Here is a 144,179-nt window from a genome sequence, read left to right on the forward strand (position 1 = left end):
GCATGTAAATGACTTCATTGAAAGCACGCTATCAACACCTTTGAATACCACCTTGTACAGTCAAACCCCTCTATAAGAGACACCAGTTTGCCTATATTAAATTGTGTTTGATAAGAAAATGCATACTGCGTCTCTACTTATAAGCGCAACCATCTTTATTTTTTTAACTAGTGTTGCCCGCACACGGAGCATTTTCTCCAGATGCAAATAAAAGAGTTTAACTGTATATGTACAGCTTCTGTCCACAAAACTCTAACACTTTCTTTTTTTCCTGTAGAATTGATTCCCGAAATATTTGCTTGCCAGTGTCTTTTTTAACTAAACTACACATTTTGTGTTTATTACTGGGGCCGCAACTAGATAAACTTTATATTTTTGAAAACATTTACAAATAAGTTAGTTGGCATGTGTTAGTGTGAGAGCTTGTGAAAAGACCGACACCCCACTAGAATATACACACAAAGTTTTTAGTAAAATTTGATGATATAAAGAGACTGTTTGAGCTTCTTTGTGACACTTCGAGAAAGACATATTGTTATGAAGTGTGTTCCAGCGACAAAACCATTAGTCTTGAGAGACGTGTACGCAGAAGTTAACACAAGGCTGGGACGTCCTTCCTCGTTACCGAATGAGCCCACGACTTAGATCAAGAAACTCGTAAAACAAGGCCTTATTACTACAAGCACGTTATCAATGGCCTTCAGGTCAGCAAGACATGTCTAAACTTTGTGCGAGTACTTGAGGAAATAAAATCCGAATCTTAGAACATTGCCGCACTTCCTCACTAAGATTACAGAAACACACAAGCGAGAGTTTGTCTTGAACTGCTAGTGGAAACATGCGTAAACACTGCATCTTTTACCAGCACCAAGACTGTGGACAAAACACACTGTTTTTATCACAACCCTCGAACGAATAGGCAGAGTCATATGATGGTTTACGAGCTAGCCAGCGTCAGTGAAGCTGTGGTGGCAGTAGCCGAAAGCAAGGACAAGGTCCACAGTTTTTGACCTGTAAGAGTTATCATATGCCACAGGTCATTCAACAAAACCTGACAGTGAGTAGTTTAGTACAGCTGGTGCAAATGATTGTGTGATGCATTGGGATGTCATCACCCTGAACTATGGACTTCTAAACAATAAGGTTTTGGCATAAGGACATAAATTGCATGTTCCTGTGAGCATCAAAATTTATTGTGGCACTCAGCATAGCTGTAATTTCATGTCCCCTATAATACTCATCTTCCGTGTGGACTTCCTTGCTGCTAGATTAAAAGAGAGCCCTAAAATGATGCTGAACAGAATCGGCTGAAACTATTATGATTCAAAGAAGCTTTAAGGGCAGCAACAGAGTCAATAAACCTGCCAATGAAAACCTCTTCTATTTCCAAGACCCCAAGTGCTCAAGAAATGCTGAATGCCTTAATGCTAGACCCTCAATTTTTACTTGGGAACATTTAGCATTTTTATTTTCAGTCAGAGGAGCTAATTTTGTACAATGAATCATTCATGGTCTTTAGAAAAATGCTTCCCTGCAATCTTGCGCTCATCAGAGCTTCAGGGGCAAGAAGTCATGAATCAAAGGCCTACATATTCAACCAACTTTTACACATGCCTGTATACACTTACTGAGGTTCAAGTTTTCATGCTCATATTTCGACATACAGGCACTCTCTCTCGTGAAGGATATTTTTGGTGAGGTGCTCATGCATGTGACACACAACTAAGGAGCATTTTTCTACCAGCAAAACTTTTTCACACAAAAAAGCAGATCCCACATCTACTAAAGTAAAAAGCGTATTTTTGTAAAGGGTGCATTCACACAAAGCCTACATAACTCGTAGATGTGCCGTTCAATGAAGGCTGCCTGGACGCTACCATAATGTCTGCAAATATTTCTATACATTTCCCTTAATTTCTTTTTCACAAAGCACTGCTGTGCATAAAATTGACATTACAGAGGTTCTCAAGCACTGGCCTTTCATTTTCAGTTCGACACAAAGTCTGATTTGTCTGTAGTTTTCCTTTAAAACAAACCCAAGAGAGCATAACACTCCAACGTCAAGTTTAATATATCAAGTATTTATACAGTGACAATCATCAGAAAAAGAATATTGATGCTTACCAAGTCACTTGTCTTCGCACCAACTTTGTCGGCCAGGTGCGGGTATTTCTGAACAAGCCTTTCGGCTGCCGTCCTGTACAGTTCCCATGATAGGTACCTGTAAGTAAATAGTTGATATTTTGATGCCGAGCTAATGCTGCCTGGCAATAAAACTTTTGAAAATAATCCCAAAGTAAAGAATACTAAAGAAAATTCCTGCCACGAAGATGTTGTGCCTAATTGAAAGATAGGATGCTGTAATGAACAGACACCACCCTGCTTTCACAAAGAAACTAGAGGGCAATAATGATAATGTAGAGTCTAGTGGCCGAACCAAGAAATAAAGGAGGTGCCATCTGGCAACGTTTTATGCACCGAAAACAAGCCAGCCAACAATGCCAGCCGTCACCCGCAATTGTCGATTCACTCAGCTCCCATTACGTTTCTCAGCCACTACAAACAACATGAAGAGAGAACAATGCTCATGGCTGGGGTTGAGCCCCTAAATAATGGAACATGTCGCATTGTCTTTGCGGACAGGGAAAAGTGAAATGTGAAGGAGAGGTCAAGACTTAAAGTAGGACAGAAGCATGCACACACTGCATGCACTGTGGTCAATCTCATGTCACAACTCGCTCTGGCATTCAGCCCCCGCGTGCTGACAATCCACCAAAAATACAGCCACCAGTTTGAAAATAGATAAAATAAACTATGCTTTTGGGAACAGTTGAGTCTTCCGAGTAAACTTTCGAATTCAAAGTTTTTTTCCTAACATTTTACAATTTTTGTTCAGCATTCTATCATTTTTATCACCCGATATCAATCACAGTAGGGAGGAAACACATTGTCAGGCCTGCATATAAAACACATACCAAGCTAGCCTAAAGCACTCCTGAAAAAGTTTGTCGATGATGGCGCGTCGCACTGGCCCGCTGATGAGTGTGCCCCTTGATAATACTTCTTCATAACATCCAAAGAATGGTAGGAAAAAGTCGAGATAATCCCGCCGGTCTTTCACATGGACAGGTGTCTCTATCACCACAATGTTTGAAGTACCAGCAATGAAACCAAGACACATAAATGAAAACCATGGCATTATAAGTTTCTTGAGGTTTCAATATGCGACATTAGAATACTATTGTAAAGACGTGTTACTTTTTACGTGGGTTGAACAGCATCGATGCTCAATGCAGCTGCTTGGCTGGAATACACAGTCTGATTGATCATCTCCTCTTGGGGGGTTGGTGCACTGCAAAACAAAAAAGGTGGGTGTGCAAAAGGGTCTAGTTTCTGCCTCAGTGAACACCTGTTGAAGTAAATACTATTGCCCAAATGCCTTTTTAATGGCCTAATGCATTTCATCTCATACAACAGCACTAAGACTTTGCAAGCAAGCATGATAACTTATAGAGCACTGAAATAATTATTGAAGTGCAGATAACTGCTTGAACACGTGGCAGGTTGGATGTTCATTTCTCTTGTTTGTCAAAACACATTTTAAGCATCGTGGCTCTGAACTGCTTGGACTGTTGAAGAACAAACATGTCGCAAGGGTTACCAGCATGCTGCTGAAAGCATCGCTACACTTGGAACGCCAGCAACATTATTAAAACGTTTTCATCTGATCTGATACTGTAGAAGCACAATCGCAACATTACCACTTGTTTGCACATGCTCTTAGGCTTGTATGCACCAGAGCGTGTATGCATGAAGCAATGCTTATCTTTTCTTCACAACTAAATATTATGATTTCAACAAACACCATATTTTATATAGAGACTTGACTTCATGAAACCATAGCTGTCACAATCACAAGGTTCAAACATGATTTCTTGTGTGATTTACGAAAGATCACACCACCTAATTTAAAGAGACAGGCAACCTGCCAGAATGTGCAATCAACTAGTAAAAGTAGAAAGACAAAGTTAAGCATTCTTTCTACAACTTGAATACGAGATTAATTTATTAACTGCATTTGAAACACAAAACTGTTGTGCTGCTTTGTTGATACAAAAGCTTTCGAATTGCACAAAAGAGTCGTTTGAATTGCTGGACAGAGTGTGCTATTGTTTAGGCTTACCATAATTTGTACTTTAAATTACCATCTGTATATTATTCAGCATCCCTGTTTTATTTCGAGCTTACTACGAGCTAAAGGAGTCAATGCAGAGTAAGGGTGGTGATTTCACGGCAGTTAATAGAACCAGAAAGAAGATACAGAGCCACGGCACATGCACACACTATGCCGCAGCACATGAAAACGAAGTGCCGTACACAAGCTTCACGGGCAAGGCCTCAGTTATTCATTAGTGTATGAACACTAATACATTCCCCTACCACTGTTTCAAGCACAAGTTGAGAGTTACTGATCAAAAAACATTTACAGAAAATGTTTCACACTGTTTCTCTCATTGTGGTGGCAGGATTAGGCACTATGGAAAGTAAACTTTCGTCTGGCCCAAAAAGGACCGATGCCATGAAATCACTTGTTGGTGCCTTTACCTGCCTTCTTTGGTACTCAACAGGTGATGTGTTGCATTACCATATCACTAAAAAATAGGCCATTTTCAAGGCATACAACCGAATATCATGAGTTCGATGTGTGGTATGAGAAAAGAATGTACAGCAGTTAAGCAGGCCGGCCTTAGCGCCCAGCTGTTTACAGATGTGGCACACTGGAACAAAAACCAACAAAAAAGTCACAGCTTCTTTCTTGACACTAGTTGTGAAAGTGCGCACCCCTAGAAACAGCTACATTTGTACCTCCATGCAAGTTCTGCAGGCGAAACATTCCAGTTGGCACAGGTACCACCAAATGGTTGCCCTTAGATAGAGAGCTAAGCTCGAACGCACACATATACCCTCCATCATTTTAAACTTTGCTTGGAGAACTTAGTGGTATTGTACAGGATATAAACACTATAATGAAATGTGGCTCCCTATGAAAAAAGGTGTATCCCTTTTTCCACTGCTGAGCGGTGTGGTAAGTGTATCAATGGTCTCCATTTTTTAAAGCAGCCAGGAGACTCAACAGCTTGTTCGTAACATTATTAGCACTACACAATTTCTTTTTCTCTTAAACGTCTGTCCCTTTTATGAGAAATCTGAAATGCACAAGAACTAAACTTTTGGGCTTGGTTACGAGCTTGCTATTGTCACTATGGCATTCATGTGAAGTAATTGCCAAAATATTATTTTTATTTAAGCACATTAGTTATAAGTGAAGTTAGTTGCTGCTTATTAGTGAAACTCTTCCTGCAAGTAACTCTAGTCAGTTGCGGATAAAAATAAATAACACTTTTTTTTAAGTTTTTGAGCACATGCTAAATGGTAGCATGGTTCGCACTTGAAAACACCACTCACACCTAAGGAATGGGCTAGTATGCTTGATTAGCGCATTTGCATAACTTTGCATATGCACACAAAAAAATCACATTTTCACTGCTGGGCGTGCCACTAGCCATAATTGTAAAATGTGATGCTTTACATAACCACAACACTAAAACGGAGCAAAATGCACCACTTCTATTAAGATTTAGAATAGCAAATGTCCCAGGAATTAGAAGAAAACTGTTTGGCCTTTCCTCGCATTGAAAAAAAAGTAATGTTCGCTTGTAAAAACATAGAAAAACATATAGTCAAGAAAGGACAGACCATAAAATAAATGTGCTAAATAAGGCAAAATACAATGGACAGTTATTGTAAAAATAAAAACATCTGTCACTGAAAAGATGTGAGGAAATAGAAAGGTACAATATATTTCAACATTCTCTTTAAAAAATTGTTCTAAAATTAAATTATTCACTTGCTTAGAGCAATGAAACCTGTTCACAATATTAACTATATATTTTCAATGGCTGACCCCCATTCTTCTAACACGAAAGCGCCTTTTGATATTTTTCAAGTCCCTCAAATTCACCCACATAAGATAGCAACAAAGAAATGAGTCAGCATCAGGAATTCATACACAGTTGACTCTCGTTGGTTCAAACTGAAAGAGACCTCTGAATTTTATTTGATTAATCAAAGTGTTTGAATTAGCAGAAGTTTTCAGATATAAGACTCTGGGCGAGGTGACACTACACATTATGATTAGGCATTAAGTTTATTGAATTTACAAAATTTGTAAAGCATTTTTTAACTAACTGCACACAATGAGCAAAAAGCAAAGGTGTACGGTCCACAAGTTTATTGGCCATTTACTGCTAATCAGACCTTTTAAAGGAATCATGAATTGCCAACAGCTACCTCGCTACATGTGTCTTCAGCACAAAGCACTCCATACTATTTGAGAAGCATCAGAGTTTACCGTGCACGTGCTTCGTTTGAAATATTTTTTTGCTAGCAAAGCCTTCCTCTTTGCAGGCCTGAGGTGCTTATTTTTTATTTTTAGACTGTCAGGAATATAAGCACGCCAAGTTTTAAATAGGAGTGGGAAAGCAGCAGATATTTTCTGGTACAGAAGTGTAAAAAATATGAATTAACTGAAGGACAGAGTCTAAATTAAGAGGTTTTTAAATACATTGAAAGAGTAGAGGGCCAACCGAAAAATTGGATTCTGTTTCAATTAACGGAAATTATGAATTATCAGAGTTTGAATTATCGCGAATCTACTGTACAAGAGTTGCCTAATGCAACACACCAACAGGAATGGAAGTGGTACTTTTAAAGGCAACGTGATTTTTCAATGCAATTAACATTGAAGTACAGCAATGCAGGGTTTTGCGACAAAATATGAGCGCTGCCAGAGTTAGTCATGCCTATTTTTTTACAGGTATGAGTCCATGAAACATCAACACAAATGAATGGTAAAAGAAAGGGTTATCAAAAACTGTACTTCAAAAGCATGTACAGCCACAACCATGTCTGTGTAGAGCGCTTGAGCAGCCGGTTTTTGCTCTGCGGGCCGGAACCTCGAGGCAGTTTCGGCCTCTGAAGTAGTGTATCAAGAGCATGCACGGCCTAGATGTCAGGCTGACCACGTCAGAGCCTGATAATGCCCCAAGGTATCGCCCCGCAGAACAACAACCAGTTGTTCACGTGTTCTACATAGACGTGGCCGCATCTATACTATAAACACCACATGACACCTTGCATTTCAGTTGTGATGCTAAAAACAGGGCCATCATATTTAATGGCTCAGAAAAATTTATAAGCATGCAGCATTTTCTTCTTTATGACTGATGAAAACAAGCCTAAACCAATGCAAGCATACAAGCCTGTGACTCTGACCTTGTAGAACATTGTCGAGTACATGAGCGGGACTATTTGTACAGTCACAAGGTGTTCAGCTGCCACACTTGTCGCCTGGGAAGGGCATCTCTAGAGTATGAGAATATGGGTGTTGTAGAATGATGACAAGCTTCTTGAGCTCTCACGAGCTTTCCCCACTAGCATTGCAGATAAGCTCAGCCTTTTGAGTTTGCAAGGTGGCACTGATTCTAAGAGGCACTTTGGGCATCAGCTTTTATAGTTTAGGCTTTGTTATCAAATGTAACATCTTAATAAATTTTTCATTTAGGAACAAGAGGCAGAACATAACTGAGTAAATATGAGATTTTTAACAGAACCTTAATGCAAAAATTATGTACTTCACACATCATTCCAGCAGGCTAAAACATGCCAATGTTTATTACAAATACTCACATCTGCTTGTGGCTTCAACTTCCTGCTCAGCTTGATTTCTGCCTTGTTATGAACAGGTGCGTCAGGCTCTAAATCAATGAAGTCGTCTACCTCCTCATCATACATCTGGATCTATACGTTATATTTCAGTTGTAGGTCAGTAAGAAGCTTCTGATAACACTCAATGTAATCAATTTTTCACTTCAGAAGGCTACAGCTTGATGCCAGAAGCTCCAGAGAGATTAATTAAATTAATATGCTGGAAAGAATATAAGCTAGTGACCCAAATCAACTCCTTGCTATGCATATTGGTTTATATGCAGTAAAGTCTGCTAGATAATGCTTCTCATCTTAGCTGCACCAAAGTGGTGCACATGCATTTTGGACTACACATGAGAGATATATTAGCATAAAATTAAATAACGCCTGCATACGAGTAACAAGAAGCATTAGAAAAACAACAAAGAAACACGCGCTTCTTATTTCTAGTCGTTTTTGAGCTGCTTCTTGTTACTCGCATCATGAACCAATTCACCCTAACCTACGAGTGTGTGTAGCCTGTGTAGATAGGTGTTTTTGTTTAAGGTCAACTAGCTAAAAAAATCTAGCGGCATAATTCTGCCACATCAGCAGGATTGTTTGAAAATCACGAAACTATCCTGAGGAGAAATCGCAGTGCGGTATTAATGTAGGAAGCTTCACTATCTAGAGACTATTCATAAGGAAAAAGGGGCATGTTCTGACAGCTTAGACGAGCCTAATCAATAACGCATCATAGCCATGCAAGAATTGTGTGTATACCAGCACTTTCTAGACAAGTACTCAAAATTTCTGGTGGGATCAACGCATGAACGCGTTGATTTAAATGCATTCATGACCTAGATTATTTTTTATCTGTTTCTCGAAGCGCCACTTTCTTGTATGGCTTTTTCGAGTTGTAATTCACTGTGTTCCAAGGCATTGCATGGGCGCGATAAATTCATAGAGACCACAGCAATGAAAAATAATTTCACCACTGGGGTGCCTTCATTTTCAGGCAGGAACTCATAATACCGGGTTGAGTAGTAGGAATAACAGCAGGGGCCTCCACTGGGCGAAGCAATAGGTTGCAACAAAGGGCGACCGCTTTGGTTACGTGAGGCCTTTTTGGCCGTGGTCGAGTCGGCAGCTAAATTTCTCAAAAGTGAGCAGGGATTGATCGCTATCCATTGTGTGGGCGTGGCACCGTGATATTAAGCTGTGAAACCAACGTGTCGTCAGAGACAGAAGTCAGTGACGACAGTGCCAAGAGCAGCTCGTCCTGTAGCCCAGTCTGCAGCTTAGATGATTAGATTTGTGGGGTTTAACGTCCCAAAACCACCATATGATTATGAGAGACGCCGTAGTGGAGGGCTCCGGAAATTTTGACCACCTGGGGTTCTTTAACGTGCACCCAAATCTGAGTACACGGGCCTACAACATTTCCGCCTCCATCGGAAATGCAGCCGCCGCAGCCGGGATTCGAACCCGCGACCTGCGGGTCAGCAGCCGAGTACCTTAGCCACTAGACCACCGCGGCGGGGCCAGTCTGCAGCTTCACTTTCTTCTTTTGGCCATTCTCGGGAATGACGACGCAAGCAAAGCTGGTTTTCATAGCTCGCCGCGGTTATTAAAAAAAAATCGCTTTTGACGATATATACTGCGAAATTCGTATGTCGCGCATGCGCCATACGCCGATCATGCGCCGATCACATGCGCCGATCAACAACAACACAACTCTATAATTGGCGCCAACTGGCGCTGAGGATTGCTGCGAGAACCAGGCTGCACACGCATAATACACACTGTAAAATAGAGTGGCGCAAGTGGCTGCTGGCATTGCCTAGTGAAAATTATCGGCAGAAGTAACAATTCATGAACGTCGCTCTGTAACTCATTTTTAGGCTGTGTTCGATATAAAAAATTCTTTATTGTACAAACACAGATCAATCTGATGCAACATAAACAATATATGCCTAATAAGAACGTACAGATAGTATTGACAAGTTGAATTTGGGGGCATTACTTGTAGTGATAATTAAAAAAAGGTAAAGAATAGTATAACTACTGTGCTTGTCTGCTGACCCGAAGGTAGCAGGACTGAATTCCGGCTGCGGCGGCCGCATTTCGATCAATATACAGGCAAAATGGAAGAGGCCCTAGGTGACATAAATTCAAGAAGACCTCATTAAAAAGCAAAATGAGCCCTTGAGGTTAGCTTTTTTTCTCTGTGTGAAGAAACGAACTCGGTCGACGAACTTGTCAGGCTTCATCAAAGCAAGCATGTACTTGAAAAAGCTAGAAGATTCGTTATGTGAAGGCTGAAAACAATGGCAATGAGAGAGTCTTCGCCTCCCTGTTGACTAAAGTTTTTGCACTAAATCAACATTGAACTTATTCATTCAAAGACGTCTCAGGCGATGCGGAACAGCACGGAACTTCCATTGTGGCTGCCGATGTACTGCAGGTGCTGGCCTGCTTTCAGTGTATAACGCAGTGTTTCGACAGGCACTTTCCGGTAACACCGCATCCTTTATTGCACTGACGAGTTCCTCTCTGCCATGCAGGAGCTTTCTTAACAACACTGTATTTCTAGCTATGACATGTGCTGTTATAACGTGAAACTTCGTACGGAGACATCGTGCGAACCAAATGGCTGTTTCGTGAATGTGTACAATCTGTTCCACAGATGGTAGCATGTATATGAACTCTATGGCTTCCACAACTGGCCCAAACTTCCCCAGAAAAGAAATCGCGCTGCTCCAAACTGTGGTATTTGTTAACAACTACTCCGAAACAGTTCAAAAATGGCAATGAGTTAAGACAAGTAACCTTTGCTGAATGCCCAACCCTCATGTCCTAAAGAAACCCAAAACGATATGGTCTTATCAGTAACTATCAAAATAAATATGCCGCAAAAAACGTTTCTGGCATATCAATATTTTGATGAATTCGTCGTTGATGCTTTCAACTTAACTGACACGAATGCTGATTGACTATATTGGTATACGGTCTGAAGATTCTCCGTCGCGGCCGAAACGAATGGGCACAAAGTTTCTTTTGGCATACAACCTGCACCATGGGGGCCGTGGTTTCCCTCTCAAAAAAAAGTGCTGGCCGACTTAATCTCTCAATTCTCGCCAAAGTGCTACCCATGGAGCTACACGCCACAGTGGTTTAGCAGATTTCACCCGAAGGTTAGCGAAACCGAAGCAGAGAACACCCCAGCTCGGCCGCGGTGACATTTCAGTACAGGCCGTGCTGGAGACGAAATAGTAGAAATTCGCGGAGTACTGTACTACGCTGTTTCTCTAATCATATTGTAGCTTTGGGACGTAAAACCCAAGCAATGAAAGCTATTCGAGGTGTCATTTGTGCCAAGACAACATACGACATTATGTTTCACTGGGTTCGCTCTACTTTCGATTTGTATTTTTCGGTTCCGTGGGATAAAATGCAGTACAACGCTAATGGTGGAATTGATATAAAACCACACTAGACACATTTTAAGTACTTCTACAAACTTACGCCACACTTTTTTTTTCTTTCAACTATGGTGACATCTCTAGAAACCACGTGGGACGAAAGCCCTTTGGGAGCTTGAAAAATTGATTTGCTGCACAAACTTGAAGTAAAACAAGGGAGACAGTAAAGAGCGCCGACTACCAACTGTTTATTGTCGTTTCTTGAAGCCAATACATACGCATGCTACGCAGCGCTTCCACGATGGGCACAAAATCAAAGATTCCGCAAACAAAGCCGTCCCAAAACAAATCAATTCAAATGTGACTGCCACCACAATGACAAAAGCAAAAAATGGCAAAATTACAAAAGTGATGCCCACCACAACCTAAACTGCGTATTCCGAAGGTGCACGCTCTTATTTAATCTAAGCTTATCTTTTATTATTTTTTGTAATTTTGCAGCAAATCAATTTTTCAAGTATGAACCAACTAGTCTGCAAAAAAGTATTGCTTTTCTTTGGGAGCGCATTCGGGGCTGGTGCTGTGCGTTCTGCCATCTTCGTTTATTATTCTGTTGATTACAAAAAAACTGACGAGCGCACGTGCTTTTCAACAAGCTCCAAGAGTTCCTGTGCGTTTTACTGCGCAAAAGTTTGCGTACTCTGAGCCAGGTTTAATAACTGTGCTCGGAGCCGCATTACGCCTGGCGGAAAATGAGTCGTATTTTGGCTGCTTTTCTTGTTCTGGTAAGGGATCCGGTGATGCTGTAATCAATAAAGAAATGCGTATTCCAACACAATAATATAACACCGTCCGCTTCCGCTTTGCTATTCACCAAAATGCAACGATCAATGAGCGGCTGAAAAAAAAAACGATAGCGCTGGCCACAAAAGTATCACAAAAATGCAATAAGACGTTTCACCGTTCTGGTTGCGGAAACGTCTTACTTCAGTTTTTTTTTATTATCATTGTTGTGGTGGTGGTCTGCCTCATTTCATTCAATGATTCTTTCCGACAAGACGGGTATACATCGAAGCCTTAATTTCAATAATCGGCTGTATTCTAATGAGGATAAATAATAAAAAATAGGCTTGTGTCTTGGGGATATGCCCGTTTAGATTATTATCAATCAGGAAACCCTCTCTTAACGGCGTTGACGGCGTGCCTGATAGTTAGTCTTCTACTCGATCTTATAATTTCATCATAGTTTTCACTTTTCAAACTGCAGAATTCAATAAACTCATTGAGCTTAAGTATGCCGATCTGACGTGCACGGGTTTCTTTGCGGTAATAGTGGGAGGTGGCTAAAATTACATGAAATATGATACTTACAGGTTTATGCCGAGTCTAATTGTGCACTTACAACTGATTAGTTCCACAAGTATTGAGCTGCAGGGAGACGTGAGTGTTATAAACTTTAAAAAACAATGAAAAAATGTCAATTTTCTTACTTCTTTATCTTGACCATCAGCTTCACTTTAATATTCAGTAGCGTAAATATTGCTTAATGTGGTGGAAGCAGAAGCTGTTATGTCAAAAGTAGCCCTTTTTCTTCTAGTCCTTTTAGATGCTGCTTGCCATTTGTAAAACAGTTTACTATATAGAACCACACCCGAGCGGGCCTTCACGAAGCTCTATGGTCCCTTGATAAGTATAGTACACAGCTTTTTTGTACAAAAGCATCATGGTGGTTACTTAAAGCAACAGGGTGCATCAAGCGGGAAAACTGTACAAGCACAGACTTTTTGTCTAAGAAGGCCAGCACATCCTCAACAGAGTTCGTTATTCCTCTTACATACAGTTGGTGGCTTGGCTCTGGCTCTGCTTAAATGGTAGTAATTGAAACCTTCTAACAGTGCTCTCCTTTTGAAAACCATTTTCTGACAAATGCTGTCATAAAAGGAAATGAAAATCATTCAATTGATGAAGCGACTGCCCCAAAGGCGTTTGTGCTGTGTTCGATCCTTGAAGCCGGGCGAATTTTTCTCCACTGAGAATCTTGTTGTAGAGAGGGTGGTTTTCTTATTGTCTCCTTTGCTTGTTCCTTGGAAAACGCAATTGCATTTGCATGTTTTTGTTTTAACACTAGACATTTACCGCCTCAAAACAATACTTGGAAATTTAGCTCAGGCATGTTCCCTGCAATGGTCCCCACAAATTGTGTGTTGTTTGCATGATGTCCATATTTAAGAGCCTTTCAGCTTGCTGAACTAGTGTGTTGTTGGTGTTAGAGATAATAGGGAACTGAGAAAGCAGCTGTTCTCATTGAAAGTTTGGACACGATTGTGAGTGTATCTCACAATTTTTCAAAGTTATAAAGTGACCTGCCTGCTTATACATCTGGCACATTCTCTTCTGCATACTCTTGTTAGTTGAATTGACAAAATCTACTTCACCAACAATGTCCTTGTAATTAGAGTGAACAGCTGATAATCGTCAGGATCTTTTTTATCTACAGCAGCTTGTCTCAGATTCCTCTCATAACATGAGGGAGAAAGCAGCGCAATCAACACAGAAGGGATAGGCTCAGTGAATTCTGGTCTGTGAGTTTTCTTTTATGTGGTGATGTTTTTTGCGCTATTCAACTCAAGTCTGAAGTGATACATAGGGTAGCCGGATAGAGCCCAATTTCAATACGTTTGTATGATGCACTGCTGCATTTGGTGTTCACAGCACTTCCACCATGATGCTTTGTTCACGTTTATCAATGTATATACACCGTAGCTGATGTTGCACTTAGTGCACGTGGCTATTATTTGTTCTCAGATCATTCATAGCCATGCTGCATTTGGTGTTCACAGCACTTCTACCATGATGCTTTGTTCACGTTTATGAATGTATATACACCGTAACTGATGTTGCACCCAGTGCACGTGGCTATTACTTGTTCTCAGATCATTCATAGTCATGCTGCATTTGGTGTTCACAGCACTTCAACCATGATGCTTTTGTTCACGTTTATGAATGTATATACACCATAACTGATGTTGCACCCAGTGCACATGGCTACAATTTGTTCTCAGATCATTCATAGTCATTACATCAATGGTTATTCTTCTGTTCAAGTTGTCGATGAAGCTGAAAATGCAGGGAAAAGAAGGATAATATGGCACGGCCCAATGGAACTGCCATGTTCAATATATTACACATTAGTTTTATGGAGCTTCCCTATCACATGCATTTCACTCCACGACTTCAAGAAGTGGAGAAACCATGTGAAACCTCGAAACCGGAAGCATCTGTGACATGCTCGAAGGAACCAGTACTACTTTGCAGTGTACACAATCGGGCAGATAGAATCCAAAAAAGTGCCAGTACCATGCACATTCTTTGATTTCTATATTTCGCATGGGGCTTGTAAAATTAGTTTGCATTTCCGTAACTCCAAATTTTAAAGCCCACGGGCATCTGCCTCTTTTGCCAGTATAGTTTAGGTGTTTTAAAAAGTAAAACGGAGCACATGAGCTGCCACCAGTGTGTTCAGTCAGAAAAATGGTTCTCAAATAGAAATGATAGCACTACCCTTTGGTACATTGTTCTATAAAAATAAAGAACCACTTGTCTGATGGAGTGTGCTAGCATTCAGTTTTCTGTAGCTTGGCCACAGCTTGTGTGCTCTGTTTTACTTTTGAAATACCTGTACATAATATTGTAACGTATTGATACTTCAACCTCCTTTCATTCCAGAGAGATGCAAAGAATACATATACATGTATCCGCTGCCAGCATCCGACACATTCTTTGGCTGCCCTTTTTCGGCATTTTTGTGCCTCACATGGCCCAGACGACAGCAGGATTTGCAACTTGGAGGGGTGCATGAGAAAGTACAAACTTTATCATTCATTTCGCAAACATGTCACCCACCATCACCAACATTTGTTCTCCTCAAGCATCAATGAAAAATCGGTGGAGCTGCTGCTGCATGACACACAGGATGGAGTGGATGAGCCCATCGAGGAATCCATTGAGTAAACCATCGGGGGAGGCAGGGCTGAGCCTGCTAATAATATTGTTAGGGCCAATGATCAGAGCGTCATGCATTTGTCTTCTATACTTTTAAAATGACAGGAGGGCAGGCAAGCTGGAAAGCATGATAAATGAAATAGCTTATGATGTCACCAATTTCACCACCCTTTGTAACGAATCACTAAATTCAGATGCACTGATGCAGCTCGGCAGCAAATTGGGCAGGGAGAACCATGGGAAAAGTGTTTTGACTTTCTGCCCTCTAAGACTATAAATCTGTCTAGGAAATGTAGCAGTGACAACTTTGAATATATTTGAATATTTGAAACAATGAGAGCTGTTGCAAGAGCTCGTAATTTATTTAAAAAAACGAAGAAGGCCACTCAACCCTCTTACGCGATATGTGGGATGGCACAAATTATCAAGGACACAGCGTCTTCAAAAATGCCAGCAGAAATAAGCAAATTGCTTTGCAACTATATTTTGACGACCCCCTGGCCAGTAAACAAGGAAAGCACAAGCTCTTGGCTGGATATTTGACCATCCTGAACTTTCCTGCCAAGTTTCGGTCTAGGACAACTGACAAATACCTAGTCCTTCTTGTAAAAAGCTCCCTTGTAGCCAAGTACTCTTTGCATAAAGTTGTCCGGTCAGTCGTTCAACATCTCCAGACACTAGAAGAAGTTGGCATTGAACCGAATGGCGAATTAGTGAAGGGGTCGCTTTTGTTCGTGTGCGGATACAATCTGGCTAGCCATTAAATTGGTGGCTTTCGGAAATGTTTTTTATCTGGGTCTATCTGCCATTAATGTCTGGCAGCGAAAGCAGAAATAATGAAAAGTGGCACGAAGAGGACTTCAGCATTCGAAATAAGCAGATACATGATCGTCACATCCAGCTGATTCCGCAGGACTCAAGCCTTTGCAGTATTTACGGCATAACGGGCAAAAGCGGCCTGAGTTCTTTGGAATCGTTTGTTGTTACTCAAATATCACAACCCGACGTCATGCATGATCTTTTTGAAGGAGTAATACCATTCGTAATGAAGCATGTCATTCGGCAGATTATAAGAGATGATATTCTGACTCTTGAAGAGATAAATGAGAGACTTGCTGCATTCCCCTTTCGAGGACCAGACAAGAAGTCCAGGTTGCCTCCTCTTACACGACAGGCAATTTTTTGAACAACCACCTTCGGGGGTCAGCCGCTGAAAAGCTCTCTTTTTTATTTTTGTTTTCTTTTCTTGTTGGTAACATCATCCCAAAAGAAAATGCAGCGTATGAAGTCTACCTTGCATTGCGTATTGTAGTAGATGTAGTTAGTGTGCCACAGCACGTGTGCTTATTTAAAGTGCTCATTGAAGACTTCTATTATGCCTTTAAAGAGACTTTTAATATAATAAAAGTATTACTAAAGATGCACTATTTAGTTCATTACCCTAGATTGATGCTTTTGTATGGCCCTCTGTCAAAGCTCTCTTGCATACGCTTTGAGGCCAAAGACCGATTTTTCAAATCACTTTCTAGGAAAACCCACAACTTTAAGAACATTTGCTCAACACTTTGTCGCCGACACCAAATGAAGTCCATGTATGCATTGTCTCAACCCTTAGAATTGCTGACTTTTGTAGGAAGCAAGAAAGTGGATGTTAACACATTGCCTGACCTCTTGCGTGATAGGCTCCAGGAAGAGCATGCATTGTGTGACCTCAATTACTGTTGCCGAAAGAACACTCTGTGTAGGTTTTCTGATATCCATCCATGTAGCAAGTGATGACTTGCCACATTTCGCTAAAGTGACATTGATAGTTTGGTGTGACCTGAAGCTGTTTGTGGTTGCCTCACTACTGAACACAAGTTATTTTGATAATCATTACCATGATTTTGCTTTAGAGAACACAGCTCACAATGTTATTATTGAAGATGGTAATCACTGTGGGGAGTTTTTTGAACTGCCGTACGGGTACAAAAAGAAAAATTTTAACTTTGTCAGCCCTCACTCTGCTTTCTTCACTGCTGCAGACTAGTAACACCTGGAATTAGGTTTAGCTAAACAGAAATTCTTCAGCACTTTTCATCACTGAGCTTAGTAAATTTTGTAATATTTTCGTGAGCATTGTATTGGCTATGTTCACTATTCACTTTTCTAGAGGTAGCCATACATTAGAGCTCAGTGCTTGTTGCAAATCAAGCAAGGTTTATACAGTTGACCGCCATTTCGTGTAGCTTAGTCCTGATAATCCAAACTGCACTGTATGATTTACGATTTAATCGAGTGCTGCACCAATATTACAATTTTCTATTGTGTGCTTCGCTATGTCTTTTTCTTCAGAAATTGAGGCCACTGGTGGTTCTCTGGTGGTTACTGAATGAAATTTTTGTTGCCTAGACTTTCAGCATAATTGAAATATTGGGCCCTCAAATCGATAGATACAACCTTCATTCGATGCAGAAACTACAAGAAAATATATAATTTGACGCAATTTTCACCTACTGCGACGTCTAGCAGTCAAGCCACGAATTAGAGCAGGTGGCACTTGGTGACGTGAAAAACGCTTCAAATTGGCAAGCAACAACGCCAGCCCTCGCCTGCGTCTCTCGGCTTGCTCATCTCTCTCTCAGCAGTTCTCAGAACGGGCATGAACAGCACCAGCGGCGTGCATGCTGACGCATTAGTCCTCAGAGCATGTATTCTCCTCTACCTTGATTTCCTGCATCCTTTGATTCAGTTTACGTGCAACGACCACTGTGCCTTCAAAGACAGGACTACACTTTCAACCTCGCACGTGAATGCTAAAGTGCCCAGATGCTATCGCTTGGACGTTGTATTGGTGCTCACAGAGCCTGTCATTCAGGCAGTGTTCTGTCTGGCACACGTACCTCCTGCCACACATCGGAGGGATAGCATACGCAATGCATTTAACCTAAGGCACAAACTTATGCCTATGGTCTGTGTAGTTGCTTCATTTCTTGTACACCCGAGAAGTCTATCTGCACATGCCAAAGAGCTTGTCAGGGACAGAAAAAACCGCCTAAACTCTAGTCCTTTCACCTATCTTCTTTAGCCTGTGTGAGGTGCTATGCACATATAATACCACAACTGTTTTACTCCTATCTTGTTCTTTCGATCTGGCTTGGTGTTCTTAGAGCATGGGATCCCATCTCTCACGTAAACTAAGCATGCCTTGGGCCACAGATGATAACATGTCTTGAGCAAAACCTGTGACCCTTAAATTGGTAAACATGCTCCAAAAGTGCATCTTTACTTTACCTTTATGATGACACAATCCGCACAAAGCATTATGCAAGGCTGAATGTGCAATTGTGCTCTTCACCAGCTCCGAGTTCCCAGATGATAATGGCAACAATGACTTTCAAGCGTGGGGCTGATAGCACCAACTAGAGTGCTATCTGAAAGAAATCGGTATTGGTAGAACACTAGTGACTTGGACAAAAGAATGCTTGGGTAACCTAACACAGACAGTATATTTAAATGACAGCTCGTCACGTCCATTTCAAGTGCTCTCGGGTGTTCCCCAGGGTTTGATATTGGGCCCTTTGTTATTTCTCATATATATATATATATATATATATATATATATATATATATATATATATATATATCAACGATATCTTTTCAGTGGTTGAACACACGGTACAAGTAAAACTTTTTGCAGATAACTCCTTAGTTTATTACAATCTAATGAGCAAGCACCATCAAGTTAGAATTAGTCATTGCTTGGAAAAATTCAGCCAATGGTGTAACTTATGAGATATGAAAGTAAACTACGAAAAATCAACATATACACGTATAATTAAAAAACAGGCGTTATGCCCTTTCAATAGTCTATCGACGACATTTTATTCCTCCATGCTAACCAATTTAAATATTTAGGAGTCACCCTTACTCAAAATTCGGCATGGCATACACACATAGACAATATGTGCTTGTAAGCGAACCAGAGACTAGGTTTCTTAAGATAAAAACTACATCAAGCTACGCGAGATATAAAACTTGTAGCTTACAAAACCTTCGTTAGACCACTACTAGAATATGCTTCAGTGATGTGGAATCCTCATCAAGACAGCCTGAAAACAAAATTGAAAAAAGTTCTACGCTGTTCCGTCCGCTTCATACGAACGAATTACCGCCAGTTAGATTTTGTCACGCAGATGTTGGAGTCCTCTGAACTGGAATCGCTTGAGGCACGAAGACAAAAGAACCGGTTGAAAACTCTTTCCAGGATACTGCAAGGACAACTAAAAATTAACAAAGATTTGTACTTAAAATTGCCAGAGAAACGAAGCACTCAGGTTAATCACAACTGTGTTTTAGTACCATAATCTTGTCGGAGTGATGTGCCTCATTATTTTTTTTTCAGCAGCAATTGAGCTTTTTAATGCATTGCCAGGCGTTGTTGTAAATGCAAGCGATCTTTGCCAATTCAAAAAATTGTTGGACATGTATTTGAGTGATGGAGCTGCCAAATATTTCCTTGGTTTGAGTTTCTTTGTTTTCTTTCTCCAAGCTGTGTTTAAGCCTTGTAATGCGTAGCCAAGCATGGCTTAAATGCAGGCATTGTTTGTCTATTTGATAAAGTGTTACACATGTATTAATTGATTGCACTACCACCTGACATAGATGTATATTGATTGGTCTGTATTTGGTTGTACCCTCTCTGTAAGAGCCCTCAAGATAGGGCTGACAGTATTATGAAATAAATAACTAGAAAAATAACAGTCTAAATTCCAAAAAACTTGCTTAAGCCACATCCTGGAAGCTGGTGCCTAAATCTCGTACTGCATGTGGGTGGCATAACGTCTTTTTTAACCAGGCACTTTATATGTATGTTTATTTATTTACTGCACCCTGATTTCTAATTTCCTTTTTTTGTTTGCTTGGTTCTTATTATATATATATATGGCATCTAACAGACAGTAATGCCAAGGAATGTACAGGGGAAGTTATTAGAACTAATGGAATGTAAATAAGGAGGGAGGAGATGCTTTTGTCGCCAGGTTGACAGTGCTCTGGTAGTCTCCGCAGAAGCGTAGGGTACCGTTCTTCTTTCGGACGACAACGAGTGGTGTAGCCCATTCCGAATGTTGCGTCGGTTCGATGATCCCTTGTTCCAGCAGTCGGTCAAGCTCATTCTCGACTGACGTTCGTAGGGCGAAAGGCACCGACCTAGCTTTCAAAAATTTCGGTGTCGCATCCTCCCGCAGCTCCAGTGGGACTTGAGGTCCGTTGTTCCCTGGTATTTCTTCGGAGAAAACCGCTTTGTACTTATCTTGAAGCTGCTCCACGGACGGATAACTGAGTGTGTGGTGAACTCCGCCAATGACCACTCCAAGGGGGGTGAACCAATTTCGTCCTAAAAGGCATGATGCAGAACCGTGGACGAATAGCAAGGGGAGCTGATGGGTCTGCCCGTTGTAGTACACGTCTACGTTGGCACAGCTTAGCAGTGGAAGGGAATGTCCGGACCACGTTCTCAACTGCGTGTCGTCTTGCTGGAGAGCTGGCGCGTTCTCACGCCAAGTAGCGCGAAAAGTGTCCTCGCTGATGAGCGTACATGCTGCTCCGGAATCCACCTCAAACCTGATAGGGTGCTGGTGTACCATAATTTCAGTTGTAATCTTCGGTCCCGTTCCGAGGTTCAAAACGGCGTTTAAGTCATATAGTGCCGATGACGTTAGTGCTGTTCGGCTTGTATCTTGCGTCTGGCCCTCCTGTGCGTCGACATTGTTGTTCCGTTGCACTGAAGTCTTCGGTCCGAGCTGTTTGCGCTTCGAGATGCATGCACTTTCAATGTGTCCCAGTTTTTGGCAAAAATTGCAGGTTGCTGTCTTGTATCGACATACCTGGGGATCGTGCATGTCGTCGCATCGCCAACAGCGCTGTGTCTTTCTGCTTGATTTCGCCTTAGACGTGGAATGACCTGACTGCTGACTGGTGTGATGCACCGGCTCGACGTTCCGTCGAATATCCCTCTGCTGGTGACCGGCGCTCTCCGCTCGTTGGGCGATGTCGTAGGCTTTGGAGAAGGTGAGACCCGTCTCCGCGAACAGGCGTTTTTGTAGGCCTGCGTAACGCAGTCCACACACTAAATGGTCACGCAACATAACATCCAAGGGGAGCATAGTGGTGTTAGCAGGTGTGGCAGTCGATCCTCCCTCCTGCGCAGTAGCTGCAGCTGTCGTGGTCAACGTCCCGAAATTGCAGTTCGCAGCGAGCTTTTTGAGAGCCGCTACGTATTCGGCCACTTTTTCACCTTGCAGTAGGTCTCGCCGTTGGAAGTGGGCTCGACAGTAGACCTCCGATGGCCTTGGGTCATAGTGCTCTTGTAGCGCTGCTACGATGTCGTCGTAGTCACCGGCTGCTGGAGTGCGTGGCTGAATCAGGGCACAGACTGGGTCGTATGTCTGCTCCCCACACAGCGTTAGCAGGTTGGCCCTCTTCATTGCTGCATCAGTGATGTTGTTAGCCTCGAAGTAAAATTGCAGGCGTCCAAACCACGATGACCATGATGAGCCGTTCAATTCAGGTAGCCGATTTGGGAGCCCGTGCGTAGCCATAGCTTGTAGCTTGTCAATGTCGTTGCGTAGCGTTGGTCCAAATCCCATCCTCGTCGCCACTGTTATGTCTGGTGTTGTCGTTGGCCCATAGACGTACGCGTTGGTCGCGGTAGTCCAAAAAGCTCAGACAGCCTCGAACGGTTAAGACTCATATCTATCTATCTATCTATCTATATATATATATATATATATATATATATATATATATATATATATATATATATATATATATATATATATATATATATATATATGTATGTAAGTATATATATATATATATATATATATATATATATATATATATATATATATATATATATATATATATATATATATATATATATATATATATGAGATCTAACAGACAGTAATGCCAAGGAATGCCAAGGTTCCTGCCCACTGCTGGTTATTTTTTCATCCACTTTTCTTTCTTCTTATTTACATTGCATTGGTTCTAATAGCTTCCCCTGTACATTCCTTGGCATTACTGTCTGTTAGATCTCATTAACATTGTGTTAAAACACGGAAAAACGAGCCCTTAAGTATACACTGCTTTTCATTAATATATATATTAAAATAGAGGTGTTGTACGTCGAGAAAGGTTCAGACGCAGCTTGGCAAAATGAGCTTTAACAGGCAGGTCTGGCTAATGGCGAACGGCGTGCGCGAGCTACCACTGCAGCCACCGATCATCGTCGTCTTCTTCATTGCCAGCAGAGCGTCCGTTATTCAGATTCATTAATTCATTACAATTACTCCCCGCGAAATAAGGAGCCATCCTGGCGACCTATGGACAAGTAAACACGGGAGGGTCGTAGCAGGGCTTAAGTCTCGAGACGTGGACAATTTCCTGGCCACGACGACGTTGGTCAGAAGATGGTTCCAGTGGCTCGATGAGGTAATTCACTGGTGACGTTTTTTGTAGCACACGATATGGGCCGTGATACTTGGGGACCAACTTGGTAGAAAGGCCAGGTGTAGCCGAAGGGACATGCAGCCAGACGAGTGAACCTGGATCGTAGGAAGTAGTGTTATTTGATGCGTCATGGTGGTGTTTTTGGCGTCCTTGGTCTTGAGTTGTGAATGATCTTGCCAGTTGGCGGCATTCTTCAGCGTATGTGGCGGCTTGAGACAAAGTCGTGGACTCTGAGGAGTCGGGTTTGTACGAAAGGATGGTGTCCATAGTGCAAGAAGGTTTGCGTCCGTAAAGGAGGAAAAAGGAGAGAACCCAGTAGTGCTTTTAATGGTGGTATTATAAGCGAACGTGATAAACGGGAGCACTCGGTCCCAATTGGAGTGGTCTGACGAGATATACATAGACAGCATGTCACCAAGGGTGCGGTTGAAGCGCTCTGTCATTCCATTGGTCTGGGGATGATAGGCGCTTGTAGTGCGGTGAACGACGTGGCACTCACGCAGCAATGCTGTGATGACGTCTGACAAGAATACGCGACCACGATCACTCAGTAACTCCCGAGGTGCTCCGTGCCGTAATACGATGTTGTGAAGAACGAAAGTCGCAACGTCCTTTGCTGTAGACGAGGGAAGGGATTAAGTTTCGGCATACCGCGTCAGATGGTCGACGGCAACTATGATCCAGCGGTTACCGTCAGCGGTGTGTGGAAGGGGACCGTAGATATCGATGCCGACGCGGTCGAATGGTCGGGACGGGCATAGTAAGGGTAGCAAGGTACCGCTGGCGTGACAAGGGGGAGTTTTTCGTCTCTGGCACGTCGAGCAGGCCTGAACGTATTGTCGTATAAAACGGTACATGCCACGCCAGTAATATCGGAGACGTATGCGAGAATAAGTCTTCAAGAAACCTGCGTGGCCACATTGGGGGTCGTCATGAAACGTGGAACAAATTTCGGATCGCAGATGACGTGGAATCACGAGTAGCCACTGACGTCCACCGGGTGCGTAGTTGCGTCGGTACAGCACGTCGTCGCGAGTGGCGAAGTGCTCGACTTGCCGACGCAATGTGCGAGAAGGGGGGGAAGCCGTGTGCCCAGCCAGGATGTCTAGAATCGAAGCAACCCAAGGGTCCTTGCGTTGCTCAGATGGCATCTCGGCGATGGTGACGGCAGTGGCATCACAGGTTAGACTTTCGCAGCAGTCCGGGTCAGGGGGTAGCGGCGAACGGGATAGGGCGTCTTCGTCCGAATGTTTCCGGCCGGAGCGATATACCACGCGAATATTATATTCTTGGAGGCGTAATGCCCATCGGGCGAGGCGACTGCTTGGATCCTTCAGTGACGACAACCAGCAGAGGGCGTGGTGGTCCGTCACGACGTCGAAAGGGCGCCCGTACACGTAAGGTCGAAATTTGTCTATCGCCCAAATAATGGCGAGACATTCCTTTTCAGTGACTGAATAGTTGGTTTCGGTTTTGCTAAGAGTTCGGCTTGCGTAGGCAACCACGTACTCGTGGAAGCCGTCTTTCTTCTGTGCAAGAATAGCGCCTAGCCCGACACCACTAGCGTCGGTGTGGATCTCTGTGGGTGCCGATGGGTCGTAGTGTCGCAGAATAGGCGGCGACGTGAGTAGGCGGCGCAGTTCATTGAAAGAATCGTCACAGGTGGCAGACCAGGCGGAAAGGTCTCTAGAGCCGGCGAGGAGCTTGGTCAAAGGAGCAATGATCGTCGCGAAATTGCGGACGAAGCGCCGGAAGTAAGAGCAAAGGCCTATGAAGCTTCGGAGCTCTTTCATGGTGGTCGGTTTGGGAAACGCTGAAACGGCTGTAAGTTTGGCAGGGTCAGGAAGAATGCCGTCTTTTGAAACCACGTGGCCAAGGATCGTAAGCTTTCGAGCAGCGAAATGGCACTTCTTCAGATTCAGTTGCAGCCCCGCGGCAGAAATACACGCGAGGACTTTCTCGAGGCGGGTTAAATGGGTTGCAAAATCGGTTGAAAAGACGACAATGTCATCCAATTAACAAAGGCAAACGTTCCATTTGAGGCCTCGAAGGATAGAGTCCATCATCCGCTCGAAAGTAGCTGGTGCGTTGCAGAGGCCGAAGGGCATGACTGTGAATTCGTAAAGCCCGTCGGGCGTGATGAAAGCAGTTTTTTTCACGATCGGCCTCTGCCATGGGTACCTGCCAGTATCCAGAGCGCAGATCTAAAGAAGAGAAAAATTCGGCTCCCTGTAGGCAGTCCAAGGCATCGTCAATGCGTGGCAGCGGATAGACATCCTTGCGCGTGATTCGGTTGAGACGCCGGTAGTCCACGCAAAACCTGATGGATCCGTCCTTCTTCTTCACCAACACAACTGGAGAGGCCCAGGGACTGCTTGACGGTTCGATTATGCCACGTGTCAGCATGTCGTCAACCTTTTCATTGATGGCACGGCGTTCGGTAGTCGACACACGATATGGACGCTGCCGTATTGGCGTCTCTTGACCGGTATCTATACGGTGAACGACAGATGACGCTCGACCTAAGGAATGCTGATTGTCGTCAAACGAGGCTCGAAAACGCTGTAGGAGCTTGATCAGCTGTTCCTGCTGCCCAGGGGTGAGGTTACAATCAATGGACTTGCGGAATACATCTATAGGTTCATTAGCGTCCGTTGCGGGTGTAATGGCACAAGTCGGTAAAAATGGCTTGTCTGGATAGATCGGGTCTTCGAAAATACAATTTAAGGTCTCGAGGCTTCCCAGACACTCGCCGCGTAGCAGGATGTACGGACATGCAGAAACGTTGCACGCATAAAGTACCGCCGAACCATTGGAAAAGTTGATGACGGCAAACGGGAGGACGATGGTTCGGTGTTGCACACTAGCTATAGTTGGCTGGAACGGGAGCGTCGAGTTAGTGGCAGCAGGGGAAAACACAGGCACTAGGACGGCAGACAACGGCGCGATGCGGACGTCAGTTGCGGCAAACACTTTGAAGGGACTGTGGTGGTCGATATCAAGACACGGATTCGTCAACGTGAGTTCAGCACGAGCGCAGTCGACGAGGGCCTGATGGGTAGAAAGGAAATCCCGTCCTAGTATGACGTCGTAAGATGAACGTGGGAGAACAACAAAGTTGACGGCGTACCAAACATCTTGAATAAAAACGCGTGCTGTGCACTGAGCTGTCGGCGCGATGAAATTGGAGGTGGCTGTACGCAGAGCAAGATTCGTAAGCGGCGTTGTAACTTTTCTCAAATCAAGACACAGCTTTTCACTAATTACAGAAGCGACGGCGCCTGTGTCGACAAGTGCACGTACAGCAACACCTTCTACTAGCACATCAATTTCGTTGGTCGGACAAAGAGGAGGTCTTAGAAAGTTCGACGACGACGCAGTTCTTGCCTCCGGAACTGCGGCTGTCAGTTTTCCTCTCGAGCGGGGCTCGTGCGCCGAAGCATCGGGGAGACAGATCGGCGACGGGGCGGTAATGACCGGCGAGAATCGACAGTGCGTCGTGGGGACAATGAGTCGGTGATAAGAGAAGATGGTCGCCGGGGATTCTGGGCAGCCTGGTAATTTGTAGAATTCCCGTGGTCTGGAGGCTGGAAGTTACGACGGCGACAGTAGCGTGCTATATGTCCCACGAAACCGCATGCGAAACATATGGGCCGATTATCCAAGGTGCGCCATGGGTTAACGACAGAAGGTGCAGGGGGCGAAACGGGATGGGGTGCCGTGTATGTAGGCAGCGTCGTAGGGTAGGAGGACCCGGTGCCCCTGTATGCGCCAGAGACAGGTGGGGCTGGGGGTCTAGCAACGACAGCAGCGTAGGTCAGCGGTGTAGGGACAGATGGCGATGGAGGCAGTGCCTGCGTGACCTGCGTCTCAATGACCTGGCGTAGACGTGGGTCTAACGATGTCACTGGCGCGGATGCTTCGGCCACAAGAGAAAGCTGACGCGCAACTTCTTCACGAATGAACTGTTTGATGTGGGGCAGTAAGATGGTGTGATCAGCAGCGACATCGTGCACGAGGGCGGAAACTTCAGCCGTATCTTCAGCGGCCCTGCGCGTCGAGACACGCTGCTTACGCAACTCGTCGTACTCCTGACAGAGCTGGACAACATCGGTGATGGTCTGTGGATTCCTAGCGACGAGCATCTGGAAGGTATCGTCGTCAACTCCTTTGATGATGTGCTTGATTTTGTCGCGTTCGGTTAGAGATTCATCGACGCGCTTGCAAAGAGACAAGACATCTTCAATGTAACTTGTAAAGGTCTCGTCCCTGCGCTGGATTCGACTACGGAGACGCTGTTCCGTGCGAAGCCGGCGCACGGCGGGACGACCGAAGACCGCGGCGATGGTGGTCTTGAAGGCGGACCAGTTGGTGATTTCGCCTTCGTGGTTTTTGAACCAGAGGCTGGCCACATCATCGAGGTAAAAGCGCACGTTTGTGAGCTGGTCGCAGGCGTTCCACTTGTTGGAAGCGCTTACGTTTTTGTACTCGACGAGCCAGTCCTCGACGTCTTGTTCGTCGTTGCCGCGAAAAATTGGTGGGTCGCGTTGCCGAGGCACGCCAGTACAGTAGACTGTCGTTGGTAAGGCAGCTTGAGAAGGGCCAGGAGCAGTCATGGTGAACGGTGAGGGTAGCGTCCGATTGCGAAGTTCCAGGTTGATGGGAACCCCGGCACCTCCACCACTTAAAATAGAGGTGTTGTACGTCGAGAAAGGTTCAGACGCAGCTTGGCAAAATGAGCTTTAACAGGCAGGTCTGACTAATGGCGAACGGCGTGCGCGAGCTACCACTGCAGCCACCGATCATCGTCGTCTTCTTCATTGCCAGCAGAGCGTCCGTTATTCAGATTCATAATTCATTACAATATATATATATATATATATATATATGTATATATATATATATATATATATATCTTTTCATTTTTCCAATATCTTTTCACATCTTCTTTGTCTTCTCTTTGTGCTCTGTACCAATATAGATTGCTCGTTTCAATTTGCCCAACTAGCAACCCTTTCGCATAGATTTATTTTTGTCAATATTAGTTTATCACATATTTACCAGTGTCATGAAGGGCCCAAGAGATTTGTTTCGTCATCTTAAATACCATTTACTTATAACTACACTTTTGGGCTTGCAATGTTTTTGCATGTTGATCTTTTTGCCCACAGCTTGTCTGGCTGGTGTTCTGTTGCCCTTGATGTTATGGCTTATGTCTTTGTTCCTAAAGATCCTTGGTGCCTGCAGACAGTAGTGTACTGCACCTTTACGTTTCCATCATTGCTTGCTCTTGTGTATGTGGTAATGCCTGTAAAATGCAGTGTGGTGTACAGTAAAATGCCCGTGTAGAAAATCTTGTGAACACTGATGACTCTTCATTTTATTTATTCCTGCATTATCTACATTGAAAACTTCAATGGACCCAATGGACAGAATAGAGCACGTAAGCATTACAAGATGGAGGAAAAAGCTGGTCCACAGCAAATTGAAACAGCATTTTCCAAAAAAGTACACTTTTCTCCTTCACAACAGTATTACTTGTTGAGTGGACAACCACAGCTAACCTGATGCCATCGAGATTCACGGCATGCTGGGCTGTTAGATTACGGAGTTGGGAGATATAGATAGGTTTCTGTCCCTGTATGGTTGCGCTGCTGGTTCATCATGAAGTACAACCAGCTGGCCCAAGTTTGTCTTGTTATAGCTTGGACGTTTGCACTCGCATGTGCTTTTCAGCATGCCCCTGCACTTGGCTACTGACATGGCATGGCCCTGGCACAGGGATGAAACACGCCATCATGATTTGTATTCCCTTAATGTTAGCATTCTCTTGCAGGCCTATTGCTTTGATGCTTTGTCAGGCAACAATTCAGTGATTGAGAATGATTTAATTGCTTTGTTGAACAAGCAAATTAGCTGTAGTAGACTCCACTGTAGTTGCATTCATCACACAGACAAACCAGGCCATATCTTGGGCTTCTTGTACTGGATATTTCAAAGTATAAACATTCATTGCAGTGGTGTTTGACTGTACATACCATGAAGTACCTGACAGTTCTCCCCTCATGTCCACTGAATATTGTGTTAATCTGTGCTCTGTTAAGAGTCGAGAGCAGCCTGGCTCTCCGCTGTCAAAAGACCCCCTTCCAGGTAAGGGCATTGCTGCGTCAATGTGACGATTTAGGTGATCAACTTTGTGCTGCACTCATGCAAGAAATCGCAAAGCATGTCACAAAGTAGCAGCGACATCTAGCGGCTTAGAAACACCATTGGCTGGGGGGAGATCTTTTCGCTGCAAAAAGTTGCATTGCTCTCGACTTGTAACTGAGAATACGTATGAACGCTTGTACGGTCAACGCAGCAAAAAGCAAGATGACTGCCAAGAAAAAGTTTCGAAGCAGTGGTACGGTTCGCGACACGTGGTGTCACTCGGCAACTTCTATCTTCCTGGTCGTGGGGTAGGAATCATTGCTTAGGTATGCTTGGCTGTGGTGCAAAATACTATTCATGGAAAAGGTGGCAATGAGAAATGTATTTTTGTTACAGTCAAGCATGCCTAAGAAATAAAATGTAAGCACGATCTTGTCTAAAAAGAAATCTCTTTTTGAAAGAGTTGCTGTGCCGCTGGCACGTTGTCGTGCCGCTGGGTAGTGGATTACCCTTATCAGTCTTGTAATGGTGGTACTATGGTGAATATTTGGCTAATGCTGGAACCATAAATCGACAAAAATATGAAACTCACTCAGGCTTGCTCGGACCCAAACTCAGACTTGCTCAATCAGACTCAGACTAACGGCTGTATCTGAGTTGGAGTGAGTCGACTCATGAGTGAGTTCGCCGAGGTATTGCTGGAACATTGGTATGTTCCAGCCCTCAACGTATTATTTTCAGGGCTGAAGTTTCAGGAATGCCAATACTCTGTGCTTGGGCAAAACTAAAATCTTCCACAGTAGAATCTTGGTGTAAAACTTTGGGTTACTGTGACTATAATTACCAGAGGCATTGCAGTAAACAACACTAAGTACATTCTTGCAGAATTGTACCCTGTGAGCCTCACATGATCCTTGAGCGCTGTCACAATGGCATTTCTACAATATTTGGAGGCCAGATATTATGTGAAATCATGTCAAATGGAGAAGAATAAAGCCCAGGAAAGTATAATTTGTTCAAGATAACAAACCAATTAGACCGCCTGAAGTAAGGGTACAAGAGGCGAAGCTCGTTCAGATCAACAATAAGAAAACGAGAACACTGGTCCATGAAACCAACGAACGTATTCCCAGAGATTTGTCTTAGTGCCACGTTTGCTTAGTGTCTTAGTGCTTAGTGTCTTAGTGCACAATTTATCATGCAGAAACACATTTATGCCCAAAGAAAAAGACCGGATCTTTCGTTGCCAGCATGCCTTGCTTTTCATGAAAACCTACCTAGCCCTTTTGACAAAATGAATGCTTACTGGGCACCAAGCATGTCCTTCCATGAATGCAGGGAACTTAATAAGCAGTAAATTAAGTGCAAAAAATCTGAATGTAAACATATTTGACAGAGATCTGTTTCACTGAATAAATATTACACTAATAAAACAAACTATGCAGCCATTTTTATTTTAGGTTTTTAAATGCTAAAATTAAAAACTAGCCCTACATTTCGAGACCCATTCGGTCTCTTCATCAGGGGTAACTGTCTAGCTGATTCTAAAGCTAGCGTAGTTTCTTAGTAAGTTTTCTCCCCTCCAAAGTCGTTCTTCCCTCTCTCCTTGTTGCTGCTTTGTTTCCTCTATTGGTTTGAGAGACCGTGAACATACACACTTGGCTAGGCTCCAGTTGAGCGGTTGATATTTCGAGGTGTCATTTGGATGTCCCAAGACTTAAAACTGCCATTTATTGTGGCTACCTTCTGTGTCTATGACCCGAGCATCGTCGAAGTTTTTAATTTTAATATTTAAAACAGACAAAAAAACGGCTGGAGAATGTTTTTTTTTTTTTTTTAAGAATGTGGCGGTTTGTTAAACGGATGTCTGATTGGGTGAATTTTGTGAGGTTGTTGTGTTGTTAGCCAGCACTGAACTTCAAGTAACTTTCTCCTCCGCCAGTTCTGCAAGCAGTTTTTGTGATATATTTTAAATTATTTGCACCTTTTTTTATGAAGAGAAAAATAATTAAGGACTCCACACTTTGGCAGCCTCCACAGATATACAGGATATGCTTTCTGCAAGCACAGCGTATCCACTCTGCAACATGAAAACATGAACCACTATGGCATCTTCATATGATTGGTGCTTTGAAAGTTCAGTTATTCAAGCTATCAGTAAAGCACCAGTTCACTAATTCTGTAGTCCTTGTCCAATCTGTGTTAAATATTAGTGGGTACATGACATCATGTACAACCTACATATTAATACAGCTGCAGTGATTGGTGTGGTCATTAAAATTTCCCTTTTTTGTTTACTTTTCGAATATACCATTTTTAGTATAATTTCGGTATGTTTCACTTTTTTGAGCTGTTTCTCTGACTATGCAGTTTGTCACTGCTGCCCAGTTTGTTCACTAGTGGTTACAAAGTGCTGCTAAGTAGTAAATGAAATAGGCAGTAAATAGGCTCTTATTTCAACACTACGCTAAGCAAGTATGTCCACCATAGTTCTGAATAAAACGATGTTATTTGCTGGAGGAAACCTCCACAAGTTATGTCAAATCAATGTTATCTCCAAAGCACAATGATCTGTTAATATATTAGTTAGTTATATATAAAAAATTCTTTCTTTTGTCCATTCAGTATGTTCTTCTTCGTGCGCCTACTCATCGTTTTTTCGCAGAAAAGTGCATGTTCTACTACAAATTCCTGCATAAAACCCATCAAGCTAAATTACACTACTTCTACAGTAGTAACTGGGCATCGCCAATAAGTACGTTTTTGCATGACATTGATTTGGACCTGCATGCATTCTCGGCAGCACTGAAGATGGAACGAAACGAGGCAAAATAAAGAAAAAGAATGGACATTAATTGCAACAGTACAGCAGTATATATTAAATGTGTATATATACGCGTGAATTACTACATAACATGCTAGGAACACTTACAATATTTTCATGCCGGCATCACATCCTTCCTTTGTAACAGCTTTACCTTTGATATGCATTGTTTGAATGAAACACATTCACAATTGCCCCGTGCTACATAGTCTTTGTTATATTTCTAGATGCTACATAAAAGTGTTGCACCATAGATTCAGTTTGATTATGTCCGGAGATTTCTTTGTTGGAAAATTATTGCCTTTGTCATTTCACCGACGATGTGGCCCATTGTCACTTAGTTGCAGATGTCATCACAATCTGTTTCTCTCTTACGCCTGTTCAATATCTCTGAAGAACCCAGCAAACAGCACCTTTATAACAGTTTGACTGCAATAACATAACCCATGCCATTGACATCATAAGATTGTTGTCAATGTAATAATCATCTCATCAGCTCCTTGCCTTGCACTAACAGTGCTACTCCCAAAAGATGCTACATACGCAGTTAACCGCAAAATACTTTGCATAATCTGTGTTTCAACAGTGAAGAATTTGTGAAAATTATTTTTTACTGTATTAGCATGTTGGATGTGCCAGAAAAGTGGGGCCACTTTACTGTGTGTTCGCATTTTTTATGTTGGCACAGACAGACATGCTAGTAAGTTTCCTGCCATGTACAATTAATACTGTTCCTATATTTCTTGGGTACCCTTCTTTCTAATACATGCAAGGTACAGACTACAGTTTAAGAGAACTGGGGTTTGCCATGACTGAGGTTGGCAAGCCCTTCTAACTACGGCAATACACTTCAAATTCAACCCATACCATCATGTCTAAGAACTTTTCCTTGCTATAACTTTAGTTTCAATCTCTTTGTATGAATTTTAAGGAGAAAAATAAAATGTGTAATACTGAACTCGTGGGTGCTGTCACATCTGTCATAATTTGTACAGGTATAGTCCTTTTCTTTTGTACATCCATGCCACGTCTGCCATGGGAATGAGAGTTATTATATGTTCACTACAACACATCGTATGTACAACACGTGTATGTGCCCCTAATTTCTCTAGAAATTTGCTGTATATATAAAAGTATTAAAAATTTGAAAGAAAGTTAAGTGTTTTTACTAAATTAATAAGATGAAAAACAAGACTCACTGTGAGTAAGTCTTAAATCCTAAGGAGTAGGTGGGGGGAGGCATTCTGACCTCAACAAATTTCTCATTTTAGTATATGTATATATACACCCATGAACATACATAAAGTGTGACTGACCAACACCCTTCTCCAAGATAGAATTTCTGGCTATGCCACTGATCTTGCAGGTATGTTATTTTGAACAGATTTCTAAATTCTTCAATTACTCGAAAAAGGTCCTGCAAAAGCTTTTGTTGGTGGTAGAACCAATACATATATTGAGGCCATTTTAATATGCCATGTCCTAGTGGTGGAAGCATATAGGGATGAATAAATAATGATAGATTTGCAAAATCTCAAACATCCTTGAGTTAGATATTGCAAAGCAGCTGATATTCTCTTTGGCAGTGTTGTGTGCTATTGCAGACACAAACTGCTTTTACTTCAACTCACTTGAAATGTGATATGCAGACGCGTACACGACTTCCTAGGAGACATCTAGTGCTTATTTAACTGCAGTGTGCTGCGCATTGCTGCAAACAAGCACATTGCTGAACACCCACTATACTTGACGAGCTGTTGGATGTGCACCATTTAAGAGGCCATGCCAAAATTACAATTTGTTTACTTAGACTGGGCAAAGCCGACGCAGTCGCCCGTATGCTTTGGAAGCTCTTCGCCCATATACTTTGAGCCCGAGAGTTGATAACCTTTGAGCAAAAACAGACAAAGACTAATTTCAGAGTAGATATTTAATTGCACTCCAACTCAGCTTAGCTGCTGAAATTTCACAGATCAATAGACTGCCACTTTCTCTTTTCTTTAATGGAATGTCAAATGCCTTAGAATCAAAATTCATAAATTTCACACAATTAAAAAATCCATCATAAATTCTCCCTGAAGAGCATATATTGAAACGCGTTTCAGCTTTCGTCAGTGTGTCTATTTCATAAGTCATGGTGGATCATATTGACTCACACTGCGCATGTATGAAGGTGATGTTCTAAAATCTGAGCCTTCATTTATAGTGTTATGCTAAGCCAGTAATGTTAATATTAGTTTATTGAAATTATATATTACAATATTTCTCAGCCCTTTCTGTAGTTACATGACTGGGTGTAAGTACTGCTTAGGTATCTTTGTGCTGGTAATTATATCATGCATAAGCTTGTACTAACAAGACAGCGCCTGTCTGTTTTTTTTTTTCTTTTTCTATTGGTCCTGCACATAAAGCCCACCTTGAACTTGAAATGTAGTGAGTTCCGAGAGTCTGACGTTTCTAAACTGCTTGCCTGTCACTGAGGCAACTTACGTAGACAGAACTAAAAATGCGTGATTCGGCACGTACAGCGCTAAAGTGTGTCACGTTGGAAGCCATGGTTTACACACATGCGGTTGTTTGTCCTTCGCCGCTAACAATAAAAATAAAGCGAATAGCACTTTCATTCACACGGGAAAAAACTGTGGCAACATTAATTCTGTTCATAAATATAGGCGCTTCGTCACGACCCGACAAAAACAGCTATGCGCCTTCGGTCTCCTGGCAACTTTCTAGGCTTAGGGGCTCACAGCGATATCAGCGGCTGCGAGAACCGGCAGTCAAAATTTGGACGGCCCACCAATACATCACTGCGGAAAGCTCACGGCTAGCATTGATATACCAAGTAACACCGTCCCCGCCGCGGTGGTCTAGTGGCTAAGGTACTCGGCTGCTGACCCGCAGGTCGCGGGTTCAAATCCCGGCTGCAGCGGCTGCATTTCTGATGGAGGCAGAAATGTTGTAGGCCCGTGTGCTCAGATTTGGGTGCACGTTAAAGAACCCCAGGTGGTCGAAATTTCCGGAGCCCTCCACCACGGCGTCTCTCATAATCATATAGTGCTTTTGGGACGTTAAACCCCACATATCAATCAATCAAGTAACACCGTTCATTTAAAACGAAGCTGCGATCAACATGGATATTTCCTCCGAAGCTGCTTGTATGCCGATCTTGCATGCAGGGGCTCGTTTTCGTTTACTGGAATCGCCGTGGGTGTGCTGCATATAATGCGCTGCATTACGTATCGCACGACGGAACAGAACACCGCAATGGCCACAACAACGTGATGGTCTAGATGTTAGTCTGTGAGATGCTCGTATGTTCGATGTGCGACATTCGGCTTCTGGCTTGAGGAATGGGGCCGGTGTCCAGTGCGGTTGAGCGGTGTGAAAGATCTTGTCACGTTCACACTAACCACTAATCGGCTGTTGCAATTGATTGATGTGCATTGATAATTTGTTGTCTGTCGGCAAATTATCATACGGTGCCTCACGAAAGCCACTGAAGCTTCACACGATCATTATTAAACGGACACCCGCACTCGCACATAGCCGCCGGTGAGCGAACCCATGTTGACACTTCCGAAGCCCGCGTCGCCGGCGCACACCGGCCACCAGCCAAATGGATGCCGGGGTCTAGCGAAGCCTACTTCGTATCGCTTCAATGTTTTAGACGGTAAAATTCCAGAGACAAGATTTCGCAGTCGCAACAGCTTACTTTTGTTACCACTGATATCATTATTCGCCATTAATGTAACTCGACACTTTGAAGCGAAGTATTCGCGGTGTTTCGGTGAGGAATCGGGCCAATATCCAGCGCGGATCAACGGTGCGAAATACCTTGATGCGTTCACACTAAACACCAGCCGGCCGTTGAAAATACTCGCTCCACTGATAATTTTCTTGTCTGTCGACAAACGCTCCCATGGTGACCCACACCAGGCTCTGGAGCTTCACACCGGCTTGCTAAATAGATGCCCATATACGCTCGCACACACTGACGTACAGACCCGCACGCACGTCGCGACCATGATGTTGTTCTTTTTTAAACTCTTGTAGGGAGTTATAACCACGTGATAAGCCCATTTAGGCCAAAAGTACTTTTAAAACTCCCATGGGGAGTTTCTAGCTTCATGACCTGAAACTCCGTAGGGAGTTTAACAAGGTGATGTCGTACGTAAACTTGGTCATTAAGCAAGGGGCGTTTTATGACGACTTGTGCCGGCATCACTCCACTACTACGGAGTAAATAACTGGGGCATGGAAGTTTTCATACGTCTTATGCTGGTAAAACTCCCATATCGGCTAATTTCTGTTTACAGTGTAGTATATACCATGAACTCGAGGTGGTTACAGTTGGGAAGTAGACAAGAAGGGCAAGCCGAAAGAAATTGTGCGTAGGCCACCTCTCGTTTAGTCCTTGGAATATCCACTGGATGGCGGTGCTTCTATATGCGGAATATATGATGAAAAAATACGAGATGGTGGTACTGGGAGTGTTGAATAGATGGATGAACGGACACACAGACAGATGCATGGATGGCTGGTGGATGAGATGCATGGATACATGAACAGGCAGATGCATGGATGCTGACGGATGGCTGCATGGGCGGATGGACGCATGGACGGACGCAGGGGCGGATGCATGGACGAACGCAGGGGCGGACGCACGGATGGGCGTGTGGACGCACGACAGACACACGCACGGACGGTCACGCAGACGGAGGCATATATGATGGAAAGATACGAGATCGTGGTACTTAGAGTGTCAACTAGATGGACGAATGGACACACAGGCAGATGCATGGACGGACGCACGAATGGCTGCGTGGACGGATGGACGGATGGACGCATGGACGGACGCAGGCGCGGATGCATGAACGAACGCAGGGACGGACGCACGAACAGACGCACGCAGGGACGGGCGGATGGATGCACGGACGGTCACACAGACGCACGCATGAACGGACGGAAGCAAGAATGAATGGACGGACGGATGCTTCGCCCCACTCTCCATCATTGACCCCGTGCAAATGCTGCCATTTTTTTTCTCAGCCAACATACCGCTAACTTCTTGAGGCAATTGCGCTGAGCGGACCACCTACGGGAATAATGAAAGCATATTTTTACCAATGACCTTTCCCAATCAACAGGTGCTCTTTAGACCACAGGGTCCCCCACCTTCGACATCTTGGCATTTCATAGTACGCCAGCTGCTTCTCCTTCCTTTTTGTAACTGCTTTCTTGTTATGCGTCCCATTCATAGGTGTCCGGGAACAGGTGTACGCCACTATCGTCGGCAACCCTTTGCGGTGGCCGGGCGCGGCAACCGTCTGCCCACTTCGAAGTTTCAAGCTCTTTCCTTCTTTCGTGTCTGTAGTGGCCACCGCTTTGTAGCACATGGCTCCTACTTAGCGTGTTCTTTTTTTTGCCACCATCAGAGAACATTTTGAATCACTACCACCTAACTTGAAATAAAGCGAGAACTGCACTCCTCTGCTTTATAGTGTTTATCCTTTTCAGACGGCGATTACCAAAAGGGACCCACGCCACCACCAACCCCTTTGAAACTAACACACCAAGGATGACACGGCGCCTTTGAAAAAGATAGGTTCTCCTATCGAAACGTCGGCCAGCCAGTCTGAGGCACTTCCACTGTTAAAACCCTGATTATCCCACTACGTTGTTTTTATCTGTCTGCTCCCATCTAGATTTTAGATTCCCTTTTAGAAGCAAATATTACTTGATAAACCTTCTTTTCTCATGTACGCGCCGCCTGGTGACTCATTTTTTACTTTTCGGACATCCATGACATGCCTGTGATGAAAAACGGTCGTTTTCGAAGCGGCGTAGGCGCAATTGAGCGCGCATCGCATTGCGGCGTCGGCTCAAGCCGAACTGCATTCCAGCTATCCGGTTTTGGAGAAGGAGACGGTTGCCGAAGACTTCTCACACAGCACTCTCGGCAACTATAGCGACATGAAGCACATCGGTGCCATCTGCTCCTTACTTTTACTACTGGCACACGGTAAGTGAGGAATGCCAATATTTGTAAAGTTCAAAAAAGACTTTCCCTGAGACCAGTTTCTCTGCTATTTACGGTAGCAGCATCAAGTGTAAATTGATGTTTGCGTTGGCTGCGTACAATGCACCAACAGTGAATGTAACATCGTCTTCATATACAGTTTTTTTACTACTTGACGTCGAAAAAATTCAAATACCGTGTTATTTGAATGCCACAGTTACAAAGGTAAAAGCTTAGGTAACTGTGCGTACCTTCATTAAGTTAAACAGAACTTCAAAAGCCACTTTCTCCGAAAGAGGAAAGAAAACTGTGAGATCATGACTCCGTAATAAATACGACAAAAAGACCAACATGGCTGAACAAGTTTTATTTCCCGCAGTGCACGCTAAAGCAAGTGGAGAGCCAAATAAGTACGTGCTGTAAAATTTATGGTATGCCAGTGTCAAGACCTTGAAGTACTATTTGAACTCGTACATCTATGCTTAGTTATCACATGCACTATAACAGCTGGTGGAATTTCAGTTCCATTCATGAATGCGGTAAAGAAAATGCACTTCTATGTCGGGAGAACCGAGTCTTGATTTTTTTTTAATAAATGTCTCATTTACCTCTTGCGAATCTATCTAAAAGTACACGCTCAGTATTACACGTCGCAAGGCGATGTCAAGAGAGGTTGTTTCATTTTACTGTGACTTAACAATGGGACGGATCTCAACATATTTGTAACATGCACATGCAAAACGGTTATGCCATAATGATAAGCTGTCTCTTTGGACAATGTTTTTGTTAAGAAAGCGCAAATGACATGATGACGCTCTGAACTTGTTTGTGGCATTCAGTGAAAATTGTTTAGTTCAAGGTTTACGATTGATTGATTGATTAGTTTGTATGTAGGGTTTAACGTCCCAAAAATGTCATGTGATTATGAGATACGCCGTAGTGGAGGGCTCCGGAAATTTCGACCACCTAGGGTTCTTTAACGTGCACCCAAATCTGAGCACACAGGCCTACAACATTTCCGCCTCCATCGGAAATGCAGCCGCCACAGCCGGGATTCGAACAAGGTTTACGAATGAAGTGGCCTAAAAAAAGTGGAGAGGACGCTACTTTGTCCTTTTTGTGGAAGCGCTGTCCTAATAATTCGCAAACCAAAAATTTGCGTAGTTGAAATTTAAGAATAATGTGGATTATATATTGGTCTCCCAATGCATAAGAACGGTTCCTGAGTATTGTTGCAAGAATATATAATGCATAGGCACAACTTCACGCATATTTAAATATCAGCCACAAGGAAGGGCGATGGAGCTACCCAGGATTCACTGAAAATGTACGGACTCAATACGGCTGCACATACAGCTTTCACGGACAGCAGCGCTTAGTTCTATCACGTGCCACGTGGATTTTTTTTTCTTTTTGAATGTCGCATGAAGTCGAAAGATAAGTGACCGCGAGAATGAAACAGAAACAAAACAAAAGACAAAAGCAAACGAAAAAGAAAGCGTCCACCATTCATCACTAATGGCGATGAAGGTATGACTGGCGAGCCGCGATGTTAGAAATGAAAGTCGTTGCCCAGTTATTTGGCAACTGCTCGTTTCATGCTTAAAACGTAGGTAACCAGTGTCCACATTCACTTGAGGTTTTGGAAGATAAGACATTCATGTCGATGTAGTTCCTCATTCATCAGGGAGTTTCCGAATAGCCTACGCAAAGCATCCCGCTGGATTCTGTCACCTCTTCACATCCATGGCATACGCTAACCTCAAGCGGACCCTCGTTATTTGATGGAAATAGCGGGCCACCGCAACGAACGATAATTTCTGCGTACGCTATTATAAAGCTTTCGATTTGCTCTTCTTCCGTATCGCAATCATCGGCCTCTAAAAGATCTGGACGGACTTGACCTATATTTATTTAATATTCAAACGATACCTTCTATCAATTTTGACAGAGGAAAAGAAGAAACAATTTTGAGGGCTCATTCATTCGTTTGAGACAACCCTAATGAAAATAGGCAGAAAGTGGAGCCAAGAGGTGTATCAGAAACAATAATTGTACTCTTTTAGGTATGTGAAGAAAATAAAGTGGACGAAAAGACATCTTGCTGTCAGCATGAACCACCTCCCGGGCTTGCGTGCGCATAGATTCTCTATGAAATAACTATGCGGATTACCAGCGCAATCGGCTGAGCGTTGGCCGCGTTATTCAGAGGTGGCATAATTGGTGCATGTAGTAAGCAAGTTGTACTTTTGTTCAGTTTTCGTTCTTCACGCGTATATGACAAGTACTTCAATACACTCACAAGCAGTACGATTAACATCCCTTATACAATCATATGTTGTAATATTTTGCTGTTTTTAACTAATACAGTGCTGAGTTCAAAGTTACTCCGCTTATCCCATCAGATTGGTTTTCGTCACTGTTTTTTTCTGTTTTTAACTTCCATTGAGCCTCTCTGAAAAGAAAAACAGTGCTGGCTGTTGGTTCAAGCTCCAGTTGCTTTGGTCTTTTCTTCATGCGATCACTGTGTGTGTCATACACAGCACATCGCACCTCGGATACACTTGACACCGGGGATAGCATGCCAGCCAGTCAGTCAGGCTAAAGTATTCATATTGATTGGTGTTGGAGCGTTTCTCGCACGCCCAAATCATTTTCATGAAGAGTAGAAAAGCTGTGACATTACTAATGGCACGTTGTGGCGTCATGATAATGAAGTAGAGTGCGTTTCTATGTAGAAAAGCCGTCGCCTTGGAGTTGCCACCAATGAGCAAATACACTAACTATTCTGTTGCTTTAACTGCTTACTGGTTGAATGTCCTCATTACGTGGCCGTCCAAAGAGCTACTTGGTGCACTTTATTTTAAAAGAAATGTCCTTGACAGCTGCCCTCGTTTGTTTTATGAATCATTCTGCCGTCTTCCGATCCCTCGATGTCAAGTTTATACCATGCCCCAATAAATTGCAAGATGTGTGGTTTTCTGCTTCATTCAGTTTTCTTTCTTTTCCGTCATGTTTCAGGCACGAATGTTAAAACTGGCATTTTGTGGTGATTCTATACATTTCGATTCAAGAACAGTGGCAGATTGTCAGTCTTCGGAAACAAATCCCGAATGTACTCTCGCCCACTCTTATTCATTAGTTTAATTACTTTTCGTAGGTAGGCTGTCCTAATGACAATTTATGTAGGTGGCTTAACCAAGGTAGATGATAAATAACGCGCACATATGAATTTCTAGGCTTCAGGGGCTCCTTTCCAATTGTAAAATATTTTGCAGTCGCCAGCATATTCATCATTCTCTGACTCCAGAATATAATTTTAGCCTGGAATAATACCTTCCCTGTTTAAGCGCTGAATCCATTAAATTTGACGGGATTATTGCGGAAGAGTATTCTGCTATCTGCAAATTGTTAGTTAAGGGGATATATTGCAGTTAACTCCCGTTTCTGCTCAATACAGTTGTCAGGCTGATTTAAGAAATATCACAAGACGCTTGTATATAAAGGGTGTTGATGCATAATTTAGCTCACAACACTGTCGAATATGTACTTCTTGCATAACTCGGAAGTGAAATTGAGCAAACGTCAATTGAAGCAGTCAAAAAATAGTTTTGTCACACAATATCGTAACAAAAATTAATAAAGGCTATGGTGGCTCATGTGGTAGTGGTTGTGATAGAAAATTAGTTATTATTACGCACAGTATTAGTTGTCTTTCCACAGCGAAAGCTGTTATGAGATCGCTTTTCGGGTCACGCACAGTTGCATGTTGTCCGCTGATGCCACCGCCACCGCCACCGGTGTCTGTAACCACATTGTGCGAAATTAGAAAAAAAAAGACCTTGCCCAATGACACAATGAAGCTTGAACCCCGGTTCGCTAGGTGCCAGCCTAATATTGTTGTCAAACTTGCCTTAGGCAGGCATGACCTAGCACGAATGGCACAATGGAGCTCGATCCCAGGTCCGCTGGGTGCCAGCCCAGTATTCTACCGCTGAGCTATACCAGTTTTTTATTGCCTTTTTGACTACAGGTCAAGCGAATCTGACAATCACCATCACACGCGTTTTATGTTTGATAACGCATCAAACAAAGATATTACATCTTCAACACAGTCCGTAGTCTTATACACATCTCGCACTTTTATAACAGCTTCAACGAAACACTCATTAATGGATAGAACTCTTACATCACAGTGTCTGTACGATAGCAAACTATGCCAAACCGAATGAGTGCTTGTGACTTGTTGTCAAACTTGCCTTAGGCAGGCTTGATGTCGGTAAAGCAATCGCTTTATTACGACTTATAAAGCGTTTTAAAACAGTGAAAGAACAACCAGTCATAGCACAATGCGATTAGCATAACGAGTGGGCCATCCAATGCTCCGACCCATTGCAAAAGCTTGTTCTTGTTTCCCTTTTAACTGTGGTGCACACCCCTTACAGCCTTAATTCCTGATCGTCGTCAGCCACTGCAAGGACATTTGGCACAAAACTCCTTGCAAGTGTTTAGCGGATACCACGCTTCTCAAAGAATGACAAAAAAATAGCATAGAGAATGCCGGCTTACGACCTAACAGTTTATTATTAATGCCCTAGTGGGTACCAAGCAAGTGTGATTTCAGTAGTTACTCTATGAGTGTTTTGAAAAGGCTCTGAAAGGCCGCTTTTCTAGCTTTCGCTGTGGCTGTGCTACGCCTACCGTGCAGGCCTGGCGTTTTTTACAGCGAAAGCTGTTATTGTATCCCAACTCGGGTCACGCGCAGCGCCGTAGTTGTCCGCCACTACCAGTGTCCATAACCACTGTAAAATCCGGTGACTTCTTCAGTGAAAAATCGGGTTTAAAGGACTAATACGTCTGGAGATTAAGAGCAGAGCATCTTGACGTCCGTTTATTGCGACGTAGATCCAAGAACCCCTCACGTGCCACGCGCCATCGCTTGTCTTTCTCTGCCTCTCCTGTACCCTATGTTCACTGTTTTTAACACTTCCAACCCACGAATTGCTCCGGGCGCATTTCTAAGAAACACAAATGTTGAATAGGCCACGTTACAATTTTGCCGCCTGCTAGCTTTAGGTGGCATACACGAGCAACGCCGTCGTGTTCCGTAATGTTCTTCAGAACGCGTGTGAGTTTTTAACACAACTTGGGCAGCACATCGTCGCGCACTATCACTATATTGCCTTCCGCAATACTAATAATGTCCACCACTGGCCTATTATAAGCGCTTCTAAGGAGTAATAAATATTCCTTATACCAGCGATTTCAGAACTCTTCCTGTAGCTTTTGTCGCTGTATCTAAGTTTTAAGAAGCTCCGTATGAGAGCAGAGCACCACGTCTCCAGTTTGAAAGTCGGGGAGCGCCGTCAGTCACTTGCCATGTAATAAATGGGCAGGTGTCCCGACTTCTTGTTCCTGTGGTGTAGAATACAAGTACATCAGTGGTCTGCTTTTTATGATTGCTTCAATCTCTGCTATGACCGTGCTCCTTTGACCATAATCTAGAAGAGACCTTCCTAGAGCTTTTCTCAAGTTGTCTTTCACTGGCCTTACCATTCGCTCCCAAAATCCACTCCACCAAGGAGCGTGGTCAGCTGAGACTTTCCACGTGACGCTACGAGCAGACAGATAATCGCCGACCTCACTTCCCTAATAGTGTCATATACAGCACCAAGTTCACGAGAATCATGCTTAAACGTGCACGTTTAAAGCACAAAGCATTGTCAGAGTAAATCACTGAAGGGAATCCATGACGTGCAGTGAAACGTCGAAAGGCTTCCAAGAAACTGTTTGCTGTTTAGCGTGAAGCAGGCTCTGAATGAACAGCGCGTACTACCACGCAAGTGAATAGCACGATGTATGATTTCACCACCCAGAAGCGCTCTCGAAGTTCTGCGATGGTTGTTTCGACTCTTGCGTGCACAAGCATCTGGTGTAAGGCGGTGACAATGAGTTTAGTGGCGATGTGGTTACCGGGAAGCAGAATCGGGTGTTTGATGCCCTCGTGGTACTCGACATTCCGAAGCCTTGTTTGAGTTCTCAGCAATCTATACTCTGCCGCAAGAAATGGGTGCAAATCCCGAACTGCGATGCCTTGGGTAGATCTCGCCCAACCTGGAGGACTGCCAATTCAAGGCCGAAGCGTTGTTCTCGGGTAGCGGTGCCTACTTCCGCATTTTCTTTTGCATCGTCTTCAACATGACTCGAATTGGGGGTCAAGTGTTTGAACCATTCTTCGTCTTTTGCCAACCAAACTGGTCTTTTCCACCAATTCTCTCTGTCTGCAAGCGACTTCATTAACGTGCCTCGGAAAAATATGCCCGTGGCGTTTTCCCTCCAAGAGTATAGCCGTTTGAACACTTCCGTACAATAATTGCGCAGGTCTGGTGGTAGAACCTTCAAAGGCGTGTACACTTTGCATCTTTGATGGTGCAACTCCATGGTTCAATTGAAAGCATTAAAAACAGTTTCATCGTGAGAGGATGGTACATCTGCATTAGTGGTCTCTAAGCTTTCTATCTGCCAAAACTTTTTCAGATTAGTGCCGCGCAAGTTCCTGCATATGTTTATCGTTCATACAGCAATTCGTCCGAAATACACAAACGTTTGCATTTATGCGTGGATAAATGGTTTCATCGCTTAATGGTTCTTGAAATGTTAACCCAGTGCTGTTTCAATGCAAAGGAGACATTTTTGGTCGTCATGCCAACTGAAGTCTCTTCCAAGGACTTTTCACAATTGGTCTGAGCCAATCAATAGGCTGATGTCTTGTTGAGCTATGTGGGAAAAGCAAAGTGTATCAGCCACTCGTTGACCACAATTATGAAACCCTTTGATGAATTCCTGACTTTAGGACACCCCAACAGTGGCTTCACAGATGTGTCCTATTTCAATGGCTTCAATGACATGCTGAACATCATCGTACTGGCTTCGCAAAGCTACTTGCACTAGTCTTCGACACACATACTTCGACCACCATGTTTGGTTCCAAACACGCCGACGGTAATGTCGATTTCTCCCAGCACCTTTCTGTTCAATTTTCTGTAAATGTCATATTTGATAAAAGAGCGCTGAATACCGTTACCCAGAATGCCTCTTATATAGCAGGAACTCTTTGCGCCAGTTATGCATCCTTTGAATGTTTGCAATAGTATTTTATCAAGGCTTCTATTGCTATCTGACACAGCGTACATGGAGGTACCGCTCGTAACGTGTGGTGGTGGCGTCTTTATTTGAACAGCTTTACTAGCCTATCTGGATCACATCGAAGAAGCGTGTCTTCCATGACAATGTGAGCAGCTCACCTTCCGTTGACAGTCTCTTGCTCGATGTCGTTTTGTGGTACATCTGAAGCAGCAGCCAGTCGTCGACAGATTACGCTTTTTTTTTAGTCAGAAAGCAATACATCACAGTCCAGCGTTGAGCGCGACTTCTGACAGAAAAGGCAAGCCTCCTTCTTCGTAACGGCACTGTTATAAAGGACTGCAGCTGATGCTGTCGGCTGATTCTGACGGCTGCCGGAATTCTGCAGATCCCCGGCAGAAGTAACTCGTCGCTGGTAGCTGGTGAGTTCTCTGCACTCGACCTCGATGCGTAGGTACTTGAGCAACTGTCGAAGTTCTTCCAAGCCCGGTGGGTTCGCATTTTAGCTTCAAGTTGCCGCTGTCGGTGATATTCCACCATTATGTCCTGTGAAATAGCTTTTATTAGCACCTCGCAAAACATGGCAGAGTAGCAGGATTACGAGACACCGAGGCCTTTGAGCCCTCTTATGTTGATTTGAACGAAGTCGGAAAGGCTTCTCAGGGCACTAGCATTCACCGACGTCGTGACGGGATGTAGAGTGCGAAGATTTTCGAGAGGCCTCTGCTCAATGATGCGCACGTCTCCGAACTGCTCGTTCAGTATAGAAACGGCGTCCTCATAACTGTTGTTGGTTGGGAGTATGCCTACAACAGCCTTTGCTGCAGGGCCGTCGAGAAGAGATCGGAGGTAGTAAAACCGATCGACGTTATTGAGATGCGAGTTATCGTGTACGGAGTGTCGAAAGAGGTCGCAAAATGGTAGCCATTTCGTGGGGTACCCGCTGAATCTCATTAGGTATAGCTTAGGAAGCCTTGCTCCTGTTCCGGCAGAAATATTTGACGGGGCTGCATGACGCGACAATGAAGAGTCGGCTGGCAACTCACCATTGCACCTGGCTGCCCCTGATGTTGGGCCGGTCAGCTCCTGAATGTGATGTTCAAGGAGGTCAATGCTCCCTGGAGTTCGGTCCTCGTACTCTAACACCGAGTACATGTCTGCGTACCTCGTCATCTGTCATGTGGGCGTGCAGTGCTTCAATAGCCTTGGTGAGCTCATTGGTGCTTTTCTCCAGGTGCTGAAGAATACACCGAAGCCCCGCCACGTCGAATTCATCGGACGCTAAAAGCTCATCAATGGCATTGATGATCTTGGTACTGTGTCACCGTCTAGCTGCTCTCGTGTTTCACAGGCGTTCCATGGCCCTCCTTGAAACCGGGGCGGGTTTCAGCAGCAGTTTAAAATCCGAAGACTTCTTTCATGAAAAACCGTGTTCAAAGGACTAGTACGCTTGTAGGTGAAGAGCAGAGCGTCTCGACATCTATTTATTGCGGCGTAGATAATGATGATGATGATTCTTGTTATTCTGGCGCACACCCACAAAGGGGGATCAGGATCAGCCAAGAACCGGGCGGCAGGATCTTTAAGTAAAAGGCTTGTGGTTTTACAAACACAAAGTATTTTAAAATGAAAAATTACATATATATATATATATATATATATATATATATATATATATATATATATATATATATATATATATATATATATGTATATATATATATATATATATATATATATATATATATATATATATATATATATATATATATATATATAGATATATATATATATATATATATATATATATATATATATATATATATATATATATATATCGAAAAGGTAATTTCAGCGCGAAAACTTGACACGATCACTAACACATGCACACACCCATGCATCAAACACACACAGCGCCCAAAAATTAACAAAAAGAAATGACAAGTAAGCGCACCTGGTTGCGCATGTCATCTCGTGTGGTTGTGACGCACGATTTTCTGAGACGAAGATTCTCGGCAGAAGCGCAAGTAAAACTGCACGTGAAGTGTTAGAGGCCTTTTTCATTGAAAAAAATAAAGATCACTGTGTAAGCGCCCCTTCAATTTCGTTGTTACCAAGCGAACTTCACTTTATCGCTCTGAGGCTATGACATTTATTAACTGTACGTTTGATAATGTATGCTGTTGGCCTTCTATGGTGTGTGTGCGCACAATGTGTCCTGTATATATTCAAGCCTTCAAGCTATGAATAAATCAGTTGGAAGTGAGCGCTGTGTGTTTGATGCATGGGTGTGTCCGTGTGTGAGTGATCGTGTCAATTTTCGCGCTTGAATTCACTTTTCGAAATGCTCTACCAACTAGCCTAACAACAAGTTCTTTTAGAATATGTATATATATATATATATATATATATATATATATATATATATATATATATATATATATATATATATATATATAAAGGAAGAAAAGCCAACAACGAAAAAAGGAGTATATCTGAGTGAGCAGGGATCGATCCAGGCTATCAGATGTGATTGGAGACAGAGGTAATGGTGAATCTGAAAAGAATGATATATATATATAAAAAGACGCTTTAACATGGCAATTACTTTTTTCAATTACGTAGTTAAATACCGCAGAGCATATGTCTCTGTGGCTATAACCAAGTTCAATTCTGCCAAACGATTAAATTACTGCCACATTTAACTCTAATCCTAATTTTTCAGGTGGAGCTACCAGGTATATTTTCCGCTGAAAAGAATATCGGTGAAAGAATAACAATAAATTATCTATCTTTTCCATTTCTTTGCAAACATGATATAAAGGTGACAACTTTAGACCACCTTTATGTAAATAATAATTTAGTTGTGAAATTCCACAACGCAATTTGGTATAAGTAACTTCCAATTGCCATGTTGCGCACCACTGTCTATTCCAGTAGCATCTTAGTTGCGCGAAATCTCGAAATTTGTTCAATGAGAAGGAGTTGAATTCATGCAAACAGAGGTTCGAAACCTTATTGCTGTCGCGTAAGCCGTATTAGGCAAAATCGGGATAAGTGACCACTAAGAAATACTGTGGCTAGTGCATCCGCCATCTCATTGAGATATATGCCACGATGGCCTGGTGCCCATAACAGCTGAAGTTTTTGCAAGTTTGGTTGTATGAGTTGTCGAAACATAATATGCATAAGTGTTAAGTTGGCTCTCGAAGACAGAGCAGCACATACTGAAAAAAAATTTGTAATTACGACTGCTTCTGATTCGCTAAAAGGATGTTTCCGTAGTGTCAATACAATAGCAAATAATTCTGCTATGAATATTGGTGTGTAATCTGAAAGTCTAACCGAAAAGGACCAGTCAAGGGAACGTTAGAACATACCTGCCCCAGCCTTTTCATTTGATACGGATGCATAAGTCGCGATTATGTTGTTCTTGTTCACTGGTGCCAAGTAATCCTGAAGCCGATCATTTAAATATTGAAATGGCATTTGCTTCGCATTAGAGGGTTAAATATTCTCAAGTCCTCTCTGATGATCTAAATTAAAGTTGCTTGTTGAGAAATTATGTTTTATTTTGACGTTCAGTGGTTCTGGCAGCGCTTGAAGAAAATGATCTGTAGGTAGTGGAATCGCGACCACCGAGTTTCAAAAAATAAGTTTGGCTCTTTAATAAAAGCATAAAACGATTCTCTCTGGGGCAAAGTGTTTAGTTTTAAAAATTTTTGGATAGTGAGTATTTTGAATCTATTTAACAATGAAGGTAGATGCGCTTCCATGTATAGCACATTGATAGCAACAAACTTCGGCAGTTGAAGGCACAATCGTAAAGCTTCCCTTCCGAATAGTATTAGCGGTCTCATTTTATCCAAGAACCCCCTAGAGTGCCACGCCCAATCCCTCGTCTGTCTCTTTCTCTCCTGCACCCTATGTCTACTGATTTTAACAACCACATCGCTCGAAATTAGAAAAAAAACCTAGCCCCAGTGACACAGTGGGGTCCTAAACCGGGTCCGCTGGGTACCAGCCCAGTATTCTACCATTGAACGATGCCGGTGCTTAGGACTTCTTGGCAAAGTTGCTTTAGGCAGGCTTGATGTCGGGAAAGCAATCGCAGTAATACAACTTATAAAGCCTTTAAAACAGCGACAGAACAACCAGTCGTCGCCAGTCGTCGTACAATGCGAATAGAATAACGAGTGGGTCGTCCAATGCTCCAACCCATTACAAAAGCTTGCTTTTGATCACCTAATAAAAGTGGTGCATAGCCACTTCAGGCATAATTACTCATCGTCGTCAGCCACTTAATGGCAAAAATTTTCTCGCAATAGTTTAGCGGATACCACGCGTCTCAGAAGAATGACGAAAATTAGCATAGCGTATACGCCGGCCTATTACCTTAAATATTTTATTATTAATGCCGTAGTCAGCATCAAGTAAGTGTACTTGCAGTAGTTGTCCGAGGAGTGTTTAGAAAAGGCTCTGAAAGGCTGCTTTTCTTGCTTTTGCTGTGCGCCGCCGCAGTACTCTAGTGGCTAAGGTACTCGAGTGCTGACCCGCAGGTGGCGGGATCAAATGCTTGCTGTGGCGGCTGCATTTTCCGATGAAGGCGGAAACATTGTAGGCCCGTGTGCTCAGATTTGGGTGTACGTTAAAGAACCCCAGGTGGTCGAAATTTCCGGAGCCCTCAACTACGGCGTCTCTCATAATAATAAGGTGGTTTTGGGACGTTAAACCCCACATATGAAACATCAATCATTGCTTTCGCTGTGACTATGCTGCGCCTTCCGCGCAGACCTGGCGTTTTTTTTTAAATGAATACTTACTCACTTGCTCATTTTTGTTTCCTAAATCAATAATAGGTACTTTATAAATCTACATAATAATAATAATAACAGAAATATCTACAAATATTATGCGAAGATCGAGTATCCTGCAAGTTTTAGGAGCTTTCTTATTCTGCTCGCGGCTTGTCCAATGTCGGCAACGTGTACACCAATGTTACCTTATGCTTCTGTGGTCGCGCTTAAAGTCGCCTCACTGGTGATTCCAATAATGCTCTTTAAATAACCAGCCGTCCCCACAAGGCGTCAGCTTTCGATGGCCCGCGCGGTCGCCTCCTCGAAGTGAAGAGAAAAACGTTTCGTGGTAACTTTATCTTTTTGGATGCACCTTCAAGAACCCCACAATTTCCGGAGCCCTCCATGATACGGCATCACTCATAATCATATGGTGTATCAATTAGCTGTATCTCTCTGAAGAGCTAACCTCAACAACGCCCCATGGGGAATGGGTAGTGATGAAAAGAAGGAATGTGAAAAAAGAGAGAAAAAAGGAGGGCTCCAGTGATGTTTGTTCCAGCCACAAGCGAACGCGCGCCCCCTTCCAAGCCGTTGGTTTTCCGGTGATTATAAGAATACTCACTAGATGGTGTATCGTCGCTCATGGCAGCGCACACCTCTCGCAGGACGTCCATTCCTTTGTCCTCGCCGGGAGGTCACGCTGAGAGCACACTAGGTCACCGCTCGGCTGCATGTACAACCCACAAGCCACGGGAGCATACGATGATACCATATGTGTACGGAGGATTCGCGAGTTGCCCGAGCAACTTCTCTTCTCTAGAGAAGCACACTTCTCTAACATGAATCACTTTGTGGATATGGCGGTTACTTTTTTAAAGACGATAGTCTTTCTTGGGGACCTTCGATGCAAAATTTTGGCCTGTCTGTTTGTCTGTCTACATTTCTCTATTTGTCCACTCTTAACGGCACCGGGTACTTGAAACAGTCAACCCCATCCGCAGCGCTCACCAATGTTGCTCAAGATTTAGCGTTCATACTTGTGCAATTTACAATTAAAAAGAAACTATTGCGCATGTCTTGTGCACCATAATAACACGCTTGTATTCTGCATGTGCTCCTTTTACCAGAATAGGCACACATGAGTAATTTTAAGGACCGAAGTGCTTATCACGCTGCGATGACCATGCAACGCTTCCACAAAAAGGCGAGTGTTTCCAACGCCTTCCTAAGACGACACGGTGGCGGCACCTACCCGTCGCCTTGCGTTCTACACCTTATCACTTCTGAGACGGGCGCGCACATCCGTCTCAAAGCCACGCCCTTCGTTTTCCAAGAAAACCACCAGATGGCACTCATGCCTCACGTGTGATGTGACTTGATGCGCTCGTTCGCCTTCGCTGCACGCTTGAGGCACTCCAAAGTACCTCCAGAATACCATTCATCGATTTTCTTGCGCAGAACATCAAATAAATGTTTTGTTTACTCTCTCCACACGCAAGAAAATCGTCTTTCGACGACATCTGCAGATTAACATGCAGATATGTGGGCAATTTTTTTTTACTTTTGTTTTTTTCTCACTACCAAATTTTGACTCATAGCAATCAGGCAATATGTCTTTGCAAGCCCCAGGGGTGTCAAACTCACCTCAGCTAGCCTATATTTTCCCGTCTTAGGACATGAACATATAGGCCCTTACAGAGCCACGCAACGGCACCATAGTTCAGAATCTGCACATACCACCATAAACAACGAAGCATTGCTGTTCTAATGACATTTTTGGCACTGTTTTGCCAAGTATGGCTCTTGCACAAGTGAAAACCACATATCACCATTATTCCTAGAGCCAGCCAGGCCACAGTAGACACTGCGTGGAGCCTTCCTGAAGAAACGGGGCAGTGTGAAGCGCGGCACCGAACTTGAGCTTGAACTAGATGGAGATGTGGGAGCTAACGTTGCCATTGAAAAAAAGGCTCTCCCGTGCCTTATATTCGCTCTCTTATGCGGGGGATTTCTCACTAGAATATCAGAAACTTCGATGTCGGTCTGTAGAGTAACCAAAATGATGCCAATTCTGACACGTTCAGTTTTCCTTTCATGGTTGTTTCAACGCATGGAAATTCAATGAATAGGCTAACAAAACGAAACTGTGACTGGTCAAGTCTCCGTAGCTCATGAACGCAATCATTAAGAAACTACAAAAGAAATATGGTATGAAGATAATTATGGGGAGGCCACGGACTACTAGCAAATTGTTCGCGGGCCGTGTGTTCACGTCGCCTGCACTAAACTATGGCTTAGCACCACTTGGGCGTATTTACTGTAACGTCATGCACAGCAGACATGGTCCAATGTACCTACCTCCTGAACGTACCCTTTGGCATCACTCACATCTATATAAGAAGCTATTTTATACGGCAGTCGTAAACGATATTGGTTGGTGTGTTGATTTGAGACTTAACAATTCGAAGCGGCTCTGTCGGTGAGCGAACTGCACATTGACCTTTGTAAATTCCGAAATGTGCCGAAATTTCATAACGTGTCATTTGTAACAGCCTGTCAAGTTTTTATCTATTAAGTAGGGAACGCTTTGTATCTTTCGTTGTCTTTCTTGTGTTTGCCTTCTTTGTCCACAATTTCTAAACAGCAAATTTTCAATTGCAATGGCGACGCAAACAGGTCGTGAAAAGTGTCCTTGCTGTAAGATAAGGCTAGAACTGACGTAGCCAGTGCGCTCTATTGTTTTTTAGGCCTGTTTGTATTCAACCTCATAAGTAGTTCTTGAATAGAAACTATTGATAGGTCCTGTATATTTTCTCAGTCTTCGTTTCATGTGTGCGTCTTAAGGTTGTGTAAAATGTATGCTGCCATTCATATCACTTGTTTTGAAAGAGCATAAAGTGTGCCTTGTTTTTAATCAATGTCAGCTCTTGCCTATATGCCACAAAAATGGCCTGAAAAAAAAAAAGGGGGGGGGGGCGATGGCACCGATGCGCAGTGCAGCCGTCACCCATTTTAGTGCTGGTTCTTTTTCTGTGTTATTATTTCAACCTTTCTGTGCATATAACATTTTCTTTACCGCATGCTCCTGTACACATCAAAGTATTTCCATTTTGACCAAGGAAGCTTCATAACGTAAGCTGTTTATGACCAGTGCAATGCACTCGGAAGCCACTGCCGTTGTGCAGTGGTTATTCTGCTCGATTGCTGACCCGCAGATTGCGCGATCGAAACCCAGCTACAGCGTCTACAATTTGGATGGGAACGTAAATGTTTGAAGCACGTGTGCATACATTTAGGTCAACGCTATTGAGCACCAGATGGTCAAAATTTTCAGAGCCCTCCACTACAGCATCTCTTGTTTTGGAACGTTAAACAGTAACATAAACCCCAACATGTGATACTAACAATGCAGCTGGTGCCCAGTTCCAGTGCCCGAGCAGCAACGGCTATTTCCCAGACCCGGAGCAATGTGACATGTACTACGAGTGCCGCCGGGGAGTGGCTAAGCCAAAGCTGTGCGCTGATGGCATGGCCTTTCATGAAGGCAACCCTCTGTACGCACGATGCGACTTCCTCGGATCCGTGGACTGCTCACGAAGACCATACCTGCGTGAGTTTATTATTGACATTCATGTTGTGTGTGACGTTCATTGTTGTGGATTTTCAATGCTTACACCTTTAAATATTTTTTCTTTGGTTTCACCTTATTACCATGATTCTTATTCTGGTTTTATTCGTTGTTCACCTTCACTGCCTATTTCAACCACTGTTGCCGTCTCCTCATTTGGTGTTGTTACTCTACACCTGCATATTTTACTCTTTTCAGACAAGTTCTGACGCACCTTGCCATTTTACAAAATCGCAATTGTAGCTGTGCTTTTTCAGTACTTGCTATATTGCTTTATTACTGTACTTTTCATGTCAACAAGTCAGACACAATTGCCGGTGTTCATTTATTCACATCATACATGTCGAAGCTTTTACGATAGTACGCACCCTTTGGAAGACCCCTCTTGTCCCCATGTCTATGAGAAGTGCATTGATAAATTCCTAACGATGGTGTTGGACCCTGCCGAAACAATGATATAAACCCTTTCGAGTAGTCCATCATTTAACATATATAAATATATATATATATATCTTTATATATATATATATATATATATATATATATATATATATATATATATATATATATATATATATATATATATATATATATATATATATATATATATAAGCTTCTTTGAACGACGTTCACGTTAGGCCCGACGTATTTCATGCAAGGATGGACGACGAAACTTTCACGAAAGCGTCCTAAAGTTTTCATCGAATGGACCAGCAAGCCTTCGTCAGAGTAATGTAACAAGAATTTGCCAACAATGTCACTGACATACTTGGTGATCCCCAACGTAAAAGCTTTCATGTTTGAAACGGGTTGTACCATACAATAGCTTAAAAAGGGCGGCGCACATCAACCACACCATCTCACCGGCAGTAGCGTGAACACACACACACATATATATACATATATATAAATATATATATATATATAAATAAATAAATATATATATATATATATATATATATATATATATATATATATATATATATATATATATATATATATATATATAGTCCAGTAGATCCTCCGTGAGTGGTCACAACGTGGTTTATTTCGACGTTTTGGCCTAGAGTCTGGCCTTCATCAGGATTAAAGGTACAGTTTGTTGGTGCTCAGCTTTATACAAGCTCAAATTAGAAGAAAAGGTAAGAGAAAAAGACATAAAAAATAAGAAAAAAGAAAGAAAAGAAAAAAAGAAGGAAAAAGAAAAAAAAGAACATAAGGTGGACTCCCCTCGGGCGCCCCCCTTCCACTCTTCCTTCCACTTCCCCCTTCATCTCTCTCCCCTTTCTCCCCTTCACCTTTCTGATGTCAGTGGTCTGTGTATGCTTCCTTTCAGTAACGCATTCTTCCCGACCAGACGGCGCCTCCTGGCACTGGCGGTTCGGTGTGGGGAAAAAAAGAGCTTTCTCAAAAAATCCCGTCTCTAAGAGCGTTCCTGATAGTTTGTCGAATGCAAGGTCGGGAAGATTGAGATGTTTTGATAGAGGTAGACTTGGGGCTGATTTCGCATGGGCTCTGTGATTATTGAAGCGAATCCTAAATGGTGTTTCTGTTTGTCCGATGTACTGCATACCACACACGTTGCATTCGAGTAGGTATACCACATTAGAGGAATCGCATGTTAGGTTTCCTCGTATATTAATCGAAAACTTGGATTGTGTGCTGGTTGCTTTGTGTGTTTCTCGCATCACCTTACATACAAGACATCGTGGCTTTAAACAAGGTCGGCATGAATTATTGGGGCGTGATGTGTTATTTGAGAGTGCACAAGTGTGTCTTTGAGATTACGTGGTCGTCGGTAAACGACGCCTGGAGCGGATGGAAATGCGCGTTTCAGACGTTAACTTTTTTCCAGAATGTTGTAATGTCGTTTAAGGATTTTGTTTACATTGGGGAAGTTTGTGCTGTAAGTCAAGCAGAGGTTTTTTCGTTGTGGGTTTTCTTGCGGTGGTCACTTCATAAGTAGGTTTTCACGCTTTAGTTTTCCCGCTTTTTGAACAGCGTCATTAATTACATGCCGGGGGTATTTTGGTTTCTCGAGCATAAGTTTTAGCCTCTGTGAGCTCGTGTCAAAGTCAGCGTCTCTGGAGCAGATTCGCTTAAACCGTTGAGCCTGGCTGTATGGAATACTGTTTTTACAATGGTGTGGGTGATCGCCTTGGTAATGGAGGTATTGTTGTCGATCCGTTGGTTTGCGATATAGGGTTGTAGAGAGCTTCTCTTCTTCTATCGTTATGGTAACATCAAGAAAATTTACGGTTACTTGCGAGTATGTGTGTGTGAAGTGTATGTTCGGATGTACAGCATTGTAAGTGTCGATAAAGCTGAGAAGTTTGTCCTCGCTGTGGGTCCAAATAAGAAAGATGCCTTCTATGTATCTTCTGTATAACATTGGTTTCAAGGAACTTTGTGCAAGAAATTCAGATTCTAGCTTTCCCATAAATATGTTGGCATAACTAGGTTCCATTTTGGTGCCCATAGTGGTCCCGCTTATTTGTCGAAAATACTCTTGGTTAAACTCGAATGAATTTAGATCGAGGACCATCCTCGTCAAAGTTGCGATGGCAGAGAAATCTTGGGTGTTAGATTGTCTATGGTTTGTGTACGTACATATTTTGTGATGCAGCTATGCCGTCATCGTGAGGAATATTTGTATACAATGAAGAGACATCAAGAGTAACCAAGTACGAGTTTTTCGGCACACACAGACCTGCAATGTCTCGAAGAAAATGTGTGGTGTCATTTATGTACGACGCGAGGGTGCATGAAATAAGGCTTATTAGTTTGTCCACGTACCCTGATATGAGTTCAGTTATTGTACCGATGCCTGATATGATTGGTCGACCTGGGTTACCGGGTTTATAAATTTTTGGGAGGATGTAGAAGCGACCTAGACGAGGGTATGCTGCTTGCATCAGTTTGTGGTCAGCGTTGGTTATCTTTTCTGCAACCAACAGTTTCTTTAGTTCTGTTGATACGATATGTTTGTATTCGTCTGTCGGATCACCTGGGGGGCGTTCGTCAAATCTTGAGTCGTCTAGATGGCGGTATGCTTCTTGTAAGTAGTTGGTTGTATTAAGAACTACAATTGTTCCTCCTTTGTCAGCGGGTTTTATTGTTATGTCTGTCCTAGATGCCAAATTTCTCATACTTATTTTTTTCAGATTTTGTTAAGTTTTCCCGGTTTCCTTTCTGTCTGTGGTATTCGTATACTATATCTTTCTGTACTGCGGTGATATAATGGTCCAAGCACTTGTCTCGATTACTGTTCGGTGCCCAATCAGTTGATTTACGATGGTGAATTGTTTTGTGGTTAGAAGGCCTGTCCAAGAAATATTCGCGAAACCGAAAGCTTCAAGCGAAGTTGTCGAGGTCTTGGAGCAAGTGTAATTCAGCTTAAAGAGCTCACAGAGGCTAAAACTTATGCTCAAGAAACAAAAATACCCCCCACATGTAATTAATGACGCAGTTCAGAAAGCGAGAAAACTGAAGCGTGAAGACCTACTTATGAAGCGACCACTGCAAGAAGACCCACAACGAACGAACCTCTGCTTGACTTACAGCACAAACATCCCCAATGTAAACAAAATCTTTCAACGACGTTACAATATTCTGGAACAAAGTGAACGTCTGAAACGCGCATTTCCATCCCTTCCAGGCGTCGTTTACCGACGACCACGTCACCTCAAAGACACACTTGTCCACTCTCAAATTAACACATCACCCCCCAATAATTTATGCCGACCTGGTTTAAAGCCACGAGGTCTTGTACGTAAGGTGATGCGAGAAACACACAAAGCAACCAGCACACAATCCAAGTTTTCGATTAACATAGGAGGAAACCTAACATGCGATTCCTCTAATGTGGTATACCTGCTCGAATGCAACGTGTGTGGTATGCAGTACATCGGACAAATAGAAACACCATTTAGGATTCGCTTTAATAATCACAGAGCCCATGCGAAATCAGCCCCAAGTCTACCTCTATCAAAACATCTCAATCTTCGCGACCATGCATTCGACAAACTATCAGTAACGCTCTTAGAGACGGTATTTAAATCAAATCGAGAACGTGAACAACGAGTCATACCTTATCCACCGATTCAACACCCTCGATAGAGGAATAAATGAGAATTTTGGAACACTTGCAGCAATTAAAGCATTAGAAAACAATAACGGCAATAATGAAAATAGTAACTGAGTTCACGGCGCTGCAGCTGCGAAGGGCACTGGACAACTCAAAACAATTCCAAGTGTAACTACTCTTTCTAAGTACAGCTGTCGTCTGTTTTCTGTTTTATTTTACTACCCAATCAATTATGCCATGCATGACATGCCCAACAGCAACCCTGTGCACAGCCGGGAGGCCCCCACTGCACGGGTAATCTAGAAGCGGGCAAGGAATTCGCATTGCGCCCGCTTACCAGCCTCTACCACAATACGGGGCACCCCTCTTTTTACGACGAAATGTTGACGGGGCTCCAAGTAGTTAAAGACTTAGAACTTCCTAAAATGCCCGCTTACCAGCCTCTGCCACAATACGCGGCACCCCTCCTTCTACGACGAAATGTTTACGAGACTCCGAGTAGTTAAAGGCTTAGAACTTCCTAAAAAAGCTCTTTTTCGCCCCACACCGAACCGCCAGTGCCAGGAAGCGCCGTCTGGTCGGGAGGAATGCGTTATTGAAAGGAAGCATACCCAGACCGCTGACATCAGAAAGGTGAAGGGGGAGAGAGATGAAATGGAAGTGGAAGGAAGAGTGGAAGGGGGGCACCCGAGGGGAGTCCACCGTATAATATTTTTCTCTTCTTCTTCTCTTTTTTTCTTCTTTTTCTTTTCTTTTTCTTTTTTACTTTTTTTCTTTTCTGTCTTTTTTCCTCTTTCCTTGCCCTCTGATTTGAGATTGTATAAAGCTGAGCACCAAGAAACTGTACCTTTAATCCTGATGAAGGCCACACTCTAGGCCGAAACGTCGAAATAAACCACGTTGTGACCACTCACGGAGGATCCACTGTACTATATGCAACGCTACGGCCACCCACTCAACCACCATGCCTGCCTAAATATATATATATATATAAATATATATATATATATATATATATATATATATATATATATATATATATATATATATATATTTATTTATATATATATATATTTATTTATATATATATATATTTATTTATATATATATATGTTTGTGTGTGTGTGTGTGTGTGTGTGTTCATATAAATGAAAATACACTCGTTTAACGAACAAAAACAAGCGATAATTCAATGAATCACGCTACTGCCGGTGGGATGGTGAGGTTGATGTACGCCGCCCTTTTTAAGCTATTGTGTGGTACAACCTGTTTTCAAACATGAAAGCTTTTACGCTGGGGTTCGCCTACGAGGTCAGTGACTGAAATGACTGAAATGACTTACGTCTAAAATGTAGACAATTAGATTAGAAAGAAATGAAGTTGCGTACATGAGAGTAGAACTCATGGCCTGTTGGTGCGCGACAACAGGTGCCAGGCATGCTGTCCACTGCACCATGGTCATACACTCAGGACGTTTTACAAGCATACAAACACGCATTTTACATAACTATTTCCTCTCACAAGATTCTTGGTCAGTGAGGGTGGTGTCAGCATTATGGGAGCGGTAAAATAAAGCAATGCATTATGACCGCGATGCCACGATTACCTGCTGCAACACGTCTTATCTACGCGTCCATCTCATACAGCGCTTTCGCAATAAAAGAGAACATTTCTGAGCACCTTTACACACCTCGAGGTGGCGACATTATACGAAGCCTCGGCCTCACCTAAGGCATTCATTCATATTAAAAGTAACTATACGAAGCGCGCCTACCTAGTCTTGCTAAAGCAAGGCTATGTAGGGGCGTTTCGTTCGTTCCGAGCTTAAGCTCGCACCGAGGATAATCGCTACCGGGCTACAGAAGTCACAGGATGCGCGTTGCGTTGCCCTTTAGCCAGGCCATAGTGTAATTTCTTTAGTTAAGTTTTCAACGTGCCGCGTGATGGCGAACTTAGCCCCTGTATTCAAGTTCTGCATTTCATTAGCAGTGAACTTTTGGCTGTCACACCCCTTTCTCTGATTTCGCTCTCACCTTCAATCATTTGAAGGCTGTCCAATACTTTTACCAAGATCATAAAAAAACCACCTGTGAGATATTGATATAAATTCAAAGAAATTGTATGATACAAATTTAATCAAAGTAAAGCCGGTAGCTTACTTAAAAAAATGTGGCTGATCTCCCAATCTAAAAATTTGTATAACACGAAAGTGAAACGTGTTTTCAAAGAGATAGCAAAGCATTTATTGTGCATTGTTTCAGCAACATCAACAAATTGCTAAGTCACGTTAAGAACGGCAAGCAGCTCGAAACTTGCAGTGCACAACTCAAGCAATAAGCACTCACGAAATTAGCTTACACAGGACGAGTGTAGACTGTCACCGCTCGACACTCAAAGCACGCTGTTCAACCTGAAACACGCATGAAACAAGTATATAAGTGCACACAGGAAAGTGCGAACAACTGTCACTATTTTCACGTCGTGGTGTGCCAGTGAAGCACTCCTTTTCTTAATGCCGCCACGCCATTGAGCGATGTGACGTTCGTCCTCTCCAGAATAACGATTCTGATAAGCGCACGCAGGAGAGGCCATGCTCCGTGGAGGCGACGACCTTGAGAGCGTGCCCAACCAAAGCCACATCACCCCAACGCAAGCTGTTTGCGCCCAACGCAAGCTCTTTGGCCCAACGCGAGCTCTTTGTGCCATCTGGTTACTGATACCAAAAGCGCGGTGACATTTCGGAGGTCCGAGGGCCACCAGTGTATGGTGTATATAAATGGCTTGCCGTTAGCATCCTCCGCAACGTATTCTTGTTGGCATAGTGGTTAGCGCCACTCGCTGTGAGCTGAGAAGTGTGACAGCTTGGGCTAGATGGTATGGCATGACGATAACTATAGCGCGAGAACAAAACGACGGCACAGACACAAGAACGACATGAAGGACATGGGCGCTCGTGTCCTTCGTGTCTTTCTTGTCTCTGTGTCGTCGTTTTGTTCTCGCGCTATCACTATCGTCATGGCGAGCTGAGAAGTTGCTGGGTCGACGCCAGGTGGCACAACGTTTTCTCCTCATGTTTTTCTTTGAAACCTGCGAGTGTATATTTTACAACGAAGTATCCGTGACGGAAATACCTCAGCGGAGCCATGGTGGACGACAGCATAAAACGTTTTCATGGTAAAGCTTGATATATATGTGCCCTACTGAATCTTGACAGTGTTTTCAAGAAGTGAGAAAATACGTTTCCACTGTCTCGTGAAGGCACCATCTCGCTATTGCATCAATGGGTATTTTTAGATGAAATGGCTGAAGAAAATGCCACAGAATATCGCTTGTCAAATTGTGAGGAGGAAAGGTGTGCGGACCTCATTTCAACAGGCGTCCCGCCGCGGTGGTCCAGTGGCTAAGGTGCTCGGCTGCGGACCGGCTGGTTGCAGGATTGAATCTTGGCTGCGATGCCTGCATTTCCGGTAGAGGCGGAAACGCTGTAGGCCCGTGTGCTGAGAATTGGGTGCACGTTAAAAAACCTCAGGTGGTCGAAATTTCCGGAGCCCTCCACTACATCGTCTGTCATATTCATATGGTGGTTTTGGGACGCTAAACCCCACATATCAAGTAATCAGCAAGAAGTCACTGACTGGGTGCATGTATTCATATAGTTACTTTTGCAATAAAGCACCTACGCATTCACGGCTACGGTAACTTCACGTGTTAATGCAGCATACAGAAGGGCACCTACACAAAAGCATTTAGTGCATTTCATTCCTTTATTCTCCGCTTCATACGTCAGGGGCAATGCTATAAAAGCTACTAAGACTTCTTCCAATATATGTGTCTGTACAAATAAACAGTTCAATAATTTCACTTGCTATAACCTTATTTTTGTTATACTTAGTAATGAATGGAAGAGCATTGAACCATGAAGACCGAGCAGTGTCTAAAAGCGAAGTTGAACTATTGCCCAGATTTCTCGGAGCTGCAACACCTTGCTTAATGCAACAGGTGCAGTTTGGCAACCGTATAATTCACTTGCGCGCACCGTAAGAGTTTGCCTAACACATGTTGCACACAAATGTCATCGTTTGCTCGGCGATAAGCAGGCAAAGCGACCAAAAAATGCATACAATTATCAATGATGTCGGCATTGCTTCCAGCGTGCAATAATGGCCAGCCGCACGGATCACCCTTTCAAAAGACTCTGTCGCACACATGCTTTCCATTACAACGACAACATTAGGGTGTTTTAGAATAGCACACCGTGAGCCCTTGCGGTGCGGTCACTGCCACTGCGCATGCGTCGTAACGCGAGTCGGTGTTCGCGTTCGCGGACCACACGCAAAAAATCCGAAATTGCGTGCGGCGATGGCGGCCCGCATGTGGCCCGCAAGCGCTGGTTTCGAGGCTACGGGCAGTGAAGGCGGCCCGCGTGTGGCCCGCAAGCGCTGGTTTCGAGGCTACGATGTCGCTGCGATCGCGCGTTGCGGATTGCAGCAAGGCAAACGCTGTTCTAAAACTAATATGGCGCCCGCTACTCCCGCAACGCCCGCAGCGCTTGCAAACGGTATTCTAAAACTCCCTATTATTGAATACAAAAATTTAAATGCGTTCTCTTTGTTTGAGGCTCTAAAAACTATGAATTGTTAACTTCCAGAAAGCCCACTTGTTTTATCAAACCTGCCACATTTGGGCACACGCACTTGCGTACAAATCAGGCGTAGCAGACGGAAAGACGACGATTCGTTGCACGCCAGTTGAAACTGGATTGGCCGCAAGTCGCCATTCGAGGCATGGGCGGCGCGGTGCGTTGGTGCAGCGGAAAGTTGTGCCACCTGTAGGTGCTCAACGTTTCCCATCCTCGTATACCGCGGCCCGTGATATACGGGCAATTGTCACACGTGTCTGGACTCCAGACAAAATACTGTTGCGAACATCTTCAAACACTGTCTGGAATAGCGTTTGAAGATGTACGCAACAGTATTTTGACGTTAATCTTGTAATGACCAGCCAGATATATTTACAAAAATCATAATAATGATAATAATAATAAAAGTCAACCTTCTGCTCACTCCCTCTGTTCTATAGAGCGGAGCTCTCTCAGCAGCGTAGCTGCCGTTGCTTCGAAAGAGAGTGCAAGGTTGACAGTGTTCGTCTCGCATCGTTTCTACTACCACTGCTCGTCGAGAATTGGAACCGGTCCTTTGAACATACCTCGCAACAACTGGATTTTATATACAATATCATCATCATCATCATCATCATCATCATCATCAGCCTGACTACGTCCACTGCAGGACAAAGGCCTCTCCCATCTTCCGCCAGTTAACCCGGTTCTGTGCTTGCTGCTGCCAATTTATACCCGCAAACTTCTTAATCTCATCTGCCCACCTAGCCTTCTGTCTCCCCCTAACCCGCTTCCCTTCTCTGGGAATCCAGTTAGTCACCCTTAGTGACCAGCGGTTATCCTGTCTACGCGCTACATGCACGGCCCATGTCCATTTTCTCTTCTTTATTTCAACTATGATATCCTTAACCCCCGTTTGTCCCCTAATCCACTCTGCTCACTTCTTGTCTCTTAAGGTTACACCTACCATTTTTCTTTCCATTGCTCGCTGCGTCGTCCTCAATTTAAGCTGAACCCTCTTTGTAAGTCTCCAGGTTTCTGCTCCGTAGCATATACAATAAATATGTATACAACTTTACAAGACAAGTGAACAACCACTTGGGATTGTCGCCCGTTATCTCGGCAGAGCCGATAGGGCATAGCACTCTTTGCTGCGACCAGAACCCAGTCAGGAGTCAGGAGCCAGGTTTTAACCCCTAGGTTGCCCCTCCCCGTTCTCCTCACCGCCAATCAAAAACATTCCGTCCGCTTATTGGATCTACGCTAAGTTCGTATGCCAGTGGTCTTCCCTCTTTCCACCTCCCTCTCCTCCTGCAATGTTTTGCCACTTGTCAGAGAGAGAGACGAAAAAGGAACACTCAACACCAACGTTCCGAAAAGCCCGTTAAAAAAACCATTAAACATTCGATGGTGGCATCGCTCAGCTCCCCAGGTCAAGTTACCAAGTGGGGCCGGTTAGCTAGAGAGCCCATGCTTTGACGTGGTACACCGTCTGGCCCGACAGGCGCTCCGCGGACACTCCGTCCGAGACGTATTGGTGTCAACACACAAGACGCTTTGACGCCGCTTGCTGGCACCCCGCTGATCGGAGGCAGGCGCGTTGATCGTTACAATGATGGTGAACGGACCACCGCTTTCTACTCCGAAAAGTTTCGGGGAGCGAGGGTGTTGTCTGTCAGTGCCTTTTCTTGTCCTTGTACGAGCATCGCCACGTGCTGTCTCTCGACTCTCGGGCTCTGGTTTCTAGGAATCCATGCTTTTGGTGGGGGAAGGCCCACTCGCTCCCCTGCCCACGACGCCAGACCTTACTTATGATAATATTATTATTATTATTAACAATAATAATAATAATAATAATAATTGTTATTGTTGCGGTTTTACGTTTTGAAACCATGCACCATATGTTTATGAGAGACACCGTAGGGCAGGGCTCCGGATATTTCGGCCACCTGGGGTTATTTCACGCGCACCTATATCTAAGAGCATGGGCCTCAAACAACTTCGCCTCCATCGAAAACGCAGCCGCCGCGGCCGGCATTCGATCCCGCGAACTGTGTGTCCAGACATAGTTGTCAAACGCTCTTACCTTTCATACTAATTTTGGCCTACCCAAGTTAAGAAGGCCATCACAAGGACACCTACTCGTAGATAGATAGATAGATAGATAGATAGATAGATAGATAGATAGATAGATAGATAGATAGATAGATAGATAGATAGATAGATAGATAGATAGATAGATAGATAGATAGATAGATAGATAGATAGATAGATAGATAGATAGATAGATAGATAGATAGATAGATAGATAGATAGATAGATAGATAGATAGATAGATAGATAGATAGATAGATAGATAGATAGATAGATGGATGGATGGATGGATGGATGGATGGATGGATGGATGGATGGATGGATGGATGGATGGATGGATGGATGGATGGATGGATGGATGGATGGATGGATGGATGGATGGATGGATGGATGGATAGATAGATAGATAGATAGATAGATAGATAGATAGATAGATAGATAGATAGATAGATAGATAGATAGATAGATAGATAGATAGATAGATAGATAGATAGACAGACAGACAGACAGACAGACAGACAGACAGACAGACAGACAGACAGACAGACAGACAGACAGACAGACAGACAGACAGACAGATAGATAGATAGATAGATAGATAGATAGATAGATAGATAGATAGATAGATAGATAGATAGATAGATAGATAGATAGATAGATAGATAGATAGATAGATAGATAGATAGATAGATAGATAGATAGATAGATAGATAGATAGATAGATAGATAGATAGATAGATAGATAGATAGATAGATAGATAGATAGATAGATAGATAGATAGATAGATAGATACGCTCAAATGGCTGCAGTTCGCTAAGAAATGCCTCACATTAAAAAAAAGATACCTCGCTTTGAAGTTGCTCGCAAGACAATGACTATCGTGTGACAAATCGTTGTGTGCAGAGAATGCCAAGTCTACGCGCAAGTGTCCCCGCGCCAATGGTTTCTTCCCGCACGAGGATTACCCACGTGTTTGCCAGGAGTTCTACAGCTGCACGAACGGCGTGGCAGCCAAGCTCTCCTGCCAGAAGGGACTTGCGTTCAGCATAAAGCACAGTGGGTGTGAGTGGGCTGCCAGGGTTCCCGGTTGTGAGCACGAGGCTGTAGAGGTATGCCGCCATTTTCTTTGTTTGTGACGTTGACCTTTATACAAAGTCGGAATTTGGCATGCAGTCACACGTTCTGTTTGTATTTCTCATGTTAAACTAAGAGCAACTTGGAGCTGACGAAAAGACGGTGAAAAGTTATTTCCTCTATACGCCAATGATTCAAAAGATTGTCTAGAAATGGGGTCGGCAACGCTTTGAGGTGGAGGCCCGAATTGCCTAAACGTGACAAGGCCAAGACCCGCACGGCAAACCAAGAGGTGGCTTTGCAGGCTAAAAGGAAAAATTCGGCAAACTGACAAGAATGTACAAAGTAGGCTAAGCTGTGGCTAAGTTTTCGCGAAAGTAGTGCCAAGCTTGAAGTGGGGGCACCATGCCAAATGCAAGTGATGTCTAACCCCATTCGAGGTCCAAATGACTATCACCTCTAAAACAGGAAGCGACAAAGGGAAAGCGGATTTGGATGTCGGGCCGGAGGGCCACATGACAAGGCCTCGCGGGCCGCTGGTCTAGAACAAAATAAGTAAGCAATGGAAGAACAAAAGAAATGCGCAGCGAAATATTTTGTTGCATGAAGCATATTTAGTGGAGTATTTTGCCGTTCCTCTAGTGCCCTCTTTTTTTTCTTTCCTTTGATCACAGTTTCCGCGACACACAGTAAGCAAAGACCCATAAAAACTGAAATGAAAGCTTTTTCATTGAAACTGGCGCGGTAAAGCTAGCGGCTGCCAGATGTTCTGAAAAAGGCAGCCTGTGGTTATGTTTTGTCTTTTTACCTTTGTTAGACGATGAGCTAAAACACTACAAGAAGGCCACTGAAAGAAGTGATAGGAAAGACACCGTGAGAGGGATGTTATGTACTCTTCATTACTCCTAATATATTAAGGTGAAACATTCTTTGCCTCTTCAAACAAACTTTTACGGCTGCTCTTGCATCCGCACATTCGCGCCAATGTTGGTGCGATTCTTGAGTGACGAAGGCTTCAGGAGCTGCGAAAATTCTTTAAAATATTTTTACAATGAAAAAACGCGCCGTTACGAAAGAAAGCAGATTTTTGCTTTTTAACGTTGTCCTCTTGGTAGTTTTATTAGAATATATGCGCGTTTTTTAGTACCACTCAACGTTACTTGCGGATGTCCACATGGTATGTTTGATTTAAAAAACCAGGTACTCGTAATCGTCGACAAATCCGCTATTGGTAGTCGTGATGATAGCTAAAGCATCTATATTTCGTGAATAAATGTGAATGTGCATGAAAATACCGCAAGTGACTGAAAAATTCTACCACCGACTCCGCGAAAACACAAGCCCAAATCCGCTTACTATAAGCGCAATTGGAAATTTTGAGCCAATGTGACGCTGCCCCACGTTCCTGAATGGGTAACGAAACTGACGGTCACTTCTCTTCAAACGATTTCCACGTAGACCAGACATGCTGAAGAAAGCAAGAAAATTTGAGAGCGAACAAAGAAAGCCAGAGGCGCGGTATTTTGGCTGAGTTGCCCGATGGTGCTAAGCTAACAAGCAAATAATTATCACAAAAGAAGCACCCCCATCCAAAAAAAGCAGCACCGCTTTCACGAAAGTGTCCAAAATAAGCGGGAAGTTATTTTTCCATTTTTTAAAATATTTCAATTACCATTGCAATGATATTTAAATGCTAAAAAGAGTTCAAAAAATAAATATATAAATTTTACGGCGAAAATAAGCGCAATTAAAAACCAAAGCACATACTTGTTTTTTATCATTGTCTCAGTAGTGTGATCATTAGGTTGAATGCGCGTTCTCAAACGAATTCTTATCGTCACTATTTGAGTCTCTCAAGTTGCTTGAACGTAAATTTGACTTGAAGCATAAAACTCTGAAAGTGATTGACAAACGCGCGATTGATGAACGTGGTGATCCCGAACTAATCAACATTACTTCGAAAAATTGCAAAGAAGCACGAAAATGCGACACGAGACTGCAAACTGAACAGGCCACTCGACGAAAGCCCGAATAAGCCTATTGTAAGTGAAACTGGCAACTGCGTTCACTGGCCACTCTATTTGATCTATCATGGTCCTCGGCCGCCTCGGCCGCCTCGTCCGCCCAATAAAGTTTTCAATGGCAGACAACAGAAAGGCTGAGCTCACGCTGAGTCATGGCACTCGACATCAATTTTTTCGCCATTCTGTAAAGTCAACTGTGTCAAGCGCGGTAACTCTAACTGATGTTCTGCAGAAGCAGTTGTTCCTGGCTTAGGCCCCACTGCGGTGGTCTAGTGGCTAAGGTACTCAGCTGCTGGTTGCGGGATTTAAACCAGGCTGCGGTGGCTGCACTCCCAATGGAGGCGGAAATGCTGTAGGCCCGTATGTTTAGATTTGGGAGGCACGTTAAAGAACCTCAGGTGGTCTAAATTTCCGGAGCCTTCCACTACAGTGTTTCTCATAATCATATGGTGGTTTTGGGACGTCAAACACCACATATCAGTCCATCAATTGTTCTTGAGTTAGTTGGTGCTGGATCAAATTCATAACATAGCGAAAAAAAAAACGACACGATGAACAGCAAGAATTACACATCTGAAGAGCTACTAACAACTTGAATGGAAAATTTTGAAGACACGCATAGTATATCTTCCTACGAGGCAGGTGCGAGGGATCATCCGGCTGGCTACAGGAGGTGCCAGGCGAAGACTACAAATCAACAGTACGATAAAAAAAAACGTATGTTTTGAAGAAAATAAGACAACAGAAGTCTCACTAACGCAATCACTACCATATTTGATTATAAAGAACGCTTCCACATGTTCACGTATCTTTCTAACTTTTCTCTTAGCCCGAATCTTGACATAATGAAACCTTAAAAAACATGCGCAGGCTTTGCAATGCGCAGATAGATGCGCATTCATGTCTTTGTTGAGATCATTCGCGTGCTCTTTCATTCGGTCATTGACGGACCGACCATTTTGCCCTACGTAGCCGTTGCGGCATGACAGGGGGATTTCATACACCACCCGAGTGGTGCAATACACATATGGCTTGGCGTGTGTAACCTGGTAGCTTTTCAAGTGGCTATTCGGGGGTGCCGCTGGGTGAGCCTATAGGGAGTAGACTGTGAGCAGTAAATGAGCGTGGCACATGGCCGCTTCATATGAGCAGGTTTTTGTTGAAAGGTTCGAATCAACTTAACACTGATGATCCTTTCCTTTCCGTGAATTCAGATGACGTTTTTTGGTACCTCCAACAAACTCGTACTGTGGGTCCAGCCTTTCCTATGAACTTAGTAGATCTTTTTTCTTCTGTTCCTCATGACGCGTTGTTCAGTGCCCTTAGCAAGTGCATGGAAGGACAATGTGAGGTGGGCTTTAAAAAATACAGTTGTCGTGAAGGCTGAAGATATTTTAGTTTTATTACTTGAAACTTACGTGACAAGCACCTTTATCTCAATTGACAACCAGTTGTTTTACAAAAAAATGGTGATATGTATTGGTGCCTTTGTGGCACCTTTACTTTGCGACGTGTTCCTGGCTGATATAGACAAAACACTTGACCATGGTGTTCTTAATTTGTATGTTTTGAAAGTCTTTGAAAACGTAGATGAGTGTTTTAGTTGTCATAAATCCCGGTTTTACATTGCCTACTTCAAATGCTCGTAAGACTTCAGATGTTTTTGGGGTTCATGGTAAAGGCCTGTTTTTCACGTATGAGCTCTCCATTATAATTATCCTTCAATTGCTTAACCTATACATCACGTTTACAAATGATAATTATGTCCTGAACTTACTCCCCACGTGTGAAAAAAGAACTTTTACCTTATCACTCCACCCATTGAGAGTCAGTAAAAAATTCTATTCTTTCGCTTTGCCCTGGATTCGGCAGTCAAAAAATCTTCTGAGCTAGAAAATGCAGGCCAGTTTTAAAACACACACGAGTAAGGTATCTCAAGCCGGCTGCCTTTATTCTGTCTTGATGTCTGTGGCTGAAACGCTCTTACAGAAGAATAAAACGGGTGCTTCAGCGATTGGTGCTACAGCCGGTGAGCTGAGTGGTGCCTCAAGATGTGCCTTATGTGTACAAAATGAGCCACGATTGCAACAACGTGGCTAATAGGTACGGTGTACCCATTGTTTTTCTGCTCCCTATAGGCTTGTTAAGTTGTGTCCCCGAATAATTAGTAGCCACTTGAAAGGCTGCCAAGTTAACATACCAAGCTCTATGTGCTTCGCGCCAGCAGGGTAGTGTATGAAATTCCCTCTCAAGCGGTAAGTGCTACGTACGACAAAATGGTCGATGCATCAAGGACGGAATGCGAGAGCACGCAAATAATTTCCATAAGGACATGAAAGCGTACCTTTCTGCCCATTGCAAAACCTGCACATGTTCTCAGAGGTTTCATGATGTGAAAATCGTGGGTAGGAGTATGAACGGATAGGCACGTGAACATTTAGAAGCATTCTTTATTAACAGATATGATAGTTATTGCGTTTGTCATACTTCTGTCGTCTATAGTTTGCCTCAGAACATGCGTTTCGTTTTTTTTCCAATCGTACTCTTGATTTGTAATGTTTACCTTGCGCCCTATGCAGCCAGCCAGATGTATCCCTAGCGCCTGAGTGGTTGGACGACATATCAGGCGTGTCACCAATTTTCTCACTAACGTTTTTAGTAGCGCTTGTGGTGTGCCATTCTCTGTGGCCGCCGTGTACATTTTCTTGCGCTACATTATGAATTTGAATTATAACGGAAAGTGAGGCAGGCCCGTTCATTCCGTTACTCCTAACCAGTTTCCCGTGCTATATAAGAGTGACTGCAAACGGTGACGTTCTTCCTCGAACTCATGGACACAGGGTCATTGGCCGCATTCTACGCTTTCGCGTGGTCCCGCATTCATTGTGTATTTTCGCATTTTTTTCAAGGCCTCCACTTGTTCATTCGGTGCGAGTGCGTTTCTCCTCCTCCGCTCTGTGGTCGTGGCAGCAGGGTGCGGAAACTCATTGTAGCACCTTTCAATGGACGCCGGGTCTCGCCTATACGTAACGGCAGCACCGCTTCCGCCACTAGTGGCTACCGAGTATCTAGCTTGTAATAACGAAAAACTTAAGCAATGCATTCATGACGTCATCCAAGAGGTCAGGAAATAAAAAGAGGCCATGACGCGGAGAGGAGCAGGGTCACCCCCGCCTTTCCCAAGTCACACTTGAGCGGACTTTTATAGCTGGCATGGGGTGACATAGATCGAAGCAGAATTCGCTGCGCATGAAGCGATTTTCGTGTCGTTCATATTAGATGCTTGCACAATTTTTTTCAGTACTTAGTTCAATATCTTAGGTAGCACCGAGTGCTTGTAATACGAAATATTATTACGAACCATAGTCGCCTACCAGTATAATAAACGCATCATAGGCTAGCTGGTTGTTTCTCATCACAAGGCAAATACAGCACACCTCACGAAGACAGACTCAAGGAACATGAGGCACAAGCGCTAATCCCCGTGTTCATTGTGCCTATCTTTATGACTGAACTTACATAGCGCAATACTGTAAAGAAGAAATGGCCAAGCAGACCTACAACTCATTTTCATGGCAGACAAACTAGCCGATGCTGATGACCAATCAGAAGTGCCGTAATGTCACAAGGATTAGCATAGGCAAGCATGGACGCAGTCAACCACTTCCATCGCTTAGCCAGATTTGAAATGTGACATACAAATAAAAAAGTGCCATCGACAATACATTACGAATAAGAATAAAACCCTTCATCATTTTTACATACCAACAAACCAAACAATTTTTTCGTAGGGGCCATAGCTCTTTTCTTTTCCTGAGCTTTCTTTATGTATCAATTATTATGAGTGATACGGAGTACGAGACCTCACATCTACATTACATTGCTCCACGAGATCGTAGGATACCCGAAAACCACCAGGGGCGACAATGTTTCATGAAACAGTAACTACCGAAAGGGCAAGAACGAAATAAGAAGACATTGATTTGCTTGATATGTAGAGTTTAACGTCCCAAAACCACAATATGATTATGAGAGGCGCCGTAGTAAAGGGCTCCAGAAATTTCGACCACCTGGGATTCTTTAACGTGCACCCAAATCTGGCCACACGGGCCTACAACATTTTCGCCTCCATCGAAAGTGCAGCCGCCGCAGCCGGGATTTGATCCCGCGACCTCCGGGTCAGCAGCCAAGTACCTTAGCCACTAGACCACAGCGGCGGGGCGAAATAAGAAGGAAGAGGTTTTATTATAATTCAAGGGGAAGCGCTTTACTGTTCGAAGTGAAGTCGTGTTGCCTTAGAACGCGTAGTCATAAAGTGAGATTCAGTAAAAATTAAGAACAATGTACATGCTATGGGGGAGTTAATGAAATGATAGAACATTGTTTTGATTGAATGCGGTGATATTCACCTAGGTATACGTGTGGGTACAAGCCTACGTAAGGCCTTGGATTTCAGGCAAAAACATGGAAAGCTGAACACGTCTCTGAGAGCAGCAAGTAAGAGGTGACTATAGTATTAGCGTCAGAAAAGTAGACATAAGGGAGAGAAATGGTAAGAAAATGAGGTGATTTTGCCTCAAGAAGCAGAGATATGAAACACAGATTTGAATTTTTTTTGTCATAATAACATCAATTTATTCGAAGTAGATAAGGCGTTAGGCTAAATTTTTTTGTTTTTTTTTTTCTTGCTATAGCTCTATAGTGGCACACGTGACACTGTCCCGTTTTAAAGGGGACGCTTATAGCATCCATCCAAATCTATCCACCCATCCACCGGTACTAGTGCGCATTTTCCGGAGACCAGTAGCAGTGTCTACGCCAAACTAGAACAGTGCCGCAACACGACGTCGAGGCAAGCACCACCGCCGCAGTCTTTCACACTGTCTTCTTTCGACGACCTTGAGCGCACCGCGCCACTTGCGCCGTCTCGTCATTCCGATTCCAGTCCTATATGAGCCCGAGCACAATATAATGGTTGTGCAAATATTTATTGAAGAGTATGCCCAGAATATATAAAATTAAGTAGCATTGCGGGTGGCCTTCACGCTAGCGGTTGTGGCCGTTCCTAGCCGCGTGGTCCTCCACTCAGTTCACCAGCCGATGTCGGATATCTGGCTTGTTGCCGGACAAAGCAGCCTCCCACAAAGGCAGACTGGTTATGTGTCAAGGCGCAGGCAGAGGATGCGCCGGGCATGATTGATTTGATTGATTTGTGGGGTTTAAGGTCCCAAAATCAGCATATGATTATGAGAGGCGCCATAGTGGAGAGCTCCAAAAATTTAGACCACCTGGAGTTCTTTAACGTGCACCCTAATCTGAGCACACGGGCCTACAGCATTTACCCCGCCATCGAAAGTACCGGGCATGACAAGCAGAGTTGATCTTAATTGTCGCGGGAGCTGCCGCTTAAGTGGCTGTCTGGCGAGTACGTGCAGGGGTGGAAAACAGTACAACTTTACCCAACATGAAAATGCATGTGCTAGCGGAAAATATTTAGATGTAACAGATTCCATAGCACAATACTGCGTCAATGAAGACGATAATGAAGAGAGCGCGAGAAGACATATTGTCGCCGCCACCAGAGAATGTGCTACGCTTGAGCCACACTTGTTCGTGTTCTCGTTTTTTTATTGCGATATCAAGAATATGGGCACTCTTGGTGCTTTTCCTTCAGCCGCCGTCTGTAACACTGGGAGGTTCCGCTAAATGAAACAGTGCAACCACACTCCTTGCAACCTATTTAATTTATTTACGCCCACTGCAACGCTAATTGTACTAAGGCAGGAATGGGGATACAAAGATACACAAAAAACATAACTAAAACAATGAGAATAATCAAACAGGTAACATAATAAGGTCGTGTGAACATTAGGGAAAAAAGTATCAAAACATAGAAAAAAGGAACAAAGAAATGCTATTTGCAAAGAGATCAGCGTATTGCAAACATATGTGTCAAAAATTTCGGCTACCAAATTCTGCGATGGGCATGAACGAATAGAACCAGGTTATGAACTCCAGACCTCAATGGAACAGGGAAAAAACTGAACTTCAGTTTGAGCGTTTCAGTTTGAGCGTAATAAGGCCTCAAATTAGGGTTGTGGTAGCTTCTCGTCATTTACTGTAGGGCGAAGTTTATTTATTTTTTGTTATTTGACAGTTCTAACTGTGGAGGAAATGACGTTTACCAAGAATTTTAATGACTCTATTCCGCGACGCGAATAGAGTGGAGTCATTTGCAATGAAGATAGAGTAGAAGATGGTGAAAAATAACGGTCGCAACGATGACATTTGAATCTTACCACATTTTTCTGCACTGCTTCCAGCTCTTGAATCTCGCCCTGCTTATACGGGTTCTAGACAACGAACAAGTAGCCAAGTGCAGGCCGAATTAGTGATTTACATAAGAGGAGCTCTGTGTGTTTGGGGATTTAGACACTATCTGATGTACATCGGCTCGTTTTTTCAATGCTTTGTTACTTTTATAGCCGAATTTCTTGGACCATGACATAAGTGTAAAATTAAGACCAAGACACTTGTATTTGAAAACCCTACTTACAGTACACTTATCAAAAGACTAATCAAAAACAGAAGGTGGATTTTTTCAAAAGGACATAAGCATGTTTTTTTAACGTTATTCTTAATCTGCGAAGTTTTGCACCATTTGCAAAACTCTGTAAACGACTCCTGCTAGCGGTAGTGGTCACTGTGTGTTTTGATCGCTTCATACAAAACGCAATCGTCGGCATAAAAACAAACTGAAGAGGACGTGTCAGTAGGGAAGTCGATAGATATGTCGAGTTTAACGTCCCGAAACCACCATATGATTATAAGAAATGCCGTAGTGAGGGGTTCCGGTAATTTCGACCACCTGGGGTTCTTTAACGTGCACGAAGATCTGAGCACACAGGCGTACAGCCCTTCCGCCTCCATCGCAAATGCGGCCGCCGCAGCCGGGATTCGATTCCGCCACCTGCGGGTCAGCCGCCGTGTACCTTAGCCACTAGACCACCACGGCGGGGCAAGCAGGCAAGTCATTTACGTAAAGTAAAAAGAGTGAAGGCTCAAGAACCTACTGTTATGGCACTCCAGATGTTACATTATCAACAGCAGAGTTGGTTGACCTGTAAGAAACGAACTCAGATCGAGATGACAAAAAACTAGATATCCAGTTAACCAATTTATGATTGTTCATTATCACGTTGTGTTTGACGAGTAGTTTAGAAAGTAATAATGTGTCTAAGGTCTTTGCGAAGTCTATGAAAATAGTGTCAACCTTGTCCTTATGATCAAGGCTAAGGCACTGGCATGGTGGTCTAGTGGTTAAGGTACTCGGCTGCTGACCCGCAGGTCGCGTATCGAATTCCTGCTGCGGCGGCTGAATTTCTGGAGGAAGCAGAAATGTTGTAGGCCCGTGTGCACAGATTTCGGTGCACGTTAAAGAACCAAGGTAGTCGAAATTTCTGGAGCCCTCCACTACGGCTTCTCTCATAATCATATGGTGGTTTTGGGACGTTAAAGCACACATATCAATCAATGATCAAGGCCAAGCTAGATGCAATGCGTGAATTTGACTAATTGTTTTGCTGTGCTAAAGCCAGGTCTAAACCCATGTTGTTGTTGAGATAGTAATTGATTTGATTCCAAGAAGAACCTAACCTGTTTACTAATGATATGTTACAATATTTTGCATGACTGAGAAGTCAAAGATATTGGTCTATATTTTAATATAGACTGCTTATCGCATGATTTAAAGAGAGAGAGAGAACCTTTGCCGTCTTCCATAAAGAGGGAACACTGCCGGAAGACAAAGATTTATTGAGTAGGATTGTTAAGTATCTGGATGACCCCAGAGAGTAGCCAACTAAGAATGAATTGTGTATTCCATCCGGACCGATGCATTTTTACATACAATTAATAGCATAAAGCTGATGACACCTCCATTCATTATTTATAAATCACTGATTGGTTCAGAACGAGGAATAGCTGTCAAAGAAGGGGTGGTTTTGTTTTAGAAATAGAGACAGACTGAAAATAGTTATTAAAATCATTAGATAAAGCTGGGGGTCAGTCTTAGCGTCATCCCTTATTTTGGAAGAAGAAGACGAGTCAGCAAGAGAAAAAATTTGAACACCCAAATTTGCGTAGCTTCATCCTTAACAGATCCGGCAACTGAACGCAATAAAAGAAATCGTTCAGTGTTTTCATCCTAGAGTTGAGATCCCACTTAGCCTTCTGAAACTGGTCTAGGGCATCAGGGTCATTAGATCTTTGGGAGCAACTAAGTCGACGGACACAACGAGATATGTGTAAGAGACCACGAGTAATCGAAAGAAGGCTATAGCGTTGTTTTTCTTTATCCTAATTGGCACAAATCTTCGAATGCACGACTTACAAAATCTTCAAAGTAATTCAATCGGAAAGTTATATCCTGACTCTCTGAAAGTGCGCAAAACGTATCAAACTGAGCAGCCAAAACATCAGTTATGGACGTTTTGTCGTAATGAGTGAAAACAGGGAAGATCGTGAATTAAATACTGTGATTTTGACGTGGGATAGCAACGTGTTAACAAGACACCCTTATAGTCTGATTATCTTTCAACTATTTCGCAAGATAACTTGCTGTTAGTTAGATCTGTACTCAAGAAAACTAAGTCTAGAATATAATTTAGCGTAGTTGGACGTGAGAAGACTTGAATGAGGCCAAGAGATAGAGAAACATTTAATATTTCATCACATATCGCAGCATCATGACCCGTCACAGTCAGGAAAGGTGAAAGGTTGTCATGAGCATTAAAATTGCCTATACAGATCAATCTTGACGAAGCAATTAAATTTGCACACAAAATTTTCAAGAACATTAAGAACTTCAAGGGATGACCCGGGTGGGCAATATACAACGTTAACTACAGTGCACTAATTATTTAGGTATACGTTACACCAGAGCGATTCTGTTTCAGGAGGCGAGGGTAGTACTGAGAACCGGATATCTCAGAGGATAAGTAGTGCAACGCAGCCGCCAATGCCTTGTGCCCTGTCCTTACGTACGGCGATGAAACCGGGTGAAGTAAACTCAGAGTCGTTAATGTAGTACTGAGAACCGGATATCTGAGTGGATAAGAAGTGCAACGCAGCTGCCAATGCCTTGTGCATTGTCCTTACGTACGGCGATGAAACCGGGTGAAGTAAACTCAGAATCGTTAATGTTATAATGAAACCATGTCTCTGCTATGCCAATGATATGAGGAGAGTAAGTTGCTAAAAGCGACAATAGATCTGGAAGGTTTTTAGCAATACTACGAGCACTGATGTTCAGGAATACCAGATCCTCATGCCTGCTGTAATGAGGTCATGTAGTGGATGAGGTGAGATTCGAAAATGCGGGGATAGGAAAACGAGAGCCATGTGCTCAATTTGAGGCGTTCACTAATAAGTTTGAGGTGTCGGCCAAATTATAACGTACATCATCATTCAACACATGATCGTATCTTAACTTCACTACTGAGCCGCCGTTGCGGAAAAGAAGGGAAGTGTCCCACACCTTTTTCTGTATAGATTTAATACGTGCAGAAAAGTCTTCTGAAATGCCCCGCCTCAGTGGTCTAGTGGCTAAGGTACTCGGCTGCTGACCCGCAGGTCGCGGGATCAAGTTTCAGCTGTGGCGGCTGCATTTCCGGTGGAGGCGGAAATGTTGTAGGCCCGTGTACTCAGATTTGGGTGAACGTTAAAGAACCCCAGGTGGTCAAAATTTCCGGAGCCCTCTACTACGGCATCTCTTATAATCAAATAGTGGTTTTGGGACGTTAAACCCCACATAACTATCTATCTATCTAAAGTCTTCTGAAATAAACACATTTGAGTCTTGCAGTTTAAATGAATTTTTCAGAACACAATGGCTTTCTACGTCGAGGAAGGAACTTTAGAATGACAAGTCATCTATAGCCAATATGTACTTTACCAAGCCTGTGGTTGCTTTCGATTTGCGGACAGGTAATTTTCAATGTATCGTTAAACACAGAAGTTACGCTGTATAGCATTGTGCTAGTGTTTTCATTCAAGTCTTCTGAAATACCGTGTATGATCAGATTATTTTTCCTTGAGTGATTTGCGATGTCATCATTTTTAGAACCAGTTTGCTGATCTGAGAAGTTCAGCAATTAATTTTGTTGCTTGAAGAACTAGCATCACTGTATTCATTAGAGTCAAGACAACGTTCAAGAGCACCGATACGCCATTCCAAAGCATCAAAACGACGGGCGACCGTTTGTTGAAATATCTTGATGTCAGCAATATCAAGACCTGGCTTAGTTTGCCCTTCCAAAAGTTTAGAGAACATAACAGAGATAGATAAAACAACATCATCCGCAAGCGCGGAATCGGAATGCAAAGAGTACATTCGTTAAAAGCGTTTGAACCGACTGCATTCCGGGTTGTTGGTCTATTTCTAGAAAAGAAGAATTGGTTTTACTGGTATTCAACGATTTATTAGCAGGCCCCGGATTTTGTTGCACCTCACCGCTTAGAACGAGGCGACTTTTGCAGTACAGCGCGTGCAAGTAGAAACACACAATGATATGAGTGCAGGGTAGCAGCAGCAGAAAGTGATCATCAGAACGAATCCATTCAGCATTGGAAATGTAACATACCTGCAGAAATAGGAAGCAACGAGTAAACATCTGCTTGTGCTGCTGTGACCTAACCCACTGAAGAGACGATCCACTGGCAGTGCATTTATACTTCTTCTGGTGGCTGACATCACAGTCACGCAGTTGTCGATGAATGGCTGGTCAAGTAATGGGTAGCCGTGAACACTAACTTGCGGAGGTTTGAAGGCTGATACACAGGCATCGTCCCATAAAGAAGAGATATGACAATAACATGACAGGCAGTCTGTGGCGTCCACGTGCCCAGCCAGAAATGACTGGGTAGAACCATGCAATCCAGATACGTCCCGGTAGTTCAGATTCCCAATGCTGGCAAGAAACTGTAGAAATATCTAGCAACGGGTAAACTTCTTCCTGGTGCTGCTGTTACCTATCCCACTCCATGTGTGGCAGCTAAGCATTCTTTTACGCGAATGAGTCAGCGCGTGCCATGCAAGCTTTGGTTTTCGGAGAAATGATTGATATGTGGGATTTAACGTCCCAAAACCACTATATGATTACGAGAGACGCCGTAGTGGAGGGCTCCAGAAATTTAGACCATCTGGGGTTCTTTAACGTGCACCCAAATCTGAACACACGGGCCTACAACATTTCCGCCTCCATCGGAAATGCAGCCGCCGCAGCCGGGATTCGAACCCGCGCTCTGCGGGTCAGCAGCCGAGTACCTTAGCCACTAGACCACCACGGTGGGGCGGTTTTCGGAAAAATCTCTTTCCAAACTCATCGAACTCATGCGGACGTTCGCCACTGTGCGTAACAAGATGTGTCCTCAGATACTGCGTGGTTGTCAAGGTGGCAGGGCACGACGGGAACTCATAAGATTTTTCGCTTGAGTGCAAGCGTATGTGTCGGTGGAGACTATTCTTCCGTGTGAATTTCCCACCGAATACATCGCAGGCGTGGGGTCTTACACCAGTGTGACTGAGCGAATAGTCGTGCAGCTTTGCCTTTCTTTCGAAAATGTTTCTTTCTTTCATGTGTCGGTGGAGATAATTCTTCCTTGTGAATTTCTGACTGCATACATCGCAAAGGTGGGGTTCAGCTCCAGGGTGACTGAGCGAATGTTCTTGCTGCTTCGTGTTTCTTTGGAAAATTTTTCCTCTATTTCTCAAAATTTTCTTCTATTTCTTCTATTTCTCAAGAATGTATTGCTGTGTCGACAGTATGTTGTAAGATACATAATATTTAGTTAGCGACAACCACGAGACTACCGAGGATGTCAACAAAAAACACCCTGTACCCATTCATTCCAATGGGTCGATTTACGGCAGCAGATATCTAACGACATGAAACATGCTTTCCCGCAGCCACTGCATCTGCGTGAAAAATCTCAATGGCAGCGAACACGGTTATTATGGCATTCCAGCAACTGCAGTTCCAAATGAATTCCAACATTTTTGCGCGTGGACAAGCAGTGGAGGCTTTCGTTGCCGTCGAATGCGCCTTGGCGTCGAACGCAGGCCAAGCTGACAAAGCTTTACGAAAAGTGCCCATGTGTCTCAGACCATGGTCTATACAAAGCAGACACGTTTATTCTGATTATTTCTCAGAAATTTGGTACCGACTATTGCAAAAAAGTGAACAGAAAGAATGCGGAACTTAGAAAGACGAAAACCTAACAAAGTTAGCGATGCACAGTGCCGTCCACTACTAGGGTGAACGCACGAGCATGTGGCCCCGCTCCGTGGAGCACCACTGCCGTTAGCGTGGCCGCGCATTGAAGCGTGGCCGTGGATTCAAGTCGCGTTGACTGCTACAATGCTCGGGCTACTGGGCGTGCCGAGCATGCACTGCCGTTAAACAAACTTAGGTCGCAGTCTTACGCATTTCGTGCTGCCAATACAACTGTTAGTGTCGCAACATGAAGGCGTGCCAGGCACCAAGCGATCTCAATTTTATTGACGAAAATGAAATGTTCGACGTACAGGCGCATATGTCGTTTTTAAGGCAACCTGAGTTTACAAACCCTCACGGCTTTTTATATTTTCCAGCTATCCAGCAATCCAGAAGAAAAACAAATTGATTTTCATGTTTCTCTTGCAGCGCAGGGATAAAGGGTGCGAAATTGCACCCAAAACATTGATGACGCCAAATTTCACTTGCTGTGGACTGGAAAAATGGGGAAAATGGGCGTACATATATGTGCCGTTTATTTGGTGTATTAATAAAACAACGGCTTCAATTTTGTTTACCCTATGCCAGTAAGCGTAATGAATGCTTGTAGTCGCATTTTTGCTATGATATCTACCATGTAAATTCGTGGGATGATATTACACCGTGATCACGCTCGCACTTGTTATATTTGTTGGAATTTTACGTCCAAAAACCAAGATATGCTTACCGAAGGACATTGCCACGGACATTTTAATCATCTGGTGTTCTTTGAAGCGCACCTGCACCTAAGTACGCGGGCCGGAGCACTTAGCTTTCACCGAAACGTGACCAACAAGGCCATGCAGCAATCGCTCCACCACTGCTCGCCCTTGGCCAGGTCAAGATGAAAAATATAACGTACAGAGCAGGCTGTTAAATGCGACACTATCACCCGAAATCATCAGATAATAATTTTATTTTCATATAGTTGTTTTTTGTCATGCTTTAGCGGTAATAAAAAAGCGATTGCAGTTGAAGCCCACTTCTTTTCCCTGCTTTTCCCTGCAAGCATTTAGGGGCGTGTGTGTGATCGGACAATATCACGCGTTCCGAATGAAAAAAAGCATGCGTATTGTTGAGCTAAGCCTCAAAGTATATTCACAGAGGGCCATTTCTAGAATCATGAACAGGCCGGTAAAAACTGTGAACAGAATAACGCAAGCCTACAGCATCGTAAGCAGGATAAAGAATGCTCCCAGGAAGGCCTATCCGAAGGTGACCACGAAAGACGAGGACACGGCAATCATATCGGCGGTAAATGACTTTTCTGTGTCGACGGTCAGAGACCTGAAGCGAATCGCGGGGGTATCGGTGGCTTCGGATACAACAGTGAAACGTCACCTACATTCAGCGGGACTCAAAAACAGGAGAGCCATCCGAAAGACGTTAGTGAGTGCCATCAACAAGGAGAGGCGCCTCGCGTTTGCCCGAGAACATGAAGACTGGACCAACAAGTGACAAAACGTCTTCTTAACTGACGAGTCGACATTTACATTAGCACCGGGACAACTGTTGGTCAGAAGAAGCTCATATGAGCCGAGAAATTTGAACATTGTACGCGCACATCTAAATTTTGCATGACATAACGGCCCCATACACTGCCTAAACGTAAGGCGCGGTATTTAATTTTAATTTCATTTAGGATATCAAGATACTAAATACAATGTTTTCAGAATCAGCGTAATGGTCGATTTCAGAAGTAAGCGTGGAGTAAGACATTACAACCGCGCTTCTATGAAATTGCATTCCTAGTTTTTACCTACCTACAAAACTCCATTCTGAACATTGCTCCAACTTCTCTTATTCTAAAAAGGGTGTTGAAATACGTCAAATAAATGCACAAAGCATTTTATACAACAAAAAGTTAAAGATACCTCTTCGAATTTCAAGCATGCTGGGCCCTTCGTCAAACTTTATTTATTTATTTAGTTGAAGTACTGCAAGCCAACATTTCGGGCTCAAGCAGGGTAAGCTTCACGTACAAGGCAAAAAATATATAGAAACCACGCATTGGGTTAACACAAAAAACAAAACATGTGATAAAGACTATAATGAAAATCGCTTTATGGATAGGTTCATCAAACAGAAGGAACAAACATGCAAGTAGTAGGAGCAAGATAGGTTAAAGCAGTGAGAACTCAGTACACTGAATATTCAAAACATGGCGTTGAATATCACTAACAAAGTCACCGCTGCCAAACGTCCTTTTTTTTAAATGTCACAGTTTGGCTGCAAAGGCGAAGCAATCAATGCGATAGCAACAACTTGTGATGTAACGCAGAGAACAGCAAGCAGATCGACACGTGCAGCGCGCTGCTCACGCTCAAATGACGCACGAAAATAACTCGCACAGGACGAGATCCAACTAACAACGTTTACAGCTCGACGTTTAACACCCTGTTTAAAGAAAACGACGCACGAAACGTATTCATAGGTACAGATATGAGTTCGAACTAACAAGTCTACCAGTTGCTAATTCGTTGTGTTTGAAAAGCCCACTCTTTCTGCAAATGGTGCCTGTCCAGCGAGCTAAGTGGTCCTTGTGCGCTCAGTAGCTAAACGCAATCATTCCGATGAAAGCCGAAAGCGCGCGGCTCTCCCCCACTACAGGATAAGTACGCCGATAAGGCCCCTTCCCTCCGTGAAGCAAAGCACGCGTGGGAGATGCACGCATGGCCCCCAGCAGCTGGGCGCCGACCTGTGCGCTGAGCGCCGACCTGTGCGCTGGGCGCCGATTTGTGCGCTGGGCGCGCTCATCGCGCCATCTCGTTGGTAATGCTGAAAACACAGTATTTGCTCTGTGGTAAACATAAACACCTTGCCATTTACGTTGAAGTGCTCTTTCATGGCTCATGGTTAACGCTACCCGCTTACGAATATAAGGTCTGGCTTTCGATTGCACGTGCTGGATTATTTCTCTAGATTGTTTTAGGGGCGAAGCTCCTCTTATACTCCTGTCACACGGCCACCACCAAACTCCGTTGAACACCGTCAACGTAAATCTCCCCTAGGGGATTCGACGGAGAAGGAGTTGTGGCAGTGACACACGGCAGTGATAAGGTTGTAACAGTTGCCGCGAGGGGGCTTAGCTGGCGCTGTTTGATTTTCGGAAAAGTATTCTAATTTGATCCGTATGGAATTTTTGTGAATCCTCGTTATTCAAATTTTACAAAAAAGCACTATAAAGCAAGTATGCGACTAACAAACTATTAAAAAATATCTCAAATAAAAACGCATTTGCTAATTGTAGCAATGCTGCTAGTGACGCTGGCCACATTGTGCCTTTAGTTGTTTTGTTGCCTGTGTACATGCCCGGTACGAAAGTTCTTATGCTTCCTTGCCTCGTGAGCGCACATTTTGTGTTCTTCAGCCATGAGTGACACAGCGGACGACGTGAGAAAGTGGTGCGATATTGCGCTGGCAATGACGTTGATCGGCTGGCACCGGCCGGCCCGACTCGCGAGGCATGGTGTGTAGGGCATCGGTGTTGAGAGTAAGTGAACTCTGGCGGGCGTAAATACTGTAAACAAACACGCGTTGTGAATGAGTACTACAACGAAAGAACGTTTAATATTGCTAAAATGTATTATTCTTTCACTGCGGCCACTTAGTGCTCGAAATTTTTCTCTGACCTCTAGACTGCTGAGGACGAGAGTACCTCGTTTCGCTGCGAAGGGAGATCGTTGAACGTCCTTTGCAAAATGCTCCGTTCACCTTCGTTTGCGTAAGGGTGGCCGTGTGACACCAACCGCATCTTCGTTGTCGTAAAGACGAGGGAGTTAAACAGTCTTCACGGGTGCCCCTGTGACAGGGGTATAAGTCTAACCTTGTCATGCATCATGCGTAAACGAGAGAAGAACAAACGAGAAAGAAAAAAAAGTCAGTATGTACCAAACAGCATAACAGACGGTGTTGTCGTATAAAAGCACATACAAACTGCAGTTGAGTGATGATATTCTAGAAGGCGTTGTACCGATACTCTCCGATTTACTGCTGCGCGGGCTGTCTCTGGGTACGCAGAGAAAGAGCTCTTCTCTCAGTTTCCTGAATAGTCGCCGTACGTGGCGGATCGTTGGTGAGGCATGCATGAAGCAGAGCGGTGGGCGCGTTGAAGACGCTCGCGCTCGGCCTCCTTGGCTCGCGTCTGGTCGGTGTTGCCCGCACGCGGTCTGCATTCTCGAACGGGATAAGATGCATGGACGCATGCATGGACGGACGGACGGAAGGACACACGTACAGATGGACGCCTCACCCCCCTCATCATTCAGTCCGTGGATATGCTGCCATTGATTTCTTTCTTGCGTTCTCATATATATACCCGCAGGGGCGTCTGCGTAAGTAGGCGTTTGGTGCGTAGAGACACCACGAACCCGAGCTAACGGGGAAGTTACGACTCCCTCCCACGCCTAGCCGTCCGGGGCTCTGCCGTGCCCAGGGAAAGGGGGATCCTGGGGGTTGAGCTGATGCCGGGTGATTGGACCTTTAAGGCCCCCCAGCAGAGGCAACACACCCCTTTGGCCCCGGCTTCACATATACGGCACCCCTGGGCTGACCCACCCAGGGGAATGGGCGGTCGCCTCTTCCTGTCTCTCTCTTCTTACATTTATTTATTTATTCAGGTTACCCCTAAAGGCCCTCTAGAAGAGGGTATTACATAGGGGGGGGGGGGGGGCAATACAACATGGTTTGCCAATACAACATACAGAAATGCATGGGGAATACAATACATGGGATCAGAAATACAATACATGGGGCCAATACAACAAAACAGAAAAAAAGCAGTACAGCAAGATACAGTGCAACCTGACAACCACAACAAAGCACAAACCATGAATACGGGCAGCAATTGCATGGCGTTATACAATAGTTAAAAAAACGAAAGAAAACAAAACAACAAAAGCAAAAAATATTTAGTTAGTCACCGTAGTGCGCATGAGCTCTGAAAACTTTACCGAGTCTTTCTCGGTGGCAATATGTGCAGGCAAACTGTTCCATTCAATAATAGTGCGCGGGATGAATGACTGAGCGAACCGAAGTGTGCGAGATAGCGGGCGTTTGACTTTGTTAGGATGATCACGGCGGGGAAAGATGGAACAGGCGGGTTCAAAGAAACTGTCATGTAATGATGGGTGATTGTAAAGTTTGTGAAAAAGTGATAGGCGTGCATATTTCCGACGAGTGGCCAAATCCTCTAGCTCAGCACGGTTTTTTAAGTTATTTACGCTGGAATAGGTAGAATAATCTGAGTAAATGAAACGAGCGGCTCGGTTTTGCAAAGATTCAATATTTGATACGATGTAGGCTTGATGAGGATCCCAAATGGCACTGGCATATTCTATTTTAGGGCGAATTAAACTGGTAAAAGCAAGTTTTTTTAACTGCGATGGAGCCTGTTTAAGATTTCGTTTCAGTAACCCGAGAGACCGGTTAGCAGCTGCAAGAGTGACTTCTATATGATGGTGCCAAGATAGATTCGATTGAAAGTGGAGACCAAGGTACTTGTAGGTAGATGTTAACTCAAGTGCCATATTATTCAACGAGTATTGACTAGGAAAACGTGTAGCAGCGTTAGTAAAGGACATGCACTTTGTTTTAGAAACATTTAACGACATAAGCCAAGTTGAACACCAATGATTAATTTTGTTAAGGTCAGATTGCAAAGCTAAGCGGTCTGAATCAGAAGAAATGTTACGGTATATTACGCAGTCGTCCGCGAAAAGTCGAACGTGTGAAGATAAAGAATTCGGTAGATCGTTAATGTAAACAAGGAAGAGTAGAGGACCAAGAACACTGCCTTGAGGTACACCAGATGTTACCGGTAAAGAGGAAGAATAAAAATTCATAGCAAAGGTGAATTGAGACCTGGAGGAAAGAAAAGCTTTTATCCATGCAAGAACTGTAGGGTGAATGTTAAGTTTTTCTAGCTTTAGTAGTAATCTGTGGTGAGGAACGCGGTCAAAAGCTTTAGCGAAATCTAAGAAAATGGCGTCGACCTGGCAACCAGCGTCCATGGATTTATGAAGGTCGTGAACAAAACCGGCAAGTTGGGTGTCGCATGAAAATCCCTTGCGAAAACCGTGCTGAAAATTGAAAATGATATTGTGACGCTCGAGATAGTTTATTACTTGAGTGTGTATGATATGCTCCATGAGTTTGCAAATGGTACTAGTTAAGGAAATGGGCCTGTAATTTAGCGGTGAGGAACGTTCACCTGATTTGAAGAGGGGGACGACTTTAGCTGATAGCCAATCTTGGGGTAGAGTTCCAGTAGACAAAGACTGTGAAAACAGAGCGCATAAGAACGGGGTGATACTGAATGATATAGATTTCAGGATTTTATTATTTAAGCCTATATTATCCGAGGTGGAAGAAATTTTTAGTTTCTGTAAAAGGGACAGAACACCGGCCTCACTGATAACAATCTCCGGCATGACTGTGCTGCTGAAACTATGCAATATGGGAGCGGTTGAAACGTCTTCTCTGGTAAAAACTGAGGAAAACGCCTGGTTTAAGACATCTGCGCATTGAGATGTGGGAACTGAAACGCCATCGTTATTGCTTAGGACTATATCAGGATAACATTTGGGGTTAACAACGCGCCAGAATCTGCGTGGATTATTTGCAAGTATAGATGATAAATCATGGTTAAAGAAATGGCGGCGCGTAGATTTCAAAAGCGACTGATATTCTTTATCGCATTTTTTGTATTTCGTCCAAGAGTTAAAGGTATCCTTTTGGACGGCCTGTTTATATAAACGTTTTTTTTTTGTTGTTCAACCGTCGGAGCTGCTGAGTAAACCAAGGAACCGTGCTTCGGGTTTTCACGGTGATGACAGGTATGAATTTATTGACGAGACCAGTAAGTTTATTTATTAACAGCAACCAGTTTTCTTGAATGGTGCGCTGGAGGTGACCATGTATAAATTCTTCGTAAAAGGCAGACAATTCATTATTTATACTATCAAAGTTACCTCTGTTATAGCACCTAATCAATTTGTTAGTTGCTATTCTTTCGACCAGTGGGCGAATCAAGTTTCCGGTAATAATCGCATGGTCGGAAAGACCATCAAACATCTTCGTCTTTTTCTCCTCTTTAAATCTACCTGTCTTCTCTTTTCTGTTTACTTAATTGTTTCCTGTCGGCTATGGTTAACCTTGTGTGGCTATCCTACCTAGGGTAAACCATATTCTGTTATAACAATGGCGTACTGCTGGCGTAGGGCAAACTTTATCACATGATCTGCCGCGTCCCCTTGTTGGGCTCCGTGTAGGGTAGTTGGTACCGGTGCCCAAGAAGTCATTTTTCATGGGACCTCAGAACCCTCCTGTAACCGATCGTGCCCTGAAAAGGGCACGCACCGATGCATACTCTTTGTTTTTCACCCAAAACATTGAAACATTCCCAAGATACCATGTTCTTCACTGTGAAGAAATATCAACTAAAGCCAGAGCAATATCACCTTTTCTCGTGGCCAGTGCTTAAAAGACACCATTGGGACCGGCTATAAGGCCACAAAGATGGCAAGTGCGGACACTCTCCTCGAAATAAAAGGCAAAGAACAGTACAACAAACTTTCACACCTCGTAGCATTTGGCGATACTCCTGTATCAGTAACTACACATCGTACTTTGAACACTGTGAAGGGCGTAGTATCCGATCAAGACCTTATATCACTAAGCCAAGAGGAACTCCTTGACGGATGGAAGGACCGAGGCATAACACGTGTGCACCACATGAAAATCAGACGCAACAACACTGAAACCGCAACAAAGCACCTAATACTTACTCTCAATTCAAACATTCTACCCCAGGCGCTCGAAACCGGCTATGTAAAACTTCGTGTGCGTCCGTACGTGCCTAATCCGAGACGTTGCTTTAAATGCCAGCGATTCGGACACGGATCTCAGACCTTCTGAGGTCAGGTTACTTGTGGTAAATGCGGCATTACTGGTCACAGTACTGATGAGTGCGAATATGATGAGGTCACTGTGCAAACTGCAAAGGCAGCCATGCCGCATACTTCAGAGCATGTCCAGCATGGAAAAGAAAAAAAGAAATTATCAACATAAAAGTGAACGAAAACATAACGTTCCGTGAAGCACGACAGCGAGTCTCACCTACTTTCGCACTGAAGCCCCGTGTACATGGACGCGACGGGGGCGGGCTGAGTTGACTGGCGGGTTCAGCTTACCTCGACGCGCCCGAGTTTATATGAACTCGCACGGACGAGTTGAGGTGAGTGGTGATCGCAGCGACGCTTTGCGTCGAGGCGAGCCGAAAGCCCGTCTTCCGGTACCGGTTTCTGCTCCTTCAAGCCTGCGCTCTCGCCTCTCGCCGCTGTGGGCTGCGGTTGTTTACGCAGTTGTCGCTCCGCCACCGCGATGGCTATCTCAGCTCCCGTTTTGGTATTTTTTCTCAGTTTGCACCAGCTGTACTTCATGGTTGTGTTGGTGTCTTGGCTAACACTGCACAACGTGATGGCAGCAGTGGTTCTGTAAGCGCAGGAAAATTACTGGCGGTAAGCGCAGGAAAATAGAGCACGAATCAACAAGCCGGCTTTGGTGCATTTAGGAGGCTGCCGAGGAACCCTCGGTGCAGTGAAGTGCGCTTACGGTCCGCCGTTGACAGCCTTGGGGGCAGCTCAATATAAATAATATTTTCTCACGTAAAACAAAGATTCGTATTAAACTTACCGAAATTAATATCGTTTCTGCACCCTTTGAAATGATCCAAAGTGTATATTTTTATATGGAGCGCCACACAGACCAATAAGTGCCTGAACATGAGCAATATTGCAATTTTTTCAAAGTTCATGTGCCAGCACTTCCAAACTACTGTCTTCGCGACTCGTGTTTTTCCCCCACTTACCGTCAACAATTCAAGCAAGCTATGCAGCTGCGTTGTCTCTAAAAAAGTTGAAAAGCTGTAAAAATTTCTGACTTTGGTCAAGAACATTGCATTGCTTCCCCACAAAGCACATTAACATACACTAGTGGTGAATGCGTTTTAACAAGGAAATGCGGTTCTTTTCCTACCGTCTGGAATAGTTTTACCGTGCTGCGTATAATAATTCATTTTTTCGAAGTTTAGTCGCAACCTAACTGCCCCCATATTTAAGAAATAAAAATTTTCTTTAGAAAATTGGTTCCAAAATTGAATAGTGTAGTAACGTGACCAACCATTACTTTTTTATAGTGTGATCGTAGATGGTCTAGCGTACTTTCTGGGATATTTGGCGTGGAACGTCCCTCATCTCCTTCAAAACCCGAACACTAAACCCCCCAAAAAAAAAACGTTCGAAATGCCTAAGTCCATTCAGGGATTCATGAAACACGAATTAAAAAGAGCGAAACGAACCCTGGACTACGCTTTTCCTCTGGGGGAAATTACATGTATTGGTAAAGGCACTTAATTTTTGTGATAAAGTCAATTTACACCACTTGCAAAAAAACCCAAAACAAAACTTACAAAGAATAAAATACCCGAAAGTATTTGCCTTTTCATTGTCGAACCTGGCTGTGAAGAACGCAAAATAAATGCAAGCGGAGTTGGAATGCTGCGCATTAGTAGCAATTCTGTGAATTTACGCAAGTGTATTCTGATGGCGAGGTGACCAGAAACTTTATTAAAGCGTTCATGTGCACGTATTTGAGATTTCTGGCGCACAAGTCGATTTCCTGCTACGGGCAGAGCAAAATAGCCGGTCGTGAGAACGATAACCAACAAGCTCTCGTAGGACGTGCCAAGCAAGATTTAAACGTAAAATTGATCTGCATTTACCGCATAACAGAACGATGTCCTCGTTCTGTTATGCTTGCTATCGAGCAAATCACTTTTTCTCGTTGACTAAAGCTAGCAACGTCGTTATTTCATCATCTCTCCACATGGTGCGCAGAGCCCGCGAGGATGTCTTCGTGCCTAGCGCGCGCGTACCAGCCGACAGAGAAAGAGCAACGTCGGACTGATGGGGACAGGGGAAGCGGAGACGGCGACGGGCGGGAGAGGTCACGAGCCAGCAACTCAGCGCGACCGGTTATACATGCCCTTTCTGAGCGCGGCGAGTTCGGTGAACCTACCCCCTGTCTCCGGGTCGACGGGACTCGCCGCGACGACTCTCCGCCCCGACGCGTCCGCTTATACATGGGGAGGGCGAGTCTAGAAAACCTGTTTATTTCGACTCAACGCGCCCTCGTCGGGTCAATGTAAACGGGCCTTAAGAACTTCCTTTGCTGAAGTGGTGCAACGAGGGGTGGCACCACAATGGCCCTTGGCGGCTACGTGGACCACGCCTAGCATGCCCATGTCAAAGCCACCTACCCCTCTGGTGGGAGCAGCCAGCGCTGCCCTGCCCAGAGCCAACCAGCCCACGCCGGTGGCACAAGTCCTGGCAGCAGCCAGAGCAATGAGGAGACCAAGGAGGCCCCAAAAACCTCCTGCCTGGTGGGGGCAAAGGCTTCGTCGACAGAGGCGAAGTCTAAGCGACACACAGATCGTTCTTTGTAGCGGGTGTCCAGTGCCTCACAGGAGGCTATGAACACCACTTCTAGCCAAACGGCGCCGGTAGCGCCAAAGGAGCGGTGACCTCTTTTCGACCGCTTCAAAAAAGACAACACATCAATTACAGGGCATCATAAAGGCCCTGTAAAACGAACCAATCTCCATATTTTCTACACACAGCACTTTTTTTTCAATTCATAATGGGTAAAATCATTCAGTGAAACTTTAGAGGGCTCCTGAGAAATCTAGATGATGTTCAAAAACTTCTCAGTAAGTTCAACCCAAAAGTGCTGTGTGTGCAGGAAACACACCTAACTCCTAAATAAAGCAACTTTCTCCGCCAATACATTACTTTCCGGAAAGACCGTGAAGATGATGCTGTATCATGCGGCGGAGTAGACATTAGAGCTGATAGAAGTGTTGTATGTCAGCAGATGAAGCTCCGGACAGCTCTTGAGGCAGTGGTCATTCGAGCTGTACTTTTCAACAAACTCATCACCTTGTGCTCTCTGTATATACCACCTCACCATAAGCTTAAAAGGTACGACTTGGAATCATTAGTAGATGAACTCCCAGAACCTTTTTTTTTTATTTCAGGTGACTTTAACGCACACAATGCCCTGTGGGGCGATTCTGGCTTTGACGCTCGAGGACGTCTCATTGAACAGCTTCTTTAATCGTCTAGGCTGTGTCTCTTAAATACAAAGGAGCCTACGTATTTTAGCCTCGCAAACAATTCATACTCCTCAATAGATCTTAGCATTTTCTCACCATCACTTTTAGCCGATTTTAAATGGAATGTTCTTAAAAACCCTTATGGGAGTGACCACTGCCCGATCATTCTGAGCGTGCCAAACAAAGGCCAACTATCTTCGCAGGTTCCGAGGTGGAAGCTTGACTCAGCTGATTGGGAACAGTACCAAACTCTTACCCACATAACATGGACTGAGTTATCTGCTCTGACCATAGATGACACTGTCGCGTATTTCACAGCTTTTATTCTTGATTCCGCATCTAAGTGCATTAATCAAACGAGCGGAATGAGTTCCAAACGGCGAGTCCCTTGGTGAAATTATGCCTGTATGTAAGCTCAGGTGATTCAGAACAAATCATGGGCATTGTTCCATGATTTTCCAACAGTATAAAACCTGGAAAATCTTAAGCAGGTCAAATCGAAGGCAAGGAAAACGCGCAGACAAGCCAGACGAGAGAGCTGGACGAGGTTTATTACGAGCATAAACTCGTACGTAGATGAAAGAAAAGTGTGGAACAAAGTCCAGAAAACTAAAAGCGAACGAACATGTTCTCTCCCATAAGTAAATATCCTCGGAGAAAGCTTGGAAAACCAAGCCAACTTACTTGGTGCACATTTTGTATATCGAGCTCCTCATACTACTCTGACGCATTCAAAAATACAAAACACAGTTGGAAAAACAAAATCTAGAAAGGATATTTTAAAAATCGAGGCGTATAATGAGCCTTTCTGCTTAGCAGAATTGCAAAAAGCACTGAACTGTTTCAACATATCCTGTCCAGGTTCTGACACCATAATGTATAAGATGCTGAAGCAACTATCCTCCGAAACACAAAAAGCTCTCCTTTATCTTTACAAACTTATCTGGTTTTCTGGTGTGATCCCCTCCTCTTGGAAGGAAGCTGTGATAATTCCGACTTTGAAACAGGGTAAGGATCCGTTGTTTGCATCAAATTACAGGCCTATAGCTTTAACCAGTTGCATCTGTAAAGTTTTTGAAAAATATGATTATTTGCCACCTACTCTACTTTCTAGAATCAAACAAACTGCTAGACACAAACCAATCCGGGTATAGAGAAGGCCGATCCACCACTGATCATCTCGTACGGATTGAGACACGCATACGTGAAGCCTTTGTCCATAACCAGTTTTTTCTATCTGCATTCCTCGACATGGAAAAGGCCTATGATACAACTTGGAGGTTCTGTATATTGAGAGACCTCTCGCATAATGGTGTACGTGATAATATGTTCAATATCATCTAAAGTTACCTGTCTGATCGCATATTCCGAGTTAGAGTGGGCAATGCCTTGTCCCGAACATTTGTACAGGAAACCGGAGTACCAGAAGGTGGGGTACTGAGCTGCACGCTCTTTATTATAAAAATGAACTCTCTCCGTCAGTAGATCCTCCATAATATATTTTACTCCACATATGTTCATGACATCCAGATAGCTTTTCAATCGTGTTCCCTCGGCATCTGTGAGCGACAGGTCCGAATTCCTATAAACTAAGTGTCCAAATGGGCTGATTAAAGTAGGTTCAAAGTCAACCCACAAAAAAACACATGTGTCCTGTTCACACGGAAAAGAAGCTTACACCCTGATCCTCAAATTGTCATCAAAGGCGAACCTCTGCCCGTAAGCACAGAACATAAGTTTCTAGGTATAATCTTGCATGAAAAACTAACATTCATATCACACATCAAACGCCTTAAAAATAAATGCATGAAAACAATGAATATCCTGAAGTTACTGTCGCACACATCGTAGGGCAGCGACAGAAAGTGCCTCATGAATCTGTACAAAAGCCTGGTACGTTCACGTCTTGACTATGGGGCAATAATATATCATTCAGCCTCGCCAAGCTCATTGTAGATTCCGGATCATGTACATCACCTGGGCGTCCGCCTCTCTACATGTGCTTATCGAACGAGCCCTGTAGAGAGCCTTTACGCTGAGTCGAATGAGTGGTCACTCTCCCTGCAGAGGTATTACATGTCTTTTATCTATTATCTGAAAGTGAACGGTGATAAGGAACACCCTACGCATTCCATAAAAAATGATCTGTCTAGATGTGCACTTTTTGGAAACCGGCCCTCGATGAGGCAGCCTTACTCCGCGTTAGGGGCCTAGCCGAGATAACAGGTGTGCCGCTTTTTGAACAGTGTCTCATGGCTCCTGCTGCACACCTACCACCGTGGCCGTGGCAGGTGATAGCATGTGGTGTATCTTTCGCCGAAGTGACGAAGCATGAACCTATTGCACATATACACACATACTTCATGGAACTTAAACACAAATACGCTTGCCCTGAATTTTTTAGAGATGCCTCCAAGTCACTCACTTCTGTGTCCTATGCAGCTGTAGGGCCATCCTTTTCAGCTTCCGGTATTCTGCAGCCACAATCAAGCATTTTCACCGTAGATGCTCATGCGTTATCTGTTGCTGCAAAACTAGAACGAGAGGTTATATACACGGACTCTCTGAGTGCTGTAACAGCTTCGAAAACAAAAAAACACATAAAAATTCTGCGCTTGTATCGCTTTACTCGCTTCTATGTGCGATCTACGCACTCAAACGTCATGTTGCGGTGTGCTGGGTGCCAGGGCACCACGAGATTGCAGGAAACGTGGCCGCGGACCAGCTCGCTGTATCTGCGCACGACAACGCTGCCACTAACCCATCTTTGACTGTCCCTGCACTTCACATGAAGCACTTCCTAAAACAAAGCCTCAGATAATGTTCGCAGTGTTTATAGGACAGGCAGACTGAAAATAAACTACATACTATCAAACCCAAACTTGAAAATTGGCCACCGGTATCTAAATCACGCTACAGACAAGTAACACTTACCAGGCTACAAATAGGACACACACACAGCACACATTCATATCTCCTGTCTGGTGGAGAACAACCTAGCTGTGACAAATGTGGGGAACAACTTACAGTTCTCCACATCCTTGTCCAATGGAGCGAGTTGGATGATATCAAAAAAACATTTTCTACGGCCCTATCGACAGCAGCTACCACTACACCCTTCTATGTTTATTGGTAGGGATACATTGTTCAAAACAAAAATCATTGATGGCATTTTTAAAAGAAATACATGGTTTCAAAACTGTATTTTGAGGTGACCCATAGCACGGCCTCCGTTCGGAAGTTGTTGTTGGGGTGGCCGCATACACAGCACCCTGCCTCAAGGCTCTTGTGTTGAAGGGTGCTGATGAGGAAAATGTGCTGAATAACATGTCAGTCCCAAAGTTTTTCTTATTCTTTTACTATGAGTATTGTTATTAGTCTATAGCTAATCATTTCCCTTCACTCACATTGCTTTAATATATTATGTTTTATCCGCCTTAAGGCGAGCAATTTTAGGACCTTATACAGCCCTGTAGCATCATCTTAGTCATTGTTACATTCCAAATCGTTGCCACTCCTCCATCTTTTTCATGGCGCTCTTTGGCAATGACATGGCCCTTGCGCCATTAAAACCTATATATCATAATCTCATATGTATAGATGCGTATATATATACGGTGTGTGTCGGTGATGCCGGCGGCAGAATGCAGCCGAAAGTGTTCATATAATTGCTATCACAGTAATATTTCCAATGTGTCACCGTATGAGCTAATAAACTGTATCAGATTGCTTTTCTACGAACGAAGGTTGGTGCCAACGAATGTTTGTGACTGTGCCACGTTGTTCTTGTGTTAAGATGTTAAATTAACAGATGCTGAGAGGTAAATTGATCTACATTAAATGCAGTAGCGAAGCATTGAAAAGCGGTTAACTTTTCTTCGGGAATCTGGCGTCGGTATTTTATTAAGGATCGTTGAATCTGTAGGAGAATCTAGATGTTTGCACTTTCCAAATATAAATGTAACTGCCTGATGGACTCCCTTTGAGGCAGAGTTGCACAAGGATAATGCACATGACATCAATGAGAAACTGGCTGAATATATTTTTAACAAGACGTTTGATACGATAAAGAGTCACCGCCGTGCTGAAGGCTATCAGTACTTAATACGTAATCACTTATTATTCATTATCATGAAATTAACTCTGCCTAGAAGCACGTATCTTTCAAATGAAGCTCTGCACACAGTCTATAATTGGTGTATTGATTGCCAAATAACCCTTGGCTTTGATTAAGCAGATGCCCTACTATTACCAGAGTTTGAATATACCGCAAATAACATACTGCTTTTTGGAGTTCAAGAACACAAATACTTCGGTTTGTTAGTTACATGAAATCTTAGGCAGGACTACCTCATTAACTTCATTACATCAACTGCCTTGAATAGTCTCTTCTGCTTCAGATGACACTCCCATTTCGCGCCAACCGACATCAAGCTTATGGAATACAAAACTTTTATCCGAACAATTCTCGATATGCTAACATCGCATGGTTCCCGTACACAAACATAACATTGATATACTAGAATTGCTACAAAGAAAGGACATGAGGTTTGCAATAAACAAAAATAAAATTTCAGACTCAGAGACTGAATTATCCTCTTTAGCCATCAAAATAGAGCCAATCTTACTAGAGTAAATTCTTGCATCAGCTACTACACAAGCCACTAAGCATTTACACTCCTACATATATTCTAATAACCTTGGCGTAGCTAACCCTTTATCACGCTACCTGAATATAAACACGAATATGACTGCTTTAAATACTCTTACTTCCAGAGAGGGATGACAGATGGGAATGAATTTGACCCATAAACTTCTAACACTCACTCACTAGACAGGTTCACTACGGCAACCGAGGAACCTTTACTAACACAGCATGGTTGACTTGTATTACCTAACTTAATTGTGAACATACCTCTTTATGCACGCTTGATTTGTTATGCACTCTGTTTCTATTAGAATGGTTTTTACATTATATGATTTCTATATGCCTAAGCTTGTATTTTATGTATTTTAGCACATCGTTATACAATCTGCCGTAATTTGTTGCTGTTTCTATGTATTCTCCTGCGAGCCTCCTTTTCCTGCCATGATTTCTTATGAGATTGGCAGTGTTTTTAAATAAGTATAATGAAACAAAACAAAATGATATGGCAACTGTTGAATACGAATAGGTCTGCATGGATGCAGCCTACTCAGTGCGAGTATGAAGGCAATGAAGGGCTAACTACAAGCGAGGAAGATCGTGGGACGTGAAGGGAGGTGATGGGGGGGGGGGGGCTTTTTAGCATTTCTCAATGCCCAACTGCAAGATCCTTCTAGGCAGCAAAGCTATAGGAAATAACCGAAGTTTTTTAAGGCTAGGCTGCGACTCAATCACTGAATTACTTCCTCCGGGCTGTCCTTGCATACGAGGCGACAACAGATGAGTCGCAGATGACCACAGAAGGCTCTACACAAACCACCCCATTGGCTGCAAAGTGGTAGCAACTATTAGTAGAAAATTAAGGAGGACGCAGAAACACAGTGCCTCTTCATGAAAGCTCAAGTCTGCTGTGCGCGAAAGGTCCATGACGGCTCAGCCAAGCTCTGTGTCCCGAACCATGCAGAGTTCTGATCAGATGGTGCAAAATTAAGCAAGCAAGGCAGGATGCGATGTCTTCATCTCGGGAGGAATAACCTCCAGAGTAGAGCATGAAGTGGCAATAAGAAAACTGCTGCGTTTTACTCTGTTTATTTTGTGCCTAAATCAATCAATAAACAATGCCAGTGTTTTCTCCTCGTCTTACTATTTGTTTCAGACCTGTCTTTGTAGGTGAGAAGCAGCTTACTACGGAATTCAATCCCATGGTATGCGGCGTGATCACCCTAACTGCGCGTGCTCAACAGCTGGCACAACCACAGCCATAACGCTCTAACGCATTTTTGCGCTTGAGTTTGCGTAAATGGCTGTGTAAGAGGCTGTTGCCTCTCTACATTACACTCTCTCATAAGTCACGTAATGGTTTTTAAAACGAGATTCTGCAGACAAGCGGTGAACGCGCGGGCTCCTGCGTGGCGTGCTATAACAAGACTTCGGGACGAGTAACAGCAGCAGAAACTACTGTGAACTCATAGTGTGGTCCATTTTCAAGGACGCGTGAACGTAGGGCAAGGTGCCCGTGATGTCTGGAATTTTTAAGTCGAGCCATATGCTGCTCAACATGCTACTCATCGTTCTCTTTGGAGCGACATGGTGCATTGTTTCACGTAGGGTTTTGTTATCAAGTTCAGAAATTAATTATCTGTTTTTACATATTTTTTTCTACAGGAAACGCAACAACCATCCGAGGACCGCGTCAATTCAGAAGAGGAAACGTGAGAAACATTACCTGGTGAACTTGTTTTGGATGTCACGTTTTTTTGCTCTGCAGTACATTTACTTCACAATATAGTTTCCTTGTGTGTATTACAACAATTAGGTGTTAATAAATGCAATGTTTCGTGCTTAAGAAGCAGACTGGTGTTTGTCGTGGTAAGAACTTGGGTTACTTCGATGAAGCCTACGGGAAGCGTTGACCATTAATCCCTAAAATTTTGTTTGGTGCTATTACCATAGCAAAACTAATGATTTCTGTAAAAGATTGTGTAACACATAAAATGACGAGCGCAAGCTCATCTTGTCGTGGGGTGTTTGTGTGGAAGCTTTTCTTGCATTTTTTTCTTTTATTTAATTGTCTTCTACTTGCACCCGCTGGGGCGTTTGTGTACGCAGGTGTATGGGGTGTGGCGACACGCTGGACCCGAGCCAACGAGGGGGGGGGGGAGGGTTTGGCTCCCTCCCACGTCTAGCCGTGCGTGGCTTTGCCGTGTCCGGGGGAAAAAGGGGATCCGGGGGGTGGAGACGGTGCCGGGTGATTGGAGCTTTAAGGCCCCCCGGCAGAGGTAACACACCCCTTTGGCCTCGGCTTCACGTAGACGGCACCCCTCGGCTGAGCCACCAAGGGGAAATTGGCAGTTGCCTTTCTCTTTCTCTCTCTCTCCCTCTCTCTCTACCTTTCTCCATCTTTGTCTTTCTCTCACTTTTTTTTCTGTCCTGTCATCTTTTATCTTCCGCTTGCTTTCATTTTTTTTCTGGTGGCTTGCTTTCATTTTTTTCCTTGTGTAGTTGCCCAACCATAGTTATATCTGGTCATAGCGGCGATGCATGGCTGGCGACTTCAAGTGTTCAAATGATGATTAGTGAATTTTTGCGGCGCAAAAGCCATGGGTGGCCAAATAAAGCCGTGTATTCGATGCGATTCAAGCTGTGACCAATAATTGCGATGAGAGGGTGTAAAACGCCTGTGTAGAGGCCTAAACTCACGCGCTATATAAAGAAATAAGTTGTGTCATAAATAAGTCATAATTTCGATTTCTACAAAATTATGAGAGTGATACGCAATTTCATGTATGGGTCTAAAATAAATTGGAAGTGACCATGGTATCTACAAGTGAGCGACTGTAAAATATCACAAATGCCTCCTGAACTGCATTAAATGCAAAGGCTGAGAGGCAGGTGCTTTTCAGAGTATGTTGCTGCCACAGCAACAACCTCTGCGGAAAGGTTATGCTACGGATTTTCCTTGTATTTGAAGCTGAAGCTGTGAATTTCATCTATAAACGCAAACGCAAAGTATTTTAAAAATGGCTTTTTTCCAGTTAACATAAAAGGATGAAGTGGAATGTGTTTGCGGTAAGCTAACGAAAAATGTTTTTTAATGGAGTGTGGTATACTGCATTGGGTGTGAATGTGGTTGAAAGTGAGTGATTCACCACATCTAACACACAAAGGTGAATTGCCACCGCACAAACGGTATGAATGTGTGCTCTGTGTATCTCCCGTTCTCAGCCTTGGAAGTGTAACTTCTGTGTGGCGTGATTTGATTCTGGCGCCCAATTTACAAAGAAATGGCTTGATGACGTGTAGTTTATTTTCTGCGTGAGTATACATTGTGCTCTGCCAGTAAGCTCTGGGCTTTTAAGATTGACTTTTAAGTCAAGAGCAGGGATAGGTACGGATGTAATAACTCCATCTTTCTTGGAGTGAAGTGGCTAGCTGGCCCGACATCACGTTCTCGTATGATCTAGCAGTGTCCTGGCATTCAGCACACTGCAACACTCTGTTTGTACTTGTACACTGTGCATACTAGTGAATAAAACAAGGCAAGGGCAAAGTTTTTGAATTTTTTAAAAGTTTTTGGAGCTTTTGCAACGCTTAGGGAATCTGTGGAAATTACTGCCTTTTGTAGCTTTGATTATTTATTGAGTTTAACGGCCCAAGTATCGCAAACGCTTATGCGGTGAAGATGCTTGTGTCAGGATGCAGAGTGCCGGCATCCGAAAGGCATGAACCAACCTTTGCGTACGACACAGCAGTGGAAGACTTTAAGGCATCAGTAAAGAATTTAGGACAAATATATTTATGTTGCAGTTCCATGAAGTGTATGTGGATGTGTGCAATGTGCGCGTGTTTTGTAGCCGCTAAAAAACACACATTCCAATGTATCGTCCGCCACTGCCAAGTGGTAGGTGTGCTGCAGGAGCCATCAAAAGGTGTTCAAGTGGCACACTGGTTTCCTGAGGAAAGCCGCTGACACGAAGCGAGTAGTGTTGTTGCAACAAAGGCCGGTTGTAGAACAGTGCTGAACTTGACATGTCATTAATACCTCACTCAAGACCTCACCTTTCTGAAAAAAAAAGCATGTGCTTTATCGTGGGTTATGGGCGAACCCTTTCTCGTCAGCCTATTTGGTAACCTTATGCAAACGAACTTGAAGCTGCCGCTCACAAAATGCGAGATTGCAGGGTTTAAACCGACCTGAACGTCGTCGACATATGTACAGTAAAAGATATTGCGTGGAATGTGGTAATGTAAGGTATCCATTTTTTACAATAAGAAAACCGTCAGGCCTGCGCAGAACACGCAGCACAGTTACGGCGAAAGCTATAGAAGAGCGGCCTTTCAGAGCCTTTTTTAAACGCTTTTTGGGATGCTACAAGCACACTGCTGGGTACCCACTGCGCGATAAATAATCATACATTTTGTGCAGTAGGCCACCATATTGTTTGTTTACTTGTTTGTTTGTTTGTTTGTTTGTTTGTTTGTTTGTTTGTTTGTTTGTTTGTTTGTTTGTTTGTTCGTTTGTTTGTTTGTAGCCTGGAATCCATGGCACATACCCACTCTGGGGGATAGGCCAAGAAAACATATATAGTTCTATAGACGGTAACTGCACTATTGCTTAAAAAAAGTAAAATGGTGTTGAAGGAAGACATTAAAAAGACGAAGACTCGGAGAGTTAGAATTAAACAAGAAAATAATCACTAATATAATACCAATACTTTGATTTTCGGAGCTGACCAGACTGCTGAGTTTGCCAAACCCGATCAACTTGCGGATGTATGTCTTAGATTCATTCACATCTCGAACATCACTTCCCAACCCCTTTTCTTGTGTATTTTTTAAAGTGGGCCTTACGTTGAATAACAATTAGTGTCTTGAATAAAATTACACACCGCATCAAATACATCCCTGTGGCAATTTAAAAGAAGGCACCATAATTTACACCGACTTCTGTGGTTAAATTTCAACCTAGCTTCGCAAACGTAATATCTAGAAGTCTTTTCCTAATTACTGCTCAGTAACGGCAAAAGACAAAATAATGCTCAATAGTTTCTGAATCTTCGCAGAACAGACAAAGAGGCGAGAGTGTCAGACCAGCTCTGTGTAAATAAAAATTCAATGGAGCAACACGGCACCAGAATCTGAAGATAAGTTGAAGTTTTTTCGACGGACTCCGTTGAGATTTCCATAAAAATTTGAGGTGCTGATAATCTGTCAACTTTGTGATATTTTCCAAGCTATTCGTAAAATTGCCTATTCCCTGTATCTAACACCTGCTAAGTATTGCAACTCTGGAAGTACCGAAATTATTGCTCACGCCAAGGCATATGCCAGTTCATTTCATTGTGACCCGCCGTGACCTGGGACTAACAAAAAATTCAGAAGCTTTAAATGCGGTAGTGCTAATGTGCGGAACGCGGCTAGGGCACGAGATTGTTCTGAGGTTGTCAGAGCTGCACAAACCGAAAATGAATCTGTTAGGATAATTGCAGTTGTTTCCGTCGTGGGAAGCTTTCGAAGTGCAAAAATAATAGCTACTAGCTTGGCTTCAAATATAGGAGACAAATCTGGAAGCCTCTCAGAGAAAGACCAGCCGAGGATATCAGAGGTAATTCCTACGCCTGCCTCTTCATTGTTCACAGAAGCATCTGGGGCTATTAGATTATTTGTTTCTGCATGTACCAGGTAATCTTTTAATGTATTGGTCAAAAATCTGAGAGATTGCAACATGGCTTTTAGGGGGAAGATTTAATCATACTCTATCCTAATATTTAGAGTTGAGAATTAGTTCCGATTACCATTTTAATGTCTAAGCTTATGCAATCTAGTGTCTTTTCAACAATAATCATCTGAGGTGGGATGACATTATGGCCAATGTGCAAGAAAGAAGGAGTCAGGGTAGCTGATGAATGCGTACTCCGATCTTCGCGCCGGTAAAGCGTAGAACTTTAAGAAGGTTTGAACCATTTGGATGTGGAGTCGACAGAGGAGTGTTGATAAGCGCACTTTCTGATACAACACATTATTTGCCACGAACCTGGGAAGTCCCAGGCATATTCGCTGGGCTTCTTGCTCTAACATTATTAGAGGTTTAATATTATAACCAAAGGCCCCCGAGTATAATACGCACCCAAATCCCAACAATGGTCACATGTGCATTTTGAACAGTAATAACACCGTGTCCCTGCGCAGGCCATATTTTCTCTTGCTTAGACTGCGTCATAAACCTAACACTTGTTGCGCCTTTTCTGTTATATATTCTATGGTTGGGCTTCATTAAGGTTTTAATTAAAAACTATTCTCAAGTATTTGACTGAATTCACTTGTGGAATATGTTCCCGATTATATAATACAGAGTTTTAAATTGAGTTCGCTGTGAGAAACACCAAGAGAGCCCTTTTACTGATGTATAATGATAATGAAATTGACGGCAACCAAATTTCTAGAGTATGAGTTTATCTTTGCCATTTCGGTGGAATTAGTAAATGTCACTGTCTGCAGCGAAGAACGCGATATCATCTGCATAAATGTAGACCCTGATGTCCTGATCAATTCGAATAGAGCTCGTCAGTATATTGAATAATTCTCGAGATAGGACGGCTCCTTGGGGTCTCCACGTTTCTGTTTGAATTTTTGTGAACGACTAGTCATCCTTCACGCAATAAAATTGTCTTGATTTTAAGAATTCTGCTATTCACTTAATATTATAACGAGAAAACTTTTGTCTCTGCAGGGTGTTCAAGAGATTGAAGGGCTGGACACTGTCTTACGCTTTAGCTATGTCGAGAGTTACTAACGTGGCGTATTGTTTCCTTTTACGAGCAAGCTGTATTCAACTCTCTAAATCCACATAGGCACACCAAATTGAGCATTCCCTACGAAAAGCTATTCGGTTCCGCTTTATTAATGACCTATTTGTTATCCGGACATTTATTCGGCCATTTAGGACCCTCTCTCTGAGTTTTACCAGGTTAGAAGTTAGCCAGATGGGTCTGGTATTTTCTATGCCAAAAAGATAATCCTTGTTTTTTTTTAATGGAATCATCTTAGCTATTTTCTAGTCATATGGTATCCAGACGTCCGTTAAGAGTAGTTAGTAAGATCGAGGGCATTGCCGGGCGATAGCTTGAATAAAATTTTATTCATAGGAACTGTGGTTCAATAAGAACCAGGTGCTGGCGAGGGTAAATGTCGAACACTTTTGATGTTTCAGACAGCGTCACGTTTTCGAAGTCAACGTTTATGCCAGACTTTTGCCAGTTGAAAGCCATCGTCGAAGAAAACCTTATTTCTAGACCTCTATCAAATAACGCTAAACAGTTCGTCGTACGATCCAACGATAGCCTTTCATAATCAATATTTACTGTAGACGGCAGAATTTTGTGAGATCGCATTCACCAAAATAAAGCTTTCTCATTTTTTTTAGTTCTGAAAGAAAATCAAAATGTCGTTTGTCATACTCTTCTTCAGCTTGAACGACCATGCGTTTAAATACAACGGCAAGATATTTTTAATCTGACCACTGTTTAGGGGACTGATTATGAATTAGCTTCTTCCAAGCTGCCTGTCATCGTATGTGATCTTGTGAACGGCTGGATAGCCCCCAGGGGCTATTGGTTACTCTCTTTGTCGATTGAACAACAAATTCAGCTTCTTTGTATGTCCTTTTAATTACTGCGCTTAATTTTATAGCTTTAGTGTCATTACCGTCTTGAGAGAGAGAGAATTCAAAGCAGCTTTTCGGTCGTGTTTAAATTTCGGATAACTTAAAAAGATCCGGGCATGGAAACATGATGGTTTAACGCAGCAAGCGATGTCGAAAATTATAGGAAAGTGATCACTGTTTGAAGTGCAATCAAGGGCTATCCATAATGTACTAGATATAGCCGAGCTTACAAAGCTTAAATCTAAGGCGGAGCGTGAACGACCTCGAAAAACATGTGGGAGTTCTATTATTGACGCTAAATAAATTATTGTCTACCGACCAGTCCAACAACCGTTGGCCACATTGATTCGATCTAAAATCCTCGTATCTATAGTGGCAATGAAAGACGCCAACTAGATTTTTTTTTCTTTACAGCCTGAGTTAGCAGCCACATCTTACAATGTCGTGCCTTGTACACCCACAAGAAAGTAGACGTTTATTGGAGACAAAGGCAAGCATCTTAAAATGATGGTGCAACAATGGACACTAGCGAGAAAAAAAAGAAGGCAAGATAGAGCGCCAGACTTTCAACTTCTTTCCCTTGCATCACCCAAATATATATGCTTTCAGAATGCGCACAAGGAGGGGGCGCCATACAGGTGACTATCACTTTGAACACGTGAAATCCTAAACAATGATTGACTGATGTGTGGGGTTTAACGTCCCGAAACCGCCATATGACTATAAGAAACGCCGTAGTGGAGGGCTCCGGAAGTTTCGACCTCATGGGGTTCCTTAACGTGCGCCCAAATCTGAGCACAAGGAAGTGTGGCAGCTTCGGTAGTTTGTATGACGTGACGAAAGTTATAGCGCGAGAACACAACGACGAGACAGAGACAAGAAGGACACGAAGGACACATGCGCTAACTTCCAACTGAGTTTATTGCGTCGAGCACGAAAACATATAGAGGAGACAGTAAACCATGTGACAAAAACCATGTGGTGCAAAGAGCAATACATGAGTCAGGGAAAAAACAAAAGCACAGAAAAAGGCGAAGAAAAGTCTATACGGAAACGAAACAGAAAAACAAAAGTAATATAACTACTTGCGCGCAACGAAGCCTTCGAGACACCTTAGTTCCTTCTCGGACAGAGACACGGAGGGCTTGCTAATGCATGACACCTGTTCGCATGCCATCCGCGCGGCCTCGACGATGACTCGGGTGCGCTTATCCCTGTGCTTGTACAGCGTCACTGTGTCCTTGAAAAGGGGTAAACAGTTGCACTCAGTGCAGTGCTGAGCAAGAAAACCATTATTCCCGTTTCTCACATTATTAGCGTGTTCTCTCCGTCGATCGTTCAGACACCCTCCGGTCGTTCCGACATAACAAGCACCGCAAGAAAGGGGGGTCCTATCGACAACTTCCCAGGAGCATGCCACATATCTGTTTCTATGCTGAACTCTACATTAAATTTATGACTGCGTTTTGACGGGGTTTGTAGATTTGGTGAGGCTAATTAATTTGAATGGTGCAGAGAACAGCCCATGAAGTCCCACTAGTTTCTCGATTTTCTTGAGCCTGTGCGATATTTGGTGTTTGTATGAAACCACGGCTATCCTTTCACGCTCTGTATCCGTGTTGCTCAGATCCTGTCGCTGTCTCTGCTCTATTAGTCTGCAGGATAGTCTCAGCAACAGAAGCAATAAACGCCTCAAAAAAACCCGAAAACCTTAAGCCGGGAAACTTGAGCTTCGAAGCTCGCAGAGATGTAAACGCACGACCCATTTAAGGCATTCTCTAGACAGGTTCATGCTATGCCTCGCTTAACTAACTTGCTGTGAGCGGAAGAAAAAGGAAGCAAAGGTTTCTGCGCACGTGGTTTATAACACCAACAAATGTGCTGTGGGCTAAAAAACAGTCTTAAATCCAAAATAAAAAACGTAACTTAGGCTTCGGCGCGTGCAAGTAGGTATATTACTTTTAATTTGCTATTTCGTTTTCTTTTAGATTTTTCTTTGCCTTTTTCGGTGCTTTTGTTTTTTCTTACTCGTGTATTGCTTTTTGTGCCACATGGTTTTTGTCGCATGGTTTACTGTCTCCTCTATATGTTTTCGTGCTCTGCGCAATGAACTCAGTTGGAAGTTAGTGCTCGCATTCTTCTCGTCTCTGTGTCATCGTTCGGTTCTCGCGCTATAACTATCATCCTGAGCATACGGGCCTACAGCGTTTCCGCGAAAACCTAGAGAGGAAAAGGCTATCGCACAGTGCTATCTAGAAACAGGTATTCCTTTTATGTACAAAGTGATTGATGGGACACTGACGCATTCGTTCCATTTCCTTTGTATGTGGTATGCCTCCAGTACTTCACGTGCTAACGTTTCCCTGCTTCGTCCTAACACACGTGTCTCTCGGAATAGTGGTGTTCAGCCGCACGAAGCACAATGTAACAGCAGGTGTGAACCCATGCCAATCTTAATTGATAATATATGCTCCCTAAGGCGATCATTAACACAGCATCCTGTTTGCCTTATGTACACCTTGCTCAACGGAATTAAATAAATAACGCCCACTATGCAACGCAGAACTGGCCGGGTGCGCTTCTTTTCGCATAGAACGTTAGCTTTTTGCGAGCAAATGCGGGCACGGAGCTTCGACAGCTTGTTGGGTGCCGAGAAGCCCACTGGTACGTCATGCTTGTTTGCAACTTTTTTTCAAATTGTGGGCAATTTTGTGCAAGTAAGGCAGAGCCAGTGGTTTCTTTTTCCGCACAGCCTCGGTGGTCTGGTCCCACCGCGGTGGTCTAGTGGCTAAGCTACTCGGCTGCTGACCCGCTGGTCGCGGTATCGAATCCCGGCTGTGGCGGCTGCATTTCCAGTGGAGGCGGAAATGTTGTAGGCCCGTGTGCTCAGATTTGAGTGCACGTTAAAGCACCCCAGGTGGTCAAAATTTGCGAAGCCCTCCACTACGGCGTCTCTCATAAACATATGGTGGTTTTGGGACGTTCAACCCCACATATCAATCAATCAGCCTCGGTCGTCTGCTACATCCTTCAAGCTTCCGGAGCAGAGATTCGGACACACTGGTTAGGACAGCTGAATAGAAACCGGCTGCAACCAGCCTTAAAATCTGTTTCTGGAAACTGTTGTCCATGATGTGCTCGCACGACTTCAACAACGCAGACGGAAGACACATTATCGCAATGGCTCTTTTTATAGTTTTCGAGCATGCGGACTCGTAAATCAGGAGGTCCTTGCGTGCACGGGGTTGTGCATCCAGCGCGAATGTGTAGCGTTTACTGACAGGTTGATGTCTTGAAACAGCAAATGATTGTCTTGAGGTACCTCATGCAGAAACTTCAAGCCTTTTTCACGCTGAATAAAAAACTGATAAAACATTCCTCACATTGTCACAAGTGGTCAAAGAGTCGGGGCTGTTTAAAAATACAAGAAAATTGTCAACGTATTGAAAACTTTGGGACAAAGTACTGAGTCGAGATATATAGCAAGTGCCTAATCAATACACAAACGAAAGATGTTGCATAGCACAGTAGCTACACATGAACCAATGGAAGTGCCTTTGAGCTGTACATAGATGGAGTAATTCAAAAAAATAAATGTGCTTCTCAAATAAAATTCAAGCAGGGACAAAAAATTTTCAACTTATACACCACAAGAGTTCATAAAGTCAGTGCTACATTGACATCAATGCATTCTTTAACACAGGGAACAAGTTCAACGTGCAACACAGAATAAAATAAATTCTCAGCATCGATACTAAAGGCATACCGAAGAGCACTTCCGGTACTCAAAAAATTAGTGACCACGGCTGAATTTCTTTTAGTGTCAAACGCTATAATAAGCTTTGCACCAACTCGCACAACGACACACTCTGCTAAAACTTGTTTCTTCTACAGTGCGCCCATTTCTACCCCCTCAATTCTTCAACCAAGCACCACCCTATGTCCACCTGATTGCTTCTTCTGTATGCCATGCAAAGCTCATCGGTTTTTGTTTTAAAAAATGCTTCGTCCTCCATGAAGTGCTACTCCTGTTTAGCCATGTGCGGCCCTCCCTCGTTCAAGTATGGGAAACGTACACTCTAAATCAAAATTGTGTGTAAAGGGTGTGTGGTTTGTCCTTTTTGGGACTAATGGGGCTGCCACAACCATTAATCATTTTAGGGACTAACGGCACCAGGTCTAACAGTTAGTCCACAGACCAGCTCAAGTGACTAGCATTTAGTCCTCACATATACAACTTAGCGGTTATTCGTAAGTCCCACAAATCACTTCAAAGGACAAACATTTGGCCCCCACAGTTACACCTTATCATGCAACCATTAGTCCCCACATTTACACCTTGTCGTGCAACCGTTAGTCTTCCCAGTTGCACCTCACCAGACGAACGGTAGGTCCACTCAAATACTCTTATTGCATGAACTTTTTTATCCCCAGTTCTTTTTTTTTTCAATTTACTCCCTGCCAGGCCGAATACTTTTTTCGACTGTTTTTCCGTGCAGTGATAAACAAATGACGCGAAAACTTTTTTAGCCACCTGTGTGTCACTTCTTTTGCAGTCACTGCAACAACGAAAGACAAAAGTTAGGCATTCCAATCTTTTATTTTCTTTTACACACATCAGGTTTATCCATTCTTTAAGAGAATTCGCGGTGAAACGTACAAGTCCAGCCTCTTTGTCATATCTTGTACAGTGCTTTTGAAGCTCCTCCGATGGCAGATGATAGATGATACGTGATATAAGATGGAAATTCACGCATATGACAAGTATGTGCAGGTTGGTATTAAAACATACCTGTAAAATATCGCACACAAACAACTTTGCCTTCACATCCCCGACCGTCCTTCTGCAGCTGCTCCAACGAAAGCGATTGATGACAGGCATTGCAGACTCCAGCGCACACAGCCAGAGCCTTCTGCACGGTGTGTGCCCATGGCTGCACAATAAGATTGTAAAATTTTTATTCACACGTGATAGAGGATTAATATGCATGGGTGTGCAAATACGTGCAAGGTGGGATAAAAACATACGTGAAAATAGGACATGCAAATATTTTCAAGGTAATTTCGCACATCGTCTAAAAGGCATTTCGATGCCCGTAGCGCAACAGCTTAAGTGCGGCAGCCGCAGTCATAATTCCGAGGCGCCGCGAACCACCAAGCCGCCAGCGAGTTCAAAGCGAGCGCCGCCGTTCAGCTTGAGCAAGCGAACAAGAGACCAAACATGGCGTCCCACGTGCAGTACATGCCACCAGTGAACCTCGAACAAGAGAGCGACCGTACGCTGGACCGCCGCCACGAACAGCGCCGAGTTGGCTTAGAGCGAGCGTTGGAATCATCAGTTCGAGGTAAGAGACCTTGTTCTGATTCTGCTGCCCACTAGGGCAAAGAAATTGCTCATGAAATGAAAGGGACATTTTCGAGTCACGGGGAAAAAATAAAATAACAATTACTGGCTAGACATGGGACATGAAACTAAATTGCTCAACATAAACATGCTAAAGTGGTAGGAGGAACGCTTAACAGAAAACACTCCCCAAACGGCATCCTTCGTCGTGGTGGAAGAGGAAGAGAATGATACATCCCTGCCAGTATGCATTAGCGGCGTAAGGACAAGGGTGAAGACAAATTCAATTAGTAAGAAGTTTTAAGTAGACAAGAAAATACAAGTTCATTGAATTCTGACTGATCACCAAGACGTGTTTTCGGAGGTTCCAGAAAAAACAATCGTTTGTAATGCGAACTCCGGTTGACGACTTCCGAGCCAATTGCTACACCTCAGTACCCATTACCGTTAGCATTGAAAGAAGTGGTACTAAATGAGGTTCGAGAGATGATGAAATTAGAGGCAATCGAGAGGTCTCAGTCTCTTTAAAATTCTCTGTTTATTACTATCGAGAAGCCTGACAACACTTACCAGACATGCATCGACATTCGTGGAATAAATGGTGTTTTGTTGTCAGATACAGAACCTATACCGAGATTGGATATAATGTTTGCAGAAGTATAGGCACAAAAAGATACTTTTCGAAACTTGACCTGACTAAAGGATGTTTGCAAGTTCCACTGGGGGACTCGTCAATATCAATAACCGTTTTTTCAACTCAAACTGGACACTACCAGTTTATCTACGTGCCATTTGGCATAAAGACCGCATCTGCGGTGTTCACACGATTGATGAGAAGCCTCCTTCGAGAGCTCCGAAATGTCGTACATTACATAGACGACGTGCCTATCGCGACGATTACATGAAAAGACTACTTACAGACAATGAATCAATTCTTGCAAAGAGTGAGAAAAGCAGGATTTACCATCAAGCCCCAGAAATTCAACATCTCTGTGGCGTCCGTCGTGTTCCTCGGAGACCGGTTAGAAAGAGGAAACATCCAGGCTGTAGAAGGTGCGGTTGACAAGATAGCCAATGCACCCGACTCGAGACAATAAAGCAGCTCCGATCCTTTCTTGGACTGACGGTCTACTACCGAGATTTGATTCCCAATCATGTGGCGAAGGCCCAGCCACTAATGGCGTTAACCAGAGAAAGGGGAAAAACAAGATTTGCTGGAATGCTCACCGTGAAGTGGCGTTTGAAACCTTAAAGAAAGCACTGCCTTCGGGACCGATTGTGACAGCTTCTGACCCGGAACGGGTACTTGTGCTTCGCACGGACGCTTCTTATTCTTGTATCGGCGCAATGTTAAAGCAGGAGCATAACGAGGTCTTACATCCGGTATCCTATGCCAGCCACCAGCTCCTACCTCGGGAGAGAAATAACTCCAACATAGAGTGTGAATGTTTGACGCTAGTGTGAGCTGTACAGAAATTTCACATCTATCTGTATGTAAAGCACTTCATTGTGTAAACAGATCATCAACCTTAGCAGCACTTAGCTGATGTGTCCCAATTCACTCCTGGGTTCCAAGCGAGCCTCCGAGTGGTACACAGTGAAGCAGTGGACGACCGGTTGCAAACAACTCCGGTCAGTAAGACTCCTCTTATTCCTCCTACTCCGTCCCCTGCTCGACACAATGATCCGCTGCTCGCTTACCCACGGTAGTTCGGCTTCCGCCCCCGTGGAATAGGCATTATCAACAAGTTTTAACCACTCGAGGTTGTCTATGCCTTTTCACTGCCATTCCAGGAGTACGTGTTTAGAACGACGACAACCCCAGACAGAAAAGTGGCGACGAGGAAGTGGATTTGGACCTGCACTACGCAACGCTTTTGACAAGCAAGTCATAGCTACGCACGGGCTCCAATATCGGCTACCCGAATGCAACGGCTCATCATGGTCGTCGTGGTTTGGACGCCTGCAATTTCGCTTTGAGGCTAACAACATTACTGATGCAGCATTGAAGAGAGCTAACCTGCTATATAACGCTGTGTGAGGAGCAGATGCATAAAGCAATTTGTGTCCTGCTTCAGCCACGCACTCCAGCAACTGTCGACTACGACAACATCGACAACATCGTAGCTGTGCTACAAAATCAGTATGATTCAATGCCATCGGAGGTCTACAGCCAAGCCCACTTCCAACGGCGAGGTCAACTGGAACTCGAAAAAGTGAGCGAGTACGTACCGGCTATGAAAACGTGCTGCTGACTGCAATTTCGGGGCGCTGACTTCGGTAACTTCAGGTAGTGCGCAGGAGGAATGATCCACTATCACGCCTGCTAACACCACTATGCTCCCCTTGGACGCGTTATGTTGCGGGATCACTTTTGTGTGCGGACTGCGTGACGAAGGCCTACAACAACGCCTATTCGCAGAGACGGGTCTCACAATCTCCCAAGCGTATGACACCACCCAGTGAGCGGAGAGCGCCGGTCACCAGCAGAAAACTATCCGACAGAACTTCGAACCAGTGCACCACACCTGCCAGCAGCCAGACCATTCGGCTACCACAGCCAACTCAAAGAAATAAACACAGTGCTGTTGGCGATGCGACGGCATGCATGATCCCCAGGTATGTCACTTCAAGACAACTATGAGCAATTTTTGCCAAAGACGGGAACACATCAAAAAGGCATGCATAGCCAAGCGCAAACGGCCCAGGCCGAAAGGTTCAGCGCAACTTAACTATAATATCGACGCTCAAGAGGGCCAGACACAAGATAGCACAACCAGAATATCACTAACGTCAGCAGCTCTATATGACTTAAATGCCGTTGTGAATCCCGGGTAAGATAATGACAGAAATTATAGTACACCATCGCCCCATCAAGTTTGAGGTGGATTCTGGAGCAGCATGCACGCTCATCAGTGAGGACACTTTTTGAGCTACTTGGAGTGAGAACGCGTCAAATCTCCAGCAAGACGACACGGAGCTGAGAACGTCGTCAGGATATTCCCTTTCACTACTGGGTTGTGCCAACGTAGAGGTATACTACAACTGCCAGACCAACCATCTGCCATTGCTAATGGCCCACGGCTCCGGATCAAGCCTTCTAGGCCAAAATTGGTTCACCCTTCTTGGAGTGGTAGTTTGCAGAGTAACCATGTAACCAGCTATCAATCAGCAGAGTAGCTCCAAGAGAAGTGCTAGGCGGTTTTTTTTTAAAGAAATACCAGGAAGCAACGCATCTCCAGTCACATTGAAGCTGCGAGAAGATGCGACGCCCAAACTTCTGAAAGCTAGATCAGTACCTTCTGCTCTACGAACGTCAGTCGAGAATGGGCTTGACCATCTGCAGGAGCAAGGGATCATCTAACTGACGCAACATTCAAAATGGGCTACAGCACTCGTTGTCGCACGACAGAAGAACGGTACCGTACGCCACAGCGGAGACTACCGGACCACCGCCAACCTGTCTACAAAGGCATCAATTTACACGCTGCCGACACCGGAACGTTTTTAGCACGCTTCGGGGTGGAAAAATTTTCAGCACCTTGGATTTGACACAAGCCTACCAGACTGGAGGTGAGCGAATCAACAACTGAACTGCTCCTGATAATCACAAGTAAGGATCTCTACAAAGTGAAAAGACTACCATTCGACATAGCTGCAGCACCAGCAATCTTCCAGAAATTTATGGAGTCTACACTTAGCGAGATCCCTGGAGTTTGCGTCTACTTAGATCGTGTTATTGTCGAGGGCGCCTCAAATGAAAAGCACAAAGAACATTTGGAGCTCATTCTTGAAAGGCTATCAAGTGCTAACTTGCGCATCAGCAAGAAAAAAAATGTGTTTTTGCGGTGCCTGAAGTGAAGTTTTTCACACATCAGGTTGACGCGCAGGGTATTCACCCCACTGAAGGCAAAGTGTGAGCAATCACTGAAGCACAATCGCCTTCTAACAAACAAGAATTACAGTCGTTCTTAGGGCCATTAACGTTCTACGACCAGTTTTTAGAACATTGGGCTACATTGACTAACGGTCTATACGAGCTCCTGCAGAAAGAAGTCTCATGAACTTGGTCGCCACGTCACCGAGAGTCATTCAATGCTCTTAAGGAACTGCTACGGAAGTCTACTGTTCGGCGACATTACGACGAAAGGAGACCTCTACTGCTAGCATGTCACGCATCACCATACAGAGCGCGAGCAGTCCTCTTCCAAGCTGACTACCAGGGACGGAAAGTCCCGATCACTTTCGCATCGTGCACCCTATCGCAGGCATAGCGGAATTATTCCCTGCTAGATAAAGAGGTACCTGCCATATTCTATGCAGAAGACCACTTTCTACAGTATATTACTGGCAGAAAAGTAACCTTCAAGACTGATCACCGGCCCTTATTGGGTATTATACGCCCCCAGATACCAATGCCCCAGACGTTGTCGCCGCGAATGACACGATGGTGTATCAAGACATCGGCGTACGATTATGAACTCGTACATTGAACTGGCAAGAAACACCAGAACGCCGACGCACTAAGCCGCCTGCCACTAGACACCACAATAGACGAACCACCTTCGCCAAATAATATACTCATGTTCGAAGCGCTGCCGTAACCCTCCGCTAACGGCTGACATGGTAGCGGCATCAACGCAGGAGTGCGTTCATGAAGGAAATTTACGCAGCTATACAGGAAGGCAACGTGCACAAGCTAAAGGGTGAATACTTCAACGCTTACCGCAAGCGAGCTACGGAGTTGAGCACTCATCGTGGCTGCGTCACTTTGGGATCAAGAGTAGTGATTCCTATGGCATTTCACAAACAAGCCATGTCGCTTGTCCATGCAAACTAAAGAGGCAATGTAGCCATGAAGAAGCGCGCCAGAAGTTACATGTGGTGGCCGAGTATCGACCATGATATGGAATCAACCATTCACGATTGCCAGCCTTGCCAATGCAACCACTTAGCCTCACAAAATTGGAAAGACCAGAAACGCCTTGGCACACCCTGCACCTCGACTTTGCATGACCTATCCAAGGATGTTCATTCCTGGTGGTTCTTGACACATAAACCAAATGGATGGAGGTAAAAGAAATGGCCACAACGACATCGTTGGCAGTTATAGACACTGTGCAGTTGTTTGCAACGTTCGGACTACCGCACATGATTGTCTCAGACAACGGCACTTCGTTTGTATCCACCGAGATTCTGAAGTTCTATAGAGACAACGGCGTCTCGTCTATTACGCCATCTCCATACCACCAACGACCAACGGGCAAGCCGAGCGCTACCGGGCAAAGCTAAAACGTGCCCGCGCTAAAGATTAGACTGGGACAATGAAACACCACGTCGACCGCTTTCTCTTGAAACAGCACACCACTGTTCAACGCTCTACTGGAGAAACGCCGGCGAAACTGAAGTTTGGCCGCGAAATACGAGCCCAGCTGACATAAATTTTCCCGGAGCCCTCGGAGAACACATTGTTCGAGAAAGAAAAGCTCCCACTTATCAGAGTTGAAAGTTGGCAGCGCATATACGCCCGCCAGATTAACAGAGGGCCTGGCTGCGTTGAAGCGATGGTGCACAAACACACAGGTTTGCGGTCATGGCTCGTTGACATCGTTGGAAAGGCCACATGCTGCCACCGTGATAAGCTACGTCATCGAGGTAGTTTCTCAAGGGAAGCTTTTATTCAAGCATGCATCCCAAGAGCAGCTTCGTCCCACTTAGCCTGGTATCTCGCACTGGATGAATCGGCGCCGCCGCCGATCGGCACTGACCACAAAGGAAATGACACTCAGCGAGCCGAGGCTCCTCTTCCCTACAAAGGGTCCACGTGACAACGGCGGCCTCCAGATCGCTTCCAAGTGACCATCTAAGGAGGGAGGAGATGTGTCCCAAACCACCCTGGGTTCCAAGCAAGCCTCCGAGCGGTACACAATGAAGTGGTGGACGACCAGTTGCAAACGACTCCGGTCACTGAGACTGCTCCTCTTCCTCCTCCGTCATCTCCTGCTCGACACAACGATCTGCCGCTCGCTTACCCATGGCAGTTCTGTTGCCATCCCCGTCTGAGAAGGAATAAACAATTTTCAACTGTTCGCGGTTGCCTATGCCTTTTCACTATCGTTCCGGGAGTACGTGTATGGAACGACGACAACCCCAGACGTAACAATAGTCAAAGCCAAACATCTGAATAGTAGAGCTTTAAGGTGGAGCTTGGCCTTGCAAGAATAGCCATTCACCATCCAGCATATAAAATGGTCAGACAACACTGGCGCCCACTGATTGATTTGTGGGGTTTAACGTCCCAAAACCACCATGTGATTATGAGAGACGCCGTTGTGGAGGACGCTGGCACACACTTCTTGAGTAGATTGTCAGCCTAGTTATAACTTCAGAATGGACTTGTACAATCGTTGGGTGTTTCTGTATTTTATCCTGCTTATGCATTTATTTTTGCAAATGTGGACGATGTTCAGTGAACTGTGAGGTGAACATATAAGCAGAGAATCTGTGATGTGATGCGAAAAGCGCACTGAACAGCAGGTTTTTTTTCGAAAAAAAACCTAACGGAAAGGAAGGCCTCTGTGATGGAGTGCGCGGAATGTAAAGTGGGTGAAGTGTGCGTAATTTGAAACGGGGCGAGCAGAACCAACCTCGAAGTCGGCAAGGAAGAAGCTGGCACAGATTTTAATGAATAACAATAAATGACTAAAGCGCCAATTCGACTTAGACGCAGCATGATTCGAAGCATGCGCGAGACAGGGAAAACGGAAGTGGGCCACAGTGGTGGCCCGGGAAAGACAAGCCACGCATCAGGGTGGTCTGGTTTTTGACCCGAGCCAAGGCTGCTACCTCCAACGTACAGTCACCTGAGGGAACCTAGGACTACCTGGCTGCGTTGACGTTCCCGTGCCCGTGGACAGGTCTCGGTTGTCGAACTTCGGGCTCGAGCTAAGACAAGGCTGTCTAGCCGGGACTCTACCTCTGGGCCAGTGCGTCAAATGCAGAGTCAGCTGGTGCAGTGTCCGCTGGCCGCTTAGAAAGGCTGCTTCTTTTACGGTTCGTGTGGCTGCCCAACGCCGACGCCAACGATAACAACTGCATCAACCCCGGGCTTCGCGTCCAGGCTCCTACGCAACAACGTGGGAAAGACACCTCCTTTGACGTTCCACGACACACTCTGTGTAGAAACTGAGTGGTTAGAACTTGCACTTAGGGACGTATATACAGCTGCTGTATTTGTATGTAACTGTATCCGAGAGGTAGGACTCGTTATATTTGGGGTTTAGTGCTCTCGAGCTATTGTCATTAAATGTTTCCTTCAAATGGACTCGTCCTTCGGGAAGTGTCCTGAGGTGGCTCCTCGGACCTCCCAAGTCGAAACTGCAAGTTGTACGAAACAAGAACCGCAACGTTACACTCAGATGCTGTCTCACTTGTCGGGTGTGCACACTCAGCATTTTTCGAAGCCGCACTTATATCTATCATTGCTCCATAGACTTGGTCCATTTGGTTATTTATTATATGCGACACTCACACAGGCTGGTAGCAAGGCGTTAGTTACATAGCCTTGTCCACAGCCTTTTCGATCATGTCTGCAATTTAGAAAAAATGTGATGCTTCTATTTCTATGTTATTGCGGGCTGCTGCACTGGCGTACTTTTGAGTTCTGGCCCGAATTCCAACAAAGGCATTTTTTCGGGAGCGTCGTCTTCTGTCTATAATTTCAAGAAACTGTATTTCACGTGCCCAAGATGAGCGATTCGGTTTATCAGCACAGTGGGCTTCATGGCAAAGACAGTACTTTTGTTCCTTACTCTTACAGTCATTTGAGTTGTGCGTCTCACCACAAACTCTGCATCTAGGTACTGACCTGCATCTTTTCACTGTGAATACGAACACTTTAAACACTGTAGGGGACGACGCGATAGCGACTCCACTCTGTATACGAAAGGACCCGGCCTGATTTCGGTTGGGCGACTCGTTCCGGCATATGTAACAATCACGGACTCTGTTGGGACTTTTTTTCTATCCTCAACTCGACTACGTCTGTAAACTACTATCGCACGTGTTTCTGAAAATATACATAGTATCTCCGTTGGAGTCAAGTTGGCATCAACGCCCCGAACGAGGCCTTTGATGCAAGCTAGATCAGGTGGGATGAATGCACTCACTGTGTTGGTAGCGAACACAGAGCTGGTAAGACGAGAAGCGGAGAATTCCTTGCTTGCCGAACGGTCACACCTCTGTGATGCTTTGATAGCGGGCTGTAGCGGCTCTCAGCTCCGCCTGAATCATGTCTGCATTTTTCATTCGTATGATACCACAGACACGGATGAGATGCCATTCCGTAGAAACAAGTCAACTGGTAATTCTTGTGGAGGAAGAGAAGCAGACCAGAGGCAAGGCACTGACGAGGTGAGGTAAATGGCATCTGTCTGGCCTTACTATCCGAAAATACACTCGCTAATCAAATATGACCATATCGAAACGTCGATCAACAATGAAATTCCATCACAACTACTCAATCCTCAGCCAAACCCTCAGAGCAGGCAAACGCCAAGCTTCCGTGGGCTTCTTCGCGAAGAAGAAACCCAGCATATTTTGCTATCCTTCACCCTTCTTTGGAGAAGCTCGGTATCAGCTACACACTTGTTCGAAACTTTGTGCATTTTTTTCTTGAAGTGGCTAACGACAATGAAGAAATATGCCGGAAGTCGGTATGCACCACAGTTATTAGAAGATCAAGAACAAGTTTTCTAATAGGTTGGAGCATTGGCCAACTCAGTCGTTACGCAATTCGCTTTTTGTGACACTGTTACAAGCTGCCACTCTAGCGTCGCCAGCGCGAAGTCGGCGACGAGAATGACAGCAGGTCGGTTCGTTCCGTAGGCAAGCAGAGACAGTGAAGAGATCAGAGACGTGAGAAAACAAAACAACTTTACTCTAGTGATATCGCAGCACACGGGATCTAATACAACACTTCAATAATATTAACAAAACACATCGACACTTGATACAACTAAAGAAATATATAACAGAAACAATAATACAGCTTACGAGAGAGAACTATTACAAACTACACAAACTAACAAGAATAGAACGATGGAGGAGAAAGTTCGAAGTTATAAACAGGTGAAGGCATACGTGTGATGACCGGCAGCGTTCTGTCCCCGACGATCGGATGCGAGAAGTCGAAGAGAGTTCTGGCACGACTGCGATGTCGGCGGTGTTGCAACGCTGGTGGCTCCGGGAGGCTAGTGCTTGCAGGTGACTTCGAGCAGGTTGAGCTAACTCGAGGCGAAGTCCCGATGTCTACGTTGCCGACGTTAATATCGCGTCGCAACTAGACTAACGGCTAAGTTTAGGTGGCCAGCCGATACAGAGCCACACTAAAAACTTCTAGAAGAGATGCTTGATGATCTGTTTCTACATCATGTTGGTCAGCGACTAGTCTGCCTAGCAGGGCAAAATCCTGCGCTTAAATCCCCCTCGTGTCTCCTCGCTCTCTTCCTTGTGGACAAGAGACCTCTACCTGGGTCCAATCATGCGCGTTTAATTGATGGGAAACTCCACCCCAAAAATATTTTGGATCCACCCCCTTTTTAATTGGGAGAGGGCCGTCAACTAGCGAGAGTGACAACCTGTCGGGTTGTTGTCATACGGCTTGGCCACTAGAGCGTTTCCCACGCTTTTCCCCGTGGGAACGGTCAACCACTTAGCTCTCACCCGGGCGTGTTGTAGTCTAATCCTTGTTCGGGGTATACCGCGGCCTTCTACGGCCTTGCAGACGTCGCCGCAGTTACAAAAGGATTAACCGTCGGCGGCGACGTTCTAAGGAGAGCACCCCATTTTGCACTTATCGGTTCCCTTTCATGTGCCGCAGTTTCTCACGGTCAGTCGGGAAGTACGGCGCCCGTTAATTGCCGTGACGCGGTGTCGCCGAAAATAGCCGTCCGTGACATTGCCCCCCACTTTCAGAATGTTATTCATAACATTTGTTCGCACGGAGGGGAATTTTTTCGACAACAAGGAACAAAACACCACCAACAAGGGAGGCATGAGGACTGTCCCTCTCATACACAACATGAATAGGCAGAGTGCATCAAAGTAACAACAAAAGGAAAAACAAACAATGGTTAGAGTACCAGCTTCATTTACACGCAACAATATCAATGCGCCATACAAACAAGAAGAGGAAATAGCCGTGTACGGCAGCCATCAATACAGAATACACTGCACGAATGTATACTACAAAATAAAACGGAACAGGTGCACTCCTCAACTGTAGTGCAATCCTTCAATGTGCATTACAGCAAGTAAAACAACCAATGCACCAAGCAAAAAGAAAATAACTAAAAATACACTTCTTATACAATGAAATACGTGCATACAAACAGAAAACAACCGACGGAAGGAAAAAACAACAACATGCGCATAGACCTCAAGTCTCAATGCGCGCAACGACAACTGTACCGGGTCACGCCAATCTTAATCAATTTACGAAATCATTTGGTTTATGCTAAACATCTTCCTCAAATGCTCATTCATGCCACATCTCCATGGCAGTGGAGGCATACGATGCCATACTAAACCTTTGAAAAAACTAGAAAAATGACACCTTTTCTCGGTTTTTACCTTATGCAAATTTTCGCACTCATGATTAAACTAACTTCAATTTTCAGCCTTTGGTTCGGTGGTTTTCCTTTTGAAAAATTTACACCGCATCACGTAACTTACAAAATTTAAAAGACTTGAACACGCATCTTGACGTACCCTGAGTAACAGTATTTAACACGCCTGTGCAAAAGTTACTCGAACTGACCGTTCCCCCTTTCTCAACTAGATTCTTTTGAATCGCACCCGATGGGGTCGTGGTGCGGGCAGTTTTCGAGCACGCAAGAAGCTACAAAATGCACAAACTCTAAGCAGTGCACTGCCGTCATACCTCATTTTACACTTGGGCCTGTTCCTCTCAGGAATTTGAAAGGGACGCCAGAAACAGGAGGAAAACTGGGGCCACTGTCCCTTTGTGTTCGCCCCGACGCGGTTTTTAGCTTTTGTAATCTTTCGACATTGACCCTTCGGACAAGGTCGCCTTCCTGAAGTTGTCGAACTAAAACGCGCCTTTCCTTTGGGTAAAGCACCTCGTTTCTCCCCTCTACACCTGGCTCGCCGCTTGTGCTTCCCTGAACGCCACCATTGACGTTCCTTGAAACGGATTAATGGCCTACCCTCTCGTCTTTCTTGCGACTGAGTGAGACCTGTCCTAGGCCTGCGCAGCGCAGTGCGCTTCCGCTTCTTTCGTTTTCGGCGATGTTTGCTTGCCCCCTTTCTCTCGATGCCATCATCAAGTCGCGTCGGGAACTGAGGGGTTGGGAAGCTCGTTGGAGCTTGTGCTACATTTTTCCCCACGCTCAAACATTTTGAACTCTGTGTCATGAAGGACTGCCGGGCCAAATTATCTTTGTTAACGCTGATAGAATCATTAACTGGGCCCTCTCCGACGGCATCGCTGCATTCCTGAAGCGTCGCGTCCTCGCTCTGATTCGCCACTGTGCTAATCATGCCTACATTTGACGATGTCGAAACGTACTTTTGAGGCACGAAGGAGGGTTCCAGCATCTTACTGGGCCCATTAGGGCTGCTGGCACTCTCCTCATCTACGCAAGGAGCGTCTTTCGACATCGTCTCTACCTCCAGACCGGCCAAGGCCTCCTTCTCAGCATACTCTACCTTGATGCATTCTAGAATACGCGGGCCTTTTTCTGGCGCGATCTCTGATTCTAGCGCTTCCTGCCACACTTTAACGTCCATCGCTTTTCGACGCCCCTCACTTTCAGACTGTTGTCTTTCTGTTTCGCGCTTTCTTTCAGACTCTTATCTGAGCTGCTCCTCTTTTGTCCAGACAGAAGTGCCGAATGTCTGGAACATCTCTGCCTTAACTACCTCGTAGTTGTTCGCGTTGTGCTGACTGAGTCGCGCAACAGCTTCATTTGCCTCGCAAGGCCGAACCGTGAGTAGCCCTTGACACCATGTGTCTCGCTCAAATGACAGTTTCTCGCCGGCATCGCCGTGCTCACTGCTGGATCGGCTCACCCTGCTACCCTCACTGAGGCGAATCTTTAATTGCAGTAACTGCACTTCCCGTTCTCCGGCTTCCCTTGCCGCTTTCCTTGCCGCTTCTCGTTCTTCCGCCCTTTCTTTGCGCTCTCTCTCCTTTTCTTGGCACTCTCTCTCCTTTTCTTTTTCCTCCCGGGCCAGTGCCCGCTCTTCTCTGGCTAACGCCTGTTCCTGCTGCTCCTTAACCCATTGTCTCAGTTCGGCGCCCTCGAGGCCTAACTGTTTACCGTACGCGATCCACTTATCAAAATCCATACACTCCATGCTGCAGCTGTCACTATAATGCAACTATAAAAATAGCGCCATCATATGCAGGATGCAACCGCTTCAACTGTGCGGCTCTATCACCACGCTATTCGCACGGTTCTCGTTCACCCCTCACTGTCTTACTCTTGTACGGAACGTCCTGTCTCGCGGACGCCAGTTTTGTTACAAGCTGCCACTCTAGCGTCGCCAGCGCGAAGTCGGCGACGGGAATGACAGCAGGTCGGTTCGTTCCGTACGCAAGCAGAGACAGTGAAGAGATCAGAGACGTGAGAAAACAAAACAACTTTACTCTAGTGATATCGCAGCACACGGGATCTAATACACCACTTCAATACAATTAACAAAACACATCGACACTTGATACAACTAAAGAAATATATAACAGAAACAATAATACAGCTTACGAGAGAGAACTATCACAAACTACACAAACTAACAAGAATAGAACGATGGAGGAGAAAGTTCGAAGTTATAAACAGGTGAAGGCATACGTGTGATGACCGGCAGCGTTGTGTCCCCGACGATCGGATGCGAGAAGTCGAAGAGAGTTCTGGCACGACTGCGATGTCGGCGGTGTTGCAACGCTGGTGGCTCCGGGAGGCTAGTGCTTGCAGGTGACTTCGAGCAGGTTGAGCTAACTCGAGGCGAAGTCCCGATATGTCTACGTTGCCGACGTTAATATCGCGTCACAAGTAGACGAATGGCTAAGTTTAGGTGGCCAGCCGATGCAGAGCCACACTAAAAACTTCTAGAAGAGATGCTTGATGATCTGTTTCTACACCATGTTGGTCAGCGACTAGTCTGCCTAGCAGGGCAAAATCCTGCGCTTAAATCCCCCTCGTGTCTCCTCGCTCTCTTCCTTGGGGACAAGAGACCTCTACCTGTGTCCAATCATGCGCGTTTAATTGATGAGAAACTCCGCCCCAAAAATATTTTGGACCCCACCCCTTTTTAATTGGGAGAGGGCCGTCAACTAGCGAGAGTGACAACCTGTCGGGTTTTTGTCATACGGCTTGGCCACTAGAGCGTTTCCCACGCTTTTCCCCGTGGGAACGGTCAACCACTTAGCTCTCAGCCGGGCGTCTTGTAGTCTAATCCTTGTTCGGGGTATACCGCGGCCTTCTACGACCTTGCAGACGTCGCCGCATTTACGAAAGGATTAACCGTCGGCGGCGACGTTCTAAGGAGAGCACCCCATTTTGCAATTATCGGTTCCCTTTCATGTGCCGCCGTTTCTCACGGTCAGTCGGGGAGTACGGCGCCCGTTAATTGCCGTGACGCGGTGTCGCCGAAAATAGCCGTCCGTGACAGACACCTGGCTATTTCTTTGATGTTGTAAAACGCTTTATTACTCATAACGACGAGATTCATTTCCAGACATCACGCCTGTCTAAGGCCAGTTCAGAAAAGCACTGGCATGGCTCAGTGGTGGAATACTGTGTTGGCGCGCTGTGGACCCGCGCTTGAATCCCATTTTGTTAATGGTGATTTTTAATTACTCAGTTCCAAGCACTGGAATTGAGCTGTGGTAGAATACTGGGCATGTACGCAGCGCAGACGGGTTCGAATAGCATGTTTCAAAAGTGTTTTTGATTTACCGAATTAATTTTTTTCATTCAATACTGCTTACAAACGCCGGTGGCAGCGGTGGCAATGGCGGACAACTCGGCACCGCGCGTGACCGGTGTTCTGATCTGATGACAGTTTCAGCTGTAAAAGTATACAAATCAAGACACCACCTTCCAACACTCCGGTCTCCGGGACCTATGTTCGTGACAAGACATTCCCCATCCGCACAAGAAAAGTGCTGTTGGACAAGTAACTTTCAATTAAGGTCAGTGTGTTGCCTCGAACACCTAAGTGTGAGAGGTCTCACAGTATGCCGAAGCACCCGGTGGTGTCATTAGCATTTTTTCATATCAAAAAAAGCAAAAGGAACAATTGACTATAGAAAAATGCATCAAGGCTTTTCGCCTCGATTTCTAACAAGTGGTGATTAGTGGATCTACCCTCACGAAATCCGCACAGGTATGAGTACAGTGGGTTGTTTGTTTCTAGGAAATGTAAAAGCCGGTGGTTCATTACTTTTTCTTAAAATAAAAGTCGCAGCTTTGCAGAAAAGGCGAAGCAATGAACGCGGTAGCAACAAATTGGAAGGTCACGCGCAAAATGGCAAGCAGACCGAAACGTGCCCCGCGTTTGTCACGCACAAAGAACGAACGAAACGTGCTCACAGATACACATTAACGCGAATAAGCGTTTCAGTTGTTACCTCGCTGTGTCTGAAAAGCGCACCCTTTTCGCAAACGGAGGCAGTGCAACGATTGCAGTGACCTTTGTGCGCCCGGTAACTACAAAAGAATCGTTCCGACGAAACTCAAAGACTAGCCAATACATCCGATTCTCCCCGGTGCAAGATAAGGGCACGTGATTAAGTGTACACCCCCTTACTCTACACGAGAGAAAGTACACGTGAGAGATGAGATCCGCCACACGCTCACTGCGCCATCTTGCTGATAGTGCTGAAAACACGATAATTCCCCCCGAGATGCCTGCCAACAGCGGTAAGTGATAGACATGAATAGCTTGCCGTTTGAATGTTCAATGAAGTACCTCTCGATGGCTGGAACTGTATTTATCGCGTGGACTTGACTCCACTTTCAGATTCGGTGGGAGATGGACGTGTGATGGCTCGCTCCGTGCGAGGTGCTTTGGCGGCCGCTGCTGGCCGTGGTGTTAGGTTTCCTTCTGCGCCATCGGAATACCGGTTTTTGTTGCCTACATTGCCATCGGGTGACAGTATAGAACAGTGTGTGTGTCTGCACGGTGATTTGTAAAAAATATCCTGCCGGTTGGAAGACTTTTGGGCCCCGTAAGAAGAATTGGAACTCATCAAGGCGATCGCTGGCACTGGAGCCTTCCAGATGAATCACATCTTACTGGTGAAGATGCGAAGCAAGGCTGACAAAGATGCATTACTCAAAACGGGTGGACTCCAAGTCAAGTGTGGCTTCTGTGCTATCATCGACCCTATGCAACATGATGTCACCGTGAAAATCCACTGGGTTGACTTTGCCGTTTCGAATGAGAGCATTCGACAAGCCTTGAGTGACTTTGGTTAAGTTCTGGCGGTTTCGAACGACAACTGTACCATCGCGGGCTTCGAACGAGCGACATCGACGACGAGGGTGGTGCGACTGAAACTGAAGGAAGGCGTGGTGCCAGAAGGCTTGCCGCACCTTTTTAAGTTTGGCGGGGGCATCGTCCTTCTTGTGGCCCCGGGTCGGGCACCGCTTTGCCTAAGGTGTCACATGCAAGGTCATATACGATGAGACTGACAGACTCACCGCTGTGGTGTATGCCGAGCATTTGGACATGAAAGTCAAGATTGCGTCAGGAGTTATGCCAGAGTTACGAAGACCACGCTGCCAACAGACTACGCCCAAGATAATCTAATTGACGCCGAAGAGGCTGAGAAGTTGGCCCCTGGCAGCAATGCCATGAGACCTGACGCCACGGTTCAGGCAACCGGAGAAGACACAGCCGACGCGCCAACGCACGACGGCAAAAACTCAACGAAGGAATCAGAAGAGTTTGCCGCAACAGGCGGCTAGCGGGGCATTCAAGAAACAATCGAGGAAGACATGGGTACCAGTGGCGAGATCGCTACACCAGAAGCCAGCTAAAGTCTCCGGAAGCGACCACGAGACGCGGCAAGCGTAACCGAGTGGAAAGCACGGAACGCAACCTGAAACGCCCGGAGCGTCTGTGGCATCGCTTCACGGGTGCTAAGAGTAAAAAATATGCCCTCGAAACCCGGCCGGCGTCATGGTCGCCGGTTCGAGGACAGGATCGAGACGCGTAAGACTCCGGTTTTCGCACTGCACGGTATACGAGACACGGTAAGCGCAGTATTGTAGTTTCATCTTTGTCATCAACATGGCTAGCATGACTGTGCCTTTACCCATTGGTACGCTGAATGTACGTGGTCGAAAAGCGCGTCGCAAACAGTACCAGTTGAAATGCTTGATGCGAGAAAAGGACCTTGACTTGCTCGCGGTCCAGGAGACTAAAGTTAGCACTGAGGACGTGACTGATAGCTTGGTATCAGAATTTTCATTGCGGTAAAATGCATGTGTGAGCCATGCAATGGGAGCACCAGATGGATGTATTATTTTTGTCAAGAACTCTCTTGGTATTATGGTAGAAGAGGTGACAAGTTGCCTACACGAGCGTTTTGTTTTGTGACTTTTGCTACGGGAACACTAAATTTAGAGTTATCTCTGTATGCACACTTACAAATTCGAGAGACAGGTGTTTATTTTTTCGTGAAATGCAAGCGTACTTTGAATGTCAGAGATGTTTGATTCTGTTGGGTGACTTCAATTGTGCTCTCGCCCTAGAAGGTTGTACGTATACGGCTAAATTAAGTTATGAAAGCGTTGGTTTGCTTGGAGATAGCCTTAATAAGTACTTTTTCCATGACGTAGCTCTGTTTGCGTAGGGTGGCAGTCGCCAACACTTCACACATTTTGAAGGCTCGAGTCACGCATGACTGAATCGAGCATATGTTTGTTTGAGATAGTACCTTCATGTCAGAGCTATGACGTTTATGCTGTTTTCTTCAGTGATCATTGCTTGGTCTCGTTTGAGATAGGTCGAAAGTGCAAAAAAAGGTTGTATGTGAAACATGAAAACTATATATACTAATATAATTACGCACGAAGGGTTTGTAGATAAAAGAAAAAAAGGAAATAGAGAATTTTTTTTCAAAAACGCAGAAAGAAGTGCCACGGAAAGATGGGAATTAATTAGGCAAAGGATAAAAATGAGGCAATAGAGTGTGGTTGTTACATGCAGTATCAAGCTCGAAAACAGCAACGCGAGCTACGGGAAGAGCTAAATGATTTGGTGAAGATTGAAGCAGAAAACCTGGGCTTATTTACACATCAACTGCAGGTTGTCAAAAACAAAATAAATGTCTTCAAGAGGATAAATATAAAGGCGCAATTATACGAGCAGAGCTAAGAGATACCTTGTGGGTGAAGCCCCGACGAAGCGAGTCATGTCAGATGAAAAGGTATATGCGCAAGCTCACGACATACTAGAGATAGAATTGAATGGTTAAATATTAAGAGAACACAAAGATGTGATGAAAGTTCTTGAAAGCTACTATCAAGACTTGTTTGCTTATTGCGAACCAAAGGAGCCGGGTTTTGTAGATGAGTTCTTGATATAAATGCTGACACTTAATGCTGAGGACACAAATTTATTGGAAATGTCTATTAGTATAGGGGAAATCGAGAAGGTTATCAGTGATCTTAGCATGGGCAAGTCACCTGGTCCAGATGTTCTTAATGTCGACTTTTACAAGACGTTTAAGGAGGATATGGCCGCCACATTACATAAGGTTTTTTCAGTCTTTAGATCGCGAAACTCTGCCTACATCGTTTAATTGGGCCCACACTGTGCTGATTCCTAAAGAGAAAGAACAACATGTTTTACGCAAAGTGACAGGATACAGGCCAATCACGCTAACAAACGTAGTTTATAAGGCGTTTATGAAAGTGCTGGCTAGGAGGTTGCAAGGCGTTACATACAACTTGGTCAGCCCACATCAGACTTGCGGCTTCAAGCGTAGGAGCATATTCACGAATATTCATGTCGCCAGGAGCATTTTGGAGTATTGTGACGCTGCGCTTCTGAAAGTAACCATGTTACAAATTGATCTAACTAAGGCTTTCGACATGGTTCCACACAATATAGTCTTCACTCCAGCTGAGTACGTTGGTCTTGGTTCGATCATAAGTAAAGGTATTAGATTGGCATACAAAAGTTCAACTACAAATTTAATTGTAAATGGAGAACTCTCACAGCGCATCCAAATACTTTTTTCCGTGCACCAGGGGTGTCCTTTAAGTATTTTGCTTTTCGCTCTATCTTTGGAACCACTGTGTCAGAAAGTGATTCACCATGCTGGGATTAATGGTTTAAAGTTGCGGTCATGTGAAGTGCGTGTTTTGGCATACGCCGACGACATTGCCTTTTTTTGATGCTGATAGAGAGAGTGTCACTTCGTTATTATAAAACACTCAAAGGTTTTGTGACACGAGTGAAGTTTATTAAACAAAGGGAAAAGCATTGGTTTACGGCATCGTAATTGGGACCTCATGCCCAGTCCTTTTGAAAATATTCAGTGGCTCACGACACCTGGTCGTTACCTAGGGGTACCATTGGACAGGTATCAAGAAAGTGAAGCGTTTTGGCTTGAAAAGACTGAAGAACTGCGCGCGACAGCCGAAGGATGGGATGGTCTTGACTTGCCAATTTTCTCTCGGTCAGCTGTATATAACGTGTTTCTGGCCGCTAAAATTATGTACCTTTTGCAAGTACTTGGTTGTTCGCGTAAAAGCATTCATAAAATCCACAGGATATTCGCCACGTTCATCTTGTGAGCCAACATCTAGAACAAACTTGTTTCGGCGTGTTATGCAAGGAGGGCTGTCTTCGAGCCATCTGTTTCTTAACCAAGTAATATCGCGTTTCCTGCTAATAAGAGACCAGACTCTTTTTATGTTCTTTATTTCAAACAACGCTGTTACACCACATGCCTGACTTCTTTGTATCTTCAGACAGGGGAGAACGACACACCTTGTCACCGTTCGTGCGCGAAGTTGTGTTTTCTTATCGTTTCTTAAGGGCAAGGTTTCCGATAGATTACCTAACTAATGTGAAAAGAAAGCGTCCTATGAAAGACTTAATACAGAATGATTTACCGTTCAAAGTAGGAAAAATCATATGGACATGACAAACAAAACAGAGTGAAAAACATGTGTTCACCACCCAAAGCTAGAACCTTATTTTTTAAACTTCATACGGGAACCTTGCCAGTAAAAACGTGGCTTGAAGAGAGAGAGATGTATGTAGCATTGGGAAGCAGCTGTCTCCTGTGTAACAAACGTGAGACCATTGAACATGTGTTTATTGATTGTAAGAATGCTACTTTTGGGGGGGGGGGGGGGGCATTTTACAGAGGACTTAAAAAAAGATTTACCTCTTACTCCATATGAAATTCGTTTTTTTCCTTGTGATAGTTATGTGCAAAATTTGGATGTTATAAATTTACTTGGTCTTCATTCGGTCTGGCGTAGTATGCTATCGTACAGACACTGTGATGTAAGAGTTCTATCCGTTAATGAGTGTTTTGTGGAAGCTGTTATAAAATTGCGAGATGTGTATAAGACTACCAACTGTGTTGAAGATGTAATATCTTTGTTTGATGCGTTATCACACATAAAACACGTGTGATGGTGATTGTCAGATTAGCTTGACCTGTAGTCAAGAAGGCAATAAAGAAGAGAAAAATCTCTCGATGGCTCAGTGGATAACGCCTCGCATTCGCGACGTGAAGGTCGCACGTTCGATTCCGCGCACTAGGCTTTCTTTCTGGGCACTTTTTTTTGCGCTTTCATATACACAGATACGTATACATATATGGTGCATGACATCGACGCCGACGGCAAAATCCAGCCAAGGGTGTCCATTTAATTGCTATCACAATAAAAGTTTACACAGGCAGCTTGTGTGTGTGATTGACCTGTAGCTTGTAATGAATGAAGTATCCTTGCAGTTAGTATGCGGCACCCATTAGCAGCGTAGTGTGTGTAGCACAACTAATGCGGCTGATGCGAAGCGCGAAGCCAGTTTTCGACCCGTCAACTAACGACGCTGATCGGTTCCGCGAAGGCAAACAGGGAAGACCCGCGCATGGGAAGGAGTCTCCGTTGATAACATGGCTCACGGGCGCGTATTTTAAAATGCTGGCACCGTATCGCACGCGAGCGAGAAAAGAAAGAGTGAGGAGGGTTCCAGCACCTCCAACGGAGCGCTCACACGCTATTGGTTCTTCGCTTGACGTGACATGGCCTGGCGAGCGTGCGTTTGCGAACGAGCGCACGCACGCAAGGAGGAATGCACGGCACTCTTTGTGGCTGTTCGATCGTAAAGAAGCACCCCCGCCCTTGGGCATGTGAACGGTGGGGGTGTGGCTTTGGAGGGGGGGCGGGAGCGCATAGTCGGCACTTTACATAGACATGATGGGCAGTGGCTCGGGTGGTCAGGGAAAGTGGTGAAGAAACTTCACTGCCTCTCTCCTGTACCCTGAAAAGGAACTGCTCATGCCACTTTCTCTACATTTCCTTTCTGCGTCTCCCTTCCCTTCTCTCTCAAAGGCCTAAGCAGAACTATGCTTCCGCAAGGGTTCATCGAACCTATTGGCATGGTTCGCTTGCAGGATTTCAAGCTGGACGGTCGTGCCCTCACGATCTCCGACGCCAGCGTAGCTCCCGCCGACTGGTTCACCCTCCGCGGTCTCCTGACGCCGTGCAGCTCTCGCATTGCGGTGCCCCACCCTTGGACTGCTTCAACTGGATCCCCACTTTCCTATCTCCTTCTATTTTCCGTCGCTTGCCTCTTAATTTCTTCATCTATTTCCTTCTATTCTTTGTATCCCTCCTTCCCCCCACCCCTATAAGGCACTACGCCGTGTCGCCTATAGGCAGACAAAAATTAGGTGTCTTTTTCCTCTTCCTTACAACCACTACCACCACCACCTTTTTTAAGCCGCTCCCCACGGCTAACTAGTGCTTCTCCTTGTCACGAGATCAAACTTTTTTTCTTTTTACTCCTCTTTTTTTAATCAGACCGTTTTCTCTTCTCTCTCTCTTTTATCCCCATTCCCCTCGAGTTTTTTTTTTTTTTGTTAGGGTATCCTTACTGAAACAGTTATCGTGCGTTCCTCTTTCATTTTCCTACCCTTTTCTTCCAACATCCTTGCTTTTTAACAAATAAACAGTGACTCAACCGCAAGGGTGTCGAAAAAAGTGCCTCTTTCCTTCAATCAATCACTTAATTATCCATGCCATGAGCACGGTGGACCCTTCCGTGCAATATAAAGTTTCAGCACACCACCTAACTTGGAGCTGGTTTTGGTCAGCTACGTGCTTTCAACTGACATGGCGAACTTCAGGTGCGTTTCGGTGAACGATGTTGGTCTGACCGACATTTACGTGCAAAGTAGACGCCAATTCACAATGACCATCTAACGCACTGAAGGGCCTGCCCGTCGACGTGTGTACGGACGGCGACGCGCACTAGTGAATCGCCAGCTACAACCAGGCAACAAATACGACTTTATCATCGACAGAAAAAACAAATCCAAGGAAGTAAGTTTGGATGTTCTCCGCTTCTTTTACACGTGGCTAAAGGCAAGTCTAATAAGATTGTATGATATCGACGATCATTGCGAAGCCACACTAGTGCTACTGAACAAGGAAATGTTACATTAGCCTCGACGTCGCACACTAAGTTTTGTTTACGCGGGAAAACTGCTTGTCAAACACATGGGGCTTATTTACTTACAGGACGTACATGTGCATGCTCGCTCATCATATTGAAATACACGGCGTTTTGTTAACAATTGAATGTTGTCATATTATTGTGCACTAAAATCTCAGCTGAAGCGTGGAATTGCCGCTGCTGAAATCAACGAAAGTGTAATGATGGCATAATTAGCACATTTTGTATGTTGTTTTTAACTAAAACTAAGAACCTTCCGTTTTCACTGGTTTTAATTTGACGAGCCAGCATATAGAATGTCCATCATGTGAGTAAATGAGACGCATGTGTTTCACAAGCAGTATTCCCGCGTAAGCATGAACTAGGTGGCTGACGTCGAGGTTAATGTAACATTTCCTTATTCAGTAGCACCCCAGATGCACAATTAAGAAAACCTCGTCAGATGCAGAATGCCACCAATGCATTGACCTCGAGTCAGTAGAAAACTACGCTGAGTGCAGAAGACATTTTTGAAAGCATGGATCAAGTGTGGCTTCACAATTATGATCGATATCATAAAATCTTATTACACTTGGCTTTTCGCCCCTTGGAAGGGAAACGAACAACATGCAAACTTGCCTCTTTGGATTTCTGGTATTATTGTCGATGATCCACGTCGTATTTGATGCCTGGTTGTAGCTGGCGATTCATTCGTGCACGTCGCCGTCTATGCACACGTCGACGTGGAAGCACTTCACGTTTATAAGCTGGAGCGACTTCGCACATTGAAACTATCACCACCTAATCAAAACCACTCGCAGGTGCCCCACCGCACGGTGGCCCATTGGCGTCAGCGTCCACCTGATCCTACGGCAGCAGCTAAGTAGGGAAGGTGCTTCCGCACGATGGAACAGCCATGCACATTTCATGTGTGCGTGCGTGCGTTCGCAGGCGCGCACGTCTCCAGCCACGTGACTTTGAGAGGAAGGACCAATAGCGCGCGAGAAGTCCTGACAGAGCGGTCGGCTTCTTCCTCGCTCTCTTTCTTCTCTCTCTCACGTTCGATGTGGTGCCAGCATTTCAAAATACGCTTCACGCGTAGAGCCGTCAAGGTCACCCCAGTTATGGCCGTTCCAAGCGCTTCCCGCACAGCCGCAACGCACGTGCTGGGATCCCTACCACATGCAGGCGGGGAATAAATAAGTCAATTGGCGACGCTGTGGAGGGTGAAAGAGCGTCGCCAATTGGCTTATTTGCCCTCCGCTTGCGTGCGGTAGGGGTCTCGGCACGCGCGTTTCGGCTGTACGGGAAGCGCGTGGAACGGCTTAGGGACAAAAAAGAGAACGCTTACCCGGAAGCGTGTCTTGCAAGAAGCAGGCCAAGCGCGGTCGTCTGGTTTTATTTCATTGTTAGCATTCAGGTGTGCCGTTGAGAATGCCGCACAGACGCGACCACTGGGCTGACCGAGGCATAGTTGAGGCACGCACACGAGCTTGTCCTCCCCTGCTGCGGGATTCATTCGAGGGAGAAATCCCTGAAGGAGAGGCGAGGATGGCGCATCACGTGACATCGACGTCGCGGGTTAGTGTGTCAACGCGACCTCCACGCGGCTCCTCGGGGGAGGCGGGGATCGTTTCTCCGAACAGTCAAACGATCCCCCCCCCCCCCCGTGCAGCAGAGGATGTAGCGGAATTTCGGGTGGGTCGCTGGCCACATTGTAGCCTTCTCACCTGCAGTGCCTGCAGAACCCGGTAGTGGTTGTTCCAAATTACGCTCCGGACTTGCGTGCACCATCTGGCGAAAATGAACGCTGAAGCAACATTTTCTTTCCTTTTCTCTCGTGGAAGAATATCATCGCTTGTGAGACATCTCTTCCAATGACTATAGCAAAACTAAACTAAAGGATTGTATGTAGGAGACGATAGTCAATCAGATCATACAGCGCTACCATTCCTACGAAGTGATATTCAGTTTTGCTTTAAAGTGGTTGTTCGGATAATAAATGTTACATCAGCCGCTGTTGTTGTTGTTACTGCTGCTGCTATTGCTCTGATTTTTCAGGCTGGTGGAGATATCTCACTTTATAACAAAAGTTTTTGACGGGGCTCACCATTAAAGATTAGACGCTTAAAATTGAGGCAGCCGTAGAATCCGAGCGCTGGTTTTTATTTTCAGAAACATGATATACTCCACATTGTACTTTATCAGCTGACCTGATACAGCAGAATCTTAGGCGGAGTTAAAGTAGCACAGACATCAAATTTACTCATGCCAAGATTTTTGCATCAGTAAGTAGCTATAGACCCCGTACCAGCAATTCGCGACCTAAAACGCAACTGAGGGATGAATAACTATCACTTTCATTGATTTGTATCAATGGTATTTAGCACTATTAAACACGGCCGGCAATCTCGCCATTTTTAGCACTGGGAGCACCATCAGTGGCGCTACCTTGCGGTCACCTCCAGATCACGCCACAGCTGGCCACTTCTCCGCAGAATAGAGTGACGTCAGGCTCAGCTGCTCCACAAACTTTTCGTCTGCTAGGCGGACACATTCAGTCGTGGCACAGAACACCTACCCGTCATGCCTTATCACCTGCATTGCTGTCGTAGCGGTACCATATGTAGACTCGGGTTCAATACAATAGTCTGGAGCTTGGAATCCCCGCGATTCACGACGTCAAGAATTATTTTTGCTTCGATGGACCTTTTGCAGAACAGTAATTCTGAAATGGACGCTGTTCCAAGCAGCACTGCAGAGGTGCCCGAAGATGCACGCTTCAGCCATGTTCACTCGATCGTGTGTCTCAGTTAGCTATATTGGTGTGTTGTGGCGTGCAAAGCATTCAGGTATACGCAGAGGGGTCAATTCAATGAAGCTGTTGTGAATGAGCATCGATGGAGAAATAGAATACGCTTCCTGCTTGCCAGGTTTTTTTTTGCGCCTCCAGATGGCCTCACCTGTACAGTCTGTAGCAGTTAAGTAACACGGTATTACCACTTTTACGTAACGCAAAGTCTACACATGAACTAAAATTCAACAATACCTGCGTGTTACTTGTTAGCGATAATATCTGACTCTGCGCTGTTCTACTTTTGATACCTTGTGGTCATGTTGATGTGTAACACATACGTGATATCAAAAATACCCTCATTACGCTTTTTCCAAGCTTCGAACCAGACGACTGCAACTCACCTGCAACTCACAACGATTCCCCGACATGCTGACCGTCAAGCACACGTTTAATCATACTCTTTTCTTTCTTCGTTATTTTGAAGGTGGTTTTTTATTTTGATGATTTCACAAAATTATTCAATCGGGTGCGACGATCAGACGCGACAAGCGAGTGCGTTTCAGCGCTTCGGCGCCACGATAAGAACACCCGAATCGTACACGTCATCGCTACTGAGGCATTGTCACTCAGGGTGGTATTTTTGGAATGTATCACACAGAACACGTAGCACTAGTGTCGGTGTCGCACGGCAGTCTATTTTTCGTTTTTTTTTCTCCTCAGCTTTTCTACGCTGTTTAAGATTAAATTAGAATAACTTCCACGCGATGGATGCCATTCAAATTTGGCCGAGAAGAACTATGCATACCAAGCAATCAAATGGTGGGCACATCTTGACCTTGAAATTTGATGTTAGTGCTCCTTTAACATAGTGAAGACAGAAGTGGTGTACTATTACCTTGTGTTTCAAAATTATATTGAAACACTTCTACAGATAATTGCCAAATATTATAGGCTAGATCCCTTTCGTTCTCGGTTGTTCTCATGAGAGAAATGCCATAATAGCATAATTCTTTCGTTCACAGAAAGCCAACCTATATTGAAAGATACTGAAATTCTTATCCACCGACTCGATAGTAGTACTTGACGAGTCAGAGAGGGTGTGAGCAATTTCGTGGTAAAAAAAAGCCGTTTTCACTGACGCTGCTCGGAATGTCGCTTTGGGCGAGTTCGTTTTTGCAAAAAAGAAAAGCTTGTGGTGGCGAGTCAAACCAAGCGCAACGCCGTGTCTGCATTCCGCACAAAAAAAGACATATAAACAAGAAAATTTCTAAAAGCAGAAAAGCGGCAGGGGGGATGGGGGAGGGCCAAACGGGCACTTTTTTCAAACCACACCAGCGCTTTTCTCACTCAAGAAACACCAGCGCTTTCCTTCTTCGCCAGTCACGACACAACGCGGCTTTGTACCCCCCAAGAAGGGTCTATAAAACCTCTGGAGTGGCAGTACCGGCCGCCGCCAACGGAAGCAAGTGAAGCTGCGGGCGACCATATTGCTAGAGGAAAAACAGGGTGGAACCGTCATAAACCGCAATGGAATGCACGCGTTGCGCGCGTCGGTTTGCAGTTTTACGGTAAAAATATAAGATGGAAACCAATTTTAGGTTACACCGACGAATAAATGCCTCTTCTTGCTTATGAAACAAATTATTTCATGCACCCATTGTCCGCTGCACGCTTTCAGATCAAACTGTTGTCGAGGGATGCTTCGCATATCAAGCTTGCTGGCGCACTTTTGCGGTACAAAAGGGTTGTAGTATATATTGGGTGTTTTTTTAAATGTGCATCAGATACTCAAATTCAAGGGGAACGCTACATTTGCTCTCAGCTTTCATATATGTGCTTGCGTGTGTCGGAAGATTACCAGAGAATATATATATAACGAAGGTGAAATAATTAAAGCTGAACTTAAAAAAAGAGGTAATTAGGAAAACTTGAAGTCACCCGTAGTTTTTCTGGAGTTATCGAATTCTAACCAATTTACAGGTGGAGCCAAAACCGAAGCACCGATGTCGCTAGCAACCGACAAACTCCAGGAGACGTACCCCAAATGAACCATTTATAAAAACGATTGCAGTAGCGTTAGTCATGCATAATATTTATCAACTTCCGCTGGCGACGTGTGTTGTCATGGCAAGCGCAGCCTTCAGAGCCTGGAAACGAGGTAGCTTGATGTTAGATATAACGCCACTCACTCATTTTGGCAACTTCACCTATCGGCGTTTTGGTTTCGGTTTCGTCGGCTAGATAGAACGGATTTCAAAGGTGTCTCATCGTATTTTAGATGCAATTGCTTATTTTTATGACTACATTCTCTTGAAACTACGTGAAGGAAGTAGAAACTAACAGTTTTTTTTTTCAGATGCGCTCGGAAAGCAGGAAAAATCGAAGGTGCACTGCCAGGCCGCAGTCTGTCTGCCCCGCTCTGTCGAAGCAGCATTATTTGAAGTGAATAAAACAAAGATGGTCACCGTCCATAGCCCTCCAACTATTTCTTCCCAAGTAGAACGCAGTGCACTGTCTTTCGAAAACCTGCAACACGGATAATCACGGCATGAAATTGTTCTCTACGTTTGCGAATTCCTCAATAAACATGCACGAAAGTCAATATTCACTCACCAAAAAAATATGCATGCACGCCGTCAGTCTTGCCTTGTAAGATAATAGCAGAAAACTTAAAATTCAAAGGGCATTCAGTCGTCCTACTCGTTCCAATGTCTGATACGTGCAGCCACAGACCACAAGTCCTTCGTCCATAAACTTAAAACTCAGAGACAATGTCGTGTCATCGTGCATTTGAAGCTTCCAGTTACCTTGCATAGAGCTATACGCATGTATTACACGCATGCGCACCTTTGATAGTGTTACTAATTTAACTAAATGCGTGAAAAAGTAGGCGATTGTCAGTGAACGAAGCGAGAATACTTGCACGTGAAGTGACCCCAGGTGTCTTCTTGATGCGATTTTTGCAGCCATAAGCGACACACGAAGTCACCATGGCCTTGTGAAATTTTTAACTGCTTTACAAAAGCCTGTCGCAGTCTCCAAAAGCCACTGCAAGGGCGGAGCTACGAAGCGCGCTTCGTCGTCTGCAGCCGAGTCTTTCCTTTTCAATATGGCGGCCATCGGCGTCACTTATCGGGGCGCACCTCAACTCCAGAAGACATAGTATGGAACCTCCTTGGCACCCCCCCCCCCCTCCAAGATGAAAGCTTGCCAATATCTATGGCTGGGGCTCAAAGAATTCTTCAGTGCTCCCGCTCCTTTATAGGGTGGAGGCTCTGGCCACACTTATCTCCCCCACCGTTCGCCTCGTTTGTGTCAATGAGGGACATTTCGGGGGACTTATCCTCGCCTGTTGACGTCACTAGGCTCTGCCTTTATCCCCCGTGTATTTCTCCCTCGTGTGATACCCGCTAACCAAGTGTTGTTAGGATGGCGGGGCGCCTCGCTGTCGCACATACACCTGATCAGTGAGTCATCACACAGTGGCTGACCGTGTTCACCGCGCTTAAGAAGGCTTCTCCAAAGGGACGTTTAATGAGAGAGCAGACGGAGCTCGAGCGTGAGGACGGCTACCGGCGGAGGTCAGCCGATACTCGGCCTGGCATGGGAGTGAGTGTGGCACGTTGAGAACTGAACTTTTCGCGTGTTGTATTTGGTAACTTGGTTTTGTCTCAATGCAGTGTCCATCATGAAAGAGTTTCTGTGATTGGTTGCGGCGATGCGAGCCCCCTCGTGTGATTGGCTTGTGTGGAGATCCTTTGTTCAACTGAGGGTTGAAAAGAGGGTGTATCAATGCAAAATGGGAGAGTGGAGGTTCGGGCTCAAACTCGGACAGACGCCCAAGTGCTGCAATTTGTAATGTTCATAGACTGTCGCGCCGCCTACCCGAATTCAGGAGCGTCCTCTCATAGATGCTCAGTAGACAGACAATCCCAACGCTGCCTTGTTCGGCAGTGCAAGCCGCACTGTTAAGGCGTTAGCAACAAACGAACACAAACCACTTTCTATGTTTAATGCATCAGTGAATATGCAGGACCATCCGTGACAGGATAAATCTGACTCGTTGTTGCGAGACGCGAAGTTTTTGTGAAAATACGTAGGAACTCGCGCTTTCGATCATGGCCCACAAAATACACTCATCAGCTTCACGAGATCATCGGCAGCCACTTTGAATAGACAAACGTTGACGTACTAACCATTTCAGTTAAAACTCGCCTTGTTTTACGTGCGTACGTATAGCATTCGTCAGCGCTTTTGCATGCATAAATTCCATAACATTCATTATACGCACAAAGTAGTGCAATCTCGTGATTAGCGCTTCCAAACCTTGGCCTACGCTGCGCCGTTTGTTTTTTACGTTCGTTGATAGATGGCAGCACACTGCAAGCGATTCCTTTTTTTTTTTGCCAAGTATCTGAGCGAAATGATTTCCGTACCCCCGTATGAACGATATGAGTGACGCCGTTTTGGTTTTGTGCGTGCTGAATGATGCGTTGGTGCTATCGAAGTCGTTCGGTGGCGAGCCTTCCTCGGATTACTTTCAGCAGTGCTGTTCAAAGAAACCATCTTGACGTCGAAAATTTTTCACTCGACGTATGTGGTTGTCAAGGCACCAAGAGTGACAGCAATGATGAACGATTACGAGCAGCTCACGCAATGCTGGCTCTCGAGCAGAGAATCGCAGTTTACATCCCATCGTACGTTAATAATTTTTCACGCTTAAAAGTCACTCTGATTGTATTTTTGTATAATATCCGTCATCGAGCTTAAAATGAAAGCATACTATTTGTGCATTGCATGTATCCTAATTACAGTGGATATTACGAAGCGCCCCATGCCACCAACACGCTTGAGCTCGATCAGAGAATCGAAATGGTTAGAACAATAAAATATGCAGTTACGACTACAGTTCACACTAACTTCTCCTGCACTTCACTGGTGCCGTCCGAACGACGTTGTTGTGGGACAAAGTTTCGCAATTTTTACGTTGCAAAAAGCGCACACATGTATTCCCTTTGCTATCCTTGTTTCAATTGCGCTGATGAAACCTGCATCATCGAAGTGCAGAGAATTGCACACTGTTATAGTCTGATCATGGCTGTGACACAAGTGCTTTTTGATGGGAAGGTAATTCCTTATGTTCCGTTGAATGAGCAGCTAGATGGTGCTTACAGCGCAAGTAACGACGGCGTAATATGTTTTCTGAGTATCGCTACGTTAAACACTCGTTCCTGTGCATTCGCGAAGGCGCGCTATTTGCTAGTGGCCTGCTACTGTGGCAAATCCGCCAGACAGGCTCGGCACAAATGATCTCAAAATGCCGTTCAGCTCATATTAGCATTCTGGTTTGCACAGTTTCCTGTACCACGCACAGGATTACGTAAGACATCGTTGATACGCGGTCTATCAGCTCACACCACCGCCATTTGAACTGCGGCGAGAAATGAAGTCCTTTGCTATGGGGCTTGGCTGACAGAAGTAATTTGGGAGTGGGATTTATTATCCACAGAAACATAGCTGACAACATAGAAGAATATACTAGAGCATTAATGAAAGGGTGGTAAGTATCATAATTAAACTCAATAAGCGATACAAAATGAAGGTGGTACAGGCTAATGCACCTACATCCAGCCATGATAACGTGTCAGTTGGAAGCTTCTATGAAGGCGTGGAATTAGCAATGAGTAAGGTAAAACCACAGTATACTACATGATGGGAGACTTCAATGCAAAGGTTCGGAAAAAGCAGTGGAGACCAGGCAGTGGGAGATTATGACATCGGTACTACAACCGCCAGAGGGGAGCTACAAGTAGAATTCACAGAACACAATAATTTACGAATTTGAAATACCTCCTACCGAAAATGAGGGAACCGTAAGTGGCCATGTAGGAGCCTTAATGGCGCAAATAAGAACGAAATAGACTTTGTACTGAGTGCACACCCAGCCATCGTGCAGGATGTGGAAGAGCTTGACAAGGTACGATGCAGTGACCATAGAATGGTACGGTCTCGAATTTGCCTAGACTTGAAGAAAAAACGACAGAAACTGATACGCAAGAAGACAATCAATGAGCTAGCACTGAGACGGAAAGTACAGGAATTCAGAGTCTCGCTTCAGAACAACTACTCAGCTCTTATTGAGGAAACAAACCTTAGCAATGATGCAATGAATTATTATCTGACGAGTAAAATTACGGAGTGTGCAGTGGAAGCTGGAGGTAGAGTAGTTAGACAGGACACTGGCAAGCTGTCCCAGAAAACGAAGAATATCATTAAGAAGTGTCAAAGCATGAAAGCCTCAAATACAACAGACAAAATAGAGTTGGTAGAGATTTCGAAATTGATTATTAAGCGTAAGGTATCTTATGTAAAAAGATATAATATGGAGAGAATTGAACACGCTCTGAAGAACAGAGGCAGCAGGCTCGGTGGCTGTGCCACTAGAGTGTCCACTAACCCATTGCTATTCGCCATGCAGGTGGTTACCAAGGCTATCTTTCTGGTGCTTATTCGTGGCCCGGACTGCGTCGCTTCATCATAACTGAAAGCAGTGAAGAGGACATTTGGGATAGGCGAAAATTGGATGTATGCACTAAGAGACAAGGAAGACAAAATAACTACCAAGATGAATAGGATAGTTCAAATAGCAGAGAAGTTTTGGGGATATTTCTACAGTAACCGGGATATGAATAGGACAGTTCAAATAGCAGAAAAGTTTTGGGGGTATTTGTAAAGTTGCTGGGACAACCACGACCTCAATATAAGAACTAGCAGTAACCCAGATGACACCCCGCCAGTATTGATAGAAGATATCAGAAAAGCCCTGGAGAGCACGCAGAGAGGCAAAGCTGCTGGTGAGGATCAGGTAACATCAGATCTGCTGACAGATAGAGGACATATTGTGTTAGAAAGACTAGCCACGCTGTTTACGAGGTGTCTTCTGAAGGGAACAGTACCAGAATCTTGGAAAAGTGCTAACATCATCTTAATACATAAGAAAGAAGATGACAAGGGCTTGAAGAATCACAGGCCGATCCGATTGCTCTCCGTAGTATACAGCTACTTACAGAGGTTATTTCTAACAGAATTAACACAACATTAAAATTCCATCAACCAGCGCTACAAGCAGGATTTCGAACAGGCTACTCAATCATCGACCACATTCATGTTATCAATCAGGTAATAGAGAAATGCTCATAATATTTTCACGGTAATAAAATCAGTGCAAGTAACAGTGTAGCAAACAGCAGAACAGCTTCGATCGAGCCGCGCGATTCGTCGTCGTCTTTTCTGCCGCCCAAATCCTTCGACACGCACAAGCAACGATGACACTAGCCACGGAACAGCCAGAAACTCACTACATGCTCGTGTCATTACACCCCCTTTCGAAAAGCATCGACTCGATGCTTTAAAATGCATGAAGGCAAGAGCAAGTCTTCAGCGTGAGTAATACGGCTTCATCCTAGCCACGTGGATGATGTCCGGCTGGGCACCGCGACGGGAGGACTGCATGCTGGGCTCTGCGATAACTTCGTAGTTTACGTCACTGATGCACTGAAGAACCCGATAAGGGCCGAAATAACGACGCAAGAGCTTCTCAAATGGCCACGTTGGCGTACGGGACTCCAGAGCCATACTTTTTCTCCGAGGTGGTAGGTGACTTTTCTGTGCCGAAGGTTGTACCTATGAGCATCGTGTTGTTGCTGAGAGCGAATGCGCAAGTGAGCCATTTGTTGAGCTTCTACGGCGCGCTGCGCATACTGGTCAGCATTTTCGGTGGTGGTTGTAAATGCGTCAGGTAATAGCATGGCGTCTAACATCGTAGTCACTTCGCGGCCGTGAAGCAGACGGAAAGGTGTAAATTCTGTAGTTTCTTGCACGGTGGTGTTATATGCGAAAGTTACGAAAGGGAGGACACTGTCCCAGTTCCTATGGTCTACGTCGATATACATGAAAATCTTGTCTGTGATGGTCTTATTGAGCCGTTCTGTTAATCCGTTAGCTTGTGGATGGTAAGCTGTCGTTCGGCGATGTACGGTGCCGCTGAGTGTCATCACTTCTTTCAGTATTTGGGCAGTGAAGGCCGTGCCTCTGTCTGTTAGAACCACGGCCGGTGCACCATGGCGGAGGACGACAGCAAGAATGAAGAAATTCGCGACATCGCTTGCCGTACCGCGCTGAAGTGCTCGTGTTACACAATAACGGGTGAAATAGTCAGTCAGAATTATTATCCAGCGAATCCCCGCTGAAGATTTCGGAAATCGACCTAGCAAGTCCATGCCAACTTGTTGAAATGGTTTTCGGGGTGGCTCCACAGGATGTAAAAGACCAGTAGGTTTCATGGGTGGAGTTTTGCGACGCTGACAGTCTCGGCAGGTTTCCACGTAGTACTTGACCGTACGGGACAGTTTGGGCCAGTAGTACGTGTGGCGGATACGCGCCAGAGTACGCGTGAACATTAAATGCCCGGAAGATGGTTCGTCATGGCACGCCTTAAGGATGTCGTCTTGCATCACAGATGGTATGGCCAGTAGGGCGGTTTGAGCGTTAGGATCAAAGTTCCGCTTGTACAGGACGTTGAACGAAGGAAAAATGATGAAATCGTGCGCCTGAATGTTCGTGGTGGCTGTTCAAGCTTGTCCTCGAGATAGTCGATAATCAAGCGAAGTTCTGTGTCATCACGCTGTTTTCGAGCCAAGTCGGAGGCTGTGACAGCCATGAGGAAATTTTCGTCGTTAGTTTGGTCAGGAGGAATCGACTCGACTGGCGCACGTGATAGGCTGTCAGCATCGGTGTGCTTGCGTCCTGACTTGTAAACCACCGTAACGTCAAATTCCTGTATGCGGAGACTCCATCAAGCTAGGCGGCCTGAGGGGTCTTCGAAACCTGCAAGCCAGCACGAGGAATGGTGGTCGGTGACTACTTTGAATGGTCGCCCGTACAAATACAGTCGGAAATTGGCTATGGCTCACACGGCAGCAAGACATTCCTTTTCTGTGGTGGAATAGTTCGTTTTAGTCGATGATAACGTACGACTAGCGTAGGCAATCACTTGCTCAATACCTTGCCGCCATTGCACAACGACGGCTCCGAGGCCGACATTACTTGCATTTGTATGCACTTCAGTGTCGGCATTTTCGTCGAAATGACCCAAGATTGGAGGAGCCTCGAGGCGTCTTCGTAGCTCGCAAAAAGCTTCGTGTTGTTCTGGGGCCCACACAAAAGAAACGTTGTCTTTCATGAGTTGGTTTAAGGGTTCTGCTATTTTGGAAAAGTTCGGAACAAAGCCACGATAGTACGCACAAAGGCCCAGAAAATGGCGTACGTCGTGTTTGTTCGTCGGAGTTGGGAAGGACGCGACAGCCAGCGTTTTCTCGGAGTCAGGGCGAATTCCGTCACTGTTGATGACATGACCGAGAAAACTGAGCTCCTCGTAGCCGAAGTGGCATTTTTCAAGCTTGACCTACAGGCCAGCTGTTCGCAGCGCCTCAAGTAGTGCACGAATTCGCTGAATGCGATGCACGAAAGTCGATGAAAAAACGACGACGTCCTCTAAATAGACAAGACAAGATTGCCACTTGAGACCGGACAAAACTGTGTCCATCATTCGTTGAAAAGTCGCGGGAGCAGAGAACAGTTCAAAAGGAAGCACCTTGAATTCGAAGAGCCCGTCAGGAGTAATGAAGGCGGTCTTTTCCCGGTCACGCTCATCGACCTCGATTTGCCAGTAGCCAATGCATATATCCATGGATGAAAAATATTGGGTGTTTCTAAGGCGGTCGCATGAGTTTCCGATGCGAGGAAGCGGATAAACGTCTTTCTTTTTCACGGTGTTCAGTTTGCGATAATCAACGCAGAAACGCAATTTGCCGTCTTTCTTTTTCACCAACATAACAGGTGATGACCATGGGCTTGTAGATGGCTGAATGATGTCATCAGCAAGCATTTGTTGTACTTGGTCGTGGATGGCGTTTCATTCTCTGTGGGAAACTCGGTAAGCATGTTGTCCAATAGGCCTTTCGCTGTGCTCTGTTATGATTCTGTGCTTTGCCACGGGTGTCTGTTTGATTTTGAACGTCGTGGAAAAGCAATCACTGAAGGAAAACAGGAGGGAGAGAAGACTCTCTTGCTGTGAAGCCGACAGTGCGCAGTTCAAATCAAGCTTAACCGGAGACTGTTTGTCGTCGCGAGAACCGGAAGAAAGTTGCGCGAGTGAGAACTTGGCTTTCGAGTCTCCAATTTCTTCGAAGTAAGTGATGACACACTGCTTCATGAAGTGCTAGTATTTATGACTGAAATTTGTTAGTAGAATTTTCGCAGGCTCTAAGGTCAATTCTATGAGATTACGGGCGACGCATACTTGACGAGACAAGAGCACGGACACATTGCCTTCCACAACTCCAAGAGCCGTTCGGTTTATGTCACTCAGCACGTTAACCAGAACACTGGAACGGGGCGGTACTGTCACTGAATCGTAGGATACACGACACACCATCATACACGACTCACAATCCTGAGAATGTTCGTTACGTGAAAACGTCACCAGCAATTCTCGGAGATTTATAATAGCCCCATATTCTCGAAGGAAGTCTAATCCCAAGATGACCTGTCTGGAGCATTCCCGCAGTACAACGAAAGTCCCGATGAAAGTCGAAGAGCCGATATGTACTCGGGCAGTGCACCTCCTAACCGGCGTCACTAGATGACTACCCGCGGTACGGGACTGCGGGCTGATCCATGGCGTCACTTTTCGGAGAGCAGCCGCGAAGTCACCACTCATAACGGAGTAATCGGCACCAGTATCCACGAGTGCGGTGTTCGAGTGATTGACGACGGTTATATAAATATCGGCGGAAAATGCTGCGTCACGTTGAGAAAATTTCGTGACAGAAATATCGTCGTCGTCAACGTGTCGTGGCGGAAGATGTTTGTCAGTTCGGTCAACAGCCGCCCTACCCCCAGAGGTCGCTGGCTTCAGTTTTCCTGGCGTAGGCCAGGACTTGGGGACCTGTTTCGTACCCCTGAGAACGTGGCATAACGACTAGGCGAGCCGAGGTGCCGAGGAGAAGGTGAATATGGCCGGTGGCTTTGTGCAGGAGGAAATGGCTGCTGCGCTGCTAGGTATTGCTCAATCTCGCGAGGACGCTCCCCGTTGCTGGGTCGACACGCGTCAGGGTGAAACCCCTGAAGGCCCATCCTGTGATACGCACACTGGCGGTACAGATGGCCCGCTTCGCCGCAGTGGTAGTAAAGAGACCTGTTGTCAGAGATGCGCCATACGTCAGATTTACGGGTGACTTAACGTGGAACGTCATAATAGAAAGTGCTCTCGTAGTTATTTGCAGGTGCGAATTGACGGGGCGATGGTGAGAAAGTAGAGGGTGGCCGGCGT

The 144,179-nt window shown here is 44.5% G+C and overlaps 1 protein-coding gene across 2 annotated transcripts; it reads left to right on the plus strand.

The window, feature by feature from the left end:
* Positions 1-33,746: 33,746 nt before the first annotated feature.
* On the plus strand, positions 33,747-97,112 carry LOC119160876 (protein obstructor-E). 2 transcript variants are annotated; one of them, XM_075880592.1, is made up of 4 exons: positions 33,747-33,817; positions 53,018-53,215; positions 64,937-65,142; positions 96,929-97,112. In XM_075880592.1, exons 1-4 carry the CDS (start codon positions 33,808-33,810, stop codon positions 96,977-96,979), a joined length of 465 nt encoding a protein of 154 aa, XP_075736707.1. In that variant the 5' UTR covers positions 33,747-33,807; the 3' UTR covers positions 96,980-97,112. The 2 variants fall into 2 exon arrangements, with proteins under 2 accessions (XP_075736707.1, XP_037269042.1); XM_037413145.2 differs by lacking the exon at positions 33,747-33,817 and adding an exon at positions 37,543-37,666.
* The last annotated feature ends 47,067 nt before the right edge of the window (positions 97,113-144,179 follow it).

This window comes from Rhipicephalus microplus, chromosome X (genome assembly GCF_043290135.1).
Source record: "Rhipicephalus microplus isolate Deutch F79 chromosome X, USDA_Rmic, whole genome shotgun sequence".
NCBI classification, from domain to species: Eukaryota; Metazoa; Arthropoda; class Arachnida; order Ixodida; family Ixodidae; genus Rhipicephalus; species Rhipicephalus microplus.

Bases quoted from the DNA above. Each gene is read 5' to 3' on its own strand.
- LOC119160876 (XM_037413145.2), top strand. From the start codon at position 37,618: ATGAAGCACATCGGTGCCATCTGCTCCTTACTTTTACTACTGGCACAC. The intron at 53,216-64,936 runs GTGAGTTTATTA...CGTTGTGTGCAG, and splicing joins CTCACGAAGACCATACCTGC to AGAATGCCAAGTCTACGCGC. The intron at 65,143-96,928 runs GTATGCCGCCAT...TTTTTTCTACAG, and splicing joins GTGAGCACGAGGCTGTAGAG to GAAACGCAACAACCATCCGA.